Consider the following 144,179-nt stretch of genomic DNA (forward strand, 5'->3'; position numbering starts at 1 on the left):
GTGTAAATGTAATATTTCAAAACTAATATTTGAAAAAAAGATACACCATCCTAGTCACTCCAGGATTAAAAAGAATATTTTTACCTACTTGAAAGGCAGGGCAGCAAAGAAAGGGAGGGAGAGAGAGAGAGAACCTCTCACCTGACAGTTCATTCCCCAAATGCCCACAACAGCCAGGACTGGGACAAGCCAAAGCTAGGAGCACAGAATTTCAATCTAGTATTCCACATGAGTGACAGAGCCCCAAGCAATTGAGCTGTTATCTGCTGTCTTTAAGGGTGAGTTAGTAGCAAGTTGGCTTGGGAAGCTAAGGTGTCAGTGCTGGTAGAGGCACTCTGATACAGAATGCAAGTATCAGCAGGGGCTTAACCTGCTGCACCTTAACACCATCTCCCAACTTCATCTTTTTAAAATTTTTTTAGGTATCTCTAAATACAGAAATGATCAGTAAAAAAGTTGTCAAAGTAAGTGTTACTCTATTGTGATTTATCATTTCTCAAATTTTACTTGATTATGGGAAACTTTACATTCTGGCACCTGATTTATGTGGGGGTGAGGAGGCACAGGGAGATAATTGATGTTCTCAATGTAACTGACACCACCTCTTCAGCAACAAGTGAACACTAGTTGTGAACATAAATTCTTAATGACTTATCCAAAAGTAGGATAGATAAATTTGGTCAGATATCCATCAACTATTTTGTTTCTAACTATTAAAAAATAACCTAGGCAGGTGATTAAATGAATCTATGTATTTTTATGAGTGCTAAATAGTGATACAGGCAGGAATATGTCAATAGTTAAAATAATGTCTAAACAAACATTTCCATAGTTAAATAGAGAAAGAGCGAAGAATGCTTCCTTTGGGAAACAGGGAAAGCAGAGATTATAATCCAACAAAGAGAGACTTGAACACAAAGGGACGTCTTGAAGTATTTACAGAATTATTTATTTATTTGACAGGTAGCGTTTACAGACAGTGAGAGAGAGAGACAGAGAAAAAGGTCTTCCTTCCATTGGTTTACTCTCCAAATGGCTGTAATGGCTGGTGCCGCGCAGATCTGAAGCCAGGAGCCAGGAGTTTCTTCCTGGTCTCCCATGTGGGTGCAGGGCCCAAGCACTTGGGCCATCCTCCACTGATATCCCAGGCCACAGCAGAGAGCTGGACTGGAAGAGGAGCAACCAGAACTAGAACCCGGCGCCCCATGTGGGATGCCGTTGCAGCAGGCGGAGGATTAACCTAGTGTGCCACAGTGCCGGCCCCTACAGAAATTTAATGTTTGAAATTTTTAGTCTTCCAGATTTCCTCTTTCAATTCATCTATTGTTTCAGAGAAAAAAAAGTTGTCTTTTAAGTGGTAGATTAAAAATGTCTCTTAGATGCTTGTGCCTTTAAAACATTATTTCTTCTCATTTAAGTTCTTTCCCCAAGCAAAACCAACACCTAATGCAAATATTGAAAAGGAAGAAGAAGAAAAAGGAAACCAAAAACCTCAAGAGAAACACTAAGATATGGTAGGATTTTGAGCCATCAAAAAGGCAAAGGTCATATGGGTTACCAGAAAACTCCATTGGGGGAAAAATTGATCCATTCCTTTAATGTTCCCCACAACAAGAATTAAATCTCTTTAAGTACTTTAAAGAATATAAAGGAAAACACATTAAGGAAAGGGGACTCTACTCACTGTGCTAGCTTCCTAATCCATATGAAAACCAACACCAGATTAATGTATTCTCTATTGATTTTGATTTCCATATTATTTTAAGCCTAAAGAGAATACATTGCCTTTAAAAATATAGTTTGAAATTATCAAATAATATTCTATCCTCAAAATTACTACTGAGAAACTCTAAATACTAGCAAAAAATTCAGAGTAAAGACAGGAGGCAAACAGTAAGGAATAAAATAAGGTAAATTGAAATTTTTACAATTCATATGGAGCAGTTTATTCTAATTCCAAATGATAAATATTAATTTAGACTTTAAGAAAATAAAAAAGCATTATTATACATATGGATATATAATTAACTTAGTACATTGATATATTAATATATTGTTAACATTATATTGATGCAGCATTTTATGGGTTGTTAATGTCTTCATGAAATTTACACAACAATCATAAGAAACAGGCTTTTCCAGTAGTTGTTTGTGCAAGCTATTTCACCTCTTTGGCCCTCACAATGCTTGTTATCAAAGGAGGAAATTACAGTAATGATTGCTAAGCCCTTTTCTACTCAAAAATCCACTACAAAATGAAGACTGTGGGAGTTAGATAATGAAACAAGCCAGCATACTTTTTCTTGTTATTTAGTTCCAAGGTGATATTATTTACCATAGTTGGATTTTTTAAAAACATCTTTATTTATCTGTAAACTGCATACCATGAAGTTTACTAATAAAGAATGTAGACTCTAATGTCTTTATTATATTCATCACAACGATGTAAGGTTAGAATATTTTATCCCTCCACAAAACCCAACACTCATACCTCAGTCACAGAAACCCACTAATCTACTTCTGGTATCTATAGGCTTGTCTGCTCAGGACATTGTATTGAAAATTGTCAATAATCTGAATAAATATCACAAAAATAATATTTTGTGACTAGTCACTTTCACTTAGTATGATTTCTTCAAAATCATCTCTGCTAAATGTTGTATGGATATTTTATTCCTTTTTGCGGCAAATAAGAACTGATTATATGGTATACCACATTATGTTTATTCCTATACTTTGATTATCATGAATAATACTGCTATTAATATTGGAAAATGATCTTTGGAGTGGATATATGTTTTAATTTCTCTTTGATACATAGTAGTAGAACTAAATATTAACACTAGCTTATCAATTTGACTATTTTCTGAAATAGCTGTGATAAAAAATTATTCCAGTTTCTCCCTATTCTTGCCAACATTTGTTTATGTTAGTCTTTTTTTCAGTATTAGTATCACCTTCCTACTGGGTTTAAAGTGGTATCTGCTGGTTTTGATTTGCAATTTCCTAATGATTAACAATGTTGAGTACATTTTCTATGTTTTTTGGCCATTTGTGTATCTTCTTTTGGAAAATTTCTAAGCAAATTTTTTCTACATTTTAAAAATTCTTCTGTGTTTTAATTGATGCATTGTAAAGTGTCAAATATTCTTTATAATATAGCTTATCAGAGACTGTACTGTGACACCAGCTGTTAGGCTGCAGCTTGCAACACTGGCATCCCATATCGGAATGAAGATTTGAAAGCTGGCCACTCTCCTTATAATCCATCTTCCTGCTAATGCGCCTGAGAAAGTAAAAGATGATGGCCCAAGTACTTGGGGCTCTGCAGCCATATGGGAGAACAGGAGGGAGTTCTGGCCCAAACCTTGTTGTGGTGAACATTTAGAAAGTGAAGCACTGGATGGAAGACTCTCTTTCTCTCTCTTTTGCTTTCAAATAAATAAATCCTTTAAAAAAAATGCACACACACACATAAAAAACTTGAAAAGATTTTCTCCAATGTTATATTATCTTTTACTTTATTGACACTCATTTATAGCACTAGCATTTGCAATTTCATATGATTCAAATAGTATATTAAGGCTTTGCCACTTTTGCTTTTGGTGCTGATATGTGATAAGGCAGGTAGCTAGATTAGGGTCAGGAGCTAAAAGTCACAATTCCCCGGCCCTGTGTAATCCTGCCCATACCTGTCAATTAAATGACACCTTCCCCAGCATGTACATCCCCTGATCTGGGAGCAGTACCATGTAGCCCTTCTCCTTTCCAGGTTCTTAAGAAGCCCGGTAACAGGCACGGATCCTCTCTCTTCCCATGGGTCCAGAGAAATCATGGTACTGATCTCTCTCTCTCTCTTTCTCTCATCACAGCTCACTTATCCTGAACAATTTCATATGTGTGTGTGTGTTTTCCTCACTTTTAAATCCTGAACAATTTCATATGTGTGTGTGTTTTCCTCACCTTTAAATAAACTTTATCACTTTGTACATTGCATTTATACCTGTAATTAGAATGAACTACGTAAGAGGCAAAAGCCTAGAATAGGGATTTAGAAACCAACCTAGCAAACACAGTTCCAGAAGAAATCATTTCCTATTTCTAGCATGCAAGATTTTCTCCTAATAATTTTTCTAAGAATTTTGGAGGTTTACCTCCTATATTTAGGTGTATATACTCCATTTTGAGGTAATATTCATGTAAGGTCAGAGGAAAGAATTCACCATCATTATCTGAATGATCAACTCCATTTCTTTAAAAAACTATACTCTCTACATTCAATTACATTGGTAAATTTATTTTATTTTATTTTATTTTATTTTATTTATTTATTGACAGGCAGAGTGGACAGTGAGAGAGAGAGACAGAGAGAAAGGTCTTCCTTTGCCGTTGGTTCACCCTCCAATGGCCGCTGCGGCTGGCGGGCTGCGGCTGGCGCACCACACTGATCCGAAGGCAAGAGCCAGGTGCTTCTCCTGGTCTCCCATGCGGGTGCAGGGCCCAAGCACTTGGGCCATCCTCCACTGCACTCCCAGACCACAGCAGAGGGCTGGCAACCTGGACAGAATCCGGCGCCCAGACCGGGACTAGAACCCGGTGTGCCGGCGCCGCAGGTGGAGGATTAGCCTGTTGAGCCGCAGCGCCAGCTACATTGGTGAATTTGAATAAAAACAATTGATCATACATTTCAAGTTCTTCACCACATGCACCAGGTTCTCATTTACATTTTTTATGTTTATCCACAGGAAAGTAACACATATTTCTTAAAATCATCAAATATGAACTTTTCTACTTTATTTTTCTGTAATGATGAAATAAAATTTATTTTATATCTGTGCATTTTTTCTTGACATATAAGGCTTGCAAGTTTCAGGGATTATAACCAAGGTGTCTTGGGCCATCAATCAATCCACTGCAGGATAAGTGGAATCTAAAATTCAGTCCAAGTTATACTCATCAAGCCTTAAACTGGAAGCATGCACTAGAACGCCTGACACTGGCAGCGTTTTCCTTTGGTCTTTAACGACAAAGATTTATCTCAGAACTTCGCTTTTGTTTTTGTAATTTAGTTATTTAGTTGAATATTTTTAGGATTAAGGAGGGACATAGTGTGGAATGGAAAGGTCATTTGACAATTCAAGTATATATATATATATAGTTTTTTTTCTTACAATGCGTCAGGTTTGATTATCAGGTGATACTGCTCTAATGAAATGAGTTGGGAAACATCCTCTCTTCTACTTTCTGGAAGAGATTGGATTGAACTGGTATTGTTCTTTCCCTGTATATTTGGTAGAATTCACTAAGGAAACTCCTGGCTTACAATTGTTTTGTTGCTGTATGTTAAATTATGAATTCAATTTCAATAGATGATGAATTACCTAGGCATGCTTAGTAGTCTTTTCCTCTTATCATAACATTTGCCGAAAATGCAATGAAATCTCTTTTATTACAAGTACCAGTAATATGTGTTTATTTCCCGGTTTTGGTAAGTCTGTTTAGAAGTTTTTCTGTTTTATCATCTTTTCAAAGAAGTAGCTCTCAGTTACATTGGTTTTAGTCTATGTTTTCTTCTCAGTGTTATTAATTTCTACTCATAATTTTTCTTCAGTTTAATTTGCTGTTTGATCTAGTTTCTTAAAGCAAAAGCTTAAATCACTAATTTGGTACTTTTTTCCTATTGTAAAATAAACACTATATATTTTAAGTACATCCCCAAAATTTTGATGCTATATATTTATTTTGTTTCATTCAAACTAATTTCTTTTTTTTTTAAAGATTTTATTTATTTTGAGAGGTAGAGTTACAGACAGTGAGAGGGAGAGACAGAAAGATCTTCCTTCCGTTGTTTCACTCTCCAAATAGCTGCAGTGGCAGGAACTGCAGCAATCTGAAGCCAGGAGGCAGGCACTTCTTCCTGGTCTCCCATGCAAGTGCAGGGGCCATCTTCTACTTCTCTCACAGGCCATAGCAGAGAGCTGGATTGGAAGTGGAGCAACTGGGACTAAAACCAGTGCCCATATGGGATGCCAGCCTCATTCAAACTAATTTCTAATTTTCTTCAGATTTCCTCTTTGACCCAAACATTAATTTAGTAATGTGCCACTACATTCTAAATGTTTGAATATTTTCAATATATTACCCCACTTTTTTTTTTTTTTAAGCGTTTATCCTGTGCTTTCTGATTATCTTAGAGATGTGGCTTAGTGTCTTCCATAAGCTTTGGAAAATTCTCATTTTTATCTTCAAATATTTATTTTGTTCCTTTCTGTCTTTTTTGCTTGTTTGTTTGTTTCTTGCATCCCTATTCCACAGACCTTTACAATTTTTGTCACCCTACACTCTTGGATATTCTCCTTTCTTCCCCCTTTTTCATTCTTCATTTTTTCTTCCCCAATAGGGATATAGGGATACCTGGGCTGACATATCTTTTTTTTTTTTTTTTTTTTTTTGACAGGCAGAGTTAGACAGTGAGAGAGAGAGACAGAGAGAAAGGTCTTCCTTCTCCCTTGGTTCACCCCCCACCCCAAATGGCTGCTACAGCCTGCGCGCTGCGCTGATCCAAAGCCAGGAGCCAGGTGCTTCCTCCTGGTCTCCCATGCGGGTGCAGGGCCCAAGGACCTGGGTCATCTTCCACTGTCTTCCCGGGCCACAGCAGAGAGCTGGACTGGAAGAGGAGCAACCGGGACAGAATCCAGTGCCCCAACTGGAACTAGAACCCAGGGTGCCAGGGCCGCAGGCGGAGGATTAGCCAAGTGAGCTGTGGCGCCAGCCATTGGCATATCTTTAAGTTCTCTTATTCTTTCATTAAGTTTTGTCTCCTGAGCATCCCACCGAAAGACTCCATTTCTGAGAGTGTTTTTTTGTAAAGATTTATTTATTTACTTACTTACTTGGAGTGACAGAGCAATAGATGGAGACAAACACACAGATACACACACACACACAGATATTCCATCTACAACAGCCAGTGTTGGTCCAGGCCAAAGCCAGGAACCAGGAAAGAGGCTGAGACCCTAAGCCACTGTCCAGAATAGGATGCTTGCATCACAGTGACTTTACTCGCAGTAAAATGCTGGCACCAGTTACAGTGTTTGATTTATAACATTTAAAAAAAATTCTTCCAAAAGTTTCCATATCTCATTTCTGTTACATATCTGCTCTTTCATGCTGACCACTTTTATAGTAGAGTTCTTAGCATATTTATCAAAGTTATTTCAAATTTCCAATGTGATTCCCATCTTCTTACCATATCTGATTCTATCTCTGCTGCTTGTTTCTTGCTTTGTCTCTTTAGACTGTGTTTTTACCTTTTACCATGGCCTTGGAATTTTGTTGAAAGTTAGACATGATGTACTGGGTAAGAATTCTATATAGATTGTATTGATAATGAAGGAGAGAAGAAATAAACCTATTGATCCATAATAGGGTCCAATAGTGAGACTGCGTATGAACTGTGATCTTCTTGGGTGTATCTCAATTTCTTTTTTCTCTTGCTTAAGTGAAAATGAAAGTTTAATGGTGGCAAGAGTTTGATATTTCCCTTCCCTTTAAGGAAACTGAGAAGGGTTTAGAGTCGTGTGAGTCTCTTACTCTCAGTTGGTTATGCTCTGTTAAAATAGTAATTTCTTCTTTGTTAAAAAAAACATACTTTATTAAAAAATGGTTGCTCTTTCTTGCTTAAGCCTAAATAGGGGACTTTCTCTAATCTTTATCTTGAAAATTTAGTGGAACTCTTGGAAGTAAAAATCATTAGTGTGTTAGGCCACCATTAAGACTCAAACTCCTTGAGCTGTTGACTCACAAGCTGGCAGGTGACCAGCCTCTTGCAAAAAGCCAACTAACCTCCAAGTGTTTCATCTAGTTGCTGCCTCCAGCACCTGCTAAAATACGCATCTCTGAATCTGCCTGTCTAGATTTTGGGTTTGCAGTTTCTCCAGAAACTCAGGTTTTCAATGAATCTGAAAAGAGTTGTTGATTTCTGTACAGACCAGAGTGAAGGGGCAGCGAAGGTAAAAGAGAAGGAGACTGTAAGAGAGAGAGACAGAGAGGAGGGAGAAGAGAGATGAGAGGAGCAGAGAAGCCAAGAGAGGCCAAGAGAGCGGTGAGCAGAGCCAAGAGAGCATGTGTTCAGGAACAGGCCCTTTTAAAACTTTGCCTGAGGGCGGGCAGGGAATCCCATTATGATGGGGGTGGAGCCTGGCTCAGGTAGCTGGGCTGTGCAGCCACCTGGCTAAAACTGCACCAGTTTCCTAACATTCCCCCCTTTTGTTTATTATAAAGCAGGATTTGTATGGGGTTACATTAGTCCCAAAAGTCCAGGAGTGGTAGAGGGACGATGATCTGTCTTTAGAGCTACTTCCTGCTGACATGGGGTGCCGAGGTACTCTTTGCTGGCATGGGGCGATGTCTCAGGCCACTGTCTCCTGGGTGGGGAGTATATTTGTTTTTCTTATAATGAGGACAGGAATGTGGACTTCTAAACTCTTTATATAACAAAGCTGAAATCAATCCTACACTGTAACATTACCAATCTCAGAATGATTAAATATTGTGAGTCCTTTGGTATTGGCTATTTTGCAAGTGATTCACATGGATGAGTGGCCAGGAGCAGTTATCTGACTACTGGGACAGTCTTATGCTGAATAGTAAAGCTCTGTTTTGTATAGTGTATATGTGTGCAATCAATCAAAATCATCCCCTGCAGATTGCTCAATATTCATACTTTATCCACCTACAAAGATGATGCATCCTTTCTTTAATTACACAAAAACTTGGCTCCTTGACTAGTCTGGGATCTGAGTGCCAAATGTTATCTACAGAAGACCATACACAGGAAATGTATTTAATCCTATTCCTATAAATAAGGGATTTTCATTTTGCACTGAGATATAAGCATTTTAAAGGTCCAGCTGGTATTGTTTTTGATTTGAAATTCCAGGTGACCAATTTCATATTTTCTTGTACCTGATTTTGATAATCCCTTTAATTCACAGACTTTTCTCTTATACTATGGCTTCTGCTTACAGGTGACTTTTACATTTTTCTAAATTAGAATTTTTTTTCTCTAGAAGAACATTTAAAATAAGTAGAACTCATTCTATGAAAGATATTTCTTAGTTAAGACTAAGAATTATTAAAATTTCTATTATTGCATGGTGTGTCTTTGGGAGATACTATAATATTATGTATTATGAAAAATGTGTACTGGTAGGGATAGCAGAAGGTAAATTCAGACATTTATATGTGGGAGGCAAAAAAGCAACTTTAAGTATCATTTAGTGAGGAGTCTGAAATTAGAAATCCTTTTGAGACTTGATGGCATCTATAGTCCAAAGTGAAAATAGAAATATTCCTGTGAACTCAAAAATAAAAAGGGGAAGGAACAGGATTATTCAATTATTGTTATACAATCTATTCTGCCAAGAAAGATTCATATGGATAGACACTTTTTGATAATTATTTTTGTTCTAACAACACTATGCTCATTTAATATCAGTATACTACAGACAATGGTAGTAGTCAAGGGTTTTATCCTTACAAATTAATGTTAAAAGAAGCCAATTAAATAAACAACCAGAGATTCCATGATGGTCAAATAGCGAAAAGATATGCTGGTTGTGACCAAGGGAAGGTAATATAAGAAAAGTAGAAGAAGTGTATTCCCAGGGGAGAGTTGCAGCGAAGTTCGCAGTGGACATTCTACAGAAGGAAGAGAGATGCGTGGGCAGTGCAAACATACAACAGTGAGCTGGGACACTGCCTGCAATTCTCACAGCCAAAGGCTAGAGGAGATGCCAGGTGCTGAGAACAAGGTGACAGCAGACTGCAGTGAATTCTGTCATTGGTGATATTGCCTGAGGGGAACCTTGCAGATCACACTGATTTGTATTGGACAAATACAAAGGAGGCAGGGTACCCACCTAACCATATGAAACAAAAGCACATTTCTTTCTCCCCTTTCCACCACAAGGTTCCCCTTGACCAGCAGAGAGAAAGCACCACCTGCTTAATGACAGTAGAGCCTGCTGTGGCTCTCTTATGTGTGCACAATAGGGATTCTATGAGATGGTTAAATATGTGTACCCCCTAACTTTGGGTCTGGCCTGGAAGGTTGGCAGGGGGCCAGGCACCTACTTAGGACTGTGAGACACTCCCATTCCCCACCCTATCACAGGCTCAAATTGCCAAGGCAGAGCACCCACAGACAGCTGGCTTTGGGCACATCTCTGTTCTCTCCATGGACAGAGAGGGCTCCCGGAGCTCAAAGTGAATCCTCTGAGTCCTGCGACTGTAGGAGCCTTGTGCATTGTGATTTTGGGAATTCTGTGACTTCATGAAAGGGCCTGCCTTGTAGCTGCGTCTCTGGGCACTGTGTCTGGCTTCAGACACAGTTGGGTGAGAGACTACAGAGGGCTCCATGTCACCCTGAGGACCACACAGATCTTTTGTGTGGTTCATGTGCTTGCATGTGTGGGGGTTATAGCTACTGTGAGCTAACCCTGGGCATTGATCACCTTGGAAGAGAGAAGGTGAGGCTGTGATTATGCAAACAAGCATGATCATACCATCCTCACCCTGATGACAATAGAAGCGATCTACCACACCTAGATTGGATATGACCTTGGACTCTCCACTATCCCCCTACCCTTGAGTTCTGCCAGAGCTCCCTGGCCCCACACAGCACAAGTCTCTGGATACTTACTGCAGGAGGGGACACACCACTAAGCCACAGAGGCATAGCTCAAAGATAAAACCCACCAGTGGGAAAATCAATAAACTTTTCTAAAAATGCCTTAAAAAAAGGCAGAAATATGAGAAACAAGAACAAGGAAGACAACATGGTCCCCAAAAGGAACAAAAAACACCTCGTTATTAGAATGTGAAGACAAACATCTAGAAATGCATGGACACAAGTTCTAAAGAATAATAATAATATTACTCAGAAACATAGAGAAACAAATTCATGAGAAATTCATACACAATATGAGTGAAAAATTTTGCTGGGTGATAGAGATATTGAAGAGAAATCAAGCTGAAATATTAGAAATGAAGAATTCCATATGCCAAATAGAAAATACTGTGGAGGGGCTGGTACCGTGGCGTAGCACACATAGGAGTGCGAGTTCCTGTCCCGGCTGCTCCACCTCCAATCCAGCTCTCTGCTATGGCCTGAGAAAATAGTACACGATGGTGCAAGTCCTTGGGCCCCTGCATTCACATGGGAGACCTGGAAGAAGCTCCTGGCTCCTGGCTTTGGATCAGCACAGCTCCAGCCATCGTGGCCAATTGGGGAGTGAACCAACGGATGGAAGACCTCTCTTTCTCTCTCTCTGCCTCTCCTTCTCTCTCTGTGTAACACTGACTTTCAAATAAATAAATAAATCTTTTTTTAAAAAAGCAGAAAATACAGTGGAAAGCCTCAACAATAGACTTGGTGTGGCAGAATAATAATATCTGAGCTAAATGACAAATCATTGGAAATATCTTACTCTAGAAGAATATATTACGTCACTGAATATAGTGTTCAAGACTTATGATAGTATCAAATGACCAAACATCAGTATCCTAGGAGTTCCTGAAGATTTGGAAAGAGTGAATAGATTAACAGAAAATCTATTTAGTGAAATAATAGCAGTAAATGACCCTAATTTGGATAAAAAAGGGTCATTCAACTATATAAAGCATATATCTCCTAATAGAAATGATTAGAAAAGATCTTTACCAGGACACAATATAGACAAACTTTTATCAATGAAACATAGAAAAGATTCTAAAATATGCATAATAAAAGCACAAGATTATTTTCAGAGGATCCCCAATTAGACTAACAGTTAATTTCTCATCAAAAACCCTACAGGCTAGGAAAGAATAGAGAAATATAGTCCAAGTCCGAAAGAAAGAAAGAAAGAAAGAAAGAAAGAAAGAAAGAAAGAAAGAAAGAAAGAAAGAAAGAAAGAAAGAAAGAAAGAGAAAGACACCTCTTCAATAAAGATATATGCAGACTGAAAGCTCCCTAGGCTAATCCTCCACCTGCAGCACCGGTATCCTGGGTTCTAGTCCTGGTTGGGGCATCGGATTCTGTCCCGGATGCTCCTCTTCCAGTCTCCTCTTCCAGTCCAGCTCTCTGCTGTGGCCCGGGAAGGCAATGGAGGATGGCCCGGGTCCTTGGGCCCTGCACCTGCATGGGAGACCAGGAGGAAGCACCTGGCTCCTGGCTTCAGATTGGTGCAGCGCCACCCGTGGCGGCCATTTGGGGGTTGAACCAATGGAAGGAAGACCTTTCTCTCTGTCTCTCTCTCTCTCACTGTCTAACTCTGCTTGAAAAAAAAAAAAAGTGAAAGGATGGAAATACAGGTATTCGATACTAATGGACTGCAAATTGAGAAGATGTAGCCATCCTAATATCAGAGAAAATAGACTTTAACACAAAAACTCTTAAAATAGACAACAACATTCTATAATTATTTGGGGATCAATTCAACAGGAAGATGTGACTATCATAAATGCATTTGCAACCAATGCCAGAGCACCTGGCTATTTAAAACAAATGTGAATGGATCTAAAAGGAGACATAAACTCTAATACATGAGGCTGGTGCTGTGGTGTAATGGGTAAAGCCACCGCCTGCAGTGACGGCATCCCATGTGGATACTAGTTCAAGTCCCGGCAGTTCCACTTCCAATCCAACTCTCTTCTATGGCCTGGGAAAGCAGTAGAAGATGGTTCAAGTGCTTGGACTCTTGCACCTGAGTGGGTGACCTGAAAGAGGCTCCTGTTTCCTGGTTTCAGATCGGCACAGCTCTGGTCATTTCAGCCATCTGAGGAGTGAACCAGTGGATAGAAGACCTCTCTGGTTTTTGCCTCTGTCAGTAACTCTGCCTTTCAAATAAATGAATAAGTCTTTAAAAAAATACTCCAATATGTTAATGAGGAACTTTAATACCCCACTTTCATCAATGGACAGGCCAACTAAACAGAAAATCAACAATTAACACAGCTAATCTACATGATTGATCAAATAGACATAATAGATACCTCAGAACATTGACCCCACAAGTGTAGAATCAACATTCTTTTCAACAGTTCATGGAACTTTCTCTAGAGTGTATCATATGCTAAGCCATGAAGCAAGTCTCAACAAATTGAAAACAATTGAAAGTATACCATGTGTCTTTCCTGATCACAGTGGAATGAAGCTGAAAATAACAACTTAATAAACTCTAGAAAATATACAAACACATGGATACTGAACAACATGTTTCTGAATGAACACTGGGTCATAGAAGAAATCAAAATGGAAATTTAATAATTCCTGGAAATGAATGAAGATGACAACACAGCATATAAAATCTTATTGGATATAGCAAAAGCAGAATTAAGAGGGAAGTTTACAGCAATTAGTGCCTACATCAAGAAATTGGAAAGACATCAAATAAACGAGCCATCAATGCACTACAGGGATCTAGAAAAACAACAACAAACCAAAATTACTAGGAGGAAAATATTAAAATTAGAGCAGAAATACACAAAATTGAAACAAAGAAAGACAAAAAAATCAGCAGAGTGACGAACAGCTAATTTTTTAAATAAACAAAATTCATGAACCATTGGATCAACTAACAAAAAAAAAAAAAGAGGCAGAAGACCCAAATGAGTAAAATCAGAGATGAAAAAGGAGATATAACAATGCATTCCAAATAAATAAAAAAAAATCATCAGGAATAACTATAAACAGATACAGGCAAACAAACTGGGAGACCTAGAATAAATGGATAGATTTTTGGACACATACAATCTTCCTAAGTTTAGTCATGAAGAAATAGAAAGCCTAAATAGACCAATAAACACAACATAGCAAGAATCAAAAATAAAGACCTTCCCAATAAAGAAAAGCCCAGATGGTTTCACAGCTGAATTCCACCAAACTTTTAAAGAAGAACTGATCCAAATTCTTCTTAAAACACTAGCTATCAGAGAAATTCAAATGCAAACCACAGTGAGGTATCACCTAACTCCTGTTGGAATGGCTGTCATCCATAATCAAAAAACAATAAACACTGGTGAGGATGTGGGGAAAGTGTACCCTAATCTGCTGCTTTGGGGAATGTAAATGAATACTACCATAATGGAAGATAGTATGGAGATTCCTCAGAAATGTGAAAATAGATCTACAATATGATCTAGTCATTCAACTCTAGGTAATTTATCCAAAGAAAATGAAACCAACATATGAAAGCATTTTGTTCTATGTTTATTGCAACTCAATTCACAATAACTAAGAAATAAAATCAACTCAGATGTCCATCAACTGATATTCTGATAAGGAAATTTGGTATGTATACACGATGGAGTATTAGTCAGCCATAAAAAGAATGAAATCGCCGGCGCCGTGGCTCAATAGGCTAATCCTCCGCCTTGCGGCGCCGGCACACCGGGTTCTAGTCCCGGTCGGGGCACCGATCCTGTCCCGGTTGCCCCTCTTCCAGGCCAGCTCTCTGCTGTGGCCAGGGAGTGCAGTGGAGGATGACCCAAGTGCTTGGGCCCTGCACCCCATGGGAGACCAGGAGAAGCACCTGGCTCCTGCCATCGGAACAGCGCGGTGCGCCGGCCGCCGCGCGCTACCGCGGCGGCCATTGGAGGGTGAACCAACGGCGAAAGGAAGACCTTTCTCTCTGTCTCTCTCTCACTGTCCACTCTGCCTGTCAAAAATAAAAAAATAAAAAATTAAAAAAAAGAAATATTAAAAAAACAAAAACAAAAAAAATAAAAAAAATAAAAAGAATGAAATCCCTTCTTTTGCAGCAAAATGGATGAAACTTGAAACCATTATGCTTAATGAAATTAGTCTCAAAAAGACAAATATAATATGTTTTTTTTTTTTTTGCTTTGTGGCAGTTAATACAGAATATTAAAAATGTATAGGAAATGAAATGGTCATTTCCAGACATGATTGTCATTTTTAACTCTGGTTTAAAATTCCATGAAACTGTGGTCTTTCTATATTTTACTTGTTGAATATTATGATCAGTGGTTAATTAAGCCCATGAATATAGAGTGGGTTAAAATTACAGCTTTGCAAAAATTGATGAAGCGTGGAGATGGAGGGGGATATTGGAAGAGGTAACAAGGGAGTAAGAGAAGTGGGATTGTCTTCTTGGAACTGTACTTATGAAATGCATAAAATCTGTTTCTTTATAAGAATAAATTTTAAAAAAGAACAGTAACAAATTATTAATTCAAAAAATGGGAAAAATCAAATAACTTTGCAGGAAGACTGTAATTCCGGTAACAGCAAATGTCAAGTATTGCCATTTCTCCTGTTCTGAAGGACTGTCTTGTTAAGGGTATTATTTGTCAATGGCAGTATCAGTGACTTTTCAAAGTAATTAACTTTGTATCCAAAAGTAGCCTTAATTGTTTAACCACAGGTATATTAGGCACCATGGGAGGGATGTGCCAATTTCTTTGGAAATAAATATGATTGTTTCTCTCGAAAAAGAAAAAAAGAAACAACCAAACAGAGCAGTAAGTACATAAATTAATGAAAAGCATACAGTATTCTGAAATATCAGGTAAGTAAATTATACTAGCGCATATGCTGACATGTGCTATTTCAAATATCAAAAATTCTGATAGTTTTTAAATTTTATGTTGCTCAATGAAAATCTACTTGGTCATATAGATGCTCACACTTCTACATATCAGATGAACATCCTAATTGACCTCTGGGGATTTTGGAGTTTTTGGATGATTTTCGTATTTGTTTGTTGATGGTTTACTGTATGTGTATATATGTATTTGAAAGGTAGAATCACTGAGAGGGAGAAACATACAGAGAGAGAGAGAGAGAGAGAGAGAGAGAGAGAGATCTTCCATCTACTGGCTCACTCTCCAAATGCCTGCACCTCCTGGGACTGGGCCAGGCTGAATCCAGACGCTGAGCACTCCACCTGTATCTTCTTCTTAGGTGATGGAGAATCTAAGTACCTGGGCTATCATCTGTTGGCTTGTCATGTGCATAGCAGTAAACTTTATTTGAAACAGAGGAGCCAAGACTGCTATGGGATGCTGAGGAAACACGCAGCAGCTTAACCCACTGTGCAAAATGCCAGGTCCAACTCTTAGAGTTCTACTTAGCTTTTATTCTGTGAATTTAAGATACATTTTACAATTATCTTCCTTTACTAAGACAAATATAATATAAATGAAGAAAAGACAATAATTTATTGACGAGGGACTGACAAATACATAGCAAACTCTAAGTAGGCTTCCATACATATAAATAGTTCATTATACTTACAGATACAAAGTTTATATTTTATGTAAATAACTAATCTATACTCCTCCAGAGCACATCTTTTACAGTATAAATCCAGAATTACAATGAAAATGTTATAATTTTAAAATCCATTTTTATGTATATTGACCTTTTTTCTCAGAAATATTTCAAATGTAGGTCAGTAGTCTTCAACTAAGGACATGGGATAAGCATGAAAGGGCATGAACAGCAATGCAAAAGTTAAGCCATTTAATGTGAATCAACCTTAACAATAATGGAAGTCAGCTTCCGATCTCTGGCTCCTGCGAATATAACTTTCACCTGCTCTTTCCCAAGGACCACACAGGGACTCTGTGCTGGCCTCAGTGTGGGCTCAAATTCTCCTGCAGTCTCTCACTGGGTTTCCAAGGTTACCAAATTGTAGCATCTCTGGAGATTACTCACATGAACTCCGTGAGTTCTCTTGCCTACTCTCTCTTTTTTTTTTTTTTTCACAGTCTCAGTTCATTAGCTCCACACATTCACTAGGTCCTAATCTCCTGTTATTTCACTCCCCCCCTCCCCAGAGTCAGGTTTTTCTGCTTGGTTGAGGGCGGGCGCAGCCCTGAGGTCGTGCAGCTTTTACATATGACCAAAATGGCACCTGCTCTTTGTCTTGCTCGCCTTTGAGAGGTGAGTGGAGAGAGAGAAACTCGTGTTTGTACGGGTCCCTTTTTTTTCTTCCTCTCTCCTCTAGTTAGCCCGGTGAACTTTTCCCCACGGGGTTTCAAGCCTCGTTCCCTCTAGGCTCCTCCGTCCACTTTCCCACTGGTGTCTCGGGCTATTGAGGTTTGGCTCATCTTGAGTTCCAGCGCTGGTGTGTAGATTCTGCCGCTGGTGTCCCGAGCCGTGGTCTCCCATGCAGGTCCACCATGAATCACTAGTTCCGGAGGAGTTTCCTCTGCTGTTTCTTCCCCAACTCTTCCTTGAACCTACAGCATCTCCACTTTTATTAAACTGTCTCTTCCCAGACTATCAGTGTGCTCCTGTCACAAATTTATAAACTGGATCACTAAACCCATATGTTTTCAAAAATCAAATTGCAAATGAATTTGATATTATATCTTACATTGCACAATTTCATGGTATTTTGCTATTTTTATTGGATAAAATATCTGAATGTAGAGAAATGATAAATATGTACATGCTTATGTCAGTAGGCAGAGCCTTTATTCTTGTATTCAAAGTGGAAAAAGTTAAAATTTTATCAAGAAAGAGGTAATATATTCTTCATTCTTTCTACCAACTTTGTATAGTTATTTAAGAATATAATAATTTATCTCAATATTGCTAAAAATGAATTTGACACTTATATTGATTAATTGGTTATATATTTTTAATAGTTTATAAATAGTTATAAATTGGAACTTATTTTTTCTTTTCCATATACTTAAAATCATTGAATGTAGCCCATATGTGAATGCCTTTCAGTTGCTTTTAGCCTTGCTATTTCCTTATCCTATAAATTATCCTAATTGAATAGATGTCCATTTAATTAAAATACGCTTTGTTCTTTATTTTGGAAGTCTGAATAAGTACAGCTTCATAATTGCTTAACTTTCTTTTGAAATACTAAAAACATTCAGTTTGTTCTAGTTCAGGAAGGGATTTGTGAAAAAGCATAATTCAAAAGAGACATGCTAATCATTCATTGATATTGATATATCCTTTTGTTCTGCAATGCTGCATAAAAATGAAATTAAAATCATAAAAGCATGAAAGGACTTGCAGATGTATTACAAAAGGCAATACACAGAAACTGGAGCAACTGTCCATCAACTTTCACTACCTTCTCATTTTTCTCCTTAATGCACAATCAACAATGCTTCCTTTTTCTTTTTATTTATTCTGCCATTTTTTAAGCTTTAACTGAAATTCCCCCTTAGTACTTTACCTTTTATCTCAAAACTTCATTTTTCTGAAGTTATTTAGAATTATTAAAATATATGAGGCACTCTTTCGGAAATCTAATTTTTGAAATGTCATAACATTTATTAAAACAATCTGTAATATGTTTTCTTTCAAAGTGTATGTATGTGATTGAATATTACATTAAGCTTCCTGCCAATGAATTGACACTAAATGCAATTGTCCTGTCAATGGAAATAAATGAATAAAACATAGAAATAATGCATATATATAACATTAGTAAAGTAGAAGAGTGTATGAACTTTGTAGTGTATCCCTAGCTGTATCTAGAGCATTGCCTGACAGATTGCTGACAGGAAGAGATGATTTCTGAATATATGTTATAAAGTTAATTCTCACATGGGTGTTATTTTCATTGAATTAATAAATCTAAATAAAATAATTATTATAACCTATTCTATCAACTTTTTTTTTGGACAGGTAGAGTTAGGCAGTGAGAGAGAGAGAGAGAGAGAGAGAGAGAGAGAGACAGAGAGAAAGGTCTTCCTTTTTCCATTGGTTCACCCTCCAAGTGGCCGCTATGGCTGGCACGCACTGCACTGATCCGAAGGCAGGAGCCAGGTGCTTCTCCTGGTCTCCCAAGCGGGTGCAGGGCCCAAGCACTTGGGCCATCCTCCACTGCACTCCCAGGCCACAGCAGAGAGCTGGACTGGAAGAGGAGTAATCGGGACAGAATCCGGTGCCCCAACCTGGTCTAGAACCCAGGGTCCCGGTGCCACAGGTGGAGGATTAGCCTAGTGAGCCACGGCACGGCTTCTTTTAACTTTTCAATCCTCTACATACTTTTAGAAAAAGTTGTATTATTATCAATATTCTAAGTTCATCATACATCCATAGAATCAATATTATTGATCAAACCATTCTCATATCTTAACCATTTAATATAGACCAAGATTGATATGTTTAGGTTATATGAAGATGAAGCCATAGAGTTTTACTAAAAATGCTTGATAAAAGAAATACTTTCTTCCTAATTACCTGCATGTTTACCTGAATGTACAGGTTGGTGTGCTATAAATTTAATTGTGAACTGAAAGTTTAGTGTCCTGCGATACTTATGTTTAAAGCAGCAAATAAATACTTAAATAAGAAGATGGAAGTCACTGATGAAGAAGTAATGAACAGTTTCAATTCCTAATTTCAATAATACTTCCTAATAAGTTCCTCTCCAATTACTCTGCACCCCCTTTTGGCAGATTGGTAGGAACAAAAATATGAGAGAGGACATTATTCCTTGATGGGAGAGGTATCAAATGGAGAAAATGATTTACAGCAACACTTAGCCTTTTTCAATGAGACTGTGAAAATTAACAAGAAGATTTATACATTGAGACATTTTACATTGAGCACAAAGAATAAAAGACAGGCTATACATCCCAGAAAACAGACTATAGTTCACACAACCAATAGTAATCAACCATAGAACTAGAATGTTTGTAATCAACTGAATTTTCTCCACTTACTTGTGTTTCCACATTTAATTAATTATTGCATTTTAGAAATTTAATTTACTAAAGTTACCATGAAAAAAAAGCAAGTGGGAGACCTTACATCCTCTGTCTGTATGTGTTCATTCCCACTGTGACTTCTAGTCACAATTCGGAGTAGCTGCTTGGGGCGCAAGCTTGCTGTTTCCCTTTGTTAGAGAAAAGAGATGTCATTCATCATTATGTGAGGTGGAGCCGCAGTCAGAGGATCTCCAAATAAATCCTGAAAGGCAGTCAATTAGTCATTATTTTCACAGCTTGTCCATACATCTGTTGTTAAGTGCATGTTTATGCACTCACCCTCCCTAAAGGCCTTCCAGTAACTCCATGAAACATGGTGACACAAAACTGTGACACAGCCCTATTGCAAAATATGTCTCCACTGGCAGTTAATCAAAGGATGCCATGAGCTCAACAAAACCTCTGCTAATAACACAATGAAATTGAACAACCACGGCTATAGTTTCTGCTACAAATCTTATGAAAATCTTCCATTCTAGTAAACAAACATTTAATAAATTCAACTTGCAATAAAGAAAATACATACAAGGCTGCATATTTCACGATGGTTTTTGAGTTTTGTCTTAAATTAGGCTCTGAAGCAACAATTAGCATTTTAAAAAGATATTGCTTTTTGCGATGTAATATGTTTACCATATGTTTAATGAAAAGTGCAGCATTACAGAAAGATCTGCTAGCAGATACCAGAAACAATAATAATTTGAATTCCCGAACGCACCAGGCAGAGAAATAAAGTATATGAAAGTAACTTCCTTTAGATTAACTAGCAACGGCTTCTGTTTCTCAGCAGAGTGAGAATGGATTCTTGGTTGTGGCAAATAAACATAAGCAATTAACACTACCTTGCTTCCTTGGTGTTATACCTTATTATATGTATGTAAATAATAATTATATGCATTAGAGGAGTTACTTAAAAGCATTTATAGTATCTCAACAATACTAACATAATGTACTTGGTTACTAACAAAAAAGTTGTATCTTATTTTGTAGTTAAAATCAAAAAGTAAAATTCATTTGTGTATTTGTAAGAATTCTTCTGGGTAATAAATTAACAGGTAGTTCTAACTGACAAACTCAAGAAGATTGATTTTAAAATATAAACAAAAGTTGGTTACAGCTGCTCTAATAATCTGCTAGCACATTTTCATTGATGAATAATTTGTAGGAGATAATAATAACCATGAAAGAAACATCAGATAAAGTTCAAAATGAACATGTCAAAAAGAACTAACATTTCAGGCAAATTTATTTGCTGCATAAAAATTGCCCACTGAATGTGATTGATTTCCTTACTGTGCATTTAAAATATTCATGGTTAAAAACTTAAAATACATCAACCTATGTTACAAGTATAAGACTTCACAGAAGCACTCTCCAAGAAAATAAGTGATAGTTTGTCAGTAGATATAATTTTGATGGAAAGATTATTTTATATATTTTATTTCAACTGCATTGAAATAAAACCCAGTAGATTATAGTAGTTTAGTAAATATCTAATAATAGAAAATTTTGTCTATACCAGTTGATTATGTTTTCAAGGACAAAAGCAGCCAAATAAATAACCAGAAATAGTCAATAGTCACTGTAGAAATTTTTAATTAAATATAATTTTTCCATATCCAAATAACATCTTCCTTAATACAAGACTGAATAGAATTGGTCATAAATATACTTTGAGAACTAGGATATAACGGAAAGTCTTCAAAAATACTTGGAAAAACAGATTTCAAAAATGATATGGTGGAAAGTACAGGGGTTTTTTTTCAATCAAAATGTCAGAATAGGGAAGGATGTACTGTGCTAAGGTTAAGAATAAATAGTGAAAAAAAAAAGGAGTAGGAAGTGCACTCTCAGGGGAGAGTTAGAAAACTGCAGTGGAAATTCCACAGAAGAAAGAGAAAGGCTTTGGACCTGTGTGGAAGGTGCAGAGGTGCAGCACAAATACTGACACAACACATGACTCCTCCAGCTGAGAAACAGGGAGTGGCAGCTTGGAGACAGAGGTGAGACTGAACTCAGTAGCCTGTGGTGATATAGCCAGGGGAAAGCATGGGGTGATCTGGCCTGGAGCCCTAGGGCTAGTGGGTACCACAGATCCAGCGAAAATAAAAGAGGTATACTTCTCTCACCCCAAATTCCCCACAATGGCACCTACTGCCTGGCTGAGAGAGACCAGGCATCATCTGGGACTTGTGCAGCAGCTGCGGAAGCCTTTGTGCACCGCACAGCAACTGGATGAGACAGGAGGCCATGTTCTCTGCAGCGCTGGCGGCACCGGCAGGGAGAGGGCAACATTTGGCCAGCGGTTCTTGTGTATGCCTGTCATCCAGAGAATCTAGTGGAGGAAAAACCTGCAGTCGCTACTGACTTTGAGAGTGGATGGGAGGGTGGACAGGAGGCTGGGCACCTAAGTAGGACTGTGAGGCACCCAGAGCCTCCCAACATACCACAGGCTCTGAGGCTCAAGCCGCCATAGCTGTATTCACAGACAGCTGACTCGGTCAACGTCTGCCTCTCTGCAGACTGGACAGGCTGCCATGTCAGAGCACAACCTTTGCATCCAGCAACTGTGGGAGCCTTGTGTGCTGAGGTTGTGGGGACTCGTGGCTGCATGAGAGGGGGCAGGGTATAGCTGGGTCTCTGGGCAATCACTATGTGCAGCTCCACACTCTCAGAGCACACTACTTGCCTAGGGTATAAATGAATTGAAGGTAAAGTGAAGTATTTATATTGGTTATTGAATATAAAATTTTAGGCATTTAATAATGCTTATGAAAAAATGATTAAAATTTGAGATGACTTTCACATGTAATAGATTTAAATTTGTTTCCCATAATCACTGTTAACCAAGTTAGTAACAACAGGGTTTTTTTGCTCTGGTAAATGGAAATTTTCCTTGCTGGCTATGGTGAAAGGAAGAAAAAAGGAAGGGGAACGAATTTAAACTAAGGAATGGTGCAGAAATAGTTCAGCCTCTTTTTGAATTTTTTTTTTTATTGATGTTACCAAGGAATTCTGACAGACAACTAATTTCCCCTGAACATTAACACAGGTCAGGGAATTCATAACCAAGAGACATTTACAATTAGTAAATGATCACAACATTTGTTTTCATCTTTTAAATTTTAGAGAGTTTTTCTATCACTGAAGTGGGGTACACTGAAGAATATTTCAAGAAAATCTAGTTTGGATTACACCCAGATTGATGATAACTCAAGTTTCAGTGGTATTACGTGTGACAACAAACACCCATGGATGGGAAAATGAAATTACATCCAGTAACAAAGATACAAACAATCAATTCATAGTCTACATAAATGTGTGTAACTCCTAGCAAATTTTATATAAGCTCACTCCTTTACTCTCCATTACTGGCATGACAAAAATTCTCCTTACTTATATATAATGATAATGAACTTCAGGGGCCAGTGCTGTGGCATAGAAGGTAAAGCTGCTGCCTGCAGTGTCAGCATCCCATATGGGCGCTAGTTGGAGTCCTGTCTGCTCTACTTCTGATCCAGCTCTCTGGTATAGCCTGAGAAAGCAGTAGAAGATAGCCCAAGTCCTTGGGCCCCTGAATCCATGTGGAAGACCCAGAAGAAGCTCTTGGCTCCTAGCTTTGGATCGGCTCAGCTCTGGCCATTGAGGCTGTTGGGGAGTGAACCAGCAGATGGAAGCCTTCTCTCTCTCTCTCTTTTTCTCTCTCTCTCTCTCTCTGCCTCTGCCTCTCTGTAACTCTGCCTTTCAAATAAATAAGTAAATATTTAAAAAACAAATGAGAGCACCAGGACTTCAACTGGCATAAAAAATGAACTTCAGTTAATGTTGAACTGTGGCAGCCATGTAAATACACCATTTGGATATAAAAGAAAACATGCCATGAAGTTAGCCATTGGTCAACACCTGAATTACAGCACCTGAGCATCAGCCACAGTGTTCTCTCTACAGTCTTCCTGATCTGCCTGCCAGTGACTGAGCCGAAGGAACGCTACATCTCTGTTCTCTTTGGCCAAGGCAGAGCTTCTCTCACAAGCAGTCTGCTTTGGAGCTCTGTGTTGGCACGGGTGACTTTCTAACAACTTCGTGATAGACTGAGGCTCTTTCTATCCAATGTTTCTTCCTTACCTGTCTTTTCAGGAGTGTCAGACCAGCGTTACAGTTTTCAAATCTCTTCCTGTTACTAGCCCTTCTCTACATGGGATTCCACAGACGTTAGTGCTGGTAAGTTATCTTCACTTCTAACGTACTGTGTGTGTCTGCCTCCCAGCAGATTTGGACTGGCACATTGACTCATTGTTTAAAATAATACATCCCCACAGTTTTCAAATTAAATTCTTTTCAGCTTATGCATTTGCAAAGGTAAATTTTGAAAGTAACAATCAAGTGAAAACTAAATGTATTAGTTTTGTATGTCTGCTCTAATAGAAAAACACTCAGTAGGGTAAAAAAAACACTAATTTATTCTCTTAATATTCTTGAGCTTAGAAGACTGAAACAAGTTTTATGAGGCTAGAGCTAAGCTATTTGTGGAGCTGTTTCTGTCTGGAGGCTCCAGGGGAGAATGGAGTCTTTTGAGTTTCTAGTGGCTGCCTGTGCTCCCAGGCTTGTCTCTTCATCTTCAAAATGTGTCATCCCAATATCTCCTTCTGCCATCCCTTTGCCTTTTCATCTATAGTCAATTCTCCCCCTGGATTCTTCTTGAAAAGCCATTTGTGATTGTATTTGAGGATAACCTACATAATCCAGTCTATTTTTTTTTCATCTCAAGATTGTTCATCACATCTCCAAAATCCCTTATGCCATGTAAGGTGCAATTCAGAGATTCGTGGGATTACACTGTGAATACATTGGCAGAGGGGAGCATTATCCATCTTACTCTGCCAACCATATTATTTTCTGAAGCAATTCTAGTTTGAGAAACTTTATGACTCAGGATTATATCCAACTGAAGATAAATCAAACTCCAAAGGGTCTTGCTTCTTACCATGGGCATCCGTAAGTCAAAGAGAGAAAAAGAAATTGAAGCATAGCCATAATGTCAAGGTCTCAAAATGGAGGAAGCAAAGTAACACAAAGACAAAAAATGTTAATGTTGTTTAGATTGGAACAATATTATAAAAAATGTAACTTTGAGAAATATTGCTACCATATGCGATTGGTACTTTTTTCTTATTATTTTGAAAACTTACTATTATTATATATCAATTATTATATATCAATTAAAAGGTTGTTTGCTATCAACTGAATGTCATTTAAGCACATTTACAGAAAAGAGAATAGTAACGAAAATGTAATGAAGAAGAGATTTCACCAGACGATGCCTATAAAATTCACGTGGGACCAGCATTGTGCTGTGGTAGGATAAACCAGCCCTTGAGTTACTGCATCTCATATCAGAGTCCTGGCTGCTCCATGTCCAACATAGCTTTCTGCTAACATGCCTGGAACGGCATGAAAGATGGCCCAAGTATGTGAACCCTTGCCACCCACATGGGAGATCAGGATTGAGTTCCTAGTTCCTGGCTCCTGGATTTAACCTGGCCCAGACCTCGCAGTTGGGACCATTTGAGGAGAGAACCAGCAGATGGAAGATACATCTATGCGGTTTTTTTTCTCTCTCCCTTTCCCTGTTTCTCTGTCACCCTTTCAAATAAATAAATATTTTAAAGGAAATAAACAGAAAGTAAATCAGGTGAAAGTCATGGTATTGAGAATTCAGATTAAAGCACTTAAAAAAGTGTTTTAATGATGAACAATTTCAAATTCACTTTGTTTACTATTCTCCAGTGATTTTCTTTTTAAAACTAAATTTTTTGGAAGCAGCGATCATTTGAAGTAACAACATCTCACACTCACACATACCCACACTTTGTTTATCTTTACTTAGACTTAGACTCAGGCAGAATTGGAAGATATTATATCTGGTCTTATTAAGTGATTCTCCAGAGCAGTACAGAAATTATGGCAGTCAAATGCAGTTAAAATAATTGATTCAATAGTATTTTCATGTATGTGAAGAAAATAAAGAAACATAAACAAGCAAACTTTTATTCGTTCCATCCTTTGCCTGGATTTCGAATAGTCTGCAAACCAAGTTTTACAAAAGAGCTCAGATGCTTCAAAAATCGGAACAGTCTATTTTTGCTTTTGTTTTGTTTTATTGGTTGACATTTACTAACATAAAATGAAACTATTGAGTTAACGGGTATGTGGACATGATTGGAGCCATGAATCTGTTTGTTCTTTCACAAACTAATCCCTTTTCTCTTGTGCTCAGTAACATAATAGGCCATAGGTTATAGGTACGCAATACCAACAAGGACTGTGTAGATGGAATCAATAGCATAATCCTATTAAATTCTGCAAAACAGTTTACTTTATGATATAAAGTAGAATTATGATTGATTTTTAAAGTAAATAGTAGTCCTATATTCAACTCAGACTAGAATAACTTTTAAAGGGACAACTTTCTCTTTGTGGGCCCACTAATTTTTTTCAGGATCCTTGATTTTATTAATATTTTTTTCTTATGTTGCCTAATTAAAAGACATTTAATTCTGACTTCACTTTCCATTTAAAATCCACAATTATAAAATTCACAGGTAAATAGTTGCTGTTCATCTTGTGTACATCAATAAAATAGCAAAATCTTTTATTTGTGTTGTTTCTTTCCTGATTCTTAATTTTTTATTGATTAAAGTTGGTTCTACTTTCAAGTTAATGCTAAATATTTTGATTATTTTCCCTACAAATACATTTAGTCCTGATAGAAAGTGTTCAACATTTACTGATTCTTCTTTATACAATCAAGATCCCAAGTTAATTTTGAGATGTAATTTTAAGGATAAGATTGTATTCTTAAACTTCCTATAAACATCATATATCTATGGAAACATAAAATGAATCTTCAATGAGCAGAAGTCAATGCAGTAAAATAGGTCTATTCTACTTAAGAATCCAATGTGTCCATATAAAGGAAGCAAAAACGGTTTATAATCTTAACAGTCTGTCTACTGTCCCGTGAGGCAAAGGTTTTCCAAGTATACTTCTATTTTAAACCTGATACCCTCAGAGCTCAACCTGAAAGATACAAAATTCATTGAATTCAGTTTCCTCAAAAAGAGTTCAACTGTTTAGAAATAAAGAGATAACAATCTGTCCTGGCTCAAAATGTTGAAAACATCCTTGCTTTATGTTCAGAAAGACACCAATGATTTAAGGATATATTTTTTAAAAGTACTGAAAACCAGAAGAGGTTATGGTGTAAGAGAACTTTCAAGGAAACATCTAAAAGACAGAGTCAAATGAATTCAAAAACATGACAGGAAATCTCAAGCTATACTGTGCCTAAACAGGCATTCTGCAAAAGATGGGATTAGCTTTCAAAACATAATAACCTAGGAGAAATTAAGACTAAAAATACAACCCAACTCCACATCGGAAAACAACACATATTCACAACACAAAATGATGTAGGAAGGAAAGGGTGAGGGGTTAACAAATATGTACTAATATAAAAAACTCTCATAAACTAAGTTACATAGCAAAAAAATAAGCTTTTTGTAATAAAAGGAAGATGGAGCATAAACCAAATGGTCATAGGACAGGAATATAGTTTTAATTCCTGGATAGGTAAAACAATTAAAATAACAACAACAAAGGAAGCTTGGTAACATGAATAAATTACTATTTGGGGAGTTAAATAATTACAGTAGATGATCAGATCTTCAAAAAGTTCATGGAAATGCATCTTATGAAAAAAATGCATAGACTTCAAAAAGTTTTACACTGAAATAAGCTTATATTTTAATTCCAATTATCATGAACTTTTTGAAGTAACCACATGCATCATTTTTATTACTTATGATATATTAACAAATTATAAAAAATCTAAAGATTTTAAAATAAATTATGCTAGGAACTTTTGTAGTCATCTCACTTTTCTGTGGCTTTTATTTCTACCATTTCAGTTGGCCATCTGTGGTCCAAAAATATTTAATGAAATTGTTAGAAAGAATTAATTCAGGGCTGGCACTGTGGTGTAGTGGGCTAAGCCTCCACCTGCAGTGCCAGTGCCTTATGGCTCCAGTTAGTGTCCTGGCCACTCCTCTTCCACTCTAGCTCTCTGCTATGGCCCAGGGAAGCAGTAGAAGGTGGCCCAGGTGCTTTGGTTCCTGCACTTGCATGTGAGTCCCAGAAGAATCTTCTAGCTCCTGGCTTTGGATCTGCCCAGCTCTGGTCATTGTGGCCATTAGTGGATGGAAGACCTTTCTAAAAAGACACTTTCTCTCTCAAAGAAGTAAATAAAACCTTTTAAAAAAGAAGCAGCTCATAAGTTTTGATTAGCTCATACTGTAGCATATTATCATTGTGATACTTCACTGTTATTTATTGATGTTAATCTCTTATTGAGCCTTATTTGTAAGTCGAAGTTTGTCATGGGAGTGTATTATTGGAAAGGACATGATATACCGAGGCTTTAGTACAGTCCATCATTTCAGGGATGGATGCACAGAATTTCCTTGGACACACTCTCAGCAAATAAAGGGAAAGCACTGCATGCTTTTCTCATAAAGAAAAAATAAATACAAAAAAATGAATTTTCAAAACTATTTACTACCAGAATCTACAAAGGGATCAAGAAACTCCACAACATCAAAACAAAAAACCCACTTAAGAGAAGGGCCAAGGACCTCAATAGACATTTTTCAAAAGAGGAAATCCAAATGGCCAACAGGCACATGAAAAAAATGTTCACGATCACTAGCAATTAGGGAAATGCAAATCAAAACCACAATGAGGCTTCACCTCACCCCGGTGAGAATGGCTCACATTCAGAAATCTACCAACAACAGATGCTGGCGAGGATGTGGGGAAAAAGAGACACTAACCCACTGTTGGTGGGTTAAGTGGTTAAGCCACTATGGAAGTCAGTCTGGAGATTCCTCAGAAACCTGAATATAACCCTACCATACAACCCAGCCATCCCACTCCTTGGAATTTACCCAAAGGAAATTAAATTGGCAAACAAAAAAGCGGTCTTCACCTTAATGTTTATTGCAGCTCAATTCCCAATAGCTAAGACCTGGAATCAACCCAAATGCCTATCGACAGTAGACTGGGTAAAGAAATTATGGGACATGTACTCTATAGAATACAATACAGCAGTAAAAAAAAAAAAAAAGAAAAAGAAACAATGAAATCTGGTCATTTGCAACAAATGGAGGAATCTAGAAAACATCATGCTGAGTGAATTAAGCCAGTCCCAAAGGGACAAATATCATATGTTCTCCCTGATCGGTAACAACTAATCAACCACAAAAAAGGAAACCTGTTGAAGTGAAATGGACACTATGAGAAACAATGATTTGATCAGCCCTTGTCCTGACTGTTGATGTACAATTTAATACTTTATCCCTTTTAGTATTTTCTTTTGTACTACTTAATACTATTTGTTGAACTCTGTAATTAATACACAATTATTCTTAGGTATTTTAATTTTAACTGAAAAGTGATCCCTGTTAAATATAAGAGTTGGAATAAGAGAGGGAGGAGATGTACAATTTGGGACATGCTCAATCGGACTTGCCCCAAATGGTGGAGTTAGAAATGTGCCAGGGGATTCCAACACAATCTGATCAAGGATGCATGTACCAATGCCATCTCACTAGCCCAAGTGATCAATTTCAGTTCACAGTTGATCACACTGATAGGTCTAAGAGTCAAAGGGGTCACACAAACAGGACTAGTGTCTGCTAATACTAACTGATAGAATAAAAAATGGAGAACGTGATCCAACATGGGAAGCGGGAGACACAGCAGACTCATAGAATGGCAGATGTCCTAAACAGCACTCTGGCCTCAGAATCAGCCCTTAAGGCATTCGGATCTGGCTGAAGAGCCCATGAGAGTATTTTAGGCATGGAAAGCCAAGACACTCTGGCAAAAAAAAAAAAAAAATTAATTAATAAAATAAAATAAAAAATAAAAAAAATAAACACCACCTAAATGGAAGATCTCTGTGAGTGAATCCCAGTAGAAAGAACAGGCTATCAAAGAAAGAGGTACCTTTCTCTGAATGGAGGAGAGAACTTCCACTTTAACTATGATCTTGTCTAAATAAGATCGAAGTCGGGGAACTCAAAAGGCTTCCATAGCCTTGGCAACTCATGACTAGAGCCTAGGGAGATTACTGACACCATAAACAAGAGTGTCAAATTGTTAAATCAACAAAAGGATTCACTGTGTACTTACTCCTCATGTGGGATCTCTGTCCTTAATGCGTTGTCCAATGTGAATTAATGCTTTAACTAGTACTGAAATAGTATTTTACACTTTATGTTCTGTGTGGGTGCAAACTGATGAAATCTTTACTTAATATATACTAAATTGATCTTCTGTATATAAAGATAATTGAAAATGAATCTTGATGTGAATGGAATGGGAGAGGGAGCGGGAGATGGGAGGGGTACGAGTGGGAGGGAAGTTATGGGGGGGAAGGCCATTGTAATCCATAAACTGTACTTTGGAGATTTATATTTACTAAATAAAGGTTTAAAAAACTATTTACTAAATAAGTCAAAATCCAATTCATAAAACAATTATGAAAATAATATTATAACACATAAAAAATGTAAGTGGTTTAAAACTTAACACAAATTTAAAGATAATAAACTGAAGCAAGTGGGATTTGTTCCTGGTATGCAGAGATGGTTCAAAATATGCAAATAAATTAATGTGACATATCACATTAACAATCTAAAGAATAAAGAAATTTATGGTTATCTCTATAGACACAGAGAAATCATTTGATAAACTACAACATCCTTTCATGATGAAAACCTTAAGCAAATTGTTTATAGCAGGAATATTCCTCAACACAATCAAGGCAATTTATGACAAACACACAGACAGCATCTTATTGAATAGGGAAAAGTTGGAAGCATTCCCACGAAGATCTGGAACCAGACAAGGATGAACACTTTTCCATTGTTATTCAGTGTAGTACTAGAAATTTTATCCACAGCCACTATGTAAGAAAAAAGAAATCAATGGGATAAAAATTAGAAAGGAGGTAGTAAAATTTTCCCTACTTTGCATATGACATGATTCTATATTTAGGGAAACCAAAAGACTCCACTAAGTAACTATTGGAACTCATAAGTGAGTTAGGTAAAGTGGCAGGATATAAAATTAACACACAAAAATCAATAGCTTTTTGTACACACAAATAATGCCATGGCTGAGGAAGGACTTTTGAGTTCATTCCCATTCACAATTGCTAAAAAATACTTAAATACCTTGGAATAAATTTAACCAAGGATGTCAAATATCTTTGTGCTGAAAATGATAAAGCATGAAAGAAATAAAAAGAATAAAAATTTTAAAAAGAAGAAATAAAAGAAGAATACAAATATTCCATTTTGTGGATCCTAAAAATTAATATCATCAAAATGTGCATATTATCAAAAGCAGTTTAGAGATTCAGTGCAATCCCAATCAAAATACCAATGACATTCTTCTCAGATCTAGAAAAAAAAGATGCTAAAATTCATTTGGAAACACAAGAGACCACAAATAGCTAAAGCAATCTTATATAACAAAAACAAAACCAAAGATATCATAATATCAGATTTCAAGAAATACTATGGGGCAGTTCTAATCAAAACATCCTGGTACTGACAAAGAAACAGATGTGTAAAGCACTGGAACAGAATAGAAATTCCAACTTATCTATGACAAAAGAGCTAAAATCAATCCCAGGAGAAAGGACAGTTTCTTGAACAAATGATGCTGAGAAAACTGGATCCCCACATGCACAAGAATGAAACAAGACCCACTACCTTACAGCTTATACAAAAACTAATTCAAAGTGGATCAAAGATTGAAATCTGTGACCTGAAACCATCTAATTACTAAAGGATAACATAGGGAAAATTCTGCTAGACATTGGCATTAGCCAAGATTCCTGGGGAAAGACCCCAGAAGCACAAGCAATCTAAACCAAAATTGACAAATGTGGTTACATCAAGCTGAGAAGCTTATGCATTACAAAAGAAACACTCAGCAAAGTGAAGAGGCAACCAACAGAGTGGGAGAAAATATTTACAAACTATACAATAATAAAGAATTAATATTCAGAATCTATGAAGGGCTCAAAAAACTCATCAACAACATAGCAAACAATCCAGTTAAGAAATGGTCAAAGAACTTGAATAGGCATTTTTCAAAACATGAAATTCAAATGGCCAACAGACATTTGAAAAAATGTTCAGGATCACTAGTCATCAGGGAAATGCAAATCAAGACCTCAATGAGGTTTCACTTCACCCCAGTTAGAATGGCTCTCACACAGAAATTCACAAATAATCAATGATGGTGAGGATGTAAGGAAAAAGGTACTCTCATTTTCCATTGGTGGGAATGTAAGCTAGTGCAACCATTGTGAAAGACAGTATGAAGATAACTCAGAAAGCTCAAAATAGATCTACCATACTACCCAGCCATCCCACTCTTGGAAATTTACCCACAAGAAATGAAATCAGCATATGAAAGAGCGATCTGTACCTCCATGTTCATTACAGTTGAATTCACAGTAGCTGAGGTATGGAATTGATCCAGATGTCCATCAACTGATGACTGGATAAAGAAATTATAGTAAACATACTCTATGAAATACTACTCAACTGTAAAAATTTAAGCAACCCTGTCTTTTGCAACAAAGTGAATGCAACTGGTAGCCATTATACTTAGTGAAATAAGCCAGTTCCCAAAGACGAATACCATATGTTTTTCCTGAGATGTGGTAATGAATAGAGTACTAAAAATGTAATGTGTAGGAGTGAAATTAACATTTTGAGATTTGATGATTGTCCTTACTGTTGAACAGTGTTTTTTTTTTTCCTTCATGCTATTTGTTGAACTCTTTATTTCATGTAAGATCAATCTTATGAGTATAAAACAAACTGAAAGTAAATGTTGTAAAAAATTAAGAGAATTAATTAAGAGGGAATTAAAGAGGAAAGAAGAGGAAAGGCCAGAGCATGGGTGAGAAGTGTCACTATATTCCTAAACTGGTATATTTGAAATACATGAAATTTCTTTAACTTAAATAAAATTTTAAAAAAATTAAATATATAAAAATCAACAATTAAAAAAGCAAAAAAAGCAATAGAAAAAATTTATTATGATGTTAATATCATATATTTCCAATAAATAACATACAAAAACATGCTCAAATATGGCTTTGTAGCCATCAAATGGAAAAAATATGAGTAACATTAAACAAAATGAATGCAGTATTAGTAAATTAGAGGAAGTAGTCATTTGAGAACCTCAAAATGTAATGATAAAATATATGTTTCATGTTTGGACACAGTAAGCTAGATCTATATGACAGGAGGACAAAAATTATAAATTGTTATTTCATTGAAATCAGAATCCATCTGGTTTATCAACACAGGGAGCAAATTTATAGGGCAGCTTATGTGAATCACTGTTCTGACAAACCCTAGAATGTCATTCACAGTAACTGCAAGGTGACTATACTCTGGACTTTTGTAATCTGGCTGCCATAGATACCACAGTGTGCAACAGTCTACTATCCACAGGTAGAATCAAGCTAGATAACTGCGGACAAACCTGGAGTCTACACGTGATGTTCCACTTGCATGTCAAGCCTGTTCTGAGTCTACCTCAACTAAAATGGTCATGAACATAAACATGTTTATTAGTGCACAGAGCTTCAAAATTCAATGCCAGAATCCAACACTTTCTCAAAAACTATGAAGGAAATGTATAAGGACTTATTTTCTTGGTTGAAAAAATTATGAGAGAACTTCAGGATCCTTTTGATAAAAAAGGAGTTATTATTTTTGTATGAACAAGAAATACCTCAAACTATGCCTGAGGCATTTGGAAAGATATGCAATGGAATTCTTCACACATCTGCTAAATGATAGCATTGTACTCCTCAAAATTGATGTTTTCCATTAAGCTTCATTTAAAGATTTATCTATTAATTTGGAAGTCAGAGTGACAGAGAGAGAAGGAAAGAGAGAAAGAGAAAGATCTTCCATCTGCTGGTTCACTTCCCAGGATAACTGCTGTGGTCAGGGCCAAGCCAGGCTGAATCCAGGAGCTAGGATCTTCATCAGGGTCTCCTCATGGATAGCAGAGACCCAAATATTTGGGTCATCCTCCACTGCTTTTCCCAGGCCAAGGAAGTGGAGCAGTCGGAACATGAACTGGCAGCCATGTAGGATGCCAGCTATTGCAGGTGGTGTTTATCTGCTATGCCACAACACCAGCCCCTCCATTCAGCTTCTTAAGATGTTTGTAATGATTGGGCACCCTATGTAAAGCCACAAGATAGCCATTCTAACCTCTCTTCTGTTACGCTAATTTCATCTCTTCTTACTGCCATCACTATTGCTGCACAAGACCTTGGGCACTCCGAGTAACCAGTAGGCAGCCTGACTGGACTTTCCAAATCCTTTTTATTTTTAAGATTTATTTATTTTTTTGACAGCCAGAATTACCGAGAGAGAGAAGGAGAGGCAGAGAGAGAAAAGGTCTTCCATCTGCTGGTTCACTCCCACATTGGCTGCAACGGCTTGGAGTTGTGCCGATTCGAAGCCAGGAGCCGGGAGCCTCTTCCTGGTCTCCCACATAGGTGCAGGGGCCCAAGGACTTGGGCCATCTTCTACTGCTTTCCCAGGCCATAGCAGAGAGCTGGATCAGAAGTGGAGCAGCCGGGACTGGAACTGGCGCCCATATGGGATGCCGGCATTGCAGATGGCGGCTTTACCTGCTACAGCATGGGCCCCTTTCCAAAACCTTTGATAATACAGCAAGACCAATAAGATTCTGGCAGGTTTCATTAATATGTAATTCCTATTAATTAATTAATTAATTTATTTGGTCATTTTCTTCTTCATTTGAGTTTTTAAAGTATTTTAGAGCACAGCCTTCCTTCAAAAGTGCAAAGGACAATTTTAAATAGCATTGGATCTAAATTTTAAAATTGAGGTAAAATAGTAGTGGATCCATTTAGTACTAACGTAATAATTAATGTTAGTTTCAATTGATTTTTCAAATAATTTTCAGTCATTTAACCTATTAATTTTTTTTTGACAGGCAGAGTGGATAGTGAGAGAGAGAGACAGAGAGAAAGGTCTTCCTTTTTGCCATTGGTTCACCCTCCAATGGCCTCTGCAGCCGGCGCATCTCGCTGATCCGAAGCCAGGAGCCAGGTGCTTCTCCTGGTCTCCCATGTGGGTGCAGGGCCCAAGCACTTGGGCCATCCTCCACTGCCTTCCCGGGCCATAGCAGAGAGCTGGCCTGGAAGAGGGGCAACCGGGATAGAATCCGGCACCCCGACTGGGACTAGAACCTGGTGTGCCAGTGCTGCAAGGTGGAGGATTAGCATGTTAAGCCATGGTGCCGGCCTAAAATTTTTTACCTTGTTTCTTTTATACGTAAAATACTCTAGTCAATTAATAGTTCAGGAATGTAAGGATGCCTTTGCATCAGGAAATCTAAAAAATAGTTTATTCTTGAATTAATAATGTTTCTTGAAAGACATACTTTTCTGTTTTCAAACACATGCTAACCATTTCTGTTTTTTTTTTTTTTCATTTATAGTAGAACTAAAATTGAATTAATTCTTTTGTGTGTGTGTGTGTGTGTGTTAGGATGTCCCTTTCTCAGGGCTGTCAGGAGAATGCACATCATTTCTTTCCTTGTTCTTTTTTTTATTATTATTTGACAGGCATAGTTAGAGAGAGAGACAGAGAGAAAGGTCTTCCTTCCATTGGTTCACCCCCAAAAGGCCACCACGGCCAGCACGCTGAGCTGATCTGAAGCCAGGGGACAGGTGCTTCCTCCTGGTCTCCCATTTGGGTGCAGGGCCCAAGCACTTGGGCCACCCTCCCCTGCCTTCCTGGGCCACAGCAGAGAGCTGGACTGGAAGAGGAGCAACCAGGACTAGAACCCAGCACCCATATAGGATGCTGGCACCACAGGCAGTGGATTAACCAAGTGAGCCATGGCGCTGGCCTGAATTAATTCTGTTGTGATTAATTTTCTGTAAAAATTTCAGCACCACATTCTCAAGCATCTGGTCCATGGTTGAGTTCATATGAGTTTGTTCGAAATGCCACTGATGCAGAAATAACAATGACTGAGCTAAATGCAAGCCAAGGACTGAATGGCCAGTGTTGGTATTGGTTTCTCCAAAATGCACAAGCTTCTGTATCTATAGTTTTCTGCTGTTTGTTTTATTTTGTCAGATGGCCATCCACATACTGCTTAAAATATTAATGAGGAATATAGTCAAGTAAGTCTGTAACTTACTATCAAGTGATTCATAAAAATAATAGTATGTATAGTAAGTTGTAAATATATATTTTATATATATGCTTATTATTGGGGGAAGAAAGGAAGAAAGAAAACACAGGGAAGAATTGTTAGCAAGGGGTGAATTTAAGTGAAGTGTGCATAGAAATTAAGTTTTTTTGTACATTTGAAATTATTATACAAATTAAAATATTAAAATGAATTTTACAAATTTTATTCACATTTGTGAATCTGTGAAAAATTCTTAGCTAATGATTCCAGATAATTTTTAAAGAGTTATTTATTTATTTATTTGAAATCAGAATTAGAAAGAGAGAAAAGGAAATGCAGAGAGAGAGAAAGAGGTCTTCCATCCACTGTTTCCTCCCCAATGACCACAATAGCCAGTGTTGTTCCAATCTGAAGCCAGGAGCTTCCTGTGGTATCCCTCAGGTGTGCAGAGGCCCAAGTACTTGGGCCATCTTCTACTTCTTTTCCAGGCCAAAGCAGAGCAACTGGGACTCGAACCAGCGCCCATATGGGATGCTGGTGCTGCAGGCAGCAACTTTACCCGCTATGCCACCAGGCACATGATTCCACATATTTAACGGTAAGTGTTACATGTAACTTAAAGATTAAAATTAAAAATAAGATTGAGGTACCAGGTATTTGGTGCAGCAGCTAAAGTGACACTTGAGATGTCTTCAACATATATTGGAATACCTGGTTCAAACCCAGCACCATTTCCAATTTAGCTTCATGCTAAGAAGCAGCAAAAGAGGTAGCAGGTGATGGCTCAAGTACTTAGATCCCTGCCACCCAGTGTGAGGCTCAGATGAAGTTCTAGGCTCTTGGCTTGGCATGGCCCATCCTGGCTATTGCAGACATTTGGGAAATGAACCAACAGATAGAAGATCTCTGTCTTCCTGTCTGTCTGTCTTTCTCTGACTCTTTGCCTTTCAAATATAATGAAAAAAATGCAAAATGTCTAAAAAAATAAAAACTAAAATAAAGTAATAATAAATTCACCATTAACTTCATTATATGTTCCATCAAAAAATTACGATCTGATTCTTTTTTATGGTTATTTTATAAGCTATCATCATTACCACATGAACATGCATTAGTGAAATAATGTTATACAGATAAACTGCTTTTTAGAACAAATTGAAGTGAAAGCAAAGGCAAATTCAGAGCACAAACTTCAGCAATTTAATGTGACCTATAACAGTTGATGCATCTTTTAAAATCTTGAGTAGACCTCCCTTGTTTGGAAAAGTGAGATCAACAAGCTAAATTTCACAGATGTAGGCTTGATCAAGCAGCCTCTGAATATTTGGTTTCAGTAATAAACAAGATTATCAGAAGTGAGTTACAGAGTCATTGCACTTCACAGTTTCTCACAGATGTTTATCTGAATGCTCTCCCATTGGAATTTCCTGTGATTCTTTCAAAGGCATCATCTAAAGAAACTTCTCTTTGCAAGAATGAACTATCACTGTTATCTTCACTGTTTGCCCTTGATGGAATGTTAAAGTTCTTCGTTATGCTGCAGGCATTTAAAAGAAAAAACAGACTACATAGCTTTATTTAGAAAAAAAAAATACATAAGCAATCTCATTGACACTAGGTCTTGATAAAATGACTACAGATAATGAAATAAGGAGTAGATTTCATTATAACTTTGTATTTCAGAAGTCATTGGTAAAAATGACACTTCTTTTATTTCAGAATATGTAGCTTGGTACCGGGTGAATTTTTTAAGATTTATTTTATTTATTTAAAAGGTAGAGTTAGAGAGAATGAAACAGAAGTTGAGAGAGAGGTAGAGAGATCTTCCAAATGTTGGTTCACTCCCATATTGTCACAACAGCCAGGGGTGGACCAGACCAATGGCAGGAGCCAGGTCTCCCATGTGGATATAGGTGCTCAAGGACTTGGGCCATCTTCTGTTTCCCAGGCACATTAGCAGGGAGCTGGATCAGAAGCAGAATAGTCAGGATTCAAATCTGGTGCTCATTCGGGATGCCAGCATCCCAGGCGTCAGCTTAAACTGTTATGCCACAATGCCAGCCCTACCAGATGAAGTATTTTAAGAGTATTTCAATCTAATCTAAACTCTTTTAAAAATATTCAAAATTTATATTATTTAAATTATTGGTGGGTGACAATTTTTTGTCAGTGTGGACAGCACATTGTAGCATTCAAATAATGTATAATTATATATTTTAAATGATTTTACACTCATAATATTGGCAGTTAAAATATTTCTTGCAATATTTAGCAATGTGTAATTGAATTATAAATAAAATTAAGAATATTATGAAATATTATAGATAATATAGACATAACCAATGTTTCCAATTAAAATTTTCATATGAAATTACTTATTTTTTAATAATAAAGGTAAAATGAAAAATCAAACTACCATTGATACCAGCATTTCCACTTTTTAAATTTATAGATTTTTCCTGTAAGAACAAGGGAAACTGTCTACACTTAGTTCATTCATTTTGTGTTGCTTATAAGAGAAAATTAATAAAATAAGCTAAATAACAATCAATAAAGTCCAGGAAAATAATGACATATTTATGTCATGTGTTACTGTTTCAAATTTATCAAATCAAAGAAAAGTAGAGAAAATGGGCCAGCGCCGCGGCTCACTAGGCTAATCCTCCGCCTTGCAGCGCCGGCACACCGGGTTCTAGTCCCAGTCGGGGCGCCGGATTCTGTCCCGGTTGCCCCTCTTCCAGGCCAGCTCTCTTCTGTGGCCAGGGAGTGCAGTGGAGGATGGCCCAAGTCCTTGGGCCCTGCACCCCATGGGAGACCAGGAGAAGCACCTGGCTCCTGCCATCGGATCAGCGTGGTGCGCCGGCTGCGGCGGCCATTGGAGGGTGAACCAACGGCAAAAAAAGGAAGACCTTTCTCTCTGTCTCTCTCTCTCACTGTCCACTCTGCCTGTCAAAAAAAAAAAAAAAAAGAAAAAGAAAGAAAGAAAAAGAGAAGTAGAGAAAATGAATATGAAATGATTTTCATTATATACCATTGGTTCTAAAAGTAAGGCATAGAACTGTGTGCATAGTGTACAAATGGTTTTCAAGCTTATTTATTTATCAGAGAGAGAGAGAACTCCAGTCCATCAATTCACTCCTCAAATTCCCAGAACAATCAGGACTGGGTCAAGGCCAGAACCACAAACTATGAATTCAATCCCAGTCTTCCATGTGAGTGGAAAGTACCCAATTACTTTAGTAATTACACTGTGTCCTAGGCTGTGTATTAGCAGTAAACCGGAAGCAGGAGCCAGAGTGAGGATTTGAACCCAGGTGTTCTGATATGGTATGCAGATGTCTAGGGTTTATTTATTTGAGAAGCAGAGTTACAGAGAAATACAGAGGTCTTCCATCCACTGGCTCACTTCCCAAATGGCCTCAACGGCCAGAGCTGAGCTGATCCGAAGCCAGGAGTCAGGAGTTTCTTCCAGGTCTTCCACATGGAAGCAGGGGCCCATATTGGATGCCAGAGCTGCAGGCCAGAGCTTTAACCCACTGCACCATACTGTTGACCCCAGACCAAGTTTCTAAACACTGATAACTAATAGTGAATCACACAAAAAATGAATGTGTTTAAATTTAACTGCCATATGGCTATGTAAATATCCAATAAATAAATATATTTGTATGTATATTTTATTTCATTTCATATTAACATAAGTATAGTCTCAAGGTTGACACTTAATACATAGCTATTTAAAACGTTTCATTCACCAAGAGAATTTCAGCCCCTCCCTAATTTTTATAAATACAGCTAAAGAAATGAATGCAAAGTATACTTTGTACTCCTGAATCCTATATAGATGGATGGAAAACAACTTATCTAGAGTTGTATGAAGAATTAATGAATATGAAGTGACTCTTTTAAAAAATCATTCTTTCAAGCTAATAAAAGCATATAAAGGCAATATATATTATAAATTTGTTACATATATTGCATATTTGTTAACAAGCATATGCATGTTACACACATACATACATACAAAGTGAGTTAGAAAATATATATACTTTCCTCCCTTCTCTTTCTGCACATACATCCCTAGTGTCTGAGTTGTCTCAGTGAGGGGAAATATCTGGAATAGATTCATCATAATTTTCAAATTCATTCTTTCTGGCTCATAATGACAATTACAGCTGGAAGTCTCCCTTCCTCCTCCCCCACTGCTGGGCTGTTACCAGAATGATACTTATTGGAAAAGTCTATTACACTGCCTTTGAAAGCATGTAAGTAATATTATCAAAATATGCTATTTTCATAGGTAGATTTATTTTATCCATAGTTTTTCTTTGCTTTTATTATTTATGGCATTCAATTTTATGTTTTTGTTGCTGCTGTTTTGTCTATGAGAGGAATGCATATAGAAAATTTACATACCTAATGTGTTCACCTTAAATTTATTTTTTTCAAGTTTCTTATGTGGTTCATAAAAATATCAAATATTTGAAAAAGTACACGCCCATGTGTTTTCTAATCAATGTCAGAACACTTTTTAGTATTTATACTATGCTATAACAATGAGTTGGTTTCTCCTGCTTCACCTCTTTTTCATGTGGTTTTTTTGTTGGGGGTGTAGCAAACGTAAGGAGATACATACAGTTCATAGGAACTCTTCTGAAGCAGGCCACTGGCCAAAACCCAGGATTACATCAGCCGTTTGTACAGTACATGCGCATGCTCACGTATCTCTAAGATTCCTTTGAAACATGTTTAGCAAGACGTATTAGATAAGCATGTCTGGGAAAGCAGCTGCATGTCGTGGGTCCCAGCATTCTCACAAGGGCTCAATGCTCTTCTTGTTAGTAGGTCATTTTCTATCCTTAATCAGTTCCTGCGGCCACACTCTGTCCAGGAGGATATATCCGCACTGAGAGTGCTTTGGCAGAAGCTCTGTTCCCTACAGTTTTAGTCCCAAACTCTGCTCTTTCCCATACTAAGCACCACCTCTTAGTGTTGGAATATTCCAATAGGGTTTTCTTCTTTTCTCCATGTATATACTTCCCTACATGATTTCACCCACTAGAATTGAACCATATAGCATCTATGTGCAGAGAACTTACACATGTAAACACAGTACATATATATGTGTCTGTGTATGTATATAAATCTGCATTTTTAAAAGATGTATTTATTTATTTGAAAGGTAGAGTTACAGAGATGCAGAGGCAGAGAGAGAGAGAGATACTCCATCCACTGGTTCACTCCCCAAATGGCTGTAATGGATGGAGCTAAGCCAATCTGAAGCCAGGAATTGCTTCCAGTTTTCCCACTCTGGTTCAGGGGCCAAAGGACTTGTGCCACCTTTTACTGCTTTCCCAGGCCATAGCAGAGAACTGGATTGGAAGTGGAACAGCTGGGATTTGAACTGGCACCCACATGGGATGCCAGCACTGTAGGCAGCTGCTTTACCTGCTATACCACAGTGCCAGTCCCTATAAATATGTCTTCAACTATGATCCTCACCATGAACTTTCCATTTGCATTCATTTTTATCTTTGTGAAACTACTGGCATCCCAAATTGAGTACCTATGATGCTGAACTCTGTTACTCTAAAGTCTCATGCTCTTTCTACCAGCCATCACCATCAAATAAAAGTCAGCTATAACACACTAGCACTCAAGCCAGAAATCTAAGTTTTAGCTTTGATTATTCAAAAAAATTCAGTGGAGAAATTAAATAGATATGGTAGCATTTATTTAAGACTATTATAAAATGGAAGAGAGATTAAACTCAGCTCCATTGAAACCGAAAAAAGTAGAGTTGTTAAGCAACTGAGTAAATTAATGACAAAGTACCAGAAGAAATTGCCAGAAAGTTGGTCCATGTAATTCGACCACTCTAATTAATGTTTCTCAAACTTATGCTTTGCCTGTCCACTATCACTAGGAGACAGGGACTCTATCCCTATTGATATTAACAACTTAAAAGGATGGCTCTAAGATCCTTGAAAAAGGTATCACTGTGTTGTAGATGATTTACATCTTAAATAGGCAGAGAAAGAACTTATAATTGCAAATTTTATATAGTAAACTAACATTAAGGAGATTAGGACTCCACTCAGGAACTTTAGACTGAGGGAACATTAATACTCTCTTGGTCATTTCCTTCTGTCGCTTTCTGTATTTAAATAATCATTGTGAACTTTTCATTGTATTTCAAAATATTCCAGATGGGGCTTGAGAGTGGTGGAGCAGCAGATTAAACATCTCTTAGGGTGTGTCCATATTCCATATCTGAGCATATTGTTTGAGTCCTAGTTATTCTTTTGATCCATCTTCATCCTAATGCACACCCTGGGAGATAGTAGACGATGGTTTAAGTACTTGGGTCCCTGGCATCCATGTGGGAGACCCGGATGGAGTTCTTGGCTCTTGGCATTGGCCTGGCCAGCCACTGGTGTTGCAGACATTTGGGCAGTGAACTAACTTATAGAAGTTCTCCCTCACTCTCTCTCTCTACCCACTCTCTCCTCCTCCCCGTGTTGTGCCTCTAATAAATAAAAATAAATTTTAACAAATAAAAATTTATAAAATATATATTTAAAAAATTAAAAACTACAATAACGCTTTCTAAAACTGGGCATTATTTTTAAAAAGAAAATATTATAGATTGTCGAATTCTCTAAATCTCTCCTGTTAATGCTTAATCCAAACTACCATAATTCTCTGGCATTGTTGAAAAATCCTCCAGCTCCTATTGTCCTCTTGTCACTCTTCTATAATCCATACTGCACAGTAGCATCATTTTAACATCGTATATCAAATCATATTAATCCCCTTGGTAAAACTCTATACTGATGTCCTATTGATCACAAAGTAAAAATCAATCTCTTTACCATGGCTTACAATGCCCTACATGATCTGCTCCTGGTGTAACACTCAATTTCCTCTCATTTCTTTTCCTGTGCTGTGTCCTGACGCCATGCTTGCCTGACATCTTGACTCCGGTTGTTCTACTTTTTCCCTTGACCTTGGCATGCATGATTGGTTCCTTCCCGACATTCAGAACTCAGTTTTAATATCATCTTCTCAGCAAGCCTTCTTTGATCACCATATATATGGTCAAATAGTTTAGACTTTTCAACCATCTAAGTGCATTTGAATAATCTTCATAGCATTATTTCCTTAGATATTGCATTTTAAGTGTATATTATATAACATATATGTTTATGTGTGTGTATGGTGGTGTTGCTGTTCTTACTGAAATGGGATTTTCATGAGAGCAAGAAGTTTATCTACCATGGTAATTGCCAGATCTTCATCAACAAAGCCAAGAAGATTGTGCCATGGTAGCTACTATCAAATATTTATTTAAAATTAATTTAAAAATGAACATTTATCTTTAAGAGAAATTAAACTGAGAGGACAAGGATTATGTTTTATATTCGAGGGCAGCTACAAGGTAGAGCTAGTCTATTTGCACACAGTGTTACTCTGCACCCTATTTTGATGATTTCATTAAAAGCTCCAGAATGAAAAATATTTCTCCCCTTGAAATAGTCCCAAAACTGAAACTCTCATTACAATGTGATGTCTTACGTAAGCAGATATTTCTTTCTGAATAGCAATAGTGTTTATGGAAAGGTAATATCTTAGCTCCTCGACACATTAGCAGGAATCAGTTTATGTAATTAACCCACAGCAAGGGCCCTAAAGCAAAAAGTACCAGGCAGGTTTGGTTGACACAGTGATTCCTGGCAGGTAAAATGCTTTAGTGGAGACCACATGCCTCTCAAGAAAACTGAGATTCTAAGTCTGGAAAAGATCATTTCCAAGGAAACACAGTAGGAAAGTTACGGGCAAATTATCCACACTTTATTTAAGCTACTTTTGAAAATGGTTGTGGTATCTATAGTTATAAAAGGTTACATGTAACATAATAATAAATAGAAATACTTATAATAATAACTGCCACTTTACACATCTCTTATTAGCTATTCATTATGAAATTAGGGCAGTATCTATGATGTGTGTTCTCAGCCACAGAGCAAGAAATCTAAGGCTATTTTTAATATGAGAAATGTAAGAATGAGTACAGAGAAAGCAAATAAATTGCACAAACAATGCCATTACTTAATGCTGACTAGAATTTTTACCCAAAGCCTTTCTAATCTATTACTTTTATAGAGAATTATATGTTAATTTAATATTTAAGATATTCTAATTTTATGGCAATATTTAGATTACTTCATGATATATGGTTAATTCAAGGAAACATAATTTAGTATAATGTGAACTTAAAATGAGATTTGTACTGACAGTTAAATTTGTATTTATCAGCTCTAGGTTCAAGTTATATGAATTACCTGTATCTGAGTTACTAATACCATAAAATATGACTGTGCATATGAAAGATATTTTCAAGGATTAAAAATAATTGCTTAACTAAAGATCACATGTGTTCAACAATTGGTAGTACTTTTGATAATATGCTGGCAATAAAAAATCTAGTCATTATAATGTAATCCATCTGGTTTAAAACACATACCATGCATTCCTTCTTTAAAAATATTAATGATATGGAGTTGGCATTGTGGTATAGCAGATACAGCTGCAGCCTGTGACACCGGTATCCCATATGGGCACTGGTTCCCTTCCTGGTTGCTCCACTTCTGATCAAGCTCATTGCTAATGGCCTGGGAAAAGTATTGGGGGATGGCTCAAGTGCTTGGGCCCTTGTCACCCACAAGGATACCTAGAAGAAAATCCTGGTGCCTGGCTTCGGCCTGGCTCAGCGCCAGCTGTGGCAACCATATGGGGAGTGAACTAGCAGATGGAAGATCTCTCTCGCTCTCTTTGTCTCTACATCTATCTCAGTAACTCTGACTTCCAAATAAATAATCTTTTTAAAAATGTTGATGATATAATACTTCTTTTCCAAATCTTAAGAGGTGATATAGGGGCAACATTGTCATCACATGTGAGTGCCAGTTAGAGTCCTGGCTGCTCCACTTCCGATCCAGCTCTCTGCTATGGCCTAGGAAAGCAGTAGAAGATGGCCCGAATCTTTCGGCCCCTGCACCCATGTGGGAGACCTGGAAGAAGCCCCTGGCTCCTGACTTCAGATCTGCTCAGCCATTGAGTCCATTTTGGTCAACTGGGCAGTGAGTCAGTGGATAGAAGTCTCCTTCTCTGCCTCTCCTTCTCTCTCTCTGTAACTGACTTTCAAATAAATAAATAAATCTTAAAAAAATGTAGCTCTAAAAATAATAAGCTTCCAAATATAATACATTTGTCTTGGAAAAAGAGATTGAAGAATTGTGCTAATGTAAGCAAAACAGCATGAAGGAAAAGCATATTCTATTTTTTTAATTTACATAAACTGATACATTTTGAATGTGAGCAGCAATTTTAGTATGTACTAAAAAGGACAAAATTTTCTATAAGATTTCTGGGAGAGGACCAGCACTGTGGTGTAGTGGGTAAAGCCGCTGCCTGCAGTGCTGGCATCCAATATAGGAGCCGGTTCAAGTCCCAGCTGTTTCACTTCCAATCTAACTCCGTGCTGTGGCCTGGGAAAGCAGTAGAAGATGGTCCAGTCCTTGGGCCCCTGCAGCCACATGGGAGATTCAGAAGAAACTCCAGGCTCCTGGCTTCAGATCGGTGCAGCTCTGGCCATTGAGGTCATCTGGGGAGTGAACCAGCAGATGGAAGACCTCTCTCTCTCTTACTGCCTCTCCTCTCTCTGTGTAATTCTGACTTTCAAATATATACATAAACTTAAAAAAAAAGAATTCTAGGAAAGATACTCTTAGAACAATTCAGACTTGAATGGTTAGGGGTAAAGAAACATGTTTGACTGACCTGCTAATTCTATTTTCAAAAAAAAAAAAAAATTCTTATTTGTAGTTAGGAATTATCATCACAAACATCCTTTGACAGTATCAGATGCAACTGGCTTCTTATCTGTTATTTTCGGAAGATCTAATTACAACATTGGCTGAGAGTTAGTCTCCTAATCTAAAGTTCATACAATTGAACAAAGTTAATGGAAGGTACCAAAGCATGTCAGCATGCCGACTAATATAGAGATCGAGAACCCATGGGAAATTAAGTCAACCAATTCAAAATAGCACTACATTACTATTAAAAACCCGAAGCATTTTCTTACTAATAATTATAAAGTGAAATTACATTTGTTTATTGTTTTAATTCCATAAAAACATAACTCAAGAATTTTGGAAATATAGTAGATTTACCTTTCAGAGATTTTATTTACTTCTATATAACTAATAAACTCTTGATGACTTTTGATATGTGGCAACAAACTATTTATGATTGATGAACATAAAACAAAACTGTGCACATGTTTAGAATTATTTTTTACAAGTTTGTAATCAAACATTATACAGTATTGGCATATTTTACCCTGATATACCAATAAATGTAACATTTATTTCTCAATGAAATATTTTCAAAACACTATTCAACATCATTTGCTGTTACATATTTTTTCTACACAGTTTACATGCTTATGAATAGCAATGGTGAGAGCTGTCTTGACTGTGCTAGGCACCTTATTGCAACATTATGCCGTTCTAATGATGCCTTTCAGGTTACTGAAGCTGAAATGTGAGTGTAGCCAGAGGAAGGAGGCGGCGATGGGTTTGTGTATTACGGTAGTAGAAAATCATTCTCCAGTAAGTCATTGTCTTCTGAAGGATTAACAGAGTCAACAAACATGTTAGCTAAAAATAAAATCTCTCAATTAAGAGATCTGACACACTGTATGTGCCTTAACAAATTCTCTCAAATTTTTGTATTAGTATCTTATGGGGAAATCCCCATAGAAATAAAGTTTGCTTTGTTTTATGCTTTAGAAGCAGACAACTAAAAAGCATCCATACTACAAAAAAATACTATACAAGGTGACCTCAAAAGTTTGTGTAAATGAAATTAAAACATAAACCCTAAAAATACAAACTTTGTTTTCAACAAGCTACATCAAGTTCAGGATCTTTTTGTAAGCAATAATAACAGCCATTAGTCCATTGCTAAAGAGAGGGTCCTGAGAATGTAACCACATCACTTCAGTCTTTTTCGCACTATTAAATGAAGAAAAATAGGTGTCCTTCACAACTTTTTAAGATTAGAAAACAGAAAGAAGTCACGGGGGGCCAAATCAGAATTGTAAAGTGGAGGCCTAATGATTTCCGACCAAAATGCTCTGGAAATGCCCCTGTTTGATAACAGTAATGAGCAGGAGTACTGCTGTGATGAGAAAAGCCCTGTGGGGAAACTTCTCCACATGTATTTATGCTACAGAACTTTCCTTATAAGCAGATGCCATCCTTCTTTGACTCTCCTGAAAGTTAGCAAGTGAAATGTCTTGAGCATTCCCCAAAATGGGTGCAATGGCCTTTGCACTCGACCCTTCTACTGTTGCGGCCTGTGGCAACTGTTGCTTTGATTGTGCTTTGTTGTCAAGATTATACTGGCAAAGCCACGTTTCATCTCCAGTTACAGCTCTTCAGAGAAATGTTGCAGGATATTGACTCCACTTGTTTAAAATTTCGGTTGAAAGTTCTAGTTTTTACTGCAGCTGATCTCGGCTCAAGAATTTTGGCACCCATGGAACAGACAGTTTTGCTGTAATTTTTCCATCAGAGCTGTGTACGCTGAACCAATTAACATGTCGGTGGTGTCAGCTATTATTATTGCTGTTAATCTCCAGAATTTTTCAGCCAGAACAAGATGAATTCACTCCTTCCAAACTGATGAGATTTGTCTGCCTCTGCAGATTTCATCTTTTACACTGTCTCTTTCTTTCTTAAGAGAAGTTATCCATTTATATATCCTGATCTCTCTGGTACATTTCCCCAAAAACTTTAGGAAGTGTTAATGATTTTATCATTCTTCCACCCAAACTTCACCATATTTTTCAAAGGTTTTTTTTTTTAAATTTATTTGAAAAATGGAGCTACAGAGAGAGAGAGAGAGAGAGAGAGAGAGAGAGAGATATTCCATCCACTGGTTCACAATGGCTGGTGGTAGGACAGGCAGAAGCCAAGAGCCAGGAGCTTCTTCCAGGTATCCCATGTGGGTGCATGGGCCCAAGTACTTGGGACATCTTCTGCTGATTTTCCAGGTGCATTAGCTGGAGCTGGATAGGAAGTGGAGCAGCCAGGACTCAAACCTGCACCCATATGGGATGCGGGTGTCATAGGCAGTTGCTTAATCCACTACATCACAATGCTGGGCCCCTTCACCATAAATTTGATGTTTGACCTTGATTCAGTTTTAGTGGAATTCATATTCTTTTGGGGGGGGCTCTCTCTTTTGTCAAACTGATGACTTACACATCTTGATGACCCAAACTAAACCCTGTTTGTCCATATAGCTACAAATTAGTACAAGTGCATTTTCAGCAAATATAATTTTATATCTATGCAGAGTTTTTCTTTATACAAATTTTCCATGAGGTTTTGACAACCTTTTATATAAACATCAGGAAGTTTTTGAATTATATTTCTCCATGAGGATATATTTTAATAAAAGTTATTACTTGACTTATGAGTAAGCATAAGAAGAGATTTTAAGAATAATGAGTGTGAAGTATCATAGGTATATGAATATAAAGCCCAAGGCTACAAATTAAATATTTGAGGCTAATTACTCATGAAGTAAGTCAGAGGTAGCATTTTCTGAACCTGTTACCAGCAAAAAGACAAAGTTTTTGATAATTTCTCACATTTTTCTGAGATAAAAAAATCACTGGATCTTAATTGGCTTTTTCCTCTTGCTAATAAATTTGTTTTGAGAAAATGTTCTTTAACTTCTCTTAACATTATTTACCATTTAAAAAACTTATATGTAATATGTGAAAATAGAGAGGAGAGAGTTTATATTGTAGGAATCATTGACCTAGCAAACATTTTGAAACTCATACTCCAGGGAACAAGGGCAAGAGTTTGAGACAGAACTCCAACCCCATCAAGGAAATTAATTGCTGTTTAAGGACTAAGATAGAAATCTAGTTAAACATTACACATACCTGTGAAGGAATTAGGAGAAATACCATGCACTGTTCATATATTAGCAAGTGTAATATGTTCACTCAACAGTCCCTTCTATCCTTAGGGAATACATTCCAAGACTCCTAATGAGTGCCTAAAATCCTGTATGATATTAAGCCATACACATGACCTTCTTTTCTGTACCTACATAGATATGATAAACCTTAACCTTTTCTGTTTTGTGGCTTTTATTTTATACTTAGAAAAAGTTATATGAAGAGTTTCAAAAATTCATGAACATGTGCATTATATTCTAATTCCATTTTCCATGAACATTTGAAGCCCTCTTATATAAACAGTAACCTATATTTTTGAATAAAACTATATAGATTTTATAACAACTGCATTTTTCAAAGACATTTATTTGAAAGACAGAGTGATTTCTCCCCCACTGGGGGCAGGCCCTGTGGTGCAGAGTATTAAGCTGACACTTGCAAAGTGAGCAACCCACATCTGGTTTGAGTATCAGATACTCAGCTTCCAATCTAGCTTCCTGCTAATGTTCCTGGGAACGCAACAGGATATCGCTTAAATATTTAGGCCTCTGCCATCCTTCTGGGAGACAGGGTGGAGTTCCTGGCTTCTGGCTTCAACTTGGCCCAGACTTGGCTCTTATAGCTGCTTTGGGAATGAACTAGTAGATTAAAGGTTCCTCTCTCTCTCTCTCTCTCTCTGCCTTTTAGATAAATATATAAATAAATATTAAAAAAAAAAAAAAACACCTGGGGCTGGGTCGTAGTGGGTAAAAGCTGCTGCCAGCAGTGCCAGAATTCCATATGGGGACCGGTTTGAGTGCCCGCTCTCTACTTCCAATCCAGCTCCCTGCTAATGCAACTGGAAAAGCAGTGGTAGATGGTCCAAGTGCTTGGGCCACTATACTTCTTTGGGAGACCTGAAAGAAGCTCCTGGTTCATGACTTTGGGTTGGACCAGCTGCAAAGGTTGTGGTCATTTGGGGAGTGTACTAGCAGATGGAAGACCTTTCTCTCTGTCTCTTCCTCTCTCTGACTGCAACTCTGCCTTTCAAATAAATAAACAAGTATTAAAAAAAAATAAACCTAGTACTGTGATATGAATTGCTGGGATTACAAGTGGCTGCATAAACCCACTGCACTACAATGCCAACCTCACATTTGAAGTTTTAGTTACATACATATACAAAGATACTTGAAAAAGTTCGTGGGAAATGGAAGCAAAAGGTAACATTTTCAGTGCAAATTTTTTTTTTTAATCTGTATTAGCAATCTTATAACAACAATTGTAAAATTTATACACAATCATATATATTATTTTGAAAGTATAAATTACACATACTTAATACAGTTTAAAGCAGTGAAGTAAAGATAGTAATGACTAAGTATGTTCATCAACTCATTTTTCAAAAAGTACAAGTTCTATGTAATTTTGGGAGAATCATACAGGTTTACTTTTTGTTTGAAAATTTAATTTTTAATATATTTAAATGATTTATATTTTAAGTATATTAAGATATATTTATATTATTACACACTTGTTTACTACATCAATTATTTTTATCTGTCTTTCAGATTATTGGCTAAATCAATATTAAGTTACTCTGTTTATGGGCAACTCACTATTGAATTACATCGGGGGAAAAAGCGTTTATAAAACAAAGTGCTGAGATAATCTCATTAGAAAGAGACTGTATTTTTTTCAGACAGGCTAGACATTTAAAATTCTGAGTTTTATCAATTGCCCTGTCTGCAATTTGGGGAAATCATATTATAAGAAAACCAGAAACAATTATTTTATGTAAGTTCAGAGCATAGAAATCTGCTTCCTGAAATGAAAAATCAGTTGGTACACCAGAAATTAAGCAGAGAAATTATCTTGTATAAATTTGAAATTGTATATGCTGAATATCATCTTGTTGGATTCAAGTATATAGATTAAATAGCAAATATCTTTTATGTAAATTGCTATAAACTTGACTTGGAAAAAAATGTAGAAATTGAGCCTACCTCAGAAGGAACAAGAAAAAATTCTAAGGCAAATTTGCTAACAAAGTTACAAGTTGTAAAATGCAAGAATTTTTAAAAAATCTTATGGGGTTGGTACTGTGGTACTGCAAGTTAAACTGGTGCCTGCAATATTGGCATCCCACATGAGCACCACTTTGAGTCATAGCTGGTCCATTTCCAATCCAGTGCCCTGCCAATGTCCCTGGGAAAGCAGTGGAAGTTGGTTCAGATCCTTGGGCCCCTGCCACCCAAATGGGACAATCTCCTGACTCCAGCCCGAGGCCTGGCCCAGTCCATGCCATAGCAGCCATTTAGAGAGTGAATCAGAGGATGGAAGATTGATCTCTCTATCTCTCCTCCTGTAACTCTACCTTTCAAATAAATAAATAAAATATTTTTAAAAAATATTTCATGCTCATTTATGTACCCATTCAAAATTATCTAAGTAACTCATTATGGAATCTTACCATAACCTGCCTTCTTATCCTTCCCACACCACTGGAAATATTCTTATGAAATTAAAGATACACTGATCTTAAAATGAAATTAACTGTTACAGGTCGAACCCACTTGAAATGCTTGGAACCAGAAGTATTTTGGACTTTTGATATTTTTGGGTCTTAGAATATTTGCATATACATTATGAGATACTTAGGTAATCAGTGCAAAGTCTAAACATAAAATTCATTTCAGTTTCCAGTTCAGACACATAGCCTGAAGATAACTTTATGTAATACATTTATTCATAAAACCAAGTTAGTATACTGCAGTAGAAAGGGCTGCCAGGGTCTTCCTTCCCTTGGGGATACTGAATAAACCGTACTGTGTGCTGTGTGTAGACTGTGATTCATTACCCTGGGTCAGTTCTGAAATTTCACCTGTTTTTTTTTTAGTCAGTGCTCAAAAATATTTTGGAATTTGAAATATTTTGGATTTTGAATTTTCTGTTTATAGATGTTCAAGCCATATTTGATTAACGTAGATCAGAGTTTGTCAATTTTGTTTATCTTTCCAAAGAAGCAGTTCTTCATTTCATTGACTTTTGTGTTGTTTTGGTTTCTGTTTAATTTATTTCTACCTCGAGTTTTATTATTTCTTCTCTTCTGCCAATTTTGGTTTGATTTCTTCTTGTTTTTTCTAATTTACTGAGTTGCCCTGGTAGTTGTTCCCTTGAGTTCTTGATGCTTTTTTGATGTTGACATTGTTATAATCTTCCTTCTTAGAGCTCTTTTTGCTATATCCAACAGGTTTTGTTATGTTTGCTTAACCATTTTCATTTCAATAAAATTTTAATTTTCTTCTTAATTTTTTCCTGATCCACTGATTATGCATGAGTAAGTTATTTAATTTTCATGTATTTAGTTTCCAAGGGTTTTTTGGTTTTATTTCTGTTTTATTGCCTTGTGAATAGAAAAGATATGTGAACCGATTTCATGTTGTAAGTTGTACAGGCTTGTGTTGTTTCCTGCCATGTGATCATATTCTCCATGTGCTATTGAGAGTTTTGTGTTCATCACCCGTGTTCTACTGACACTTAGATCCAGCTCATCTAGGGTACAATTTAATTCTGCTATTCCTTTGTTAAGTGTTATAAACATTTTCAAAAATTACTTTTTATATAATTGGAAAGGCTACAGAAAGTGAGACAGAAAGAAAGAGAGACAGAGCTTCCATCTGCTTGCTTACTCCTCAAATGCCCACAACAATCACTGCTGGTCAAGGCCAAAGTTGGAGCCAGGGACTCATTCCAGCTCCACATGGAGGCAATAGGGACCAATTCCTTAACACATCAAGGTCACTTTCCAGTATCTGCATCAACAGGAAGCTGGAGTCAGGAACTGGAGGCAGATATTAATCCCTGGAACTCTGATGTTGGCCAAAGGTACCTTAACAGGTATCCTACCAACTGGGCTGAATGGTCATTCCTGTTGGTAACATTTTAACTTAATACTTGAAGGTATTGTGCTGAGAATACAATATAGAGGTGTGTGACAATGGAAGTAAAGAGACCACTTAGGTAGCTCTTCTTTTATAATTTTTATTTATTTCTTTGAGAGAAAAAGAGATACATATGGAGAGAACAACTGTTTTCCCCCACTGACCCACTCCCCATATGCTGCAGTTTCTGGGACTGGGCCTATTTGAAAACAAGGCTCAAGAACCCAATCCAGGTCTCTAAGATGTGTAGCAGGGATACAGTCACATCAGGCATCATCACTATCTTCCATGGTCTGTAATGACAGGAAGCTGGAATCGGTAGCCCGTACCAGGTGTCCAATCCAAGCATTCTGACATGAGACATGGGTGTTTCAATCATTAACCCAATCACTAAGCCAACCGCCATCAAGTGAATAGGATTGCTGCTCAGAAGAAAGTGTAGCAGTGATAGGTGAAATGCCATTTGATTCTGGTTATATTCTGAACATAGTATTAAAGAATATGTGTCAGGAAACAAAAGGACTCAAAACATTTTTTTGGTCTAAGCAACAATAATGTATTCAGCATCAACTGAGATAAAAGCTCCATTTGGTGAAAATGTTAGTTACAGTATGAAGAGACAATACCGGTAATAAGGACATTTTTGTAGAAAAGATAAAATAGCTGAGGGCTACATTATAAAGAAAAAGAGGTTTATTTTGAGGAACTGGTTCTTGAAGAAAAAGTCCTAACAGCATAGCTCAAGTGTTTGGGTGCCTGCCACCAAGCCAAGCTGCATTCACATCTCACACACTCATGCACAGGGTGTTGTACATTTCCATGTGTGTGGTTTTCTCCCTCTCCTTATGAGCCCAGGATTCAGTCATTGAGGTCCCACTCTAATGACCTGACTTAATCCCATCACTTTCCAAATATCTCACCTTTAAACATCCTAGGTGGATTATGTTTCTATCTTCTGTTACCATTAACATGAGACTTTAAGGATTAAACCTTCTGTATGGTCTCTGGGTATAAAATTTATTTAATCTGTAGCAACATCAGAGTTGGAGCTTTTGGCATGTTATGTGATAACTATTATATTGCAGAAGGAAATACACACTAAGCAATGAGTTACTGGATCCTAAATTCAGGATAAATGTCTGTGTGTACGAGATTTAATGGCATTAGATCAGCAGAAATCATATTGCAGGTAAATGGAAAAGTGCAATGCAAAAGAAAATTAAGTACTGAGCTTGAATCATGACCTCCTTCTTTCTTTTTTTTTTATTTCAAAGTGAGAGTTACACAGAGAGAGGAGATTCAGAGAGAGAGAGAGAGAGAGAAAGAGAGAGAGGTCTTCCACCCTTCCATCCAATGGTTCACTCCCCAGTTGGCCTCAATGGCCAGAGCTGTGCCAATCCGAAGCCAGGAGTGAGGGGCTTCTTCTTTGTCTCCCATGCGGGTGCAGGACCCAAGGACCTGGGCCATCTTCTACTGCTTTCTCAGGCCATACAGAGAGCTGGATCAGAAGAGGAGCAGCCGGGTCTAGAACTGGTGCCCATATGGGATGCCGGTGCTTCAGGCCAGGGTGTTAACCCTCTGAGCCACAGCGCAGGCCCACCCTCCTTATTTCTTACTCATGCCCTGGAGCACCTTATAACTTTTCTCTTTGATTTAACTTCCTATTATATCTAATATAATATCAATACTAATATTATACCTATGTTTGTACAAAACAGATATTATCTTGTGTGTCCCACTGTCAGAGAAAAAGATGGTATTAAACTTTAAGCTCTTGGCCAGTGTTGAGGCAGAGCAGGTTAAGCTTCCTCCTGAAATGCCAGCATATTCTATCTGTGCTGGTTCATGGCCACTTCCAATCCAACTCCCTGCTAATGGCCTGGGAAAAGCAGTAGAAGGTAGTCCAAGTGTTTGGGTCCCTGCCACTCACATGGGAGACCCAGATGAAGTTCCTGGCTCCTGGCTTCAGCCTGGCTGCAGTCCTGGCTGTTGTGGCCATCTAGGGAGTGAACTCGAGGATAGAAGGTGTCTTACTCTGTCTCTCCCTCTCTCTGTAACTCTCCCAAATAAATAAATATTTTTAAAAATCCCTTTAAGCTTTATGAACAAGATGTTTAAGAATTCAAGACATGCTAATATTCTGTTCTGTCTTTCCTTCTCCATACTATTAACCATTCCCCCAGCCATACCCTATTTATCATCACCCAAAAGTCACCAAACATTTTCATATTTTTATTTCTTAAAAGTTATTCTAGCTTGGAATGCTATTGCTAAGAGTTCACTCAACGAAATTTCACTCTTTCTTTTCCATTGATGATTCAAGAGTCACCAACATTGTGGTAAATGTTTGGACCTCACAGAATATATTTGGGTTTATTATGTCCACACTCATGTAATGCTTACACTCTCTATCTCAGGGGAAAAATGTGTCTACATACCCCATTTCCTTAAGGATTTCCAAATATAAATTCTAAGACTCATATACTCTGTCTTGGGCACTCCAAATAGTGCACTTAATATAACTGATATGGATTGAGTGAAATAAATAATGGTTCAATAAGAAAACATGTGTGTGTGTATTTATACTTATCTTGTGCTCATATGTAACAGCAAATCTAATGAATCTCTATGACTAAGTATGAGTACATTTTCTTGGTTAGTCTATGAAAATAAAATACATTATCTCTCTGTGGAGTGAATCAAACAAAAGTAATCTAGAAGTGTGTTTATGCTGAGAAAACTCATTGATAATAGATGTAATATATCAAAAAGGATTGATATAGTGAACAACATTTTTCTAATTATCAAGAATTAAAAGCAACACAGAGAAATTCAAATGAACAGACGGATTCAGTATAAAGGACAAAATAACATAAGTCTATGTCAAAGAAAAGCCTTTAATATAAAGCTATTTTCATCTACACCATTTTTAAATGACAAAATAAAATTTATCATTTGAAAGATAATGACATAAACAATAATTTCATTCTAACTAAGGATATTGTTTTCATATTGTTCCTGATTAACTATGGTAGAGACGATTTGAAAAAGACCAAAATAATCACTTTATTTGACAAGAATTATGAGTACTATAAAGAGTGCAACAATGCATTCTGATGTATGCAGAGTTGTAGGAGGATATAATAGTGTTGCAACATTGTGAGATGAGTTATTTCCTCTCTTAACACTTTTATGTCCTTGTCCTGAATACACACAAAATAATTTACCAAGAAAAAGTGTCAGTGATATATTATACTGTTACCTGCAATCATTTCCCATATTATTTTATTTTCTTCTTTGCAAAATATGCTAAAATTCATATTATGCTAATTTTATTGCAATTAATGTTTGATGATTTTCAGTAAGAAAGAATTTTTTTCATTTTCAATTATCTTTATATAAAGAAGATCAAGAGTATAGATTTCAAGAGTTTGTACCCACAGAGATAAACAAAGTATAAAGTATTGTTTGAGTAGTAGTAATACTGTTAATTTGCATAGTACAATGCATTAAGGACAGAGATCCTACATGGGGAGTAGGTGCACAGTGATTCCTGCTGTTGATCTAACAATTGACACTCTTATTTATGACGTCAGTAGTCAGTAATCACCCTAGACTCTTGTCATGAGCTGACAAGGCTATGGAAGCCTCTTGAGTTCACAAAGTCTGATCTTATTTAGGCAAGGCCATAGTCAAAGTAGAAGTTCTCTCCTCCCTTCAGAGAAAGGTACCTCCTTCTTTGAGGGCCCGTTCTTTGCACTGGGATCCCACTCACAGAAATCTTTCATTTACGTCATGTTTTTTTGCCAAAGTGTCTTGGTTTTCCATGCCTGACAAACTCTCATGGGCTCTTCAGCTAGATCCGAATGCCTTAGGGGATGATTTGAGGCCAGAGTGCTGTTTAGGACATCTGCCATTCTATGAGTCTGCTGTGTATCCCACTTCCCATGTTGGATCATTCTCTCCTTTTTAATTCTATCAGTTATTATTAGCTGACACTAGTCTTATTTATGTGATCATTTAACACCTAATCCTATCATTATGATCAATTATGAACTGAAACTGATCACTTTGACTAGTGAGATGGCATTGGTACATGCCATTTTGAAGGAATTGAATTGGAATCCCCTGGCACATTTCTAACTCTACCGTTTGGGGCAAGTCCGATTGAGGATTTCCCAAACTGTACATCTCCTCCCTCTCTTATTCCCACTCTTATATTTAACAGGGATCACTTTTCAGTTAAATTTAAATGTATAAGAATAACTGAGTGTTAATTAAAGAGTTCAACCAATGGTATTAAGTAGAACAAAAAGTATTAAAGGAATAAAATAGTAAGTCGTTCCTTGACAGTCAGGACAAGAGCTGATCAAATCATTGTTTCTCATAGTGTCCATTTCACTACTACAGGTTTCCTTTTAGGTGCTCAGTTAGTTGTCACTGATCAGTGAGAACATATGATATTTGTCCCTTTGGGACTGGCTTATTTCACTCAGCGTGATGTTTTCCAGATTCCTCCATTTTGTTGCAAATGACCGGATTTCATTGTTTTTTATTGCTGTATAGTATTATATAGAGTACATGTCCCATAATTTCTTTATCCATTCTACTGTTGATGGACTATTATGCTGATTCTATGTCTTAGCTATTGTGAGTTGAGCTACAATAAACATTGAGGTGCAGACAGATCTTTTATTTGCCAATTTAATTTCCTTTGGGTAAATTCCAAGGAGTGGGATGGCTGGGTTGTATGGTAGGGTTATATTCAGGTTTCTGAGGAATCTCCAGATTGATTTCCATAGTGGCTTAACCACTTAACCCACCAACAGTGGGTTAGTGTCCCTTTTTCCCCACATCCTTGACAGCATCTGTTGTTAGTAGATTTCTGAATGTGAGCCATTCTCACCAGGGTGAGGTGAAACCTCATTGTGGTTTTGGTTTGCATTTCCCTGATGGCTAGTGATCATGAACATTTTTCATGTGCCTGTTGGCCATTTGGATTTCCTCTTCTGAAAAATGTCTATTGAGGTCCTTGGCCCATCTCTTAAGTGGGTTGTTTGTTTTGTTGTTGTGGAGTTTCTTGATCTGTTTGTATATTCTGGTTATTAATCCTTTATCGGTTGCATAGTTTGCAAATATTTTTTCCCATTCTGTCGGTTGCCTCTTCACTTTCCTGACTATTTCTTTTGCAATACAGAAACTTCTCAATTTGATGCAATCCAAATTGTTAATTTTGGCTTTGACTTCCTGTGTCTCTGGAGTCTTTTCCAAGAAGTCTTTGCCTGTGCCTATATCTTGCAGGGTTTCTCCGATGTTCTCTAATAATGTAATGGTATCAGGTCATAGATCTTTAATCCATATTGAGTGGATTTTTTGTAAGATGTAAGGTAGGGGTCTTGCTCCATGATTCTGCACGTGGAAATCCAGTTTTCCCAGCACCATTTATTGAATAGACTGTCCTTGCTCCAGGAATTGTTTTTAGATCCTTGATCAAGTATAAGTTGTCTTTAGATGTTTGGATTGATTTCTGGTGTTTCTATTCTGATCCATTGGTCTATCCATCTGTTCCTGTACCAGTACCATGCTGTTTTGATTACAACTGCACTATAGTATGTCTTGAAATCTGGTATTATGATGCCCCCAGCTTTGTTTTTGTTGTACAAGATTGCTTTAGCTATTCGAGGTCTCCTGTGTCTCCATATGAATTTCAGCAACATTTTTTCCAGATCTGAGAAGAATGTGTTTGGTATTTTGATTGGTATCACATTGAATCTATAAATTGCTTTTGGGAGAATGGACATTTTGATGAGTTTGATTCTTCCAATCCATGAGCATGGAAGATTTTTCCATTTTTTTTTATATTCTCTTCTATTTTTTCTTTAGGTTTTTGTAATTCTCATCATAGAGAGCTTTGACGTCCTTGGGTAAGATTATTCCAAGTTATTTGATTGCTTTTGTAGCTATTGTGAATGGGATTGATCTTAGAAATGCTTTCTCAGCCGTAGCATTGTTTGTGTATACAAAGGTGTTGATTTTTGTGCATTGATTTCCGTCTACATGCACCATTGGCCCAAAAACCAAAAAAAAAAAAAAAAAAAAAAAAAAAAAAGAAAGAAAAGACCCAAATCAATAATAGAGATGAACAAGGGAATGTAACAATAGACAGCACAGGATTTGGGCCATCTTCCATTGCTTTCCCAGGCCATAGAAAGAGAGCTAGATCAGAAGAGGAGCAGCCGGGACTAGAATTGGTGCCCATATTGGATGCCGGTGCTTCAGGGCAGTGCTTTAACCAGCTGTGCCACAGCGCTGGCCCCTTTTTTCTTTCTTCTATCATTCAGTCCATCAAATACATACTGAACATAGCACTTAAAATGTTGTTGGGAATAAATCTAGAGTAAATGATACACCCTGCCACAGTGAAGTCATCATAAAGTTATAGATGAGGTTCAAATATAAATAATAAGAAAAAAGCATACAGTTATGTGTAAACAATGGTCATAGAATATTTTTAAAATATCACCACTTTCAGTGAGTGGAGAGATCAACATAAGATTTGGTATTCAGGGCCGGCGCCGCGGCTCACTAGGCTAATCCTCTGTCTTGCAGCGCTGGCACACGGGGTTCTAGTCCCTGTCGAGGCACCGGATTCTGTCCCGGTTGCCCCTTTTCCAGGCCAGCTCTCTGCTGTGGCCAGGGAGTGCAGTGGAGGATGGCCCAAGTGCTTGGGCCCTGCACCCCATGGGAGATCAGGAGAAGCACCTGGCTCCTGCCATCGGATCAGCGTGGTGCGCCAGCCACAGTGCGCCAGCCGCGTCGGCCATTGGAGGGTGAACCAACGGCAAAAAAAGGAAGACCTTTCTCTCTGTCTCTCTCTCTCACTGTCCACTCTGCCTGTCAAAATAAATAAATAAATAAATAAAAATAAAATAAATAAAAAAAAATAAAGATTTGGTATTCAGGAAAATCTTGGAGAAGACAAAATAATTATAAAGATTCTTTAACAATTAATTCATTGAGTTTCTATATGAAAGACAGCAAAATATACCAAAGAAATTTTGGAAAATATATGTTTAATTATGTACAATCTTCAGGTGCTGTTGTATTTCAGATTAATTTGAGAGAAATTTACTCAAATTATTTTTTAGGTCACAACAATTTGAGTAAAATGTGTAAAAAGAGTTCTAGTAGTAGTAAAAGTCAAATTACTCATGATAAATGGAATAATGAAAAAAAGCAACTGGTTTGAAGAAACAGAGCATATAGGTGAGGGGAAAATTGAAGATTGAAGTAAAAGCTTTTTTCCAAAGTTAATGAAAATCAATTAAAATTTGAAAAGAAGTTTACATTACTGCCTGTTATTTGAGAATAAGAGGTGTTGAAGAAAAATGAAATAGTGATATTTTTATTTTGTTTTGTGTTTCTGCATGTTTTTAAAAGTCATTTAGGAATGTATAGAATCAATGACACCATTCAAAATGGGCACCACAAAGAAGCAATTAAAGAAAGATTAGTTCAGTAAATATCTCTTCCCAACACAAAGAAGACTTTCATATTCTGTGACATTTTAAAGTTTCATTTAATTATATCTAAGTCTTTGAAAATAGATTTCCTAATTTCACTTGTCATGTTGTGATTTGTTTTCAATCTATTTACTTTGAATGTCTCACCACCTAAGTTTTCTTGTACTTAAATTTACTTGAATTAACTAATCCCTAAAATATACGAATTTGAGAGCTCAGTCTCTAATATGCTATTGCTTTAGTATTATTGCTTGACGTAAAATCAGTTAAGTTCACCTTCAAATGAAAAAAATTTTTATCTTGCAGCATTACATCAAAAACTCAATTTCTAATAAATGCAATTAATTGCATAATATTGATCAAGATAGTACATGTAAAAACCAAGAATAAAATCACAGCTGTAAGGAAACTGACATTTTAATTAGTAACAAAGGAAGCAAAACCCATGAAGTTTTGTGTGTTGATAAGGCACAACCATATACATTTGCAATTTAGAATTTTCTTTTTAGATACTATTTTGAGATCTTTCTGATATTACTTTTTGAATCTCTGATAATTTTTTACTCATCAATAGGGTAAAATCCCAAAATAAATATGTTCAAGTTCTAGTCCTTGGACTTCTCCATCTCTTCCCCTTTCTCCTTTATGATTTTCTTAACTGACCATTTTCAGAAATGCTTATGTTTATTTCTGCATTTCAGTTTTTATTTTTTTACTGTGTGCATATTTTCTAAATTTTATCTTTGCATTTCTTACTTCAGGATATTTCTATTGTTTAATGAATGCTTTCTTTTTTTAAGAAAAACAAATTTTGGAGGCATAGAGATGGAGGGAGGCAGACACACAGAGAAAGCTCACATTCCCTGAGTCACTCAAATGACTGTAAAGTCTGGGGCTTTCTTCCAGACTTGCAATCAGTCCTCTTCTATTGCATCGCATGTCCTTGTGAAAAAGGAAGTAAGAAGAGAAGGAAAACACACTCTAATGTCTTCATAATGACACGAATCCTACTGAATCAGAGATCCACCCTTAAGACGTGATTTTGACTATTTCCTGAGAGGTTCCATCTCTAAACTCAGTCATTTGGGGGATAAAAATTCTCACATAAATTTTGATGGAACACAAGTCATTCCAGAACTGAAAATTAGGCATGGAGTGAGGTGGTATTTTAAGATTCCCAAAGGATGACTTTAAAATAATTATTTTTGGAAACAATTCATTTTCCCTATGCAAAATCATCTAATTTAAATGGCTATCAGGGCTGGCACTGTGGCACAGTAGGTTAATCCTCTGCCTGTGGTGCTGGCATCCCATATGGGCGCCAGTTCTAGTCCCGGCTGTTCCTCTTCTGATCAAGCTCTCTGCTATGACCTGGGAAAGCAGTAGAAAATGGCCCAGGTCCTTGGGCCCCTGCACCCACAAGAGGACATGGAGGGAGCTCCTGGCACCTGCCTTGTATCGGCCTAGCTCAGGCCATTGCCACCATTTGGGGATTGAACCAGTGGATGGAAGCCCTTTCTCTCTGTCTCTCCCTCTCACTGTCTGTAACTCTACCTGTCAAATAAATAAAATAAATTTTTTTTTAAAAAAGGCTATGTGCTTAGCTACCATTTTTGTGAGACACAATAAGAGAAACATGCTACACAGAGATTGAAGTAGAAATCGAGTAGCACTGCATGTAGAAAATTTTAAGATTACATGACACTCATTTCAGAGAAAGAAATTATTTCTGTAAGAAATAGTGAGACATGTAGTTGTTTGGTAGTTGTTTTGAGGTTAATGTTTCAAATTCCAGTTATGTGCTAACACATAAGTCAGACAAAAAACATGATATTGAATGATAGTCATGACTGCATTTCTTTCTAATGAGCAAGTATAGAAGACAATATGAATAAATAAACTAACACTAGTTTAAATCCCAATTAATAGCTGTTATCCTCAACACCATTTTATCTTCATAAATTAATGTTTGAAATTTTAATTTTTAAGTAATGTAGAACACATTAATTTCAAAATATGGTACAGAGAATATTTTCTATATTCTTTCATGAAGAAATATTTGATAGTCCTCCATTAATTTAAAGGAATTTAGAAGTAGATCTGTGAAAAAAAATCTTGTCTCTTAAAGTTTAGTACCAAATACTTTATTTAGTGAATGTCAAATATAGCTGAAAGTGTATGCACAATAGCAGTTCCTCATGAAACATTAACATCACATAAAGTAAACATAGAACACAAAGTACTCACTATGCTGAAAAGCAGTTAAATTTGTTGAATATATAATTTTAAAAGAATAAATCATTTAGCAAATACAAGTAATCATTAACTGTTTTATAGCTGAAACAAGGTAGACCGTGGGGCAAAGAGGTGTAATTTATCTGACAAAAATTCAAAATAAGCATCATAAATATGTTCACTGATGTCATGAGAGCAATACATGAAGAAAGAGAATTTCATTCTAATTTTAGTATATGTGCTGCTGAAATGAGCACAAAAAGACTGTCAACAGAGACAGAAAGCTGAATCAAGTACTGAACAGAAAATAGAGCTGAAGAGTACAGAAATGAGAACTTAACTAAAGGAGTTAAACTGCAGAACAAATTCATAAGAAGAAAGTATAGGTAATCTTAAAAATAAATAATTGGAACTTATTTCTTTATCCAGTCATCAGTTGATGGACATCTGGGTTGACACCATATCTTAGTTATTATGAATTGAACTGCAATAAATATGGGAATACAGATCATCCTTTTATATTCTGATTTCAATTCACTTGGGTAAATTCCTAGGAGTGGGATGGCTGGGTCATATGATAGGTCTGTATTCAGGTTTCTGAGATATCCCCATTATGTCTCCCACAATGGATGCACCAGTTTACATTCCCACCAACAGTGGATTAGGGTACCTTTTTCCCCACTTCTTCACCAGCATTTATTGTTTCTTGATTTCTGTATGAAAGCTATTCTAACTGGAGTGAGGAGAAACTTCATTGCGGTTTTTATTTGCATTTCCCTAATGGCTAGTGATCCTGAGCATTTTCACTAGTGTTTGTTGGCCGTTTGAATTTCCTCTTTTAAAAAATGCTTGTTCAAGTCCTTTGCTCATTTCTTAATTGGATTTTTTGTTTTGTTATTGAGTTTTTTGAGCTTTTCATAGATTCTGGTTATAAATCCTTTTTCAGCTGCTTAGTTTGCAAATATTTTCTCCCATTCTGTCAGTTGCCTTTTCACCTTGCTGAATGTTTCCTTTACAGTGCAGAAGCTTCTCAGCTTGATATGATCCCATTTGTCAATTTTGATTTTCATTGCCTGTGCTTCTGGATTTTTTCCAAGAAGTCTTTGCTTATGCCAATATCTTGCAGTGTTTCCCCAATGTTCTCTAGTAATTCGAATATTTCAGGTTGTAAATTTACAGCTTTAGTCCATTTTGAGTGGATTTTTGTGTAAGCAATAAGATAGGGGTCTTATTGTATAATTCTGTGTGGGGAGATCCAGTTCTCCTAGAACCAGTCAGTGAAGAGACTGTGCTTGCTAGAGGGATTAATTTTAGCTCCTTTGTCAAAGATAAGTTGGTTGTGGTTGTGCAGATTAATTTCTGGGGTTTCTATTCTGTTCCATTGGTCTATGTATACTTTGGTGCAAGTAACAGGCCTTTTTGATTATAAATGCCATGTAATGGGACCAGCACTATTGGCATAGTAGACTAAGGCTCCGTCTATGATGCCTACATCTGAAGTGGGTGCTGGTTATATTCCACCTGCCTGACTTCTGATCCAGCTCTCTCTGTTTATGGCCTGGGAAAACAATAGAAGATGGCCTAAGTGCCTGGGCCTCTGCACCCATATGGGAGACCCAAAAGAATTTTCTTTCTTTTTTTTTTTTTTTTTTTTGACAGGCAGAGTGGACAGTGAGAGAGAGACAGAGAGAAAGGTCTTCCTTTTTGCCGTTGGTTCACGCCCCCAATGGCCGCTGCGGCTGGCGCACTGCGCTGATCCGAAGCCAGGAGCCTGGTGCTGCTCTTGGTCTCCCATGTGGGTGCAGGGCCCAAGCACTTGGGCCATCCTCCACTGCCTTCCCGGGCCACAGCAGAGAGCTGGACAGGAAGAGGAGTGACAGAGACATAATCCGGTGCCCTGACCATGACTAGAACCTGGGTACCGGCGCCACAGGCAGAGGATTAGCCTATTGAGCTGGGGCGCCGGCCAAGAATTTTCTTCTCCTGGCTTCAGATTTGCCCAGCTCCTGCCATTGCAGCCATCTGGGGAGTGAACCAGCAGGAGGAAGATCTTTCTCTCTGTCTCTCTTTCTCTCTGTAACTCTGCCTCTCAAATAAATATTAAAAAAAAAAAAAAGTAAATACCCTGTAGATGTCTTGAAATCTGATATTGTGATCCTCCGGCTTTTTTTAAAAGATTTTATTTATGCATTTGAGAGGTAGAGTTACAGACAGAGAGAGGGAGAGACCAAGAGAAAGGTCTTCCATCTGCTGGTTCATTCCTCAAATGACTGCAACAATGGGAACTAGGAAGGTCCAAAGCCAGGAGCCAGGAGTCTCCTCCTGGTCTACCATGCAGGTGCAGGGGCCCAAGTACTTGGGCCATCTTATTCTGTTTTCCCAGGCCATTATTAGAAAGTTGATTTGGAAGAGGAGCAGCTGGGACACAATCAGTGCCCTTATGGGATGCTGGTACTGCAGGTGGAGGTTTAGCCTACTATGCCTCAGAACTGGCCCCATCCAGCTTTGTTTCTGTTATATAAGATTGCTTTAGCTATTCATGGCCTCTTGTATTTTCATATGAATTTTGACATCATTTTTTTCTAGATATGAAAAGAGTGTTATTGGTATTTTGATTTGGATTGTATCACAACTGTGAATTTCTTTCAGTAGTATGGACAAATATAATATTTGTATTTTAAAGTTATCGCAAATGTCTCCTAGGTGAATTTTCAAAGAGGACAAGCCATTTCTTATAAGAAAATTAATGCTGATGTGATAGGAGATAATTATATTCATTCATTTGCTCAACAAATACTATTAAAGTAGCTCCTGCATATCAATATCATTCAAGGAGTTTTCAGTAGATTAGTTAACAGCACAGGTGAAGGTCTTGTTTACCTCAATTCAGAAATAAATCCTATATTTCATAATGAATTGTTTTAATGTGCTTTAATTCTTTTTTTTTGTTCATTTGTTCCAGTTGAAGCAATGTTGTTTTGCAAATCTTTGAGATCTCACTAATTAAAACTTTGTTTACAGCTTAGTGCTAAGAATTGCTTAACTTGTCTAATATTAATTATCACTTGAGGTAAAATAAAGCAATCTTGCTTTCTTTTCAGCATCTAAAAATTAGGATTTAGTACTAATTTAGTATTCTAGTAAACTCAGAAAAAAATATTGCTTATTTTATTTCATTTTAGGAATTCCAAGTAAAGTATAATATGAAAGATTTTAATCTGAATTTATTATTATTATCATTGCTTTAGTCACTTGCAGGGTATGATTATGAAATATGTTTTCCCCCTTGGACCTCAAATGTAAAGTACTTAAAAGAACATCTAACGGATTCTTTTGTGTCAAAGGACTCCTGAGAATGATGATAATGATGATGGCCATTCAGTTAGCTTTATGGCAGGAAAAGTTATAGATAAGTTGCATATCCATGATTATTTTTTCCACCTTTGCAGAGGAAAGGTTGAAAACTATGGATAAGATTTCAACTGGACAGCACTTCCCATCATCAGAGAATGAAGAGAGAAAGAAGTTGGATATCAGGGCATCAAGGTTTATATTTTTCATAGCTGTCATTCAATACGAGATATTTTTTAAACTTTTATTTAATAAGTATAAATTTCCAAAGTACAGCTTTTGGAATACAGTGGCTTTCCCCCCCATAACTTCCCTCCCACTCGCAACCCTCCCATCTCCCGCTCCTTCTCCCATTCCATGCATATCAAGATTCATTTTCAATTCTCTTTAAATATAGAAAATCAATTTAGTATATATTAAGTAAAGATTTCAACAGTTTGCACCCACACAGAAACACAAAGTGCAAAGTACTGTTTGAGTACTAGTTATAGCATTAATTTACATTGTACAACACATTAAGGACAGAGATCCTACATGAGGAGTAAGTGCACAGTGATTCCTGTTGTTGACTTAACAATTGACACTCTTGTTTATGGCGTCAGTAATCTCCCTAGGCTCTTGTCATGGGTTGCCAACGCTATGGAAGCATTTGAGTTCACCAACTCCAATATTATTTAGACAAGGTCATAGTCAAAGTGGAAGTTCTCTCCTCCCTTCAGAGAAAAGTTCCTCCTTCTTTGATGGCCCATACTTTCCACTGGGATCTCACTCACAGAGATCTTTCATTTGTTTTTTTTGCTTGTTTGTTTGTTTGTCTGTTTTTTGCCAGAGTGTCTTGGCTTTCCATACCTAAAATACTCTCTTGGGCTCTTAGGCAGATCTAAATGCCTTAGGGGCTGATTCTGAGGCCAGAGTGCTTTTGTTCAGTTGAACATTTAATGAAAACAACTTTGCAGTAAAGTTTATGTCACTTTCACAATGAATTTAAAATATTTTCAAGCATTCTAATAATTTATCAGCTTTCTCAAAACAACACAATATCTTTAGTCTGTATATATGAAATACAAGAAACTTGTATAAAAGTAAAAAAAAATCTAATATTTATTTCACAGTTACCAATAAGTTGTATATTTATTACTCAATTTAGAGATTTATTTAATATTTGGTAGATTACAGAGAGGGAGAGAGAATTTCCATCTCCTGATTCATTCCCCACATGGGAACAACAGCCAGAACTGGACCAGGCTGGAGCCAGAGACACTATCACAGTCTCCCACATGTGAGGCAGGAATGCAAGTACTTGAGCCATCATCCACTACTTCCCACATACATTATAAGGGAGCTGGCTTAAAAGCAGATTAACAGAGACTCCAATCAGCTCTGAAATGGGATGCAAGCTACGAAACAATGGCTTAAATCACACACCACAAAGCTTGTCATACAATTTAAGTTTCTATATTGTCCTATATTTAGGATGATGGGATATAATGGGTTAATAAACTTACCACATGGTTGTTAGAATATGTCTATCATTTTACTAATTCAATAGCTTAAAACTCCATAAACTATTTAAATAAATGTAGTTTCAAAAAATTCTGAATGATTCAACATATGTAACATTTCTGCAATTTTCTGAATGCTTATTATACTTCAATAAGTTCTATTCAAAATGCTTCTTAGTAAAAAACAATATAAAGGTAACATTAATAAAATAGTAAAGTGGATAAAAAACTGGTATAGTAGTAGGGAACATAGAAGATTCTAGAAAAATTGAGACCCTTTTTTAATATTTATTTATTTATTTATTTTTGAAAGAGTTACAGAGTGGGAGAAATAGGGAAAGAGAGACATTTTCCATCTGCTGGTTCACACACGAAATGGGCTACACAGTCAGGGTGAACAAGACAAAAACCAGGAGCCAGAAACTTAATCTGGGCCTTCCTAGTGAGTGCAAGGGCCCCAGGACTTGGGCATCTTCCACTCCTTTCCCAGAAGCATCAGCAGGGAGTTGTATCAAATGTGATACCTATGCCAACATCTCAGGTGGCAGCTTAACCTGTTAAGCCACAATGCATCCCCAAAGGGTTGTTTTGTATAAGTTAATTCTCAAGCAAAAGGTCAGTGCCAGTGAAAATTGCATGTGATTACCTCAAGCATCAAATGGTAAAATCCTTGAAGAATTATATGTTTCAAATGCTTTGTTATATGTCCACACCCTGTTTTGAGATCTCAGATGATCATTACCTCTTCTTAAATATATGCTTCTCATTTTCACAGAAAAGAGTCACAGGGAAAATGTTTATCTGAAAAGACAGCATGGATATTGATATAAATGTAGTGAAATGTGACCACACTCAGCCTTGATTTTGAGTCATTTAAGTACATTCCCTATATAAATAGAATTCTTATGATACATATGTATCATATGTATGATATGTATGATACAATATGTACATGCTGACCTATCTGACCTCATATTTTGTCAATGTGTTGAAGAAATATGTTGTTAATATATATTAACATAAATATATATTGTGTTATTATATATTATATAATATATTTATTATATTATAATACATTTAATATTATATTTATTATTCATTTAATAAATTTTATATAATTTATAATTGTATTTATGATATATTTATATAATATAAATATATATTAAATCATTATATTTCAATACTTGGAAATATTGTGATATATAAATATGTAAACAAACTATACTATAATGACACATATTTTAAAAGGAAATCATGATTCATAAGTCTTGAAATTCTGAGGTTTTATTATTACAAATTAATTAAAATATATGAGATTTATTTTTTTTATTTTTTTTTCATTGTGTTAAATAGTTTTTTTTTCATTGTGTTAAATAGTTTTCATGTGGGGCCATTCAATAGCATGATCAGACAGTAGAAAGTTTCCTTATTCATAAATATGTTTTAATAATTAGTTCTATTCCACAAATGATTTATATTTTAATTCTTTTTAATAGAGTTAAACTCTATGCTTATTGATAATGGAATAAATTCAAGATAAATTATACAAATAACAATAATGTATTTTTATCTAATTCTTTTAGACTTGTTGTATAATATATTTATCTATCCAAATCAGAGTGTACTATTATTTCTCCAAAGAAACATGTCTTCATAATATTGTTTTTTAAGCCACATAACTACATCTGTAGTTTCACAGATGAGCTAAACAATATAAATGCATATGATATATATTTATATAGGCACACAAAGATCATCTAGTATTAAAATCATTGTTTATAGCAGGAGTGGGGAAAGGCAGGCCTTTAGGCCATATAAGGCTGATGAAATAATTTTGTCTGGCTTTGTAAGGCACCAACTGCATGTGGGACTTGAAATCCAATAAATTTATACCAGACTAATTTTGATTTTTATTTACTTTTAATATTTATTTTATTTATTTGAGAGGCAGAGTTAGAGAGAAAGAAAGAGGGATACAGAGAATAAAGATACAGAGATTATCTATCTGCTAGTTCTATCCCCAAATGGCTGCAGTAGCCAGGGCTGGGACAGGCCAAAGCCACGAGCCAGGAGCTTCTTTTAGGTTTCCCACATAGGATCAGGGGACCAAGGATGTATGCCATCTTCTGCTGCTTTTCTACTTGAATTAACAAGGAGCTGGATTGGGAGTGGAGCAGCCAGAACTTGAAGCAGCACCAGTTGGGATGCCAGCACTGCACGAGGTGGCTTACCACAATGCTGGGAAAAATGCGCTGATTCTGACCAGGGGAAATTAGCAGGAAATTAAAAGTGGAGGAAGTGTATTCCCAGTGGAGAACTGGAGAGAAATTTGCAGAGGAAATTCTACAGAAGGAAGAGTAATGATGTGGAGCAGTATGGAAAGTGTAGGTGTACAGCAGAGGGCAGGGACACAATCCTTGACTCCCACAGCTGGAGGCTGGAGGAGATGTCAGATTTTGAGATTAAGATGAGAGCAGCGGGGGCAGGTGCTGTGGTGCAGTGGGTTAAAGGCCTGGCCTGAAATGCCAGCATCCTATATGGTTGCTGGTTCTAGTCCCGGCTGCTCCTCTTCTGATCCAGCTCTCTTCTATGGCCTGGGAAAGCAGTGGAAGATGGCCCAAGTCCTTGGGCCCCTGCACCCACATGGGAGACCTGGAGGGAGCTCCTGGCTCCTGGCTTCAGATCAGCACAGCTCCGGCCACTGCAGCCATCTAGGGAGTGAACCAGTGGATGGAAGACCTCTCTCTCTGTCTCTACCTCTCTTTGTAACTCTGTCTTTCAAATAAATAAAATAGATTTTAAAAAAGTGAGAGCAGTGAAGAATGCAATATGTCAAATCAAAAATACAGTGGAAAGCCTTAACAACAGGCTTGGTAAGGCAGAAAAAAGAATATGTGATCTAGAGGTCAAATATTTGAAAACATCTCAGACCACAAAAAAAAGCAAAAGAAATGAGAAAAATTAAAATAATATTTGAGATTCATGGGATACTATCAACTGAACCAGCATAAGGGTTTTAGGAACTTTTGAGGGTATGAAACGAGAGAATGGATTAGATGACCTATTCAGAGAAATAATAACAGGAAAATTCCTTAATTGGAGAAAGAAAGGGACATCCAAGTACAGGAAGCACATGGAATGCCTAATAGATATTACCAGAAAAGATCTTCACTGTGACATACTGTAGTCAAACTTTCAACAGTAAAACATAGAGAAAATATTATAAAATGTATGAGAGAAATGCCAAATTACCTTAAGATGATCTCCAATCGGACTGACAACTGATTCCTTATCAGACACCCTACAAGCTAGGAGAAAATGGAAAGATATAGTCTTTTTAAAAGGAAAAAACTGTCAACCCAGACTATTGTACCCTGCTAAGCTCTGATTTATGAATGAAGGTGAAATGAAGACCTTCCATAACAAACAGAAATTGAAAGAATTTGTCACCACTTGCCCAACTTTAAAAAAGCTGCTTAAGAATATGCTACACATAGTAACACAAAATGATACCCATCATTATGAAAGAGTGTGAAAGCAGAAAATTTCCTAGATATAGTACAAAGGAAATCCAAAGCAAAGAATAGGAATATTTTCAGAAAAATTGCAAGGCCAAGTTGTTACCTATCAATACTAACCTTGAATGTAAATGGCATAAATTCTCCAAATAAAAGATACAGACTAGCTGAAGGGATTAAAAACAAAACACATCTATTTGCTGCCAACAATAACCATACCTAATCAGAAATATATAATAGACTGAAAGTGAAAGGATGGAAAAAGTTACTCCATGCTAAAGAAAAGCAGAAATAAGCAGGATTAGCTAACAATAGACTGAAAGTGAAAGGATGGAAAAAGTTATTCAATGCTAAAGAAAAGCAAAAATGAGCAGGATTAGCCATCCTATCTGACAAAATAGGCTTGGACACACAAACAGATAAAACAGACAAACAATAGCATTGTGCAATGATTAAGGGATCAATTCAACAGGAAGATGTGAAGATAATAAGTGTGTATGCAACCAATGCCAGGGAACATTAATGAGTCTAAAGGGAAGCACAGACTCCAATAAAAAAGTAATGGGGGATTTCAATAGCCCACTTCCATCAATGGGCAGATCAACTAGACAGAAAATCAACAAAGAAACTACAGAGCTAATCTGCACTATGAACCACATGAACCTAACTGATATCTATAGAACATTTCATCTCACAGTTTAAGGTTATACATTCCTTTCATCATCACCTGCAAACTTCTCTAGGATAGACTGTCTACAGTGACATAAAGCTAGTCTCAGAAAATTAAAACAAAAATGAAATCATATCATGTATCTTCTCTGAACACAAAAAAATGAAGCTGGCAATCAACAACTAAAGGATCTCTAGGAAATATACAAAATGTGAGACTGAACAGCATACTCCTGAATGAACAGTGGGTCATAGAATAAATCAAAAAGGAAATAAAAGAATTCCTGGAAACAAATGCAGATGACAATACAATATATCAAAACATTGTTAAGAGGGAATTCTACAATACCTGGTGCCTATATCAAGAAATTGGAAAGGCATCCATTAAATGAGCTATCAAAGCATCTCAAGGACCTAGAAAAACAATAACAAACCAAACCCAAAATTAGTTGGAAGAAAGAAATAATTAAAATTAGAGAAGAAATAAGAGCTTGTATTTACAAAAATAAAAAAAAATTGATAAAACATTGGCCCAACTAACCATAAACAGGAAAGAGGGAGCCAACTCAAATCAATAAAATTAAAGATGAAAAAGTAGATGTAACGATTATCACAAAAATAAAAAGAATCAGCAGGAATTGCTACTAAGAGCTAAATGCCAATAAACTTAAAAATCTAGAAGAAATGGACAGATTCTTGGACACATATAGTCTACCAAATTTGAATGATGAAGAAACAGAAAACTGAAACCAACCAATTACCAAGAAAGAGACTGAATCAATAATAAAGACCCTCAAGCAAAGAAAAGTCTAGGACCAGATGGCTTCAATGCTGAATTTAGTAGACTTTTAAAGAACTAAATCCAATTCTCAACTATTCAAAACAATTGAAAGGAGAGGAAACCTTGAAACTTACGCTGTGAGCCCAGCATCACCTCAATTCCAAAGCCAGAAAAAGATACATCAAAGAAAGAGAACTATAGTCCAGCATTCCTGGTGAATGTAGATGCAAAATAATAGAATCTAACAACACACCAAAAAATATAATTCACACAAACCAAGTGGGATGGATTTATCTCTGATATGTAGGATAGTTCAACATATTCAAATCAATAAATGTGATACTTTACATTAGCAAATTAAAGAATAAAAATTGTGTGATTAGTTCAATAGATGCAGAGAAAGCATTTAATAAAATATAAATTACTTTCATGGTGAAAACCTTACAAAAATTAGGTTTAGAAAGAACACTCCTCAACACAATCAAGGCAGTTTATGACAAACCCCCAGCCAGTATCATACTGAGTGGAGAAAAGTTAAAAGCATTTACAGTCAGATCCAGATTAGACAAGGATGCCAGCTATTCAATATAGTCCTGGAAGGGGGCCAGCGCTGTGGTGCAGCAGGTTAAAGCCCTGGCCTGAAGTGTCAGCATCCCATATGGGTGTCATTTCTAGTCCCGGCTGCTTCGCTTCCTATCCAGCTCTCTTCTATGGCCTGGGATAGCAGTAGAGGATGGTCCAACTCCATGGTCACCTGCACGCACACGGAAAACCTGGAAGAATATCCTGGCTCCTGGCTTTGGATCAGTGCAGCTCCAGTCATTGTGGCCAGCTGGGGAGTGAACCAGTGGATGGAAGACCTCTCTCTCTGTCTCTACCTCTATCTGTAACTCTGTCTTTCAAATAAATAAAATAAATCTTAAAAATTGCAATATAATCCTAGAAGTTTCAGCCAAAGCCATTAGGCAAGAAAAAAAGTAAATCAAAGGGATACAAATTGAAAAAGAGTAAGTCAAATTATTAAATTTGCAGATGACATGATTCTGCATGTGGGGAACCAAAGGACTCATCTAAGAGAATATTAGAATTCCTAAGAATGAGTTTGGTAAAGTGGCAGGATATAAAATTAATTCAAAAAAGTCCATAGTCTTTGTATACACAGACAATATCATTGCTGAAAAAGAACTTGTAAGATCAGTCCCATGCAAAATGGCTGCAAAAATTTAAATACTTTGAAATACATTTAACCAAGGAAATCAAAGATTTCTAGAATGAAAATTGCAAGACATTAAAGTGAGAAATATAAGAAGACACAAAAAAATAAAAAAGCTTCAGGTTTGTGGACTGGAAGAATTGATTATATCAAAATTTCCATACTACCCAAAGCAATTTACAGATTCATTGTGATCTTAATCAAAATATTATTAACATTCTTCTCCAAAAGAGAGTAAAATTATGTTAAAATGCATATGGAAACAAAAGACACCAAACAGCTAAAGCAACTGATACAAACAAAAACAAAACTAGAAGCATCAGAATACTTGGTTTAAATCCATACTACAGGGCAGTTATGAAAACAGCCTGGTACTAGAACAGAAATAGATACATCGACCACTGGAACAAAATAGAATATCCAGAAATCAATCCAGACATCTACAACCAACTTGTCATTGACAAAAAAATCTAAAAATCAATCTCTGGAGAAAATACAAACTTCAACAAACAGTGCTGGGAAACAGGATCTCCACAACCACAAGTATGAAACAAGAGCCCTACTTTATATTGTATACAAAAAAATCAACTCAAAATGAATCAAGGACCTAAATCTACAACCTAATATCATCAAATTACTGGGGGATAACATTGAGGAAACTCTGCAAGACATTGTCATAGAAAAAGACATCTTGGATAAGACCCCAGAAGCACAGCAATCAAATCCAAAATTGACAAACTGTTTTACATCAAACTAAGAAGCTTCTGCCTTGCAAAGGTAATGTTATATAAAATGAAGAGGAAACCGACAGAGTGGGAGAAAATATTTGCCAAATATGAAATTGATAAAAGATTAATAAGCCGAATATATAAAGAGCTCAAGAAACTCAACAATAAGAAAACAAACTATCCAGTTAAGAAATGGTCAAAGAACTTGAACAGACATTTTTCAAGAGAAGAAATTCAAATGGCCAATAGGCATATGAAAAAAAATGCTCAGGATCACCAGCCATCAGGGAAATGGAAATCAAAACCACAATGAGGTTTCATCTCATCCCAGTAATAATGGATCTCATAAATAGATCAACAAAAATAAATGATGGCAATGAAGTGGGGAAAAAAGTTACCATATTCCACCATTGGTAGTAATGCAAACTAGTACAGCCATTGTGGAAAACAGAATGGAGATTCTTCAGAAATCTGAAAATATATCTACCATGTGACCAAGCCATCTCACTCCTTGAATTTATCCAAAGCAAATGAAATCACCATATGAAAGAGTTTTCTATACCCCCATGTTTATTGCATCCCAGTTCATAATAGCTAAGTTATGGAATCAATCTATATGCCATCAACTGATGACTGGATTAATAAAATATGGTAGATATACACTACAGAGTATTATTCAGCTGTAAAAAGAATGAAATACTAGTTTTCACAACAAAATGGGTGCAACTGGAAAGCATTATACTTAGTGAAATAAGCCGGTCCCCAAAGACAGATGTTTTCCATGATGTACAGTAACAAGTACAAAAAACATGTAATGTGTAGTTATTTGCATTGCAATCTGCATGTAATTATTCCTGTGCATAAATTGTTGAGAGGAAATGGCTTAAGGTATAATTGAACTTAATTATAACCTTATGACCACACAGGAAATATTTAGATGTTACATTGTCATTGGTTGTATTGCATTGAAAGAAATTATGAATAACTAATTGAAAAAAAACAAATATGTGTGAAATGATCATTTATACACTGAATTATTGTTCATAACTGTTGTTTATATTCCCACTAAACTGGGGTCTCTTGCTTTTTACTTGTTAATCTCTTATTCAGTGAAGTACTAAACCTTTTCTACTACAATGTAAATTTAAAATGTGTTATCTCAAAAACCAAAAGATAGACAGAAAGGTAGAAGGAAGGAGGATATGAGGGAGGCAGAGAGGCAGGGAATATCATTATACTGTTAGATTTGCATCTATAAATCATACTGAATCTGTTAAAAATCAATTAAAATGAAAATGAAAATGAAAAAAAACTAACTTATTTCCATGAAATTGGCATTTCATCCAAACATTGTGCACTGAGTAACCTAATCATATCTCACTAGATCCCATGTATTAATGATTTCACCACCTCTCAAAATCACCCCACTTGGGAACAAGCTTCTAGTACACAAATCTTTGAAAGCCACACCATATCAAAGCAACAGCGGTAATTTCAATATCTTAGAAACCATTGGATTTTAACAAAAAACCTTAGCTAACAACAAGGTACTTATCAAATATTGTAACTGATGCCTAGTTGTTGAAGATTTATTAAGATGTATGAAAATAATACTATATAAGTATCATTAATTGATAATTTAACAGTTATCATCTGTCAGAGTGTTCAAAAGTATAAAGAAATGCAGTTCCCACCTTTTTTCATAAAGCAAACTATTAGGAAAAATATACAATAAAATGTAAAAGAACCAATAATTATATACTTAGAGCAAATTGCAAGTGTTATGAATATTACAAGCAAAGGCACTCTGATGGACAGCAATTAGGCAGAGTGGAAAATCCATATATAATGAAAACTTTGTGTTTAAATTTTTGATATTTAAGCTAATATGAGCATAGAAAGCCAGACATTATGCAAGTATATGATAATATGTTGGCAGTGATGTGGAAAAATTGAAATCTTGGGCCCTGTTGGGGGAAATATAAAATGGTGCTACTACTATGGAAAAGAATATGGTGATTCCTCAAAAATGTAAAAATAAAATTATTGTCTGATTCCAATATTTCACTTCTGAGTGTACATCCAAAGTATTGGAGATAGGAACATTCAAATTTTATAACAGCATCATTATAATAGCCAAAAGGTGGAAGCAATTCACACATCTATGAATGGACAAATAAACAAACAAATAAGGTATTTACATAAAATTTACATAAATTGGAAGATCATTCAGCCTTTAAAATGGAGAACATCTGGATACATTCTATAACATGGATAGCATTGAGAACATTAGAATATGTGAAATAATCCAATCATCAAACACAAAACTACTGTATGATTCCATTTGTATGAGATAATTTTTGTCAAATGTATTGAGACAGAAAATAAAAGTGGTTGTCAAGAGCTGAATGAAGAGTAAATGAGGAGTTGTATAGTTTCAATTTTGCAAGGTAAGTTCTGGAGATCTGGTGGTTGACAGTATCAACATATTTAACATTACTACACTGAACTCTAAGGAATGGTAAACATACCAAATATTAAGTGTGTCTATCAAAGTGAAAACTTTATTAAAACTAATAAAGCATGACACTTTATTTAGGATATAGGGAATAATAGCATTTTCAGACATAAAGAAATGTTGGATTAGAAAATAAAAGCAACTTACTACTTTTCCAAATTAAAAGATCAGAATTTATGAAACCCCAGTCACAACTTTTAATTCTTATTATACTAATATTTTGTCCTGCTTTCCCTGAGAATGTGCTTACATCACAAGCACTAGTTCAATTTAAAAAACAAACATAATGTTATAAATTTGGTTAATCTTTTCAGTTATATTACGGCTTTGTCTCCACATGAAAAACACCTTGGGAAAGGTGGATATGGTGCAGTGGTTAAGCCGCTGTGTGGGATTCTGGAATCCTCATATCAGAGTTGCCAGGGTTCAAGGCTCAGCTCTGCTAAAAGTTCCAGCTTCCTGATAATGCACAATTGTCTGCTTCTGTGTCTCTGCCTTTCAAATAAAAGTAAATAAAATTTTTTTAAAATCTTCTTGATAAAAAGATTTCTAAAAGTCAGCATCTAAATAACTTATTAAGTTTTTTTTTAAAGATTTATTTTATTTATTTGAAAGACAGAGTTACATTGAGAGGTAGAGACAGAAAGAGAGGTCTTGCATCCACTGGTTTACTCTCCAGATGGCCGCAATGACTGGAGCTGAGACGATCTGAAGCCAGGAGCCAAGAACTTCCTCCGGGTCTTCCACGTGGGTGCAGGGGTCCAAGAACATGGGCCATCTTCTACTGCTTCCCAGGACATAACAGAGAGCTGGATCGGAAGAGGAGCAGCCGGGACTAGAACCGGTGCCCATATGCGATGCCAGCGCTTCAGGCTAGGGTGTTAACTTGCTGCACCACAGTGCCAGCCCCTATTAAAAATTTTTACAGAGGCTGGCATTTTGGTACTTAAAGGTTCAAAACAGCCACCTGCTGTTGGCAGCCACCTGCTGTTGGCATGTCGTAGCTGTTTCACTTCCTATCCAGATCCCTGCTAATGGCCAGGGAAGAGCAGTGGAAGATGATATAAGTGTTTACACACTGCCACCCATGTGAGAGACCCAGATAATGCTCCTGCCTTCTGGGTTCATCTTTGCCCAACCCCTGGCCATTGCAGCCATTTAAATGAACCCACAGATCCACAGATTGAAGATCTCTCTCTCTCTCTCTCTCTCTCTCTCTCTGTAACTCTTTTAAATAAATAAATGTCCTTTTTTAAAAAAATAGTTGATGATGAGTATTAAAATTACTCAATATTCTTTTATTAATAACAAAGAGCTTCTATCAATCAGCCTAGAAGGACCCTGAACATATTAAATGTTCTAACCTAACAAGTAATTTATGTTCTTTGACAACTTGACTAACCACATAGATATAGCAGAGTTTCATGAGAATTACATATCCATACAATCTTGCCAATCCTTATTTCAGTTCACCTGGCACATCTTAAACAGGAGGCATTGTTATTTGACATTTACAGTTCTGGGGGAAATTTTAGGGACATTTTACATTATAGTGTTCTCACCTAAATATGGAAATAATACCCACTTTACACAATTTTAAAAGAAATTTTGAATGTAAGTCATCATGCCTGGAACTAGTATTCAATGCATGCGTTTGCTAATTGTTTGATTCTATTTCTCAATTAATTTCAGCCTCTTACTCTGGCCTTGTCTTTTTCACAATCACTCCCGGTATTTAAAAACATATCCATAGACTTAGAGATAGAAGAGAAAGTCTGAAACTTAGGAATAGAGAACAATTTTTAGAACACTAAAATTAGGGAACACGTATAAGAGATATTTTTCATATATAAAGCTTCCACCTTCAGTAGAGAATGCCTGACAGTTTTGGATTGAGTGGAACAGATTAAGAGTATAAGGCTACTTAATTCGGTAGGTGATGTTCATTCTAAGGGTTTTGACGATTTATATTTGGAAGGCAATAGGACCCAGAGAAATCATTCCATGCCAGGGCTTCACCTTGGATAAAGCATCACTGGATATCTCAGCAGCAGCACTTCCTTGCTCTTCCCTCTAGTGGCTTCAGTGACAATTACATGATTGATGTGGCTAGAACAACAATTAATATTAGAAGGTACAGTTCCCCACTAGTTTGTTGGGATTGATTCCCTGATCTGAGCAAATACTGTATTAGAAGAGAAAGATTAATGCACTTGGACTAAAAAAATTGCTAAAAATAATTGTAGAACATTAGGAGGAAAAAATAAGAACTAAGTAAATCTGACATTCATTGCACAAATTCAACAAGAGGTTTAAGAATGAGAATGTTTTTAACACATAATTACATCACTCGAGTTCTCATAATTTTATCTATTAAATTTTTAAATTGTCTAATATCATTTGAGCCTAGCAAAAAGGTAATAAGGCTTAAATACATATCAGATCAAAGTGTAAAAAGATCCTTTGACTATTTATTAGAAATTCTAGCTTTAAACTTACCAATTGTTTTGTCTTCATCGACTATGTAGTTTCCAGTACAGGGAAAACAAATTTAAAGTATAATGGATATATAAAATATCAGAAAATTTTTCATTATAAAATGTTTTAAAATCATACACTGTTTCAAGCCTAAGGGCATTGTATATAATTGTCTGCTAAAATGGAAAACCATGTCTGTTCTATATTTAAGTGATTCTAGCATAATTGTAACCTATCAATACTTTTAGGGGCATCAAATAAATCAGGAAGTCTAAACTAATTATAATGAATGGAATAATTCTATATTCAAATACACATTCTTTGTAGAAGAAATAAAATTCAGAAAAATATTAAGGTAGTTATTATCTCAATACTTTTGAAATTATTAATATGTAAGTATGCACTTTTTACAAATGTGAGGTGTATGCATATACCCTCAGATACTTGTATATGAGAGTATATTTTCCTTTGTAAAAGATGATATATAGCCATATTTCACCTAAGATGCAATAATTATTTTTTATTTTTAAGTATTATTTGAAATGGTGGTCTATATAGCTGAATATGAATGATCTTACTCAAGTATATACTACATATTCACCAATATCTTTCTATTGGATATTTGGGTTTGTTTTAATCCTTTATTTAAAAAAAACCCTGAAATTCATTATTGAACATCTTTAAATGGAACAAGAACAGTCCATTAAAAATGATAAATTGGAAGCAGGCATTTACCTATTGCTTAAGATATGTGCTTCCCATATCAAAGTACCTGGGTTGGATTCTAGGCTCCGTCTTTTGGCTCTAGCTTCCCAGAGACGCATACCCTTGGGGGCATGGTGATTATTCAAGTAATTGGATTCTGCCTTTCTTGTTGGAGATATGGATTAGGTTCCCAACTGCTACTCTAACTCCAGCCAGCCTTAGCTGTTGCAGGCATCTGAGGGGTGAAACAGTAGACTCTCATTGTCTCTCTATCTCTGTCTCCCTCTCTTCAACTCAGAAATAAATGAGTAAAAATGTTTTAAATGATAAACTGAGGTCTATAAAAATCAAAATTTTTGCTTTGGGATAAGACATTAATAGATTAAAAATGACAAGCTAAAGATTGAGACAATGTATTTGCAAATCATATGTCTGAATACCTAAAATAATGCAAATCATTTTTCTCTGATATGTGGCAGTTACTTTAGAATACAAATGTACTGCAATGAAATGGTCACTTTGGGATATGATTGTTATTTTTAGCCTTTGTCTATACTTCTGTGGAACTTTGGTCTTCCTCCCTGTTACTTATTGAGTATCACGATAATTGGAGAATTAAGCCTGTGAATATAGAGTGGATTAAAATTATGTCTGTAAGAACTGAGGAAGCAAGGGAAGGAGGGAGAGATGGAGGGATAAGAGTGGGGAGCAGGGCTGTGAGGGAAGTGTGGTTGTCTTCTTGGAACTGTACATATGGAATGCATGAAATCTGTTCTCTTTATATTAATAAAATAATAACCAAATAACACTGCAAAATAATGAATAAAAGGCAAGAACAGATATATTACCAAAGGTGATAAGGATGTCAAATAATTCATTAAATATACCAAAATTCAATACTGATGGGGCAAATGAAAATTAAAACCATGGTGAGTTATCATTATACTTCTATTTAAATGGCTAAAAACAAGAAACATTCTGATGAGGTTACAACAAGGCTTTGAGGAGTTAGCTACCTTTTTAAAGGGACTTCAAATAGTTCAAGAGAAAAAGAAATTAAAAGATAAGCTTATTTTGGTGCAATAAATTTGAAATACATGAATAGTTTTTGCATAATACATATTTTCCAGGGCTGGTGCTGTGGCCTCAGTGCCAGCGTCCCATATGGGTGCTGGTTTGAGACCTGGCTGCTCCACTTCTGATCCACCTCTCTGCTGTGGCCTGGGAAAGTAGTAGAAGATGGCCCAAGTGCTGGGCTCCTGCACCCACATGGGAGACTCAGAAGAAGATTATAGCTCCTGGCTTCGGATAGATGCAGCTCTGGCTGTTGCAGCCAATTGGGGAGTGAACAAGCGAATTGAAGACCTCTCTCTCCCTCTCTCTGCCTGTCCTTCTCTCTCTGTGTAACTCTGACTTTCAAATACATAAATAAAACTTTAAAAAATATGTATTTCCCATGAACTTTCTTAAAATGCTTTGTACATTGCTAATGGGAACATAAAATAGTGTAGTCATTTTGGAAAACAGTTTGGCAGTTTCTTATAAATTAATTTATGACCTAGCAATTGCAGTACAGGGTAGTGTCTCTATAGATATGAAAACATATTCACAAAATTCTGCTCAAAAATGTTATTGCAGCTCTCTTCACAATTACCAAAAATTGGGAATTGCTCAAGTGTTCTTCAGTTGGTGACTAGATTAACAGACCATAGTACATCTACATAACTGATAACTACTAAGCAGTAAAAAGAGAAACTTTGGATATAGACAACAATGAATAAATTCCAAAAGTATTATGTTGAGTGAAAGAAATCATTTGCAAAACGTTATTTATTCATGCTTCAGTTATGTGACATTGCCAAAAAGACAAAGCTATGCTGATGTAAAACACTTCAGTGGTTGCCAGCAATTACATGTGGAACAGGAAGTAAGTATTAAGGGATAGCATGGGAGATTTTGAGTGATGGAGCTAGTTTATATCCTAATTATGGTAGTTGTTATTTGGATCTATTTATTTGATAGAACTTACAGATTTGGTTCTTTGATCATTACAAAATGAACCATATTCATTACTGCTTTAATGGAGCATCATTTCAAGCATTGACAATTATGGATAAAACTATCATGAACCTCTGTGTGCAGGTTTTGTATGAACATAAATTTTCAACTCCTTATGATGAATACCAAGGTAGTTTGTTGCTGGATCCTATTGCATTATGTCCTTCAACAGGGGAATAGATACATAAATCATGACACATCCAGACAGTGGAATATTATTTAACACTATAAAAGAAAGGAACATCCATGAAAATAGATGGAGGAAAATTATATGTACATTATAAAATGAAAACATTCAATCTGACGGTCTGGAAAAAGCAATCGTATCGAGACGGTAAAAAAGATCAGTAGTAGCTAGTAGTTGCGAGGCAGTGGGGTGATTGAATCAGCAGAGCGCAGAGAAATGTTAGGGCAGTGAAAATCCTATATATGGATACTAGATGGTGGATATATGTCATTGCACACTTCTCCAGACCCCTAGAATGTGTACTAACAAAAGCTAACCACTAAATATGTTGTTTCCTTTGAGTAGTAATGTGTTAATGCAGGTTCATCAATTGTAACTAGAGTTCCAGCCTCGTAGGTGACCTTGACAGAAAGGACACTAGTCACGGGTGGAGACAGGGGATGTGTGGGAAATCTCTTCACCTTTCTCTCAACTTTGCTGCAAAATGAAAACTGCACTAAAAATATGTACTCTTTAAAATATAGAAAAAGATGTAATGAAATGGCCCTTAAAATAAAATCTTAACAAAACATCCAGTATCATATCATGTTAAAAGGGCATGCCTCTTTCATTATTATTGTGTTTTTGCACAATTGAGTAGTAGGTAGAACAAAAGACATTGTAATATATAGTAATATATATATTTATTTATATATATACACACACATACACACATACAAACATATACACACACATAAGACATTGTAATTTATGTACACACACATATATATACATATTTATAAATATACATATATATGTTGGTAAATTTAACTTAACCTGAAATGCATAAGGTTGCTTGTTTCCTATATTTGATTAACTATAAATTTTAATATTTAATTTTTCCTAATTTAGGCAAAGCCAAACTCTATTACTATCTAAATTTGTATTTGTTTACTATCTACTGAGGTTGTTTTTTTTTATACTCTAGTCCATTTGTGTTTTTTTTTTTTTTTGCTTTCTTTCCTTCTGTGACGTTTTATTAAGAACATTTCCTTCCTACAAGAATTTGATACAACTGATTTACCTGCCATTGCTTTTGTCTCCAGTGATCAGGAAATTGTAATTTGTTTTCAATCATTCACTAAATGAAGATGTACAATTAGACTGCTACTTTGAAGATCTAACTTTCCGCATATTATTAGTCATTTCTGTCTCTCTCATCTGCTTAGCCTTGAATAACAACAGTGCTGTGAGCTGTCAGTAACTACTTCACAAGCTGTGAAATCAGACCACAGAGCAAATTTGATTGTACTGAAAAGGCTTTCTGCGGGACAAAAGCATAGATCGCTCTTCACACGATTTTGGATTTCTGCTAATGACTCATACAGTCGCAGAGCAGCTGCCAAGAAATGGTGTAAGAGGCTAATGAATAGACAGGCTACACTGCATGACCAAGCTCTGCTGCAGAGCGTTTTAGCACCTAGATTTTAGCATGCTATGAAGAATCAGAAGTCTGACAAACTGATTCACTCTTTTTACTAGGGGACCTACCACAAATTCTTTATTCTATGAAACACACAAGTTCTTTCAATGTTCATTCAGTTCTTTAAAGTAGGTTCCATTATCCATTTAGGCAAGAACTGAAAATTTCTCTGTTGGCAGTTATGAAAATCCTGCATTATCCCCAACATTATCTGTGACTTTTTTTCTTTTTTTGGACAGGCAGAGTGGATAGTGAGAGAGAGAGAGACAGAGAGAAAGGTCTTCCTTTTCGCCGTTGGTTCACCCTCCAATGGCCGCTTTAGCCGGCGCATCGTGCTGATCCGAAGCCAGGAGCCAGGTGCTTCTGCTGGTTTCCCATGCGGGTGCAGGGCCCAAGGACTTGGGCCATCCTCCACTGTCTTCCCGGGCCATAGCAGAGAGCTGGCCTGGAAGAGGGGCAGCCGGGATAGAATCTGGCGCCCCAACCAGGTCTAGAACCCGGTGTGTCGGCGCCGCAAGGCGGAGGATTAGCCTGTTAAGCCACGGCGCTGGCCACTTTTTTTTCTATTTTAACAGAACTCTTATTGAATATATGTATATGCTTGTGTGTCTGTGTTTACATAACCTGGGGATAAATTAAGTTCTCTAGTTCTGATAATAAGAATGTTGATTGACTTGAATGCCTATATTTTAATGATAAAATGGAGAGGATATAATGGTATCACACAGTCTATTGCAATTAGACAGGCAAGAATTATTGGACTTTTTTCAAGGCCTTTGATAAAAGAAAGGGGCTCTTTCAGTGTTTGTGGTGATAACTTTAAATAAAAATTGTTTTCAAGGAAGCAAAGTGAAATGGGTTGATTTATTAATTTCACCAGAAGTTCAACATTTTGCCATTTTACTGCTTACAATGATTGACATCACTGTTTAGTAAGGCAACAGTATGAAATATTAATGATGGTGGAAATAAAATTACATATATATACATATATATATGTGATACAGAGTCATACATCACTTAATGACAAGGATGTGTTCTAAGCTGGACATCATTAGATGATTTGATCACCATGTGGACATCACAGCATGTAATCGCATACCCTAAGATGTTCAAGATCTTGCTGTGTGAGATAATCATAACACAGACACCATCATATTTGGGATCCAACATTCACAGAGAATTCAGAGAGTGAAACTGTGTGTCTATCTATCTATCCATCTATCAAGATAAGTTCATACAAATAGCATCATGCACCAAAAACTCATGACCTCTGTTTCTTGAAAATAGAAACTTATTCACATAATTAAGAAAAGTAATTTGCAATCATACACATTGTTTTGTAGTTACAACTCCCTTGAAATCATTTGTTAAACATCATAATTTGTTCTTTAAATGATAAGAATAAACTGATAGGAAAGTATTCTAAAATGTTTCTTTGAGTTTGGTGATACTGTATAATGTAGAAGAAGATTCTGTTTGACTGCTTTTTGCCATGATTTCTCATTCTCAGCTTTCTTCTTTCATCTTTAAAATTCTCATCCAAAGAATTCCATTGGGCACAATCCTATCTGCATGACTATCCTGCTACTTTTAACACTAGCGCCATCGAAATATCTGTTCAGTTCTCCTGCCACACTTTTACTTCCTAATGGAGTTTCTTTGACTTCCAATTTAGCCATTAATTATGCTGACAGTGAGTTCAATGGCAAATGAATATAATGTGCAGTATTTTAAGTATACTTTTCTAAAGATTAATTCTACCTTTGTTATTGTGAAAATAGACCGCTCCCGTTCTATACCTGTATGAATCAGATATGTGTCACATATGAGATTAATTTTCAACAGGAGTGCTCTTTCATAAAAATAATACACAAGTTATTGAGTATACTTAAGAAAATTATCTACAGTAACTTGAAATGTTGCTATTACTAAATCTTAAGGTTTCAAAAATTCAATAAAGAAAATTATTAAACCCAAGCTTTTAGTTAATATGCAACATAAGAAAAAGTTAATAAATTATATAAATGTTAAAATGGATAAGCTCATTAAAAACCCATTACTTCTATTGCAATATCAGTAAAAGTTTAATAGGTTGTGATTATGGACCAATTTTCCAGCTGAGGCTTCTTGTACTTCCAAAGTGTAAACAGGAAGAAAAAGCAATTTGCCATAAAAATGGTGATAGAATCATATTTCATTCCATATAAAAAGTGAACTACATTGAATAAGTATTTTTTCATTAATTGTTATCCATTTACATTGTAATGTAGATGCAAGATTGTGTGTGTGTTCAAGGTGTATGTGTGCATGCACATGTATGTGGACCTCTAATCTTATAATAGATTTTTCACTACTTTATGATCTTGTAGTATAATGATTACAATACAGACTCTTTCTTCCATTGATTTTTTTTTCGGCCATGGCTATTTTATCAAGTGTTGAGAGTGTTGTTAAACTGCTTGCTGGACACACTTTCTCCATTAAACATTGCACTTAGAACAATAAAACAAAGCGGACAATAAAAAACGTTCATGTCTTATAATTGCATGGTACATTAGCTACTGCATTCACAATTGACCCAAATTTATGGAATCTTATTCATTGTGTCCTTAAAATATTCTGTCTCACTAGGTTCAGGCTGTTTTCTAACCACACTCTAGCACTCAATAGAACTTTTTTTTTTTTTTTTTTTTTTTTTTTGACAGGCAGAGTGGACAGTGAGAGAGAGACAGAGAGAAAGGTCTTCCTTTTGCCGTTGGTTCACCCTCCAATGGCCGCCGCGGTAGCGCGCTGCAGCCGGCGCACCGCGCTGTTCCGATGGCAGGACCCAGGTGCTTCTCCTGGTCTCCCATGGGGTGCAGAGCCCAAACCCTTGGGCCATCCTCCACTGCACTCCCTGGCCACAGCAGAGAGCTGGCCTGGAAGAGGGGCAACCGGGACAGGATCGGTGCCCCGACCGGGACTAGAACCCGGTGTGCCGGCGCCGCAAGGCGGAGGATTAGCCTGTTGAGCCACAGCGCCGGCCTCAATAGAACTTTTTTTATATAATCAAAATATGATATCATTGCCTACCATTCTTATATAAAAAGGAACTCATTTTATGAAAATGAAATGGTAGTGTTCCATGATTTTTGCTAGCTATCTTAATTTGCTATTTAAAAGTTTAAAAAAATCTCTCTCTCTCTCTCTCTCTCTCTCTCTCTCTATATATATATATATATGTATGTATTTTTAAAGATGTATTTATTTATTTGAAAGAGTTACACAGAGCGACAAAGAGAGGCAGAGAGAAAGATGTCTTCCATCTGCTGGCTCACTCTCCAGTTGGCTGCAACAGCCAGAGCTGCGCCAATCCAAAGCCAGGAGCCAGCAGCTTCCTCTGGGTCTCCCACATGGATGCAGGGGCTCAAGGACTTGGGCCATCTTCCACTGCTTTCCCAGACCATAGCACAGAGCTGGATCAGAAGTGGAGCAGCCAGGACTCCAATCAGCACCCATATGTGATGCTGGCACTGCAGGCAGTGGCTCTACTGGCTCCACCACAGCACCAACCCCCATATATATTTTAGATGTGTGAAATGTGACATTGGTGACAGAGTGTCTCCCCTTTCTATATCTTCATCTTATTTGATATGATGTCACATCTGATTGCCATTTTCCAAGTGATTTGAATATTTAACTTTGAAACATTCTAAAAATGCCAGTTTTTTAAAACTATTCCCATCATCACTATTATCAAACAAGAGATAAAAAAGATGTGATAACATACTATATACTAAAATCCTTGTGAACATATTTTTAGAAATCCTGAAGTCCAACTTGATTTTATAATGCTTTTAATAAATATTATTTGGTGTTTCTGAGCATCAGTTATATAGAAGAAGTAGCAAACCAAAGCAAGAGTTTATTATTATTTAAATATCTTAGTTACACTGGTGACCATTAACAGAAAAGAATTTTTTTAAGCAACATGCATACTGTCATTTGAAAATATTTTAAAGTTAATCAAAGTTTTTAGGAAAGTAGAGAACATTATAGAAAATATATTGCTATAATATTATTAATCCATGTTGCTATAGATACATACTAAAAAATGTTCTCGTAAGATAAAATGGGCTTGGAGCTGGCGCTGTGGCATAGTGGGTAAAAAGCCGCCGCCTGCACTGCAGGTATCCCACAGCGGCGCCAGTTGAAATCTCGGCTGCTGCACTTCCTATCTAGCTCTCTCCTATGGCCTGGGAAAGCAGTAGAAGAAGACCCAAGTTCTTGAGCCCCTGCACAAGTATGGGAGACCCGGACAAAGCTCCTGGCCCCTGGCTTTGGATCACTGCTGATTCGGCCTTTGTAGCCAATTGGGGAGTGAACTAGTGGTTGGACAACCTCTCTCTCCCTCTCTGCTTCTCCTTCTCTCTGTGTAAGTCTGACTTTCAAGTAAATAAATAAATCTTTAAAAAAAAAAAAGATGAAATGGGCAATCAGGAGCAAATGATTTTGAGGAATCATCCTATAGTGTATACAACAAAAATAAACTAAAGTAGGAAATACTGATATAGAGCCTTCACTCTGACCCTAAATATAGCACATAGTACGCTATAGAAGTAAGAATTTAATGCTGACTATGGTTATTACTCATTTATTGATCAAATACATCACAAGTCAATAGAACACTTAGAATTACTTAAGAAGCTTTATCATAAAAGGCAAATTTTGAGAAATTTTACTATTGGTGTTAGAAACTAGAGCTGTGCTTGTTCATAAAGCAAGTGTTTTCTGGTATCTACAGAAAAATATCATTCTTATTAAAATAAATAATTTTAATATTTCATTAAAGTACAACTACACCCCTTAATTTAAAAGATTTAAGCTAGCAAATTAAAAATTATGTTTCATAAATACATTTACAAATAGAAACCAGGTTATAGTCATTTTGACATGGTAAAATAGCATTCAAGGATAGCTTTATTCAAGAAGAAAGGGGATTGTTATATTAATTAAAGTTACAGTAAACCAAGATAATATTATCTATCATCATTTTACAATAAGGCATCATAATATATTAAATTTGTTAGAAATAAAAGGAAAATATTTTTCTGAATTTGTATTTTAAAAGGTTAAAATCTGTAATTGTAGTAAAATAATCATTTGAATGGACAGAATAAGTAAAACATAATTAAGAAAATAAGATATTGATTAGATGTTTAAGATTATATTTGTTTTACATGCATAATAAAAACAAACAAAACTTTGTACATATCTGCATTTTTGCAAACACATTCATATACATGGGTATAATGCTTTAGAGACCCACAGAATATTCACACAATTAAATAAAATCATCCTCCTTACATTCTTCATTACAAAGCATTAATATATTGAGCTTATCAAGTTATAAAAATAAGTACACAAACCAAGAATTTCTTTAAAATATTATTCTAATGGAAATATTTTAATTAAATGAAATCAAAATTTCTGGCTACAACAAAACACTTCTCAGAATATCAAAGGCAACTTACTGTTATTCTTCTAACCCATATGTGTTCAGCTGTGCATTTGAATCTCAAACTTCTCCTAACTAAATGCATAAATTGGGGTAATTCATCTAGCCTCTTACAAGCTAATTGTTGAAAGTACTAAATGTAATATTCATACAGAAATACTCAAGAACTAGAAATCACCAGAGCATATGTCAAAAGAAAACATAATCTTAAGTAAATTAATTTAAGTTAAGGATAACTAGAAGCACATATTCATCTCAGGACATTTAAAGAAAAGCATATAGGGGCAGCCTTATGGTACCATGAGTTATGTCTTGGCTTACAATGCCATCATCTCATGTTGCAGCAGAGTCCCTACTGCTCCACTTCCAGATCTGGCTCCCTGCTAATGTACCAGGGAAGGCACTACAAGATGGCCCAAGTGCTAGGGTCCCTGCCACCCACATGGGAGAATAGGATGGAGTTCCCTGCTCCTGACTTTGGCCTGATCAAAGCTGGTTTCTGTGGCCATTTGGGGAGTGAAGCAGTAAACAGAAACTCTCCATCATGCTCTGTCTCCCCCTCTCTCTGTAACTCTGCCTATCAAATAATTAAATAAGTCTTTTTTTTTCCAAAAGATGAAAGCATACACTAAAAACAAAGAATAAAGTTAATAGAGATAAAAGGAGGAATTAATGAAAAAGATGCCCAAAGACACTATTGATTCACTCAACAACATTCAAGTCTCTTCTTATAGAAAATCAATAAATTGATATCTAAGATTTTTTTTTTAATCCAGAAACACAATTTGCTAAAGATGTATTCCAGGTAGATTTACCAAAGCATTTTAAATTTCTAAGTGGCGACAGAGGATATGACAGAGAACAAAAGAACATAAGACCAAGGACAATTTAAAAATATTTAGCATTAGTTCCAACAAAGTACTCTTTTTTTTTTTTTTTGGTTTTTTTTTTTTTTTTTTTTTTAAACAGACAGAGTGGATAGTGAGAGAGAGAGAGAGACAGAGAGAAAGGTCTTCATTTTTGCCATTGGTTCACCCTCCAATGGCCACTGCGGCCAGCGCATTGAGCTGATCCGAAGCCAGGAGCCAGGTGCTTCTCCTGGTCTCCCATGCGGGTGCAGAGCCCAAAGACTTGGGCCATCCTCCACTGCCTTCCTGGGCCATAGCAGAGAGCTGGCCTGGAAAAGGGGCAGCCGGGATAGAATCCGGCGCCCCAACCGGGACTAGAACCCGGTGTGCCAGCGCCGCAAGGTAGAGGGTTAGCCTATTGAGCCACGGTGCTGGCCCAACAAAGTACTCTTAAAATTAATCATGTTCTCTGTGAGAAGAGGTGAGGAGATGTTGTTCAAAGGGTAAAAACTTATAAAATGAATGAGCTCTGGTGACCTCTTACAGCATGTTGACTGCTTAATAATAACGAACTATATTCTTGAAACTGGGTAAGAGATTAGGTATTCTTGCCACACATGCAAAAAATTATAATTGTGCAAAGTGATGGGTATGTTAATTGGCTTGATTGTGGTAATAATTTAACAATGTATGTTATAACAAGCAATTTATCAATTATACTTCAAAGTTTCAAAATAAATCTTGCCACTGTCAAATTAATATCTGTGACCTCATCTTTTCTATTTAGACCCTTTGTTTTCAAACATAAAACTATCAGCAGAGCCACCTTGAAGCAGTCTTTGTGCCAAGTTTCCTTGAGGTTAAGGTTGGACATCTTCCTAGTAAATGATCATCTAGCGAACTCTAGAGTTTGAGGAATACATAAGGACATTACTGTGGGAGAGAAGAAGTAAATCAGCTAAAATATTCCCTAGTAATTTGCTTCTTAGTATTGTATTTAATCAGTGACATTGTGTAGCACATATACTGAACATATTACTAAAATGTTATATTCTCACATATATGCAAATTTATACTTAAATGTGGGAATATAAAAATAATTATTTGCTATATGACCTCTTTTTCAATATTGTGAAAAAGTTCTTGCAAGATATATCAGGTGTGTAGATCAGAAAAGTGATAATTAGCAAGGCTTCTACTCTACTTAATCTTACACTTCTGCTGCATAACATGAGGCATTAGGTTTCTAAATTTATCCAAATGAACTTAAGACTGGGTTATAAAAAGCAAAAAGAAAGTTCCATGAAGAATTTAGTGAATTATGCTACATTATGCTACATTTTACTTCTCAAAATATATAAATATTTATATTTATTAATGTATTTCATTTGACAGTCTATTTGGAAGTAAGAACATCTGAATTTAATGAATTAGTTTGTGTTAATTTCTTCCAAATATACTATCACATAACAAACCATCATGTTTATTGTGGAGAAAAATCTATGTGTATATACAGTGACACACCTGTAATATTATATTACTGAGTTTAAAAAGGAAGAATGGCACAGATTCAAATTATATATATATATATATATATATATAATATATAACATACATATATTTCTATTCTATGAAAAGCAATATCTATAGTATTTCAGAGTTACCAATCCACATATTGTTTGAGGTTTTATACAATGAAGAAAGAATAACAAAGAAAGATCTTTACCAAGAAGTCACCCTCACTGAAATTCTAAATTAATGATAAAAGCTATCAAGAAAATTATATTTTGTTTTGTGTACATAATTTTGCACATCTTTCCCCCTTATAAAATGTTTCTTAAGTTTTATTTACTTATTTCAAAGTCAGAATTACACAAAGAAGGAGAGGCAGAGAGAGAGAGAGACTTCCATTCACTGGTTCACTCCCCAAATGGCCACAATGCCCGGAGCTGTACTGATCCAAAGCCAGGAGCCAGGAGCTTCTGGGTCTCCCACACAAGAGCAGGGCTCCAAGGACTTGGGTCATCTTCTATTGCGTTCCCAGACCATAGCAGAGAACTGGATTGGAAGTGGAGTAGCTGAGACTAGAACCAGTACCCAAGGGGATGCTGGCACTGCAGGCTGTGGCCTTACCTACTACGCCACAGTGCCAGCCCCCAAAATGCTTTAAAATCACTTTAATTTACCCATCTATCCATTTAGTCTATCAATGGACATTACTAAGCATCTATTAAAGTTTATGGATGAATAAGAAATAGTTCTTGTCACCAAGGAGCTTGATTTAAAAGAAATGAATATTACAGGTTTGTTGAGATACGTGAATAATTCCAGTAATAAAAATAACTGCTGTTCTTTATTTATAATTTAATGTATACTAGTATTTTGCAATCATTTTGCATATACCATTTAAAGTTGGTCTATGCATTACCCTCTTAGATATGACTAAAGAAAAAACAAACAAAAATCTCTAAGATTACCAAAAAATATAACCAGTAGAAGAATTCAAATTCCTCTGTCCCCAGAGCCTGTTCTTTAACTTCATGTTGGGTTTGTGTAAAAATAAGATAGCACTCATCTAAAGAGCAGTGTGTTTGTGGGTAGATAGTTGCCTTATCTTCTCTCCGGAATGATAGAATCCATAACTGGACTATTAATGTGACCACCATTTTTCACCCATGTGCCTCTACAGTATGAGCACTTTACTAAGCCAGGTAAATTCTAACCATCTTTTCTTTTACAAAATGAAGGTATGCTTTGTTTTCTTCTTTGCAGAAATAGCAAAAAAATTATAAAATAATATTTTCAAATCTTAGATAGCTACTGCCCGTTAACCTAATAGTTTGCTGGACGCATCCCCTAAACTCATCTGTTGATCATTTAAATGTAAAGCAATTGTTCTCACTTCATTGACTTTCAAGGTCTTGACAAACGTCATTTTTCCCACAATGTAACTCCACTACTTTGTTTATTCGAGAAAGTGCTTGTAGCTTGCTTCTTTTACTACAGAATTGACTTATTGTATTGTATTAGCTCTTTCTGCCCTCAGTTCATTTTTGATCAGTGCTAGTGCATCTATTGCATCTGTTCACAATACCCTATTTGGCATTCAAATAACATGTTGTTAATATATACTGAAATAGAAAGTGTAAAAATCATAATAATCATACTCTTTTCTTCTTCTTCTTTCCTTGGAAATTAATTTCATTATTTTGGTTTTTTCCTCTACTATAGGCAATGAAGCGATTTTAACATCACACTGTGTATAAACATTTATCTCCACAAGAGACAGGAAGTAAATGAATAAAAGCAGGATTAAATAACTTGATATTTTCTTACCATATGAAAATAACCAACACATTTCAGTGTATTAGTAGGGACAAATGCTTGGTCTTTCACTCCTGAGTTCTATGTGATTAACGTTTGTATTTTTATGCACACAGATAATGAATTCATTGATCTGCAAATAGAAATCTGTATACATGACAGATATGATCACCTTTTCTCTAAAAGCGGAGGCTGTAATCTCTTCAGCAAATGGTGCTGGCAAAAGAAAAAAAAATAGACAAAGTAAATATCTAGTTCCCAATGCTGTTACATAAAATTAAGGCAGAACATTATTTTGAGAGTTTGGCATTATCTAAATGATTGTGTTTTCCTTTCTATTTATTTTCCTCCCCCTACTGAATTCCTTAACAAAGGTTATAAACACTCCTGGGGATTTACTAACAAAAAATAGTAACAGGTAACTATTAATCATACGCTCCAATCTCAAGTATGCATTGAGTCAATGCTAAATTTAATTAATTCAGTTTAGGATCTTCTCAGTCAAATCAGTGTTCCCAACTAACTTGAATACAGATTGCTCTAATGGTTTCTTTTGTTGTTGTTGTTTTAGTTTATTTTATTTCTTTGAAAGGAAGAGATACAGAAAGAGAGGAAGAGATCTTCCATCTGCTGTTTCAATCCCCAATTGGCCAGAACTGCCAGGGCTGGGCCAGGCCAAAGTCAAGGGCCAAGAGCTTCATCCTAGTCACCCATGTGGGTGCAGGGAAGGATTTGGGCCAAACTGCTCCTTTTCCAGGCCCATTTAGCTGAATCAGAAGTGGAGCAGCTGTGACACAAATCAGCACCCGTATGGGATGCTGTGGTCACAGACGACGGCTTTACCTGCTATGCCAGGACACCAACACTAGTTGTTTGTTATTCTGCCTTGTTCCCACTTGTCCTCTGCTGTGACATACCTACCTAGTCGTTGTTCAGTTAAGACTAAACAGGATATGGAAATATCTTTTTTGTCGCTTATTGTTGTACTACTACTCACATATGCCCCATTAAGAAATAAGTAGAAATATTGTATAAGAAAGTGATTAACAGGATGAATTCAAATTTGAGCCTAACTAAGTGATTTCGAACAAGTTACTTAACTTCTGTTACCATTTCTGATTTGTAGAGTAATAATAATAGTAACAGAAACTGTTTAAAGTTTTTATTATCACTTCAAATAGTATCTGGTACATAGGATACATTTATGTTTGATACTGCAGCAGTAAAGGCTATCTTTATTATATGTAAAAAAATTACTTATATAACCCTTATAACTACTACATTGTTGGGTAAATGTTGCACTTTTTTAATGAAGAGGAAACAGAGCCCCAGAGTATGAAATTCCATAACCAGCATCAACATGAGCAATGTCAAAGTCAATATTTGAGCTCAAATCTCATTAGAAATTATAGCATAAATCTATCGTTTCATTTATTGTTACTGTTTCTTATTATTCTTTGGTATTAATCCACAGATAACCTCTGATAATCTACTATGTTTCTCTATGTAATATTTTGTTCTCAAATATCAAACATCTATAACATTTTCATAGCATGATATAAGTAGCAATCACTATACAATGATCCAAAAGTTCCTGGAAAAATCATATATTTAAAGAGAATTATCTTTTACAAAGAATGTGACTCACTGGTTTGATGGATGATTCGGTTTTTATAAATAGTCTAGGTGATTTATTTTCTTTAGTTTTTAGAAGAGGGAGATAACCACCTACTCATTATAGAGTAAGAGAAATTTTCCTTGTTTTTCACTCTTAATTCTGTTAATAGCAAAAGGGCTTATCATAAATGCAGGATAATACATGAAGATACTTTTTTAAGCTTTCTACTTTAAATTCTCTCTCTGTCTCTCTCTCCCTATCTCTCTCTCACACAGGCACACAAATATAGTTTGCATATATGTTCCCAGGCATACATATTCATTTACATACAAGTGTGTGAGTGCATGCATGTGCTCCTGAATAAAGATAGTACCTGAAAAGTGAATATTTCAGAAAACTCAAAGGAATTCTTGTATTTTCACATCATGCTGATTTCATAGTGTACTTTGTAGAACTATATTATAACCATCCCATATTTTTTATAAAAATTTTTAAATACAAAATGCATTTTAGTAACAGAATGTTCTTCGAGGAGGTCTATGCCAGGAACTGGGTAATATTACTGACTTGACTATTTGTGTCTGTGTTACTTAATCCCTTTGAATTCTTTTTGTGCCTTAATTTGCAAAGTGAACATAATGACTCAGTAACTATCTAATAGTGTTGTAACAATTAAATTATTACATAGAAGCCGGCGCCGTGGCTTAACAGGCTAATCCTCCGCCTTGCGGTGCCGGCACACCGGGTTCTAGTCCCGGTTGGGGCGCCGGATTCTATCCCGGTTGCCCCTCTTCCAGGCCAGCTCTCTGCTATGGCCCAGGAAGGCAGTGGAAAATGAGAAATCTCATGCTCTAGAAAGATTTCAGTGTTGGAATATGATGAAGAAATGAGAAGTTGAAATAAAGGAACATGCAACTTGCAGTGAGGAAGGACTTTATCTTTTTTACCACATTCTTTCAGATCACAGCTACTATATTAAGGCAGAAAAGCCCCTCAAGGACAAAAGTGAAGAGTCTGATTCAATTGATGTTCAAAGCCATATATTTTTTATAAGTTCTATATAAATCTTAAGATGCTATTTTAGACACTAATAAAAGCATTTTCTTTCAAGGAAACGATGCACCAGGGCTTTAGAATGTCTTTTCCTGAGAAGGTAACTCTGAATCTTTTAAAAAAAAAATCTTACCTTTCAGTAAAAGGTAGCCATGGGATATATTCACAAATGAATACATTATTTGTAGCATGTAAAAGCCAAACTTGGTGTTTTATTCATTGAAAATCATGGAACTGTCATGAAATTTTTTTAAAAGCTTTTTCAGAAACCTAGTCTCTTGTTTACTTACTGAAGAACAAGAGATTAAAAAGAATTGTGGTAAAGAAGTGAACCACAAATATATTTCTCAAACATCTCCAGAATCTTCCAATTTTTCCCTTGAGGTCTAGAACACTCCCAATATTTTGAAATTTTCTGCTAAAATACAAACTGCAAAGCTAAATTACAATACAGCAGCTGCAGTAATTCAGAAATAAACTGGCTTTTCTCATAGTGTAACACTATGGCTATAAAATTACATTTTATATAATATAGATTTTCTTTCTGGGCATATCTCCTTTTTGATTTTTTTTTTTTAATCATTCAGGATTGGTCTTTGGTGCAGTGGTTAAAATGCTGTTTAAGATGTCAATCTCCCGCATTAGAGTGTTTGTGTTCCATACCAGCTCTGGCTCCTGACTCCAAATTCTTGATACTGTGTAAGCTGGGGATGGAAAAGGAGGGGCAGCAATGATATCTCCAGTGTTTGGGTCCCTGCTACCCATAGAGAAGTTGACTTGAGTCCCAGGCTCTTGGTTTCCAACTGTGTGAGCTTCAGCCATTGCAGGCATTTGAGGAATGAACCAGTAGATGGGAGCTCTATTCCTCTCAAATACACTTTAAAAAAGGAAAATGAGACCAGTGTTGTGGTGCAGCAGGTGGAGCCATCACCTGTTTCATGCCAGTATGCCATAAGAACCCCAATTCACCTCCTAGCAGCGCCACTTCCAATCCAACTCCCTGCAAATGTGTTCGGGAAAGGAACAGAAGACAATGCACACAACAGAATGGATGGCATTCTAGATTCCTGTCTTCAGCCTGACCCAGCCCAGGCTGCTGCAGTTACTTGGGGAGTGAACCAGCTAATGGAAGATTCTCTCTCTCTCTCTCTCTCTCTCTCTCTCTCTCTCTCTCTCTCTCTCTCTCTTCCCCTCCCTCTCCCTCTCTTGCTATATCTGTAATTCTGCCTTTAAAATAAATTATAAATCTTAAAAAAAATAAAAACATGGAGGGGCCGTGGAGATGAGCTGTTGTGCTCTATGGAGCCCAGATTCCCTCTGATACATAAGCTATGGAAGGCCAGGCCCTATCACTCCTGTTGAGGCATAATTCTAAGAGAATAGCTGTTAAAGCAGAAGATGGCCCAAGTAATTGGGCTCATGCAACCACACAGGAGAACCGGAAGAAGCTCCCGGCTCCTGTCTTTGGCCTGGCCCAACTCCGGCAGTTGCAGCCATTTAGGGAGTGAACCAGCAGATGGAGAATCTCATTCTCTGTCTCTCCCTCTCTCTCTTTCTGTAATTCTGCCTTTCAAACAAATAAAAAAATGCATCTTTTTTTTAAATGGCTGCTAGTAACGAGAAACATAATAAAACATTAAATCTGGGAATTATATTTCAGTTCTAACAGTTTCCCCAAATGATCATAAGATTCTTTCAGTGAAAACAAATGTTGACATAAGGATAAGGAACATAGTCCCCTTATTTATTTCTCTACTATTGTTGACTCCTTTCCTGAGTAAGTTAGTCTAATGAAAAAAGAAACACTACTACTTATATCTCTATGTATAATATGTGGCATTTGTTAGCTTTAAAAACATCAAAAGCTGGTATCCTTCCTTCTTCAGTCACTTGAATGGCTATAGTAACTAGGTCAATATAATATAGTAGCCACTAGTCCTGAAAGAAAGTTACAAGACAAACTGTGTTGTTGTGATTATGGATGTTAGTAGCAATATTGGTATTAACTTGCTGTTTTCAGTGATTTTCCAAGTTCTGTCTCATTAATTTCAGATACAAAGCAGGACACTGAAGAAGAGGAGAAAAAAGATTTGCATGAGTTATACAAGTCCCCTCCTTCAAAGGCACACATTAGGAGGCAAGAAGTTTCTTAAGAAGTCAACCAAAAAAAAAAAAAATCTTTGGGTAAACAGGAGAACACAATTCTATAAAAGGGTGTAAATGGATGTCTCTCATGGCTCAGCTATGTGGTGTTTCAAAGGATAATTGTGAACGCAAATATGTCTTCACATGTAGATATGTTATGAGTGATTTAGACTCTAAGAGAAAACCTCACACTCTATAATGGCAATGCCAAAATCTAGAAAGAAAAGGAACCAATGCGAGGTGAAAAACTCCTTGGGGCAGCATGACCGAGCTTCATGAGCAATCATATGCAATCGTGAGTGATCTATAATCGGCCTGCATCTGAGCCACTACCTGACTCAGACCTCTACAGGAAGATCCTGGGAATTATTAACAAAATACCATGTATCCTGAAGACTTTGATCAAGGGCAATAGGTTTCCACACCTCCTGTACTTGAACCCACAAGGGTTTGGTCAAATAGAAAGTAAAGGGCCTCAAACAGAAGAAGAATAAGTCTAATGCCTCTCATTTGTTGCTAACAAAATAAAGTTGATATTTTCTGCATATGCCTGCTATGGTTTGGATATGATTTCTACCCCCACAGGTTCTTGTACTAGAAGCTTAGTCCCCAGTAAAATACTATTGAAAAGTGGCATACTGGGGCCAGCGCTGTGGTGCAGTAGGTTAACAACCTGGCCTGAAGCGCTGGCAGCCCATATGGGCACCAGTTCGAGACCTGGCTGCTCCACTTCCGATCCAGCTCTCTGCTGTGGCCTGGGAAAGCAGAAGATGGCCCAAGCCCTTGAGCCCCTGCACCCACGTGGGAGACCCAGAAGAAACTCCTGGCTCCTGTCTCTTGGCTTCGGATCATCTCAGCTCTGGCTAATGTGGCCATTTGGGGAGTGAACTAGTGGATGGAAGACTTCTCTCTGTCTTTCCCTCTCTCTGTCTGTAACTCCTCCTCTCAAATAAATAAAATAAATCTTAAAAAAAAAAGAGTAAACCTTTATAACAGAGCAAGCCTAGCCCCTCACTGTCTGTTTTGTCTCTTGTACTGTGACCTCTTACACTTACTTGCTCTTGCTATATGAAACCATTCACCATACTCTGACATGACTGAGATCTTTAACAGTTGTGGTCCCCCAAGTTTGCCTCCAGAATCATGAGCCAAACAAATCTCTGTTTTATAAACTATGTAGCCTTAAGTATTTTGTTATAGCAACATAAGGTGGACTAATACAATGCACAAGTGTGTGGACTATTTCTATTCTGTCTGTATCCATTTATTATCTAGATTGCCTTCTCCATTGCTCTCCAGCTGCTACCTAAATCTCTATTTAATCTTACTTGTAATAAGAATAAGCATATACTTCTTTTTATGTAGAAAGAAAAATTAGAGAGCCAAATCCCATCTGTTTCTAAAAACACAATCCTAATGTCAACACTTCCATAATGTTGTCATTTTTGATGAGGAGAAAATTCTCTCTCCTGTAAACTCCATTACCATATTGTTTAGAGCCCTCCTGTGGCTTGATAAGCCGTTCCCAGAATGTATCTATCACAATATATTCTTATTGCAAAGCAAATCTATCTGAAAGTAACTAAACATGGAAGCCGTACAAAGGTTTGGATAGAAACCTTCAGGTCCTTATTGAAAGGACATATTGACCAAAGGTGAGTGAAATAATCAAAGTCTAGGCAGACGTAATTACCAGAGAGCTATCAAGTTCTATAAGCAAGGAGGTGGAGGAGACAAATTAGAAAGCATTTCATGAAGCCAGTGTTCATATTTCTGCCCATTTAGAAAAGATGACCCAGAATTAGAATGGTGGGGAGAGAAAGTTACTCTTCCTGGTCAGGGTTTAGTACCAACATTTTGATATCCCTGAGATGCAAAGAATAAGTTTTGTAGGGATAAGCCATGGTGATTATATCTTTGTGGCCATTTTCTACATTTTCATGTTCTTCACTTGAGAAACATGTCATTGGAAGTTTCCTTCTAAATAACTGTTGCAAACTGAGGATCTTTAAAAGCTAAATCTGAATGTTTGAAGGCATAAAATCAAGAAATGAAGTTGGTAATTAGATATACAGAATTTAGTGAGTTAGAGCTCATTAATTTTCATCTTTTCTTATTTATTACATTGAAGTCCATTAAAATTATTATTTACTTTTCACTGAACTCCCTTTTCACTATCCTCAAGGCATTTAAAACTATACACTTCAAGAAGCATAAATGCAAAATACATTTTAATTTAATGATTGCAAAACAATATTTTATAAAATAAACCTTTCCCCAAAATTCTCCATTATAATGAAATCAAGTCATAGTCAATGAAAGACTCATAACTATTCCTAATACTGCATTATTCTACCAGAATAAGAATACAACTCTAAAATTTTTATTTTAGAAAATATCACCTTATGACTGTTGAAATGTAATTAGATATAAAACACCTATGCATATGAATGTTATAGTTCTCTTATTACACTCTTCTGTTTCAGAACCCTTTTATCAGACCCATTACATTTACTTTTATAAAAATATGGCTCTTTCTTGTCATTGTTATTGGCTTTCTATAAAACTTATAGTGCGTTTTATCACAAAAACATAACAATATCACAGAGAAAATGTGGACTAGTGTAGTGATAATTTCTTCCAAGAAAGAGTTGTTTCCCTTGCCATAAAACTTCATAATTTCTAAAGATACGTTCACCAACATCAATTTTTAAAAGCTGATAATATTCAACTTTGAAGAAAATTGTGTTCAAGAGCTCCAATATGAGTTCATTGTTTAGAACTCAGTAAGTTAAAATTTACAGAAATTGTGATTGTACTTGATTGCCAAATAAAAATTCTTAGTAATATGCAATAAATACTAATAGTATAAATTTTACTATAGTTGCGTGAACAAACTTATAAAACCATCTCCATGTGCATGCATAGAAAAAGAATTTAATGATCCTATTGTGGATGTTAGAAACATATCCCTCCATCTTGTTTCCATCCCAGGTGGCAGTATTCCTGGCAACAAAATTATACAGATATACATCTTTTTTGTTAAGTACTTCTGGTTGTCCATGACTTGCTAACTCTTTTTTTTTTTTTTCACAAAAATGGATTTTGGCATTTCTAGAAACTTGTGCAAAAGAAATCTTTGTTATTCTCTGCCCCATGTTTTACAAAAGGTACTAACAACAATTTCCCTTTAACTACAAAACTTATGAGGACAGAGACAACATTAGCTGCTTTACATCAACGATAGAAACAGCACTCAGCATATTGCCATGCACAAAATAGGTGCTTGTTAAGTATATGTTGTCTGCATACATGATTGTTTCAGTTAATAATTGAATGAATGAAAAAAGATAAGGAAAGGATTACTATTGTAGTAAACTCATTTTGATAGAAACTTGACTATGGTTAAGTGTATCATTTACTAGTCTCCTTAAGTCAATGCATTTTCAAATTTCCTCTCATGAGTAGACAAAGTAGACCATTAAGAGACAACTACATCCATTAGTAAACAGAAAAATATAAAGTCATAAATAGTTTCTAAATGGATGTGGAATGTTGAGTGTTATTTTCTTTTGAAATGTTTGCTGCCATTCTAACTCAATATATGTTGTATGTGTTGCATTGAATTTGAAGGCCTAGTATTACCTCAAATTATGCCATAAAATGGAGGAACAGATTCCTATGTGTTTTCTAACTGGCTGCACTTTGCATACCCATCTTATAATAGCTTGTAGATACTGTTTCATTTTAGATTGAAGGACTACCATAATGGACACAGTGGCATTGTTTCTGAATCAGCAGTAACAAGAACAGTGTTGCTATTAGTGTGGCAATGGCTAAAGCAATTAGATTTAAACGTGATGAAATAGCTGTGCCATCCACTTACTAGAACATGTTAAAACATTTCCAGATCCCTTTATGTGTTTGTAATGGCAGGTGCCCTGTGTGTTAGCCTTGACATTCTTCTTTGCCATCCTGACTTGTAACCACGCATACAAAGAACACATTAGAGCCTTGAGAGACTGATTATCTCTATTGTCACATCTCTCCATGGTACTATATAATCGTTTCAGATGCAAGTAAATTCCTGAAATGCTTAGTACTGCACGCTGGATGAATGTCTGCTCAACCTTCCAAAATGCTAGTGATTACGACTGGGAAAGAAGGTCCCTTTAGAGGCATTAAGGTTTGCAATACATTCTTTATGTGCTGACCTATGAAAACACAGATACTGTTACTCCAACTAACAAGTTAAATGACAGTTACTGAAGGATTCATATTGACTCCTTAGTGAAGAATTTCCTTCTGTGATTAGGACAGTAAATTCAAATATAAATGAGTGATTGATGATAGTGTAGTGTGCTCTGAATAGATAAAAATAGACAGTATCATGGAGGGTGTTAAGTTAGTGGTGAAATTGTTGCTTGGGACATCTGCATCTATATCAGAATATCTGCTTCAAGTCCCTGCTCCCTGGCTTTCCATCCCGTTTCTGTCTATTGGATTCCTTTGGAGGCAGTAGATGATGGCAACACAACCTGGGTCCCTGTCACCCACGTGGGACAACTAGGTTAAGTTTTGGAAACCTGGCTTTGGCCTGGTGTAGCTTTAGCTGTTGTGAATATTTTGGGAATGATCCAGCAGATGAACTCTCTCTCTCTCCACTGCCCTCTCTTTCTGCCTTTCAAATAAAAAAGAAAATTAGTAAAATAGCATTTAAGGCACTACCTTAATATTTTTGCTGTTGGATATTTATGTTGGGTTTTTTCATGATTTATATAAATAATAAAGTTTATAAAATCCATCACAAGTTATTAATGGCAGAAAGCATCACAAATTCTTTCTTCTAGAAATATGTATATTTGAATTTGAAATATTGCTGTTTAACTTTTCAACAAGAAAAAAAGCAGTAAAGTTTTTCATATTGAAGATTTCTCCTTAATTTGGTTTTCAAACTTTCACCAGAAGTACAAAATCTATAAATAAGTATGGCAGAGAGAAAAGACAGTCTTTTTGATTAATAGACAATTTCTGAAACTGATCATCTTCTTATTATCCTGAATTTTTATCTGTGTTGGAACAATACAAGTTGGTTCCAGAACAAAGTTGAGAGGCATTTACAATACTATTATATAAGAGAAACACTTTTTTATGGCAGTGAAAGGAAAATATGGAATGAATGTAACTTAGTGGACACAAGGGGTCCATTTACTTGGGGTGTTGCCAAATAATCAGCTTCAAACATTAGATGCTCAGAGCAAAGCTTTATTTGCTTGTGACAAGGAAAGGAGATAGTGGAGATATATAAAAGATTGCCTCCCTGAGAAGCAATTTGCAGGTTTTCTATAGCAAGTGTTAGGAGATTTTCCAAGATGTAGAAAAGGGAGAGTAGGATGGACCTTCCTGATCAAGAAGCTGTATATCTTTTATAAAAACATGATGGGGACAAGTTTCTTGCAGCTTTCATTGTCCATGGTAGTCTGGCCCCTCTGAGTACAATGGTGCAAAATAAGCTTGGCTGGAACATCGTAGGAAAATCAAACTTAAGCGATTAAACTGATTCTCTGCCTCTATTCCTGCATCATCTTTTTGCCTGAATATTGCACATACTTGGAACTTGGCCTAGTTAAGGAGAAGATGAATCACAAACAGTAACAAAATTCATCTATGTTCATCAAGTAAAGCATCACTGTTTTAAATTTAATCCCATGAGGAGTATCATTTTGCATCATTCTATGAAATCTGTTGCATGGGTTATGACTATATTAGTAAATATTTTAAGAATACAGGGATATTTATTTATTATAGCTTCTTTGACTCTGGATAAATGTTTCCATTTAATGAGAAAAATGCAGTGGCACCATTTCTGGAGACTCTATTTTCTTCAATTCTCTTGCTGTTTCTACACTTAAATATTTTCTTTACAGGCACTAATTTGTATGCCAGTGTAGTGCTAGATTGACAAGTAAATTACCCTTTAAAAACATAAAGAATATTCACCAAACTATTATACTAACATATATCACTGAGCTCAGATTTTTCTCTTGACCTTAGTCATGAAAAATATTACTTTCAAATCTGCAGTGGAAGTGAGCATAAATTATAACATCACTTGAGAGAGAGATTCTCCCTTCCTATACAATAGGATACATAAGAAAGGCAAAGTTTCAAAAAGAAAATAACTAAGCTCTGATTCTCCCCTTTTGAAATCAGTGTACATAACCTCAAATTAACTGCAAGATCTTTTTATATGACCCAGGCAATAAAATGCACACCAACTGTTTGATTTCCCAAAAGCTCTATTTGTGGATTTGGCTGTAGTATATGCCAAATATAATTTCAGGTTTGTGTGAAAATTTTCCCTCGTTGTGGAATGTTTTGTTGCACAATTAGAAGAGATGCATATCTATGCTTTCTTAAGAAGTGTATTAGTCATATGAATGCTAATCTTTAACACAGGTCACACATAAAATATTTGGTCACAAAAATTTGAAAGTGGTTCTTCAGTAGTTTCTGCATTAAAATGAAGTTCATGTGACAATTTTCTGACGTGTTACTAAAGATATTTCTATTAATTTCTATTTTATATTTGTAAGCATATATAGAAATGTATACATAAATTTTAGTGCCACTTATAATACTGCTAATTAAGCATTTTAAATATTTGATAAGTGGCTTTACAAATGTTAACTTTCAATGAAACAGTGGGATAAACAGCAATATCATTTCCACTTTATTATAGAGAAATCTAGTATTCAACTGAGTCACATATGCAATTTAAAGTTTCTGACTTACATATTACAAATGATTGCTATACTTTGGTTTCTCTTCAGATCGTATAAATCTTTCGCCTTTTACAAATGATTGCTTATATAGATGGGCTGAAATCTAGGTTGTATCTATTTATGATAAATCATATATCAAGTAAGCACTTATATTAAAGAGAAGTATATATTCTAAAATTCTTAATTCATAATTGATGTAAATTCACACTAGCTTATTTAATGAATTTACTTATATCACTTTAAAATTATTTTATTAACTTTATTTTTTTAAGAATTATTTTATGTGAAAGGCAGAGTAACCAACTTTTCCCCATTCCTGACTGTTGATGTACAACTTAATACCTTATTCCTTTTAGTATTTTTTTTGTTCTACTTAATACTATTGGTTGAACTCTGTAATTAACACACAATTATTCTTAGGTGTTTAAATTTAACTGAAAAGTGATCTCTGTTAAATATAGGAGTGGGAATAAGAGAGGGAGGAGATGTACAGTTCGTCACATGCTCAATCGGACTTGCCCCAAATGGTAGAGTTAGAAATGTGCCAGAGGATTCCAATTCAATTCCATCAAGATGGAATGTACCAATGCCATCTCACTAGTCAAACTGATCAAAACACTTTTCTTTGAACTAATTATTGTTTTCATGTTACTTTTTTCATATTTAAGAAAATTAATTGGATTTACTATGAAATTTTCTTCAATGTATGTTTTTGAAAATCCAGGCCTTAGAGAAAACAAAAAATTGGCATGTAAAAGTATATCATATTATTTTCCAGTCCTAAAATATTGGAATAAATGTCCATAAAAATATGATAGTTATCCACATTTCCTATGAATTCCATCGGGGGACCATTACTGAGAAAGTGTACGTGGTCTAGTGATTGCTAAGTGTTTTAGATGCTGTTTATGCTTCTTTCTCTTTCTTCTTTCTTTTACTTTCTATTTGAAAGACAAAATGACAGAGATGGGGAGACACACACAAACACAGAGCAAGAAAGTGACAGAGAGAGAGAGAGAGAGAGAGAGAGATTTCATCCAGTGGTTCACTGCCAAATGGCTGCAATGGTAGGTATGGGAGAATGAAGCTTGAACTAAGAACTCCAGCCAGGTCTCTTAAATAGGGGGCAGGGAACCAAGTAATTGGGCTATTATCTGATGCCTTCCAAAGCATAAAAGAAGGAAGCTGGATAGGAAGCAATGTAGCTAGGACTGTCAGCATCACAGGGAGCAGCTTAACCCTCTGTGCCACAAAACCACCCCGTTTATGCTTCTTAGCTGTGTTCATATTGATACACATTAATACATTCAACCATCCCCTACCCATCAAATATAATTGGATATCTTTGGTAAATAGCTCATGTGTTAACCTTGGGACCCATGAATAAATTCCAGATTTAAAGGCAAACCTAAAATACACTAGTACTCACAAGAACTGAAATAATTTTGGGTAGCTTCATTCATTACTGGATTAAGCTAATGTGTCCCTTACAACAGGCTGCCAGACACTGAAGTCATTGTGCTATGCAGGAACATCACAGCAAATAGAATCTCTCATCATCTTCATAATTCTTATGCATCATATCATGAAATCAATACAAAAATTATCATATGAAAATAAGGGCAGGGCCGGCGCCATGGCTTAACAGGCTAATCCTCCGCCTTGCAGAGCCGCACATTGGGTTCTAGTCCCAGTTGGGGCGCCGGATTCTATCCCAGTTGCCCCTCTTCCAGGCCAGCTCTCTGCTATGGCCTGGGAAGGCAGTGGAGGATGGCCCAAGTCCTTGGGCCCTGCACCCGCTTGAGAGACCGGGGAGAAGCACCTGGCTCCTGGCTTCGGATCAGCATGAAGCGCTGGCCGCAGCGGCCACTGGAGGGTGAACCAATGGCAAAAAGGAAAACCTTTCTCTCTGTCTCTCTCTCTCTCACTATCCACTCTGCCTGTCAAAAAAAAAAAAAAAAAAGAAAAAGAAAAGAAAAGAAGGGCAGAAAAAATCAATATAAACTGATCCAGAAGAGATACAGATGTTAAACAGATGTTTTAAAGATGTTTCACAATGTAAATGACAACTTGGAGAACTCTGGCACAAACCTGAAATATTTAAAAATTATGAATTGGAAATTTGCAAATAGATATTTAGATAGATTATAGAGAGGCAATACAGAACGGTGGTGATGATGATTGTGATGATAGATAGACCTAGATATTAAGAATGAGTAAAATTAAGAACTCCTTATCTGGTATTATTTTACATTAGACTTAGCTCAACTACTGTATCAAAAAATAAGTTACAAAATGACACGAGTGAAAAGCAGAGACATGAAAGAAAGGGGGGAAAACCATCTCTGAAGAAACTTATCCTACTAGGTAAGCATTCCTGAATATACTCAATCAGTTAAGAAAACAAAAGATATAAAATTAAAACTAATATTTTATATGATAATGGTTTAAAAATTGTTTAAAATTGATGATAGCTATCAAATCAGGAAAATCTAAAATTAGCTATACTGAATTTCAGAATTAAAGCCTGTACATTATAAATCAAAGAGTAATCCCTACAAAATGGTAATGTGTAATAATGATGAGTTCCCAAGAGAATCAAATGAATCAAGAGTACTGTGTAAGCACAATGAAAAAGAAAAAAATTATGTGGAGTAGAAAAAGAGGAAAAACAAGCATATGTCCATATGGCTAATTTAATACAAGTTTTTCCATGATTAAATTTAATAAGAGAATTCTACATATGCTTTTTTTCCATTCTGGGAATTTTATTTTTTAAAATTTTAATAAAGTTATACAATTTTAATCTATTTCATATATACATATTTAGGAACATAGTGATGCTTTCCACCTTATCCACCCTCTTGCCCACAGTCCAAACCTTCTTCCTCTTCCCTCTCATAAAAATAGATCATACAAGGATCTATTTTTAGTTTACTTAATGATCATATAGTTTAATCCTACACTAGGTAAAAGAGTTCAACAAATAGTATTAAGAAAAAAACCCTCTGTTTTTACAAGGTCAGTAAACAATCAATCATCAAATTTCAAAATGTCCATTTCATTCCAATACATTACATTTTAGATACTCAATTAGTTTCCTGGGATCAGGGAAAATATATGATAACTGTTGTTTGGGGACTGGCTAATTTCACTAACTATATTGGTTTCCAGTTGCATCCAATTTGTTGCCTAAACAGAATTTTTCATTTTATAGCTGAGTAATACTCCATAGTGCATATGTACCACAGTTTCTTTATGCAGTCAACAATTGATGAACATGTGGGTTGATTCTATATCTTAGCTATTGTGAATTGTGATGTGCGGGGCATGAGGGTGGCAAAGATGGCGCGCTCTGCTTCCGGAGCACGGATGACGTAAGGGCTGTGACCCTTTGGGACGATGACGCTGTGGTGGACTCGGCTTGGAGTCTCGGGCTGTGGCTTCGTGTCTTCTCCTGGTCACCATAAACAAGAAGAAGCCATTCTTGTGCATGCCCACCCTGCTCAGCTACCTGCTGGGGCTGGCTGTGGGGCTACCGGCTTCACCACCCAATCGGACATCAGACCTGCCCGGGATGCCAACGACCCGTGGATGATCACCATGCACCACCACCACCACCACCACCCCCAGCAAGAGGACAGTTGGGGACCAGATGAAGAAGAACCAGGCTGCTGCTGATGACGACGAGGACCTGAACGACACCAACTACGAGTTCAATGGCTATGCCGGCAGCCTCTTTTCCAGCAGGCCCTAAGAGAAGGACGATGAGGAGGTGGATGCCATCTACGCAGTACTGGACAAGAAGAAGGCACTGAGAGGAAGTTAGATGGGCGGAGCCTGAGTTGTATACAAGAAAACTTGATTGGGCACAGGCATCAGGAGAGATGACATCAGCACGTGGACCCCACAGAAACCAAGCGCAGGATAGGGTGACCTTTAAAACGATTGGCTGGCTTCTCTTCCCCTCTCCTATAGCTTTGTGGTTTTTTGCTTTAAAAGAGGCTTACTGTGCAATAATAAACGAGTTCCTGCTTGACTTGACTCCCCACGGTGTCTGATTTCTCCAGGATCAAGGGAGGCTGGGAACAGGCGAGCGGCACACTTACCTTTCCTCAGACCCAGTCCATCCTCGTTTGGGTGGACTAAGACCCTGCAGTGATGCAATGTACATGAGTGTAGATAACTCTTTTAGATGCTGATTTCTTTTGGTTGGGGTAAATTCTCAAGAGTAGGATGACAGGATCGTATGGTAGGTCTATATTCAAATTTCTGAGGTATCTCCATGCTGTCTTCCACTGTGGCTGCACCAGTTTACATTCCCACCAACAGTGGACCAGAGTACCTTTTTCCCCATATCCTCACCAGCATTTGTTGTTTGTTGATTACTGTATGACATCCATTCTAACTAGAGTGAGGTGAAATTGCCTTGTTGTTTTGATTTGCATTTCCCTGAAGGCTAGTGATCCTGAGCATTATCTGAAATGTCTCTTGGTCATTTGAATTTCCCCTCTTGAAAATGCCTATTCAAGTCCTTTGCCCATTCCTTAATTGGATTGTTTCTTTTGTTGTTGAATTTCTTGAGCTTTTTATAGAATTTAGATGTTAACCCTTTATAAGTTGCATAATTTGCAAATATTTTCTTCCATTCTGTCAGTTGCCTCTTCACTTGCTGGGTACTTTTTTTGTAGTACAGAAGCTTTTCAGCTTGATGCAATCCCATTTGTCAATTTTGGCTTTGATTGTGCTTCTGGGGTCTTTTTCAAGAAGTCATTGCCTACGCCAGTGTCTTGCAGAGTTTCCCCAATGTTCTCTAGTCATTTGATGGTATTGTAGATTTAGGCCTTTGATCCATTTTGAGTGGAGTTTTGTGTAAGGTGTGAAGTAGGGATCTAGTTTCATACATCTGAATGTTAAGATCCAGTTTCCTCAGCAGCCATTTGTTAAAGAGACTGTCCTTGATCCAGGGATTGATTTTAGCTCCTTTGTCAAAGGTAAGTTGGTTGTAAATACATGGCTTATTTCTGGAATTTCTACTCTGTTCCATTGGTCTACATGTCTGTTTCTGTGCCAGTGCCAGACTGTTTAATTATAACTGCTCTGTAGTAAATCTTGAAATCTGGTACTATGATGTCTCCAGCTTTGTTTTTGTTGTATAAGATAGCTTTGGCTGTTTGGGGTCTCTTGTGTTTCCATGTACATATTATCATCATTTTTTTTCTAGATTTGTGAAGAATGTCATTGGTATTTTGATTGGGATCACACTGAATCTGTAAATTGCTTTTGGTAGCATGAAAACTTTGGTTAGGTTGATTCTTCCGATCAATGAACATGGAAGATTTTTCCCTTATTTTTTATATTCTTCTATTCATTTCTTTAATGTTTTATAATTTTAAACATAGAGATCTTTAACATCCTTGGCTACATTTATTCCAAGGTATTTAATTCTTTATGGAGCTACTGTAAATGGGGCTGATCGTAAAAGTTCTTTCTCAGCAGTGGCATTGTCTGTGTATACAAAAGCTATTGATTTTTCTGTGTTGATTTTATATCCTGCCACTTTACCAAACTCTTTTAAGAGTTCCAATAGTCTCTCTGTGGTGTCATTGGATCCCTTACATATAGAATGATATCATCTGCAGTTAGGAACAGTTTGATTTCCTCCTTTCCAATTTGTATGCCTTTGATTTCTTTTTCTTGTCTAGTGGCTCTGGCTAAAACTTCCAGTACCATATTAAATAGCAATGGTGACAGTGGGCATAGTCGTGTGGTTCTGGATCATGGGGGAAATGCTTCCAGGTTTTCCCCATTCAATAGGATACTGGTCATGCGTTTGTCTTGATTGTGTTGAAGATTGTTTCTTCTATACCCAATTTGCTTAAGATTTTCATCATGATATCATACTATATTTTATCAAATGCTTTTTCTGTATCTATCGAGATAACCATGTGGTTTTTGTTCTTCAGTTTCTTAATGTGATGTATCACATTTACTGATTTGTGGTTTTTGAACATCCCTGCAGACCAGGGTAAATCCACCTGGTCCAGGTTAATGATCTTTCTGATATGTTGTTGGATTTGCTAGGCTAATATTTTGTTGAGGATTTTTGCATCTATGTTCATCATGGATATGGGTCTATAGTACTCTTTCTCTGTTGTATTTTTTTTCTGATTTAAGAATTAAGTTGATACAGGATTCATAGATGGAGTTTGAGAGGATTCTCTCACTTTCAATTGTTTTGGATAGCTGAAAATAATTGGAATTAGTACTTTAAATGTCTGGTAGAATGCAGCAATGTAACTGGTCCTGGGCTTTTCTTTGTTGGGAGGGTCTTTATTATTGTTTCAATTTCTGTCTTGGTTATTGGTCTGTTTAAATTTTCTATGTCTTCATGACTCAATTTTGGTAGAATTTCTGCATTTATTTTTAGGCATTTGCAGAGTTTATTGTTTTTTTCTCCTCTGATGGCTTTTATCTTTTGGCTATTCCTCTGTGGCTTTGTGAATTGCCTGTACTTCCAGTGAATACCAACAGGTGTGAGGTGGGTGAGGCTAGGGAGCTCTGTTCAGTGCTCCAGAGTGGGGCCAGTATCCAGAGTAATACCCAAGCTGTGCATGTTATATCTCTTCTTGTTAACAGAAGCAGGGGAATGGTCACTTCTGTTGGTGTGATCACTCCCTCACCCTCTCTCCTTCAAGCTGAACAATGCCTGAATGTTAGTCTCCAGTGTGTTTTATCTTCATCCACATCACCATATGAACCACACAAATCATCTGCACAGTCCTCAGTGTGAGAAAATTTCCCATTGCAATGGTCTGCCCTAAGCAACCAAGGATCTTTGAGTGTGTGGAGCCATACCCATTGATGGCCCAGAGATCCAGCTACACTCTGTGTCTTCTCATATAACCAATGACTCCCTACATCTCAGCACACAAGGCTCACACAGTTGCTAGGGGCAGATGTTTCCTGAACCAACTCCAGCTGAGTCTTGATCCTGGGATACTGTGGGTACCTTACAGTCCTACATGGTTGCCCAGCCACCTCCCAGACAGGCTCAGAGTCTAGGAGGACTGTGGATTATTCCCTCCACTAGAATCTCTGGATCTCAGGCATATATAAGAGCCACTGGCTGAATGTTGCTCTATCTCCACCACTACCACCAGTATTGCTGAGAAGATGCATCTTATCTCAGCTAGTTGTTCTGTGTATCATAAAGTCTTCTGCAGGTCCCACCCAAATCCAATATGGCATCCATCCTTTCTGACCCTATCAGCAGTTGCTGTTGAGGGGAAGTTGGGGTGAGATAAATATGTCCTCTCTACTTCCATTGGGTCTGCCGGCAACCGCTAGCAACCGGTAGGCCTCAAGGCTCCAGTCTAGACTCACGCCATGTTCTCCCTCTGGCTATATCACCTCAGTTTCCTCCAGTCTGGTCTCATCTCTGTCTCCAAACTGCTGCCTACTCTGCCTCTCGGCTGCTGCAATTTTGCATTGTGTCCGTGTTTGTGTTACCTGTCCACAGCCTCCATACAGGTCCACAGTGTTCCTCTTTTAACGTAGCATTTCCAGTTTAATTTTCTTTTCAAGTATCCCCAAGAGTGCACGTCTTACACTTCTTTTTTTTTTACTATTAATCCTTAGCCTAGCACAGTATGTCAATCCCTAATCCAGTAGTGTCTAAATATACTTTTTAAAAATAAAATAAAGCAGACTGAATTAAAAACAAGAAGCTCAGCAATGTAATTGTAGAAGATACATATTAAATATATTTTACTTAAAAGTAAAATTTTGGAAAATATGTATTATGCCAGTTTTAACCAAGGCAACTAAAAAAGTTGATGCATATATATTTACATGTATTTACTGAACTATAATGCTATTTTGTCAGTTTCATACTAAATACATTCATTGATTATACATATTATTGGTTATAATGGGGTTCATTTAATGATCATCAGAGTGTCATTCTTTATGTCAGGAAGACATAAACATTCAAAATATATTAAGCACTTGCTTCATTATTACTCTTTCCTGTGCAACAAAACCACCCCAATAAAGAGTAATTTATTATTTCTCTCACCCTGAAGAGTGACTCCTTGGGCTGCATGTATTATACTCTGCGTCTCATACAGTTACAATCAGAGTGCAAGAGAGACACTGGAGATATCTGAAAGCTCAACTAGATTGTGTGCCAATATGGCTCACTTGCAAACTTGCCAGTTATATGGGCTACTGCCTAGTAGGAAGTGGAGCTAATGCTCTACAGATCTTGGGATTCTCACAGAAAGATGGCAAGACAAACATTCCGTGATTTTGAAAAAAGAGCAGGGCTGGCACTGTAGTGTAGTGGGTTAAGCCTTGGCCTGCATTGCCTGCATCCCATATGGGCACCAGTTTGAGTTCCAGCTGCTCCACTTCTGATCTAGCTCTCTACTATGGCCTGGAAAAGCTGTAAAAGATGGCCCAAGTCCTTAAGCCCCTTTACCCATGTGAGAGACCTAAAATAAGCTCCTGGCTCCTGGCTTCAGATCAGCACAGCTCCAGCTGTTGCTGCCATTTGGGGAGTGAACCAGTGGATGGAAGACCTCTCTCTCTCTGTCTCTACCTCTCTGTAACTCTGTCTTTCAAATAAATAAAATAAATCTTTTAAAGAAAGAAAGAAAAAAGAGCAGAAAAATCTTTGTATGATTAGTCTAGAATTCCCAGAATATCACTTCTACCACATTCTATTAGTGAAGTAAGTCCTTAAAGCAAGATCAAAGGATAGAGGGATTAAACTATCCATCTTGATATGAGAAAAACCTTATGTGTACAGGGAGCAGAGATTGATTACACTATCCTTGTATCATGCATAGGCATTAATAACATAGTTTCAAAATATGTTTACAAAAATTGATTATAAGGAGCAGTAGAAAACACAATCATATCATAACTAAGGATGAACGTAGATTTTTCCCTTTGGTATAAAACAAGCATGACACACTATTCAATACTGCACTAAATATATAAACTAATGAAGTAATACAAGGACAAAAATGAAATATACAAGAATTGGAAGGAATGAAAATAGTCATTATCTATATAAGATAATTTTGTGTAAGCAAAAACTGCAAAGCATTCTAAAATATGCTATTATGTAATATTGATAAGCACAGCACATTCCCTTGATACAAGAAAAAGAGAAAACCTCAATTTTATCACATTTTGTCACAATTAAAAATTAAATGTAAAAATCCTACAATTTCTATTAGCATCAAAATATTAAATACCCATTAATATAATTAATAAAATAACAAATTTTATGAATAGAAAGTTAGAAAATATTAGTGAAATATCTTTAAGCAACTTTAAATAAAATGTATTCCATGTTCATGAACTGAATAATTTATATTGAGTCTTCCCTCAGTTATAAACAGACAATGAAATTCCAGTCAATTTATCAGTATTTTTATTATAGAAGCCAACAGATTCATTCTATAATTTTAATGGAAATGTGTGTACATTTTACCAAAACTTAACCAAAATAATCTTAGAAATCAAAATTCAAATTGGAAGTATGTATCACTGCCTATCATTTTATTATAAAGATATTAATTTAAGAAATAAGGAATTCTATATAAACATGTATAGACCATTAGAATCAGTTCTGCCTGCAGAACTGTAAATTTCCTGTTAGAGATGCCACTTGTTTTTACCTGGCCAGTTCTCCTCCCAGGCCAGATAGGTAATGGAAGTCAACAGAGTGCCTTCACCAAGGAGGTTCACACCTCCCTTAGGATGTACCCCATGTGAAGAGATAAATAGGTCTGGGCCTCTTAACTGGCAAGGCCTTAGAGCTCCCATGATTATTATCAGGCCCTGTCTGTCAGGTTCTATTTGCCTCTCAATCAGAAAACTTAGTCGTGGCTTATACAGCACCTCTCTGAGGTCCTCCAATAATGACTCTGCCCTTTGTTCTAGACCCTGTCTGGACCACTTGTGGCCTCATTCCTTTGTAATCATAGCCTCTACTCTTACAGTAATGGCTCTACACCCAACCTGTGTGTGTTGATGGTCCTCTCCACCACTTAATGTTGTATGATCGTCCAGAATTTCTCAACAGACGAACCCCTCTACCTGCAAAAGATGAGCGGCTTTTCTCCCAGTCTTGGTTGGGATCAGCTTTAAACCATATCCAGCAAACAATCTTCACAAAGGTCCAGAGACCCCACCGTCATTTCCTCTCCTCTATGAAATCCTCTCATTACTTGGCTAATGCCAGTCTTAGAATCATTGGTTGCTATTCTCACCCTGTCTTTTATACTACCTTGTCTGTTTAATTGTTTACAGGAGGTTATAATAGAATGAATCAAAGCCTTCACCAACCAGGCTGTTAACCAAATGCTGCTACAGGGATATACTTGGTTCCCCTCGCAGCAGTCAGCAGCTTGAGACATTGCCCCATGCCAGCAGAGTACCTTGTCACTTCATGTAAGCAGGAAGTAGCTATAAAGACAGATTATCATTCCTCCACCTCTCCTGCCTTTTGGGGCTGATGTAATCCCATACAACTCTTGTTTTATAAAAAAACAAAAAGGGATAATGTTAGTAAATTGGTGCAGTCTTATCTGTGGCCCCGTCTATGCCTTGGATGCCATTTTGGGCCCTAGTCCCCATTACCACATTGCACAGTAAGCTTTGGTTCTAATCCCCATGGCCCAACCACCAATGTCAGCTCTACCCCTTCCTTGATGGGATTTGATACTCCTAGCTCCCTGAGGGACCCCCAGCAAAGGTTTAACAGGACCGTTCCTGAAAATGTGCTCTCTGTTGATCTCTCTTTCTTGTGCTCTCTCTTGATCGCTCTCTCTTTTTTCTCTTTTTTTTTTTTTTTTGACAGGCAGAGTGGACAGTGAGAGACAGAGAGAAAGGTCTTCCTTTTGCTGTTGGTTCACCCTCCAATGGCCGCTGTGGTAGGCGCGCTGCGGCCGGCACACCGCACTGATCCGAAGCCAGGAGCCAGGTACTTATCCTGGTCTCCCATGGGGTGCAGGGCCCAAGGACTTGGGCCATCCTCCACTGCCTTCCCGGGCCATAGCAGAGAGCTGGCCTGGAAGAGGGGCAACCGGGACAGGATCGGTGCCCCGACCGGGACTAGAACCCTGTGTGCCGGTGCCGCTAGGCGGAGGATTAGCCTAGAGAGCCGCGGCGCCGGCTTGATCGCTCTCTTACGCTCTTCTTCTCTCACACCCTTGCCCTCTACCCCATCCGACAATAAGCCTTTCCTCTAAAAAATAATAAATAAATGCAAACAAGAAAACTTGTTTTAACCACAAAATCAGTACTATGGAAGAGTGGAGATAGTATAGTCTTTTTCAGTAATTGGTGATTTCAGAAAAAAAATTATTTTGCTTTCAGGAAAACCATATAGTGACATCTACATAAGTGGATGTATGTATCTAAAATTCAAAGTTGAAAAGTTAAAACTTTTAGAAAAATTTATAAAAATGTGCTTTTATTGGAATCTACAATGGACTTTAATCATGATAAATCAATCCCTAACAAAGACCACATTTAAATATTGGACTACAATAGGAGTTTCTGACTTTTTTTTTTTTTAACAGGCAGAGTGGACAGTGAGAGAGAGAGACAGAGAGAAAGGTCTTCCTTTTTGCCGTTGGTTCACCCTCCAATGGCCGCTGCAGCCGGTGCTTCATGCTGATCCAAAGCCAGGAGCCAGGTGCTTCTCCTGGTCTCCCATGCGGGTGCAGGGCCCAAGGACTTGGGACATCTCCCACTGCCTTTCCAGGCCACAGCAGAGAGCTGGCCTGGAAGAGGGGTAACCGGGACAGAATCTGGCACCCCAACCGGGACTAGAACCTGGTGTGTCGGTGCCGCAGGCAGAGGATTAGCCTATTGAGCCCTGGCGCCTTCCAAGAGTTTCTGACTTCTTCAGCCAACATCAGAGTGACTGGACTTGGTGCCCAGATATGGGTCTTCACTCTAGCTTTATGTTATGCAACAATTAAAATGAATGAACTGTTATTACATACAAAATATTCCAAAAGCTGGACAAAAAGTCAACTAGAGACCACATAAAACAGAATACAGCATAAAATTGCATTTAAATAATGTTTGAAACAGGGTAAACAGAACAGTGTCTAACTTTTTAGTGTGAAGATAGAAAAGGGGTAAATACATGTGCACTGTGGTAAGCCACTAAATGTCATGGTATTGTGTTACCATGATGCAAGAGCCTGAATCCTAGAATGGAGCTGTCTTTTGGCCCATCCTTGGCTAAACACAACTTTCCCACTAAAGGTCTGAAAGAATCATTGTAATTTAAAATTCTATTCAGTGCTCTTTAGCATCCTGAATCCCAGGGACCTTATTCTCTTACAAGAGTGTTCACTGTTCTTGAATAATCTTAGTTACTAAAATTATTATCTTTCTTTAGATAAGTAGAGTCATCATTTTCACTTATGTTTTTTTTTTTATTCTACAGTCTTACAATACAAAGAAAAAGGTAACTTTCTCCTAACAGGGCAGTCCTTCACACAAGTAAGAGGCAAACTATATGACTTACTTTAGGTGTTTGTACCTCCATTGCTTTCTGCATACAGATACAAAATTCAAGTTCAGCATTTCTTATAATTTTATCAACTAAAATTTTCCAGAAAGAAGAAATTTTGGTGAAATTCCTGCTAAGACATGTCAGAACAAAAAGATTAGCACTGCCCCAGGCTCAAAAGGTCAACGGGTTTGTTAAGGAAGGGGCATGAATGATTTCCTGTAGCAGTCTCCACTATCAAAAATGCCCTGTCTGGTTCCCAGAAACCCAAACCTGCAGGCTGCATCCAAGGAGATATTTATAAATCTTTTGTGAAAGGGTCAAGGCTATGGTATTGCAGTACAAGCTATCAGCACCAGAAATAATGTAAAGGTCTGCTGGAGGTTACCATGGTTAGCTCAGCACACAATGGCAACAAAATAGGATCACCTACAGTGTTATTTTCGGATATATAAAAATTTCATATTTCTTTGTGAATAATCTATAATCCACTACCTGCTTGAGAATAAACTTAAGAAAACACACACAGTCACACACACACACACAGCTGAACTCATAAGCTGAAAAAAATAAAAATCCTCTGGGCCATAACATGGGCACAAACTGAGAGACAATGGTGATGCGCATCTAAATTACAGTTGTCTTAGGGATACTTTTTAGTACCAGAACAAAAGTCTTGCAGCTTAGCTACTCATCAAAGACCTGGAGATACTATCTTGGTTCTGCTAAATTTAGGGTTAAAACTGAGACCCTACAAGGGTAGCAGGAAAAATATGTCCAGTTATTTGAAGGGATAAGGTTGGAACTCTTCTCATAGCTCTGGATGGGAAAATTTTAGACCAGAAAAACTCTAGAACTCTGCCCTTCATGTGGTTTCAGAGTTTGACTTTAAACTATGGATGTGTGCAGAAGAAACACTATCCTAGTAACATTGGTATAGAACCCCTAAATCTGTCTCTGCTCACTCCATGAACAGATAGCTAATCACTGACATTGGAGTGGTGGAGAAAAGTGTTTATTTCAAAGCTCAGAGCAAGGAATGGGCAGTTATTGTTTAATTCTTGGACTCCCCGAGGAGATAGGGATGAGCGTTTCTTATAGGTTGAAATCCATGTGGGATCTGTCCTTAATGTGTTGTCTAAAGTGCAGTGATGATATAACTAGTACTAAAACAGTATTTTTACACTTTGTGTTTCTGCATGGGTACAAACTGATGAAATCTTTACTAATTATATACTGAATCGATCTTCTGTATATAAAGAGAATTGGAAATGAAAAAAAAAAACCTGGTGTTAAATTGGAAATGGCATAGAAAATTAATTAATTTTTTAAAAAATGTATTATGTAGGATCTCTGTCTTTAATGTGCTGTACACTGTTATTTAATGCTATAACTAGTACTCCAACAGTATTTTTTTCATTTTGTGTTGCTATATGGGGGCAAATTGTTGAAATCTTTACCTAATATATACTAAACTGATCTTCTGTATATAAAGAGAATTGAAAATGAATCTTGTTGTGAATGGAAGGGGAGAGGGAGCGGGAAAGGGGAGGGTTGAGGGTAGGAGGGAAGTTTTGGGAAGGGGAAGCCATTGTAACCCATAAGCTGCACTTTGGAAATTTGTATTCATTAAATAAAAGTTTAATAAATGAAAAAAAAAAAGAAATTGGGATTGAGTGGTCCATGTTCAGTTCCTGTGCAAGTTCCTGGTTGGTCAGTGGTGTTCATGACCTTCATTTGATTGGTTGATGATTCTGAGCTCTTTATGGTATTTCTATCTTGTCCAGGTGGGCTTCAGATGGTCTAAGGGTTTACATATAAGTCATAATTACCTTCTGTCCCTGTCCTGGAAGTTCCCTACATAGACCTAGAATGCCTCTAAACAAACCCCTCTGGACAATGCAGGGCAGCAGGGTTTTGTCTATTGGAGAAACAAAGGACTCCTTGATCCTGGTTGAAACCTTGTCTTACCAACTGTATCACTCCCTCAATTCAGTGAATCCCTTTTACGAAAACATAGGCAAGGACACTTCAGGCTAAGGGAGACAGGTGAGAGGATGGGTCCTGTCTTTACATTATAGAGGTTCTGTCTTAAATATGTTATGGGGAATTCCAAACTAAGAAATTAAGCAGAAAACAGCATCTCAATTCACCTGAAAATGCAACCTTTCTCTGAAGAGCAGGCTTCACAGGATTTCTACAGATTGTGTTTTGTCAATGCAGCTCATAATCCTAAATTGGCAAACAGGAAAGCAACCAAGAATGAGCATCAGTAGAAACAGCACAGCAGAAGGAATCTGGTCAACGATTTCATGTATTAAGTATTCAGATATAGAATACAAATAGGTATGAATGAATGAATAGCTAAAAGAAATAAACATAGAGTCACACTCATGATCTAGGAACAAGTTATTATCAAATAAGTCCAAGTATATTTGATAAAGAATCAAACGTACTTTGTAAAATTGCCAAACAGTAAATAGCAATAAGAACCTGGCTCTAAGTTAAACTGTCACAGGTATATGAGTCATAAGAGAATTAATGAAATTGGTTGCAAAAAGAGAAGGAAATAGAAATAAAAGGCAATACAAGCCATGGATGCTAAATTGTGATGGTCCTAAATTCGCCTTATTGAATTTCAAAAAGAAAACGGGAAAATAGGATATAGTGTGTATATATATATATATATATATATATATATATAGCTGAGAATCACATAGAAGTGATAAAAACAAAATAAAATACATCAGAACACAAATACTCTATCTTAGTATGCACAGCACATATCAGAACATATTTAAATTTATTTCTGCAGAAGATTGTATTTTTAAAAAGATGACTGACAGAATAAGCACTTCAAATGTTTCTCTATAAAGTGACCATACTGCCCTCTCACTAGTGGGGAGAAACTGGACTCGCTGTCCCTTGAACCTGAGATGGCTTTGTTTCTAACCAATACTAATAGAAATGATAGGACCTGACTTCCACTGTTGATCAGAAAAGGCCATTTCTTCCTTTTCTCTCCAAATGCTTGCTCTTCTGAGTTTCCCCTGAGAACTCTCCCTCTTGGGATTTGGCCGCCTGCTGTGGGAAGCCTTAGCATAAGGCCCATGGAGAAGCCACATACAGTGCACTGCTCAACAGATCAAGATCAAGCTGAGCGCAGCCGTGGCGTCATGCAGTGAAGGTGCCAGAGATACATGTGAAGAGGCCCCCGATGATCCCAGCTCCCAGCTGTTCACCCCTTCCCTGCTGAGACCCTACACATTTCAGAGCAGAGACAAGCTCTCCCTGCTGTTCCATGCCTGAATTTTTGACCCACATAGTCCTTATAAGCATAATAAAATGGTCTTTTAAATGCCACTAAATTTTGTATACTACCTGAAACACTTACCTACACACATGACAGGTTCACTGAAGAATAAAAGAAGAAATTAGAATACCTTAAATCACACGTGACAATTTGCTATTCATGCATTTGGTAAAGAACTTGTATGAGACATATGGCAATCAAGAAAATGGCACAAACCTGATAGAAGGAAATGGACTGAGTAGAGAAAGACCTTGAAAAGACACTTAACAAAAGAGGATATCCATATGGCCAAATAAGCACAAGATACTCAATTACATTAACCATTGTCGAGGCAAATGAATATCATACATGTCACAACTCATTATATCAAAATGGTTAAATTGAGAAAGGTGTAAAACCACGGAGAGTAGTTGACATATAAAGCAACTAGAACTCACAAGAACTCTTACTGAGAACATGAATTAGTACTGTTCTTCCAGGAGAAGTTCTTGAGATACCTGCCAATGCAGAATATGACTAAACTGTAACCTAGGAGAAATTCAGCTCTTACATAGTATCAAAAATATAATCTTAACCCAATTATGCATATATACTCACCAAGCAAGAATAAACAATAATAAAATACTTTTAACTGCTTTTCTGAAATGAAATGCTATCAAAAACAGAATATATAAATTTACTTCGATCCAGTCACAAAATGTAATACTGTATAGCAGTGAGAACAAATAAACTACACCAAATTAAGTCAGTATCATTCTCACAAGCACTGCCTGGCAACAGAAGTTAAACTCAGAAGAGTACATGAGGCTGGCTCTGTGACAGAGTGGACAAAACTGCCACTGCTGTGTTGGCAAACTATCTGAGTGCTGGTTCAAGACCCGGATGCTCCACTTCCAATCTCGCTCTCTCTACTATGGCCTACGAAAGCAGTAGAAGATGGCCCAAGTGCTTGGGCCCCTGCACCCGCATGGGAGACTCAGAAGAAGCTCCTGGCTCCTGGCTTCAGATTGGCCTAGGTCTGGCCATTGAGGCCATTTTGGGAGTGAACCAGCAGATGGAACACCTCTCTGCCTCTGCCTCTCTGTAGCTCTGCTTTTCAAATAAATTAATTAATTAAAAAAAAAGAAAAGAAAAGAAATAAAGCTCGTGGAAAGAGGGAGCTAAAAGATAAATTCACACAAAAAAAGTACATGTTGTATAATTTCATTAACATAAATCCAAAAAGCAGGCTAAATGTGATATAGTATATTAGAAGACCAAATAACACATCGTTTAGAGGAACCAGGATTAATATTCTCAGGGAGAGTAAGAGCAGACTGACTCAGTTTGTGGGATTTGTGGAGCCATGAACTTGTACTATGTGTTCCTCTCTGTGTATTTAATACAGTTCAATAAAAGGTGTTTTTCTTAAATAAAACAACTCAAAAAGATAAAGTGGATTTCCTACCACAGAACCAGAAACAGCAGAAGGAACCCACAATATGGTTAAATATCTTTCCAAGGCTGGAAGAAAATACATGTTCCTCAGAATTTTATGTTCAGCTACATTATTTGAAAAATGAAGGTAAAATAAAATACTTTACATAGAACTAAAGTGGAGAACCTGTGTCCATAATAAGAATTTCTAAAAACGTTTCTCAACTGTGTGCAGAAACTTTTGAGATATACAAATAAACAGATTTTAGAAATTTGGAATCATTATATCTGAGCAGTAGCAATATAACTTTTTAAAGAAAACTTCCAGCATTTCAAAATATAGACATTGCTAAGAGTGGTTAGGATTTAGAAAATTTCAGCTTTGAAGTTCTAAATCCAGAAAATAGTGAAATTTCTATCCAAGATGTCAGCTATTTCTTCTCTTCAATTACATTGCAAATTTATTAAAGCACAATCTTTTTTTTTTTTTTTTTAAGTTCCTGGTCAGGAACATAGTGCTTATTTCACCTTGAGAAGTGATTCTGAATTTGAGCTTCTAATTGCTTGTTAGCCATTGCATGTAATTTAATTGTATGATTGCTGGCCAAGGCTTTTTCTCACACTAATGGAAAACTTCTACACACACACACAATTTTATATTAGCAACACAAGAGTATCAGTTTCCCAGACTTGTTCAGAGTTTTCACTCTAAAGAAGTAGACTTGTTTGACTAGTCACAAATTGTAAATAAATCAAAAAAATGCATCCAATGCTCATGTTTGGTACTGAGTTTCCCTTTTCTATGCAATTCACTTTATTAAGAGGTAGCCACCTCCTAGTGTAGTGATGGGAATTTGTAAACCAGCACCAACATCATGTTTAAATACTACTCTCCTGGTTGTTTTGGATTAGCCTATAACCACACTGTGCTTCAATTTTCTCATTCATGAATATGGACAATAATAATATGGTGATATCTATAATAATTGATATAAAAGAAGGACTTGGATACTAATAAGTAAACAATAAATGTGATTAATATCATGGAAAATTATTTGATTTTACATCATGTTTTCAAAATTTTCTGTTTGAATTTCTTATTTCCTTCATTGTAATTTAAGTATTTACATATTTAATTTAAGGTTTGCTGATTAATTTAATTTTATGCCTCAATAAACCATTTCCCCCTTGAAATTATAGTTTAACATAATCTGCTTCAAAGAATTAAAGACAGTGTATTAACAAAAATAAAACAATTATTAACTATATATTCATAATTAATTTGCAGTAAATTTGACTGAATGTTCTGTAGAATTGAATTCTTTCACTTTTGAAGTCATTTCATTCACTTCAAATAACAGAAAAAGCATGAAGTAAGGCTATAAAATATCATTCCATAATTTTCTTTTAAATCTAGAACTTCTGAATCTCTTTCAAAGTAGGCCGACAAATGACTCTTCAGAAATAATACAGAAAAGAGTTATTTTAGATGAAAGATAATGCCCCAAAACTTGCCTGCTTCTGACCATTAAAAGGTTTTGATCACTTTTCTACCCATGTTTGATGATGAAGGTGAAAAATACTAATTAGGTTTTTCACTGTTGCTTAATCTTTTTCTTGTCTAGATATCAGAGAATGTGTTTGATCTGAACAAATTCCAAGGTAGAATAAATTTCAATGAGTACAAGATGAAATTTTTAAAGATTAATGAATTTAATATCTGATGAATTTAAAATTTCATGTAGTTTTTATAATATCAATTAGGGAATTTTAGCAAAAAATGTCAAGATAATGTACACTTATTAAATGTGTTAGTAATCTGAGGATTATTTCCTTATAGATTTCATTAATTCAAAAAATATTTGACTGCAATAATGAAAATTATACAAAAGATTTAAAATATCTTAACTGGAAGAAATTATTTTATTTATTTGAAAGTCAGAATGACAAAGAGAAAGGAGGAGAGAGAGCCTCTGCTCACTGGCTCACTCCTCAAATGGCCACCACGGCCAGGGGCAGGCCAACCAGAATCAGGAGCCTGGACTGTATCTGGGTCTCCCATGTGGATGGTGGGGGCCCAAGAACTTGGACCAACTTCCTCTGTTTTCTCAGGCCATCAGCTGGGAGCTGAACTGAAAGCGGAGTAGCCAGGACTCTAACTGGTTTTCTTTTATGGGATGCCAGCATTGCAGGCAGCCAGTTAACCTGCTATGCCGCAGCAGCAGTCCCCGAAAGTTTTTAAAATAAATTTTCTTTACAGTGTTATCAGTTCTGCCATATCTAAATGACAGCTACCAGAATTGATCAGGACTTTCACAATTTAAGAAAGAAAGAAAATATTTTCAGCTTTATATTAATGTGTATTGTATTAAAAATGTAACAAAGCCTCTTAAAGAATAAAATATCAATAACCAATTCTACATTACTGTGATGAGGAACAGTAGAGTGAGAACTTGTTCAGGCAGTGTGTAAACCGTTTCTTGTATAAATGCAGAGCAATCTACATAACTCCACACTACCATGGAGGACAGAACACAAAGGAGAAAGAAGAGACTTCTCCAAGCCTGAAGTAAAAGGAAACAGTCTTCTCGTGTTATGGCAAACAGCCAGAACTGCCTTTTCCTACTGTCCAAATAAAAGGAAAGCATTTTATCATATTATCTGAGTTAATACAGACATTCCTGAGAGCACACAGTGAGAATCTGTAGAATGAATAAGAGAATGGTGAGTAAAACCAAAGCAGCACAGAGAGAAAGAGCAGGCAGGACAAAAGGGGCCTTGATTTGTGGGTGCCCCACTGCTGCTTATGATTCACGTATGTAAGATCTTGCACATAGGACTCCTGTATTGTTCAGGACTTTTCCAGGTTAGTTGATGATAGCAATTAGAACAACCTGCCAAAGGGCTTATTTTGTGTCAGCCATCTAGGTACTTCCTTTTCATCTTCACACTGAGGTAGACATCACTATTACCATTGTGTTGCAGATGACAAAGCTGAGACACCAAGTGCTGAGATAAGTTGTCAACAGTCACACAGAAATAAGTGACACTTACATCTTTCAAATAGATTCTACTCATTCTATAACTCTAAAAGGTTTTTTTTTTTTATTCCCCAGCTCCTCAGCAGTGTCCTTCAACACTTTTAAATGCTTTCATTGTTCTCTGAATTATTTCCTGGGATTTAATAATACCTAATGGAATTATTAATTTCTTGTGAATGAGTTTTTGTTGTTTTGCTCTATTTTGTTTTGACTTTTTTTAGAGAGTATCTACTTTTTCCCTTTTCTTAAAGATTTATTTATTTGTTTGAGAGGCAGAGTAACAGAGGCAGAGGCAGAAAGAGAGAGAGGTCCTATATCCGCTGGTTCACTCCTCAAATGAGTGCAACAGCCAGAGCTTGGCCAAAAGGAAGCCAGAAGCCAGGAACTTCTTCCAGGTCTCCCACACAGGTGCAGGGGCCCAAGCATTTGGGCCATCTTCCACTGCTTTCCCTGGCCATCAGAAGGGAGGTGGATCAAAAGTGGAAAAGCCAGGGCTGGAACTGGAGCCCACATGGGATGCTGACATCACAGGTGGCACCTTTTACCTGCTAAACCACAGTGCTAGTTGTTGGCTTTTTTTTTTTTTTTAAGATTTACTTATTTATTTGAAAATCAGAGTTACAGAGAGAGATAAGGAGAGGCAGAAAGAGAGAGACAGAGAGAGAGAGAGAGAGAGAGAGAGAGAGTCTTCCATCCACTGGTTCACTCCCCAATTGGCCACAGCCACCGGAGCTGCGCAGATCTGAAGCCAGGAGCCAAGATCTTTTTCCAGGCCTTCCCACTCAAATGCAGGGGCCCAAGGACTTGGGCCATCTGCTACTGCTTTCCCAGGCCATAGCAGAGAGATGAAAGGGAAGTGGAGCAGCCGGGACTCCAACCAGTGACCATATGGGATGCTGGCACTGCAGGCGATGGCTTTACCCTCTATGCCACAGCGCTGGCCTCATCAGCTGCTGTTTTGACTTATTAAAGTCATTTTAAGTCTCCCAATCAAATAAGAGACCTTTCAGGAATTTAATAAGAAAGTTCAGAGTGCTGTGCTCAGATTCTAGAGATGCCGTGAGAAGAATGAATTTTGACAAATGTGAGAATATCACCAAAAAAAGCACTAGTTTGAAGAGAAACTCAAGCCACCATTAATAATACACCAGTTTATTTGCTACAGTGCATAATATATAGACCTGACTTGACACTTAGATTTTATAAAAAGAAAATGAGAACTTAAATTTCCACAGCCTCATGAAAACATCCCTTGAAATATAACATTCTATTACCATCAAAATTTAAAAAAAAAAACCGTTTGGTATTTACCAGATAAGAAACTACTTGTTAGCTACTAGCATTTTGTTTCATTTGATATTATCAAATAAATTAATAATTTGATATTCTAAATATAATATGACTTTCACAAAAATTAATTACTTTACCAAAGCAAAATTACTATGGAAACAGTTTTAGATGTGAATTTAAAAGATCTATGTATTGAATCTTGTCTTCTAGTTTACATTGGCGTCGCCCTGAGCAAGGTCTTTAATCTCTCTGATCTTTGATTTTTTCACTTGTGATATGAAAATACTAAAATAGCATGCATCTCATAAGGTAAAACTAGGTAGAATTATTAAGGCTAGAAAAGAGATATATTTTAAGTCAAAATTCTAGACACTTAGTTAAAAGCTATGAAACTTGAAAAACATTGGATTCATAATTTTGAGTCAGAGTGAAAGCAGACCAATCTTCTATTGGAATCACTACTCAATTGACTTTCCTACCAAATTAATATGAAGTTTATACAACTTAAATATAATTTGTCAAAGCAATCTCTCTATGTTATAAGGTAATTGTACTATAACTGACCCAAATATGAAATGCTACTTAAGGACAGAGTGACAGTATCTACAGTCACAGTCACTGTGGGCATTAAGTGCAACCCTCTATCTAGATAAGAAAAAAAAAAAAAAACTTTGGTTTAAAATTTTTAATATTTCCGTATTTTCCCGGATTGAAAGCATTTTCCAAGCTGAAAAAAATTCCCAAGTTATTTATGATCACTTAATGGTAAACTAGAATCCTTAATCAAATTCACCCGGATAGCTCACCGTTTCTCATCCCAGCTATTGCATCCTATTGTCTGAAAACTCTAAAGAAGTGAGAAGTTGAAATACTAATGCCATCTAGCTAAGCAGGCTCATGTGAAACTGTGAAATTTGTTTCAAGTATTTCTTTTTTTTTTCTTTCCCTGTGTAATATTCTCCATAGTGTCCAGTAAATCATGATGCATAACTAATTAAACTGTAAACTGAACACATCAAATTCTGCATGTTTATGAATAAGAATTATTTTTGAGTCTTCACACAATTACCATTTTATATTAAAATATAATATTTGCAAATTTTCATTCAAGTTTATGCCTGATATATTAAAAAAATTATGGATTTCAGCACTTCAACTGTGTCCCAGTCCCAAAATAACAGAAGTATATGAAACCTAATAGCAAACAACAGGCTAAAGACACTTACTTGTTAAATATATGCTAGAAGATACGTGTTTATAGAGACTCATTAGAGTGCCATCTTCAAGACTTAGACCTAAAGAAGCTGCTTTCCAAAGAAAGCATATTTTATTATTAATTTCTCTAATAACTTAGTCAGGAAATTCCCTTGAATATGGTCTAATGATATTTCATATTGAATATCATTATCTGTTGGAATGGTTTACCGAAAGTTCCAGTTTTAAAATGCATTTAAATATGCATATATTAACAAAGTCATGTACCATATGATGCATGATTAATGCATTAAATCATTTACTGCATGTAATTTTGTAATAATCAAATATTCAATATTTTATATTGTACATAATGTATACTATACAATATTCTACATGCACTGGGTTAAAAGCGAATATGAAATCTAGTATTTCATTATCTATGCTTAAAATAATGCTGGATTATGATTTCATTCTCATGAGAAGGCCATATTAAGCATTGATATTATATATATATATATATATATATATATATATATATTACTCTCTCCTTTGTCACATAAGTGATTCAGTAGTTAACATGAGCCTACGAAATACAAACTCCAGCAAATTAATTTCATTTTCTTTTTAGAGGGAGTTGCAGTCTGATAAGGATGAAGTTTTGGATGAACTAGATAATACTTTCCAGAAATAGAAATACATCTTAGCCGGTGTTGTGGCTCACTTGGCAAATCCTCCACCTGCGGCACAGGTGTAGTTCCAGTTGGGGCGCCGGTTCTGTCCTGGTTGCTCCTTTTCCAGTCCAGCTCTCTGCTGTGGCCCGGGAAGGCAGTGAAGGATGGCCCAAGTGCTTGGGCCCTGCACCCGCATGGGAGACCAGGAAGAAGCATCTGGCTCCTGGCTTCGGATCAGCACAGCGCGCCGGCCATAGCAGCCAGTTGGGGGGTTGAATCAACAGAAGGAATACCTTTCTCGCTGTCTCTCTCCCTCACTGTCTAACTCTGCTTGTGAGAAAAAAAAAATAAATACATCTTGGTTATTTGTCAAGACTCTGTAGGGAGTCTAACACTAGAGAGAAGAGTTGCTGCATTACCCATGCAGACTCTCCCAGCTGCAGTAATCCAGGACCGCATCCTGTCTAATCCAATAATAGCACAATATTCCTTAATTTTCTCAATGTTTCTTGGTACTATACTGTTCTGGCCACTATACTTTAGAGAAACATATCCAAAATGGTTGTCTCTGGACCAACTAGTTTTCTCAAACCAATCATCCAAGTCATTCTTTAACTGGTAGCCAAAATTATTATAAATGATAAGTCTAGGGTCAGCATTGTGGTGCAGCGGGTTAAGATGCGTATAACACCAACATCCAGTATGAATGCTGTTTCAAGTCCTGGCTGCTCTACTTCCAATACAGCTCCCTGCTAGTGTGCCTAGGAAAGCAGCAGAAGATGGCCCAAGTGTTTTGGACTAGGTTGGGCCTAAATTCCTATTCCAGGCTCTTGCCTTTTACTTATAGCAGCATTCTAAGTACAGTTACAAACAGGGCATGCAACATGATAGTTTTATGATCTTAGAAAAAGATAGCTTTGTGAGCTTAGTGGTTACATAGTACTGTCTCCAGGTCCCAGGTGAGAAGAGGTACATCCTGGGAAAGAGTAATCTAATTGACAGCTGGGTAGATAGGATTATATGAGGTGGAGTAGCTGTGGCTTCCAGTTTAATCTTAATCTTGCTACTTGTTTTAATCCATATCACAAGTACTTAGCCCCCGCACCACATGGAAAAACCGAATAGAGTTTCAGACTCCTGGCTTAGGCCTGGTCCAGCCCTGGCCATTGCAACCATCTGGGGAGTGAACCAGGATCTGGCTGAAGAGCCCATGAGAGTATTTTAGGCATGAAAAGCCAATACACTCTGGCAAAAAAAAAAAAAAAAAAAAAAAAACCTAAATGAAAGATCTCTGAGAGTGAGATCCCAGTAGAAAGAATGGGCCATCAAAGAAGGAGGTGCTTTTCTCTGAAGGGAGGAGAGAACATCCACTTTGAATATTACTTTGTTTAAATAAAATCAGAGTTGGCAAACTCAAAAGTCTTCCATAGCCTTGGCAACTCATAACAAGAGCCTAGGGTGATTACTGACACCATAAACAAGAGTGTCAATTTGTTAAGTCAACAGCAGGAGTCACTGTCCTTAATGTGTTGTTCAACGTGAATTAATGCTACAACTAGTACTGAAACAGTATTTTACACTTTGTGTTTCTGTGTGGGTGCAAACTGTTGAAATCTTTACTTAATATATACTAAATTGATCTTCTGTATATAAAGATAATTGAAAATGAATCTTGATGTGAATGGAATGGGAGAGGGAGCAGGATTTGGGAGGGTTGTGGGTGGGAGGGAAGTTATGGGGGGGGGGGAAGCCATTGTGATCCATAAACTGTACTTTAGAAATTTATATTTATTAAATAAAAGTTTTGAAAAAAAGAAAATCTCTCTTCCTCTCTGCCTCTCCCTCTCTCTGTAACTCTGCCTTTCAAATAAATAAAGTAAATCTTTAGAAACAAAGGGACTATTAAAAAAACAAAAGACCTCCAAAATTTTTTAAAAAAATAAAAAAGACCTCAAGTATGTTTATACCAACCTCATGTTTAAATCCTCAAATTATTGTCATTTTAACATGATTTAAGAATTTTTCATGACCAAGAACCAGGTTAGCACATTAAGTTCATCTTTGAATTATTTTTAGTATTCAATCCCAGAGAAAACGCTCCAAAACCATTTGTGGGAAAAGGGAGAGAATGAAAAAAAGGGGATGGAGAAAGGGAAACAAAAAGTCAGTGAGCAAAGAAAGGAAGAAATAAAGAAAGGTGCTGACGTTTTGTTACAGTTGATTAAGTTGCTGCTTATGACTCCAATGTCTAATATGGAGTGCTTAACTGCCAGCTTCCGCCTGACCCAGCCCTGGCTGCTGTGACCAGCTGAGGAATAATCCAGGGGATAGGATCTCTCTCTCTCTCTCTCTCTCTCTCTCTCTATTTCACTGTTCCTCTGACACTCTGCCTTTTAAATAAATGAATCTTTTAATTTAACAAAAGGCAGAAAAAGAAAAAGATGCCAAGCAAGAAGCAAAAGAAAAAGGTAATATTTTGATCAAATATAAAATATATAGCTTAGTTATCAATATATGCTTCATTTGTAAGAATTAATCCATTCTTCATAATAATAATATCACTTTTAATATAATGAATATTATCATCTACCTCAAGTAGCACACAGGGAGTGACCATATTGAAAATTAGAGAGGTTTTTACTTTTACTTTCTTTCTGTTATGAGTTCTTAGAATCATTATGCATTAAACTAGGCACAATTCGTTGGAAGAAAAGAAAAGAAAAAAAAAGATCCCAGGTGACACAATTACAATGATAATAGAAAAAATAGAAAATAGTCTATTTGATACCTTTCCCTTAGTAACTCCACAACTTTTTAACATTTTTAAAACTTTGTCATTTTAAGTGCTATAATCAGGTATTTAATTGAACAGAACTGACATAATATTAAAACACGTAATATACTTGCTCATTTGTTCAGTACTTTTCCTAATTCAATGAGATTCATATGTAAGTTAGTAATTTACTCTACTGCATGATTCATTATAATAGAACACTATTTAATTTGGAAGTCTCAGAGAGAAAGTCATGATCGTCTGTATAAACACGTAAGTTAAATTAACTTGCTAATATGAAATTTAAAAAGTGTTAGACTATGCATGTAAGAATCAAAGTATGAGAAAGAGATAGCTAGAAAATATTAAGATAGGTTATAACTTACAAAAGGATAGAGATAAAATTTTCAACATCACTATTCTATCTTGTTTTCAAATTACAGTAGCTTGAAGCGAATAATTCTTTATTCATATAATAAATAATGAGTCTTTATGAAGGTAAAAACATTTGTGATCAATGCTTACCAATTTTGTGACTTAAATGTGAATTAAATTTGAGAAGAAAATCATGTATAAATCTCTCACACACACACGCACGCACACACACACACACACTGATCATGATGATTGGACTATGTGATTTTTAAGCCACCACTTATTACACCTACTTCCCATGGAGGAACCTAATCCCTGTGGCTTTGCTTCCAATTCAGCTCCCTGCTAATGTGCCTGGGAAGCAGCAGAAGATGGCTCAATTACCTGAGTCTCTGCCACCTATGTAAGATACCTGGATGTTGTGCCTGCCTTCTGGTTTCTGCCTGGCCCAGTCCTGGCTGTTGTGGTCATCTCAGAAGTGAATCAGTGGATGGGAGATTCTTTCTCTCTCTTCTATCTTCTTGCTTTGCTCTTCTCCTTGCTGTTTCTCTCCCCCTCTGTGTTACTCTGGATTTCAAATACATAAATCTTGAAAAAAAAAAAAGTAGTGAAACTGTCACCTAAAAATCGCTGTTTGGTGTGGTAGTTCAGCTGTCACTTTGGGACACCTGAAACCCATATCACAGTCCCTTTTCCACTTCTTATCCAGTTTCCTACTAATGTGCATCCTGGGAGGCAGCAGATGATGGTTCAGGTACTTGAACTCCTGCCACACATGGAGGAAGTGGAGATTGAACCAGGGGGCTTCTTGCTTTAACCTGTCCCAAATTTGACTGTTGAGAGCATTTTGGGAGGGAAACAGCAAATGAAAGATTGCTGCCTCTCTGTCTCTCTCTTTCTCTGTCTCTCCCTCGCTCTCTGTCTCTGTCTTCCTTTCTCTATATGTCAAAATAAAAATTATCATGGGCTTTGTGAGAATAGTAATATAAGTTCCAGAAAACTGAGATGTAATTGTGAAAATGTGTTCAGTGACGAGACAAATATAACATGAAGAACTGGTAGGCAAATAAGATAATCACACAGAACTGCCTCCACATGCCCTTTCTTTCCTACTCCCACCACCCATCTCCTGTCCATCTTTCTTTCTCTTCTTTTTCCTCTTCCCCTTCTGCACCTCCTTTTGCTCTCCCGGTTCCTTTTTGTCTATGATTGCTGCATGATCTTTCCTTTGGATATAGACCAGACTGATTTCTTCAACAAGGCAAGGATCAGGACTACCGAAAACTCTCCCACCTTATAGCTTAATCACCAGAATGGGAAAAAAGGTTACCATCCAGGCAACAAGCTCTGATAAGCCCAGTTTGAGTCAGAATTCCATGCCTGGGCTAAGCACAGCTTAGATCAAGTGCTAATTCCATGATAGAAGATTCTAAGAAGGTAAAGTATCTCATTTGAAACACACAGTTGGGAGCATTTTCCAGATACAAAAGATGTTATTTTTGCAGAAAAACTGCAGATGGATTTTCACAGTGTATTCAGGGCCATACAGAAATGACTGGAGCAAAGGGAAGACTGGAGATATAATCCATACTTCACAGAATATCTGAACACTGTATAAAACAACCAGAATCAGAGCACTAATAGTCAACAACAGCTACACACTGGAAAACACAGGAAAATCCATGACATTCTCCTGAGGGATATTTTCTACAGGTGCACAGCAATGTCAACGCACCAAGGGACAAACCAAGGCTACTCTTTTGTGAGTGGATCTAAAATTAACCAGGTTTAGTCGATACATCCATTGAAAGCTTTTTATAAAAAACTGAATCCTTCTTCTTCTCTTTCTGCTTTCTGAGCTCTCTTTGCCTGACAGAAAACTATTATATTTTGGCAAATTTATTTTCTGGCATACATAACGGAGCTGCATGCAATCAAGCAACAGAAGACCATGTCTATCCCTGATCCAGGTGAGAGTGAAAGCTTATAGAAAGGCTTGGCTCTGGTGCAATGCCTTCCAAACCTGTTTCTGGCCTGGGGTTTATCCCAGTGTGGAGTAATGGATATTTGAGCTACCAGTTAGTGTACCCACTTCCATCTCAAAAATATCTTTACTCCTTGTGACTCAGAACAATGTCAATATTCTCCTAGTGCCAAATTTTGAATCCCCCAATTAATTCCATTTTGTATTTCCATTTAATGACCTAGTATTAGTAATATTTAAATACTTCTTATAATTTCATAGATATTGTGCTTACATTTTCTCCATACTTTTTCTTAATAGCTGCAATAGGTCAGTCAGTTATTTTTATTCTCACTTTTGAAGAAAAGAAGGAAGATGGTTGATCATTTGACATTGCGGTTAAGATGCTCATTGAGACACTTGCACCCCACGTCATAGTGCCTGGGTTTGATTCCTAGCTCTGGCTCCTCATTTTATCTCCCCATCAATACAGATCCTAGGAGACAGCAGGCAGTGGCACCAGTAATTTACCCTTGTAACCCATATGGTAGACCTGGCTCCAGCCCTGGAGCTCCAAGAGTAAGAGAGTTAATAACAATGATAATAATAATAATAATAATAATACACTATTATAAAATATATGCGGTAATAAGATTATATAAAAGTGATCCTCCTTTCTCTCAAAATGTGTTATTATACTGCCCTCGCCCTTCTTGTAATATGAGAGGTAATGAAGAGTCTATGTAATGAGATGAAGTGACATAATGCAGCATTAGGCTACTATTGATGTCCATTGATCCCTGGGAAGCTGTTCTGAGTAGCATAATAAAAGCATCCACAATGGGAGTTTAAGAGTAGCCCATTATATTTAGGCAACACAGTGAATGAAGACAGCAGCATTAGATGCTCAGAGGCTTAATTTCTTCTTAAGTCCTTATTAAAAATTCACTTCCAAAATTTGCCTCAGATTTATAGAAATCTCAATATTTACATGTAAATTGTATGTTCCTGAAAAAAATCTATTTTACAAACTTCTCATCAATTTGAGTTAGTTGCATTTAAGAACAGATATAGTCCTCATCTCCAGATCTCCCTGTTTTTGAACACTCTTGTGTTCTACTACTCTAATCTGGTAGCTTTGCAGGGGGTGGGGGGAAGAAGAGCATGATTGGGAAATGTGATGTTGAAACCTCACATATATTACAATATCTATATAAGGGTGCTTCAAGTTCATGGAATAACCAATTAATTATAAATTTATGGGGCCGGCACTGTGGCATAGTGGGTAAAGCTGCCGCCTGCAGTGTTGGCATCCCATGTGAGTGCTGGCTCCAGTCTCGGCTGCTCCACTTCAATCCTGCTTTCTTCTATGGCCTGGGATACAGTAGTAGATGGCCCAAGGCCTTGGGCCCCTGCACCAGTGTGGGAGATCTGGCAGAAGCTCCTGACTCCTGGTTTTGGATCAGAGCAGCCCTGATTCTTGTGGCCATTTAGGGAGTGAACCAGTGGGTGGAAGACGTCTATCTTTCTCTCTGCTTCTGCCTCTCTGTAGCTCTGCCTTTCAAATAAATAAGAAAATCTTTTTTAAAAAAAAAAAGATAAATTTATTTTAGTGCAAATTTTTAAAAATTCATGTGCAGTTGTTTCATAATTATGTATTTTCCATGAACTTGTTGGAGTTATTTGTACTCAGGTTTAAATATCAGAGCACCCGGTTCAAGTCCCAGCTCTGCTTCAGATCCAGTTTCCTGTTAATGCCCACCAAAGGAGGTAGCAGTGATGACTCAATTACTTAGGTCTCTGTCCCCCATGTGAGAGACCTGAATGGAGTTCCTGGGCCCTAGTGTGGATCTTAACCCAGCCCTGAATGATGCAGGCCTTTGCGGAATGAACACATTCTCTCTCTCTCTCTCTCGATCTCACTCTCTCTCTCTCTCTCTCTACATTTCAAATAAAATGAAAATAAATACAAACTATTAAAAACCTTTTAGGTTTCAACATAGAACTTGAGAATTCATTTCCATTCTGACTCTTCATCCTTTGTATAATTAATTGAATTCTAGAAGTTTAGAATTAGCCTAGCAATACAGATAATTTTATCAAATTTTGAGAGCAATTAGTGAAACTTTTCTATCAGAAAACTAACTTTCTTTTAGTCTAAGAAAGTTCTCAGTGGTTTCTTTGATAGTTTCCTGATTGTTTACTTATTTTTCTTTTCCTTCCTGGAATGACAATTATTTGATTGTTGAATTTCTTGGACTGGTCCTCAAATTCTCCGCATATTTCGATATACTTCTCTCTCTCTCTCCCTTCTCTCTCTCTCTCTCTCTCTCTGTTTTTTCTAAAGATTTATTTATTATTTATTTGAAAGATAGAGTACATAGAGAGGCAGAGGCAGAGAGGTCCTCCATCCTCTGGTTTACTCCCTAAATGTACACAACATCTGGATCTGGGCTGATCCGAAGCCAGGAGCCAGGAGCTTCTTCCGGATCTCCCATGCAGATGCAAGTGCCCAAGGACTTGGGCTACCTTCTACTGCTACTTTTGCGGGCCATAGCAGAGAGCTGGATTAGGAGTGGAGCATCTGGGACTGGAACCAGTGCCAGTATGGCATGCCGGTGCTACAAGCCAGGGTTTTAACCTACTATGCCACAGCACAGCCCACCACCCCCATTTATGTTTTTTCCCTTGACTTTCTCCAAGAGTGCCCACAGTTTTCTTCTTACCTAGTGAATTTCTCATTTTTCTAATATATATTTAAATTCCAAAATCTTTTATTTTTTGATATGCCTCTGCATAAAATTCTGCTTATATATTGTCTGAAATGTCTTTTCTTACCATTGATCATGTTAATATTTATATTAAAATTTTACTAATCTCTGATTTCTCCAAGTTAATTTTTTGCATAAATGCTTTGCCTTCTTTTTTTTCATATGGAGCCATTACAACCATCTAGGGAGTGGATCAGCAGATGGAAGACCTCTCCACCTCTCCTTCAAATAAAATAAAATCTTTTTTAAAAAAGCTGTTATAAGCTGCTAGCAAGCCTTGTCTTCATGAATGAACATGTCTAATGTGTATTTCAAAGTAGAAGGATCTGACAAGACCATTTTTAGTGGCGAACACCTAAGTCATTATATATAAACATGTTTTTTTTTTAAACTTTTATTTAATGAATATAAATTTCCAGTGTACAGCTTATGGATTACAATGGCTTCCCCCTCCCATAACTTCCCTCCCACCCTCAACCCTCCCTTCTCCCGCTCCCTCTCCCCTTCCATTTGCATCAAGATTCATTTTCAATTCTCTTTATATACAGAAGATCAATTTAGTATAAAGATTTCAACTGTTTGCACCCACATAGAAACACAAAGTGAAACATACTGTTTGAGTACTAGTCATAGCATTAAATCAAAATGTACAGCACATTAAGGACAGAGATCCCACATGAGGAGCAAGTGCACAGTGGCTCCTGTTGTTGACCCAACAAATTGACACTCTAGTTTATGGCGCCAGTAACCACCCTAGGCTGTCGTCATGAGTTGCCAAGGCTATGGAAGCCTTCCAAATTTGCCGACTCTGATCATATTTAGACAAGGTCATAAAAGACAGAGTGAGGATAGTAACCAATGATCCTAAGAGTGGCATTTACCAAGTTTGAACAATTATACAGCATTAAGTGGGGAAGAGGACCATCAGTACACACAGGTTAGGAGTAGAGCCATTGGTGGTAGAGGTTATGATTATGAAGGAATGAAGCCCAAGTGTGCTAGACAGGGTCTAGAACAAAGGACAGAGTCATTATTAGAGGAGCTAAGAAAGGTGCTGTCTAAGCTACAATTAAGTTTTCTGATTGAGAGGCAAATAGAACCTGATAGAACCTGGTTGATGAGTTTATAATTTTAAACATGGCGACTTAAAGTCTTTTGTCATCCACAGTTATGTATGATTTGCTGCTCATAAAACTAAAGCGTTGTTGGTTCTGTGTTTAGCTGTCCTCCTATAGGTTCCTATGGACTTTTTCCAACCCCTTCTATTGTATTCAGTACTTTGGGATGGCTCTGCAAACAGATGAAGCCAATAATGTATTAACAGTACCAACTGAGAGAAAGTATGGTTAACTGAGGTTACTAAAAACAAAAAGCAATTCAAATCAATTGGCAATCTACAAAAAGAGTTAAAGATTTTAAAAGCTAGTATTAAAATTGCTATATTGGTCTACTATGCTATGTTATATGTGTGTACATATTGTATGTCCACATGGGGAAATTTTATTAAGAGTTTTATTTTAAATGGCTTATAGATAGGATTGTCCATAAATTTAAACTGCTAAAATCAATCAAAGATACATTTTAATTTGTGTGACCTGAATCTCTGTATCATATGTTTTAAACGTGTTGGTAGAAAGAAACTAAAAACATTTTATATGGTTGTGCTTAAGTTTACTGGTTAAACAAACTACACCATGTTAGATATTTAAGAGGTGTTTTCAAATACATGATTCTTAAAATTTATAGAAGGCATTGGACCTTCTGGTAAATGTTTTCTTAAGTTGTTATCTAATGGTTGAAACTGTTTGCTAAGTATTCATGTGATATTGCTATTGTCAGCAAGCGATCTAGGACTTGCTCCCTCATTTCTCTATTCTAAGCCCAACTTGTTCTTTCATTTCTCTATTCTCTTCAAGGTAGGAAACTAATTCTATTATGAAGGAATCTGTAGGACGCACAATTTAATCTTTAGACCTTATAAAAGAGATGGCTAACATTTTTCTGTAATAGCATAGCCAAAATAAGAACTTAAATAATAATCTCATAGCTAGATTCACTTCACCATCAGCGAAGTAAACAGTAAGTAGAAAAAACCTCCCTTTCAGACCAAAGGGAAAGAAAGTTTTAAAGTGAGAATATAATTTTCCTCATGGGCATTGTCTACCTTAGAAAAACTAATACAGAACATGCCTGTGACTATAGACTTGTAGTTCAGGCCACCGAAGATTAGAGATGGGACTTGGGCACTCCCTTGACTTGCATCCTCTGGTCTGCTTTAACACAAACCAGGAGGAAAAGAAAGCTCGGCATCAGAAGCAATGGGTGGCAGGCCTATTAATGGCTGATCTGTACAGTGATCTGCCCTCAAGGAGACCCAACAGGCCAGTCCACTGCAGTGGCTTTCAATGTGGTAAGCCTGGGCTTCAGCAGAAGTCATCTTGTGAAGAGCCCTGGCAGCTCTGCCAAGAGTTGGATCACTGGAAATGGACCTGCCCTGGAGTCGAAGGATGCCCAGGTCAGAGCCACAGATCTTACTGGCTCTAAGCTGAAAAGCCCTTCACTCAGCCCAACTTCCAAAGTGACCACTGCAGCTGAGGGGATGGTCAAGTAGCGTCAGCAACCTTGCAGGCAGAACTGTAAATTTCTTGTTAGAGATGCCCCCTGCCTTTACCTGGCCAGCTCTCCTCCCAGGCCAGCCAAGTAATGAAAGTCAACAGAGTGCCTTCCCCTAGGAGGTTCACACCTCCCTTAGGATATACCCCATGTGAAGAGATAGATAGGTCTGGGCCTCTGCACTTACAAGGCCTAAAGCCCACAAGATTATTATCAAGCCCCTTCTATCAGGTTCTATAAACATGTTTTTAATCTGTCATGTTAATCCTATTCCACAGAGCTTCCAAACACCTGCCTGTTCCATACCCTGTAGCTACCAAAATTCTAGCAATTGAATAGAAAAAGATTAGCCAAAATGTCTTACGATTCATGACAGAAATTTTCCCTAAATAGACTCTTTTCAACATGCTTCCCATATCATCATCTGTTTCAGAAAGCAAATGTATACATTAAGCTTCACTTCCCCTGGGGAGTGGGAGAGGATCTATAGCTCTGAAATCCTCTATTGTCCACCAAACTCTTCCTGATCATCTTCACCTACTCTCAAAATAACTCATCACCCTGACTCCTGTGGTTTTGAGGTTTTCATGGAATAAACTGTCACCATGATGAGTTCTCCAATGCAGGTTTGAGCATAATTTTCTTTAGTCTGTTAAGTCAGTTGCCACTTGTTTTTCTGCTTTAGAGACTGCAACATTTTTAAAACCATCTTTCTCTCACTTTCTTTACTTGAGGCTGATAGAATACAGCTGCATACCTCTGTTACTATAAAGGAACTCTATTGATGAATGATGGAGGGGAAGGAAATGGTCCACTGACCTGTGGTTATGTTCTAAGTCCTCAGTTCCAGGTATTTCAGTGAACCTGTGCCCCTGGGTTGTGACCTTCACAAGTGCTTCTGTTTCCCACCTACCCTCAGGTAAGACAGGAAGTCTGGGGTGGGCTGGGATTGGATACTTTCCTTCCTGCAGGTGGATTAAGAGCTGGTGAAAACACCAGTCTATGAGATTCTGGCAAAGTTCTACTTAACAAGTCCTGCCCTAGAGTTACTTCAGAATGACCACTTCTTCTTTCTCCCTGTGGAAGTGCAAAGTGGTTTTTTTTCCCCCTCTTTTCCTGCTGATCATCTTTGTGAAAGCATGCAGAGTTTCTGGATGTAGATCTCACGAAATTGTGGGGAACAGCTAACTCTAGATTGCCCTGACATTTTGTCCGTGTTGATCCTCCAGCAATTTGTCAATCCCTCTTTAGACATTTCTACCCCAGTACTGGTTCTCATGAGGGTGTCTGCCCCAGGAAGCTGAGAGTTTCTGTTTCTGCCTGTTTGACTCTCTGATTCGTGAAGCATGGATTTGCCAGATGTGACCCCAATTCTCTGATGGATCTAAGAAGAGTTACTGATTTTCTGTTTCTTTAGATTTTTTATTGTGTGGATGAGTTATGGGTTCTGAACTCATTCTATGCTGAACTGGAAACCTTAATTTCTGAAAAGTTACTTAAAATGGGTTTAGTGAGCTAAGGCCAATAGCTTCATGTTTATTTTCATAATTGCCTTTATTGTTACAACTCTGATTTTGCTGTGGCTAGGCTCTGTTTTTTATTCTGCATAGTATATTTTCTGAACTAAATTGGCCAGATGCCTGTTTTTTCTCATAATCAAATTGTATTTTAGATTTTTTAAAATAGTTTCCATTATTTCTCTTCCTGCATAATTCAAATGTCTATTTTTATGTTTTGAAGTACCCTAGCTTCATGGAACAAATTTAAAAAGAGAATATATATATATATGTATATATATCCCAATTCATAAAAATTACCTCCTTTCATATACATAATTTCTTTACTTATCCTCATGCCTACAGTGGGATTTTTAAATGATCTCTTGACAACATTATGTATCTCTATTCAGAAATTTTAATTTTAACAACAGGTAAAGCATTATATAAACTTGAGTCATAATACAGTGAAAAGATAGCATCAGGAAAAAGCAGACAATTTTCCATAGCCAAGTAAAGCTGAAGTTATAATTAGCAGTATAATTTCAAATGAAGATATGTACTCTTAGTTGTTTAGAATCTTATTTAATTAATTATAGGTAATTTTATGATGAGCTTATAATGTTCTTAAGTCATCGTTGAAATTTTCTAGCTAAGATTTGATGAGATATTTGCTCCACCCAGCTTTCACTGCAACACAGGAGAGGGGAAAGTAAAGGATGTGATGATGAACAGGATGTCTGCAGCAGATGTAAAATAAAGATACACAGAGGCCGGCAATGTGGCTCACTTGGCTAATCCTCCGCCTATGGTGCTGGCACCCTGGGTTCCAGTCCCGGTTGGGGTGCCAGATTCTGTCCCAGTTGCTCCTCTTCCAGTCCAGTTCTCTGCTGTGGCCTGAGAAGGCAGTGAAGGATGGCCCAAGTGCTTGGGCCCTGCACCTGCATGGGAGACCAGGAGGAAGCAACTGGCTTCTGGCTGCGGATCTGTACAGCGTGCTGGCTGTGGTGGCCATCTGTGGGGTGAGCCAGAGGAAGGAAGACCTTTCTCTCTGTCTCTCTCTCTCACTGTCTAACTCTGCCTGTCAAAAAAAAAAAAAAAAAAAAAAAGATACACAGAGAGAACACTTCCACTCCTGGAAGAAGAGGCATTGGAATGGAAACGCTACTTGAGGAAGTTGCTGTAATCAGACAAGTATGTTCTGGCTCCTTTCCTCCATGACAAAGCTCTTAGAAACTGTGGTATTATATAATTTTAATGGAAAGCTGAAAGATTGTGCTCCAACCCATCTTGGAATTCTTGGAGTGACAACTAAGCAAGAATTCCCGATTCGAGCCAAATATGTTAATACAAACTAAAAATGGCAGCATGACATAGGAAATTGGGAGAAGATCAAGATAATAATGATGCACAATTTTCCAGCATGCCTCAAGGCTGAGTTAAAATCCAAAGCACTATCTTGCAAGGGGAAAGATGACCTTGCCCTAGAGAGTGATGGATGGACATCCTAAGCCAGGCTCCAGGTGGAGGACATGGCAGAAACTCAAGACAAATCTGCAGAGTCTGTCTGATTCAAACTTGGTTTGGCTGGGAGAAATACTGGGAACTCACCCAACAAGAGAATGGAAAATTTCATCTGTGGTCATCTTGACAGACACAAGTGCAAGCAATTTAGAGACCACTCTAGCCAACAGTCTTGCAGCTTACTGAAATTCAAGGAGAAAGAACACAGCTCTGTGTTATGTTACAGAGTCTCCTCCTCCATAAACAGGAGTTTTCTCAAACTCTCATGCCTTTTGGGGACAGCAAAAGGGAGGAGAAGGTGGTGGTAAAGACACTGGTTACACAGAGAACATACTCAAAAGATAACAGATCAAGTTTCCCGAATGGCAAGTTTAAGGATCCCTCTCCTCCAAAAAGGAGAAAGATTCTTGAGAGTAGATTTGGACAGCGTTTAAAAACTTAAACATAATTTTTCTTTCCTACATAAGTAAAGGATACTAATGTCTGGATCCTGATGCAATTTAAGTCATATCTGTAAAGGATGCATATTTAAAGCATTTCTGTTAGATCGCATTTCAAATTGGAGGGGAATATGTGACTAGACTCCTTGGCAGGGAATGGTGCATGCCTACTTCAATATCTATTTTATTCTTACTTCTTTAGAAATAAAATCTTGTAAAAGAATGTTCTATATCCATTTAGAAATATTTTATATAATAAAGTCAGCTTTTGATTAATAGGATGAAGTTACCATGAGTTGTTTCATTTACTAAGAAATGTGTATTTCATGAACTGATTCTTTCATTTAAAAAATTTTAACTCTAGTATTGTACTCTAAAATTTATTGTGTGACATCTTATTTACATGATGAATTTCTTAAAAAAAACCTCTAGAGTGGAGAGTAGAGTTCTACCTTTTTTTCTTTTTATGCTTTCTTTTCAATTTTTTTTTTTATTTGAAAGAGATTCCCCCATCTGATGCTAATTCACTTCACACATGCCTGCAACAACCAAGACAGGGCCAGGCTAATGTCAGAAGTTGGGAACTCAATCAAAGTTCCACATGGGTGTCAGGGATCCACGTACTTGAGACATCATCTGCTGGCTCCTAGAGTGTGTGTTAATAGGAACCTGTAATTGGGAACAGAGCAAGGGCTCAAGCCTAGACACTCCGATAAGGAAAGTGGACATTCCACACAGCATTTTAATCAGTGCACCTAATCCTCGCCCCAGTGGTGGATTTCTTTAAAATTAAGAATAGGGTACTAGTGCTACCTAATACAGTTAAATTTATCACAGCTATATTGAAAATAAAAAAGGTAAATTTAATTTTAATGTTTTATATAATTGTATGGATTACAAACATTATTATTTCAATAGGAAACTAAGTAAAGTATTAAGGGATAGTTAATATTTTTCATACTAAGCATACAGAATATAGTGGAAATGTATGCATAAATTACTTTTTTAATATTTACTTATTTATTTGAAAGTCAGAGCTACAGAGAGAGAGAGAGAGAGAGAGAGAGAGAGAGAGGTCTTCCATCTGTTGGTTCACTCCCCAGTTGGCTGCAATGGCCAGAGCTGCACGGTTCCGAAGCCAGGAGCTGGGAGCTTCTTCCGGGTTTCCCAAGCAGGTGCAGGGGCCTAAAGACTTGGGCCATCTGCTACTGCTTTTCCAGGCCATAGCAGAGAGCTGGATAGGAAGTGAAGCAGCCAGGACTTGAACCAGCGCGCCTATGGGATGCCAGCACTGCAGACGGCGGCTTTACCCACTACGCCACAGTGCTGGCCCCGCATACACTGCATTTTAACTGAGTACATTTGAGTTGCTGAATATGTGACTACTTGTGGCTACAATATTTGATGGTATAGCTCTAGACAGTTGTTGTATGTCTCTATGAATTTATTTTCTAATTATTGTG

Source organism: Lepus europaeus, chromosome 8, assembly GCF_033115175.1.
Source record: "Lepus europaeus isolate LE1 chromosome 8, mLepTim1.pri, whole genome shotgun sequence".
Lineage (NCBI taxonomy): Eukaryota > Metazoa > Chordata > Mammalia > Lagomorpha > Leporidae > Lepus > Lepus europaeus.